The 119,071-nt window shown below is 46.5% G+C and overlaps 3 protein-coding genes across 6 annotated transcripts; 1 reads left to right on the top strand and 2 right to left on the bottom strand.

The window, feature by feature from the left end:
• Positions 1-27,661: 27,661 nt before the first annotated feature.
• Positions 27,662-30,187, bottom strand: RPL15 (ribosomal protein L15). 2 transcript variants are annotated; one of them, XM_070364290.1, is made up of 4 exons: positions 30,088-30,187; positions 29,494-29,676; positions 29,233-29,369; positions 27,662-28,016 (listed from the first exon to the last, which is right to left on the bottom strand). In XM_070364290.1, exons 2-4 carry the CDS (start codon positions 29,663-29,665, stop codon positions 27,711-27,713), a joined length of 615 nt encoding a protein of 204 aa, XP_070220391.1. In that variant the 5' UTR covers positions 29,666-29,676; positions 30,088-30,187; the 3' UTR covers positions 27,662-27,710. The 2 variants fall into 2 exon arrangements, with proteins under 2 accessions (XP_070220391.1, XP_070220392.1); XM_070364291.1 differs by lacking the exon at positions 30,088-30,187 and adding an exon at positions 29,972-29,994.
• A 67-nt stretch (positions 30,188-30,254) lies between these two features.
• NKIRAS1 (NFKB inhibitor interacting Ras like 1) lies at positions 30,255-49,475 on the top strand. 2 transcript variants are annotated; one of them, XM_070364289.1, is made up of 4 exons: positions 30,255-30,380; positions 38,465-38,575; positions 43,592-43,833; positions 48,972-49,475. In XM_070364289.1, exons 2-4 carry the CDS (start codon positions 38,482-38,484, stop codon positions 49,212-49,214), a joined length of 579 nt encoding a protein of 192 aa, XP_070220390.1. In that variant the 5' UTR covers positions 30,255-30,380; positions 38,465-38,481; the 3' UTR covers positions 49,215-49,475. The 2 variants fall into 2 exon arrangements, with proteins under 2 accessions (XP_070220390.1, XP_070220389.1); XM_070364288.1 differs by lacking the exon at positions 30,255-30,380 and adding an exon at positions 30,861-36,507.
• A 3,448-nt stretch (positions 49,476-52,923) lies between these two features.
• On the bottom strand, positions 52,924-116,023 carry LOC102278891 (ubiquitin-conjugating enzyme E2 E1). 2 transcript variants are annotated; one of them, XM_070364292.1, is made up of 6 exons: positions 115,874-116,023; positions 114,782-114,966; positions 111,167-111,217; positions 56,170-56,302; positions 54,639-54,786; positions 52,924-53,715 (listed from the first exon to the last, which is right to left on the bottom strand). In XM_070364292.1, the coding sequence occupies exons 2-6, from the start codon at positions 114,931-114,933 to the stop codon at positions 53,618-53,620; spliced, it is 582 nt and encodes a 193-aa protein (XP_070220393.1). In that variant the 5' UTR covers positions 114,934-114,966; positions 115,874-116,023; the 3' UTR covers positions 52,924-53,617. The 2 variants fall into 2 exon arrangements, with proteins under 2 accessions (XP_070220393.1, XP_070220394.1); XM_070364293.1 differs by lacking the exon at positions 111,167-111,217.
• Between the last annotated feature and the right edge of the window lie 3,048 nt (positions 116,024-119,071).

Below are 119,071 nucleotides of genomic sequence, written 5' to 3'. Positions count from 1 at the left end.
AGCTCCCGGTCTTGTTTTTGCTGATGGTATAGAGCTTCTCCATCTTTGGCTGCAAAGAATATAATCAGTCTGATTTCGGTGTTGACCATCTGGTGATGTCCATGTGTAGAGTCTTCTTTTATGTTGTTGGAAGAGGGTGTTTGCTATGACCAGTGCGTTCTCTTGGCAGAACTCTATTAGCTTTGCCCTGCTTCATTCCGTATTCCAAGGCCAAATTTGCCTGTTACTCCAGGTGTTTCTTGACTTCCTACTTTTGCATCCCAGTCCCCTATAATGAAAAGGACATCTTTTTTGGGTGTTAGTTCTAAAAGGTCTTGTAGGTCTTCGTACAATCATTCAACTTCAGCTTCTTCAGCATTACTGGTTGGGGCATAGGCTTGGATTCCCATAATATTGAATGGTTTGCCTTGGAAACAAACAGAGATCATTCTGTTGTTTTTGAGATTGCATCCAAGTACTGCATTTCGGACTCTTTTGTTGACCATGATGGCTACTCCATTTGTTCTAAGGGATTCCTGCCCACAGTAGTAGATATAATGGTCATCTGAGTTAAATTTACCCATTCCGGATTATTGTCACCCTGCTTATTTAACTTATATGCAGGGTACATCATGAGAAATGCTGGGCTGGAAGAAGCACAAGCTGGAATCAAGATTGCAGGGAGAAATATCAATAACCTCAGATATGCAGATGACACCACCCTTATGGCAGAAAGTAAAGAGGAACTAAAAAGCCTCTTGATGAAAGTGAAAGAGGAGAATGAAAAAGTTGGCCTAAAGCTCAACATTCAGAAAACAAAGATCATGGCATCTGGTCCCATCACTTCATGGGAAATAGATGGGGAAACAGTGGAAACAGTGTCAGACTTAATTTTTTTGGGCTCCAAAATCACTGCAAATGCTGATTGCAGCCATGAAATTAAAAGACGCTTACTGCTTAGAAGGAAAGTTATGACCAATCTAGATAGCATATTGAAAAGCAGAGACATTACTTTGCCAACAAAGGTCCATCTAGTCAAGGCTATGGTTTTTCCAGTGGTCATGTATGGATGTGAGAGTTCGACTGTGAAGAAAGCTGAGCGCCGAAGAATTGATGCTTTTGAACTGTGATGTTGGAGAAGACTCCTGAGAGTCCCTTGGACTGCAAGGAGATCCAATCAGTCCATCCTAAAGGAGATCAGTCCTGGGTGTTCATTGGAAGGACTGATGCTAAAGCTGAAACTCCAGTACTTTGGCCACCTCATGCGAAGAGTTGACTCATTGGAAAAGACCCTGATGCTGGGAGGGATTGGGGGCAGGAGGAGAAGGGGACGACAGAGGATGCGATGGCTGGATGGCATCACCGACTCGATGGACATGAGTTTGAGTGAACTCTGGGAGTTGGTGATGGACAGGGAAGCCTGGCATGCTGTGATTCATGGGGTCACAAAGAGTCAGACATGACTTAGCGACTGAACTGAAGGAGATACTGAGAGGTTGAAAGCTGGGGACTGAAGGATGGGGAGGATAGGGCAGGGTATTTCTGTTATTTATCATAAGCCAGGTAGGGCCATGTGATTTCTTAAAATAGGTGAATTCATTAGTTTGATGAAAATAAAAGTTGCTTTAAAAACAAGAACTTTCATTAGCGGATGTAAATTATTATACACTATTATAATATTTACATGTGTATTATATACATATACACCCACACAACTGAGTGGGTGGACAACAGGTCCCACTGAACAGCACAGGGAACTCTGTTCAGTATCTTATGATGGACCATCATGGAGAAGAATATGAAAAAGGATAACTATGTGTGTATGACTGAGTCACTTTACTGGACAGCAGTAATTAACACAGCACTGTGAATCAACTACACTTCAGTTAAAACAAACTGAGAAAAAAACTGTCCAATTCCCCTTAAACGCCACAATCTTCCAAAGTAATAGTTAAATAATACAGACATCTGAATTATTAGATGTTTGAGTTGCTTTCTCACTGTCTCCATTTATGGATAGGGTATCACTGGTGAAAATCAGTCTCTTTCTTCCAAATTGAAAGAATAAGGAAGCCTTGGCACTAACCTCCATTTCTGACACTCAATCCTAGGACAATTATCCTAAAAATAGAAAAATCTTTATGTGAAATGATGTATAGCACTGTTTATATATTACTGTATAATAATGCCAACAAAGGGCCATATAGTCAAAGCTATGGCTTTCCCAGTAGTCATGTATGGATGTGAGAGTTGGACCATAAAGAAGGCTGAGTACCAAAGAATTGATGCTTTTGAACTGCAATGTTGGAGGACTCTTGAGAGTCCCTTGGACTGCAAGGAGATCCAACCAGTCCATCCTAAAGGAAATCAGTCCTGAATATTCATTGGAAGGACTGATGCTGAAGCTGAAACTCCAATACTTTGGCTGCCTGATGTGAAGAGCCAACTCATTGGAAAAGACCCTGATGCTGGGAAAGATTGAAGGCAGGGGGAGAAGGGGACGACAGAGGATGAGGTGGTTGGATGGCATCCGGACTCAATGGACATGAGTCTGACTAAGCTCTGGGAGTTGGTGACGGACAGGGAAGCCTGGCGTGCTGCAGTCCATGGGGTCGCAAAGAGTCGGGCATGACTGAGCGACTGAATGACAACAATATATTACTGTAAATCTGGCAAATCTTTAACTGCCCAAACATAAGAAAATTTGAATTCTCCTCAGTCTTTAAAAAGAATGTTTATGAAGGTGAAGTAATAACATGAAAATATTGATAATTTACTGTTAAGTGACAAAATCAATGCGAAAATTGCATATGAATAGTATTACAACTATTTTTTTAAATATCTGTACATAAAAAGATTGGGATAATATATCAAAAGATTTACAATAGTCTTGTTTCAATGATATTATGGATAATTTTTTATTTTTACTTTGTATATTTTCAAAAATGTTTCAGAATTTTTACTACTACTATAACAAAAATATGAATTAAAAATACTTGAAAATATGAATTAAAATCAATTTTTATATCTTTAAAACTTTGGAGCTTACCATTTTGATTTTGCCAGTTAAAGTTTATTGAAGTACAGTTAATTTGCAATGTTGTGTTAGCTTCAGGTGTACGGCAAAGTGTTTCAGTTATACATATACACGTATCCACTCTTTTTAAGATTCTTTTCCATATAGGTCATTACAGAGTATTGAGTAGAGTTCACTGTGCTATAGAGTAAGTCATTTTTAGTTGTATGTTTTATTTATAGTACTAAAACCTATGGACTTTTTAAAAAGTCTTATTGGAGTATAGTTAATTCACAATGCTGTATGAGTTTCAGGTGTACAGAAAATGATTCATTATACATATACATATTTCCACTCTCTTTTTTAAAAAAGTTTTTCTCATATAGGCCATAACAGAGTAATGAGTAGAATTCCCTGTACTACACAGCAGATGCCTATTAGTTATCTATTTTATACATCAACATCAGTTCAGTTCAGTTCAGTCGCTCCGTCGTGTCCGACTCTTTGCGACCCCATGGACTGCAGCACGCCAGGCCTCCCTTGTCCATCACCAACTCCTGGAGTTTACTCAAACCCATGTCCATTGAGTAGGTGATGCCATCCAACCATCTCATCCTCAGTCATCCCCTTCTCCTCCTGCCTTCAGTCTTTCCCAGCATCAGGGTCTTTTCCAATGAGTCAGTTCTTCACATCAAGTGGCCAAAGTATTGGAGTTTCAGCTTCAGCATCAGTCCTTCCAATGAATATTCAGGACTGATTCTCTTTAGGATGGACTGGTTGGCTCTCCTTGCAGTCCAAGGGACTCTCAAGAGCCTTCACCAACACCATAGTTCAAAAGCATCAATTCTTCAATGCTCAGCTTTCTTTATAGTCTAACTCTCACACTCATACATGACTACTGGAAAAACCATAGCTTTCACTAGACAGACCTTGTTGGCAAAGTAACGTCTCTGGTTTTTAATATTCTGTCTAGGTTGGTCATAATTTTTCTTCCAAGGAGCAAGCGTCTTTTAATTTCATAGCTGCAGTCTCCATCTGCAGTGATTTTGGAGCCCCCAAAAATAAAGTCTGTCACTGCTTCCACTGTTTCCCCATCTATTTGCCATGAAATGATGGGACCAGAGGCCATGATCTTAGTTTTCTGAATGTTGAGCTTTAAGCCAATTTTTTCACTCTCCTCTTTCACTCTCATCAAGAGGCTCTTTAGTTCTTTGCTTTCTGCCATAAGGGTGATATCATCTGCATATCTGAGGTTATTGATATTTCTCCCAGCAATCTTGATTCCAGCCTGTGCTTCATCCAGTCCAGCATTTCTCATGATGTACTCTGCATATAAGTTAAATAAGCAGGGTGACCTTAGCAGCCTTGATGTATTCCTTTCCCGATTTGGAACCAGTCTGTTTTTCCATGTCCAGTTCTAACTGTTGCTTTTTGACCTGCATACAGATTTCTCAAGAGGCAGGTCAGGTGGTCTGGTATTCCCATCTCTTGAAGAATTTTCCACAGTTTCTTGTGATCCACACAGTCAAAGGCTTTGAAAGTGAAAGTGAAGTCACTCAGTCGTGTCGGATTTTGCGACCCCTTGGACGGTAACCTACCAGGCTCCGCAGTCCATGGGATTTTCCAGGCAAGAATACTGGAGTGGGCTGCCATTTTCTTCTCCAGGGGATCTTCCCAACCCAGGGATTGAACCCCGGTCTCCTGCATTGCAGACAGACGCTTTACCATCTGAGCCACTAGGGAAGCCCTCATCAAAGGCTTTGGTGTAGTCAATAAAGCAGATATTTTCCTGGAACTCTTTTGCTTTTTCTATGACCCAATGGATGTTGGCAATTTGATCTCTGGTTCCTCTGCCTTTTCTATAACCAGCTTGAACATCTGGAAGTTCACGATTCATGTACTGCTGAAGCCTGGCTTGGAGACTTTTGAGCATTACCCTGCTAGCGTGTGAGATGAGTGCAATTGTGCGGTAGTTTGAGCATTCTTTGGCATTGCCTTTCTTTGGGATAGGAATGAAAACTGACCTTTTCCAGTCCTGTAGGCACTGCTGAGTTTTTCAAGTTTGCTGGCATATTGAGTGCATCACTTTCACAGCATCATCTTTTAGGACTTGAAATACCTCAACTGGAATTCCATCGCCTCCACTAGCCCTGTTGGTAGCGATGCTTCCTAAGGCCCACTTGACTTCACATTCCAGGATGTCTGGCTCTGGGTGAGTGATCACGCCATCTACATGTAGCAGTGTGTGTATGTCCATCCCAGTCTCCCGAATCATCCTCCATCCTTGCCCCCTCTCCTTTGGGAACCATAAGTTTGTCCTCATGTCTGTGAGTCTGTCCCTGTTCTTTAAATAAGTTCATCCATATCATTTATTTGAGATTCCACATAGGAGTGACATTTTTCTCTGTGTGACTCACTTCACCCAGCACGATTCCATAGGATTTTTTAATGGCAGTCATTTCAAACCCATAGAGAGTTGATTCTCTGACAAGCTTATGAATACATTTTAGTCAGAATTATCTTGAAATGGATACATTTTCAGCAGGAAAGTATTAACTGGACAAATCCATTAGGTCAACTTGATTTGAGTAATTTATTGCTGAACTAATCAATAATTGACCAGTTTGGTGTATGGTGAAGTTGAACTATTTCAAATAGTTCCCATTTTCACTTTGTTTGCTGGAACTATTTTCATAAAAATCAAATTTCTCCCTGAAAATCTTAAAAGAGTTGATTCATTGATTATTTTTTTTCCCAGAGTTTCAACTATTAAGATTTCTGTCAATGACTTATTTTGTCCGTCTGCCTTATCAAGTTTTGCAGATTTTCCCTTTGCCAAGATTTAATTCTGTTATTTTTGAGTCAACAATAAATCTTACCATGTTTAGTTTTAGCCATTGTCAGTTTTATTTTAAAGTCATTATGAATTTTTTTTTGTAGCCTACTGGTTATCTATTTTTTAAAACTCTAGGGAATTCCCTGGCAGTCCAGTGGTTAGGACTCCTAGCTTCCACTGCAGGAGACAAGGGTTTGATCCCTGGCCAGGAAACTAAGATCCCATATGCCATGGAGCATGGCCAAAATGTTAAAAATAAAAATTAAAAAAATACCTCGCCTTCCACTCTCTCTGACTTCCTGTTTCCCTGGCTTCCTTTCCTCATCACCAACCTCCCAAGCTCATTCCCAGCTCAGGGCATTTGCATCTGCTGTTCTTTCTGCCTGGAATACTTTTCCCTCAGATCATCATAAGCTGACTCCTGTCCTCCACATGGCATCTCAACGTCCTCTCCTTCTGGAGAAAGGCCTGATTTCTATTTAATTCCACCCTTGCTGCACCGTTCTTGTCCCTGCCTGAAACTGTTTCTCTTATTTACCTGTGTATTATCTCCACTACTAAATACAGAATACATGGGAGCAGGGACATTTCATTCTTCTGACACATGTGTATTCCTCAATACATCTTTTTTTTTTTTTAAACTTTACATAATTGTATTAGTTTTGCCAAATATCAAAATGAATCCACCACAGGTATACATGTGTTCCCCATCCTGAACCCTCCTCCTCCTCCCTCCCCATACCATCCCTCTGGGTCGTCCCAGTGCACTAGCCCCAAGCATCCAGTATCGTGCATCGAACCTGGACTGGCATCTCATTTCATACATGATATTTTACATGTTTCAATGCCATTCTCCCAAATCTTCCCACCCTTTCCCTCTCCCACAGAGTCCATAAGACTGTTCTATACATCAGTGTCTCTTTTGCTGTCTCGTACACAGGGTTATTGTTATTAATAAATGCTTGTGGAATAGACAAATGATGTATAGAAAGACCAGCAACGGAACAAGGAACAAATGTCATGGAAGAGTCAGAAATGCCATCACTAAAGAGGTGTCTTGTGATTGAAGGATGAGGAGAAATTCAGGTGGTGGGGGCAGGCAGTTCAGAAGGGGAGCTAGTGCATGAACAGAGATGAGAGAAAGGAACACGAGGTCTGGGAAGGTGAGGTCTGTGCAGATGTGTCTAAATGAGAAAGAAGGGAGAGCTTTACTGAGCACTGAGACAGCAATATGGTTGAAGCTTAAATGGTTTCATTACTGCCTGACAGTCACGGCAGCAAGCAGAACAACACACCCAAAGGCATGCTCAACTGTGCCATAATTCCCCGGAAACTCGGAGCATCTTACAGCTCACGAGAGCAGGGATTAAGCTTGCAGTGGCATTCAAGTTGCACATCAGCTGACCTTAAACCTAAGAGGTTAGTCTGGGTTATGCAAGTGGGCCAGTGTAATCACCAGAGTTCTTTAAATGAGGAATTACGGGTCAGGCTGAGAAAGACCTGGCTGGCCGTTGCTGGCTTTGAAGATGGAAGCGAACCACCAATGAGGAATGGGGGCAATCTCTGGAAGCTGGAAACGACAAAAAAATTCTTCCCCTAGATGCTCTGGAAAGAAACACAGCCTTGCCAATACCTGGATTTTCACCTCTCAAGACCCTCTTTGGACTTCTGACCTCTGAAACTGGAAGATCATAAATTTGTGTTGTGTTACGACACTGCATTGTGGTTCCTCGTTACAGAAGCAGCAGAAAACAAATACAGACACCAAACACAGACGCTTCATCACTGCAGCCAGATGAGGAAGGGAGAAGCAATGCTCACGGCTCATTTGAGCCCACATTCTGGGGGATGGAAAGTCTTCAGTAGCAGCAGAGAAGCAGAATCCCACTACTAGAATGCTGACTTTACCCCATTCACCTGTGCTTGCATAAGCTGCAAGAACAACCTACAGGGCCTGGGAATCTCAGATCACCTTGCAAGGGTCAAGAGAAAAAGTGAACCAGTGAGCCCGGATGGGGTCCTTGGGGGCAGTCAGCACCGTGTAACCTTACAGTTTCCCCAGGATTTAGAAATCACTTATTACATGCATCCCTTAAGCAATCTTTTATCAATTTTTATCTATCAAATCTATCAACATTAGATAATAAGTCTTCTGATAGTCTGAGTTTGTTTTGTTTTGTTTTTAAAATAAGAGAACAAGAGTGGATGCTTTCATTGAAAGAAGAGGAATACAATCTCTGAGGACTGTTTTATTCTCTCAGGAAGATGGGAAAACTGGGACTGATCACCATTTTGCACTAATTCTTGCAGAGTTGGTCCTTGTAGATCCACCGGATCCCTCTCTTTTGCTTTGTAAATTGAGCCGAAATTGTTCCTGCGACCGGAGAGTGCTGGCTGCCTGCCCAGAAGGGTTGCCTCTGCAGGCTCTGTATAACGAGGCAACCCACACGGCTGACCTCAGCATAAATAAAAGTTCAAGCTGGGACCTAAATTGTTAGCACATTTGCAGTATGAAAGCCAAATAGCCAGAGGAACTGCAGCAAGATGACATCATTCGAACAACTCAAATAATCCTTCAGTCATTCAGAGAACCAGTATCACAGGTGTCGTTCCGCGCTTGTGAATGACAGCACGGGCCACAGCTGCCCAAGGGGCAGGCTTCCTTCTCACTGAAGACCCAGGACAAAATGTTAAGGATGCAGTCATGCTTGCTGTTTGCTTTTGGTCTGTTGGAATGGCTTGTCTGGAGGTGAGGAAAGGTACAAAGATGTTTCATTTCTCTTCGTGAAAAAAGGTTTCTGCAGGTGAATGTGGCAGGAAGAAAGCCCAGATGATACGCTGCTCGCTGCACGACAGGCCTAATCGAGAGACAAATTATCGGGGCAGGGAAGAGCGACTTACATACGTCTTTATTTTTGATTGTTTATTTGACTGTGCCGTCTTAGTTGTGGCACTCGGAATCTTTGATCGTCATTGCAACATTCAGGGTCTTTGGTTGCAGCATGCGAACTGTTAGTTACAGCATGTGGGGTCTAGTTCCCTGACCGGGGATTGAACCCTGGCCCCTGCATCGGGAGCTTGGAGCCTTAGCCACTGGACCACCAGGGAGGTGGCCCAGGAATAGTGACTTTATCCGGAAGCCAGCTGACAGAGAAGATGGTACTCTCATGCCCCCAAAGACCCATCCTTCCTGAGTTAGAATTCAGGGTCCTTCTATACCAAAAGGGAAGGGAGTCAAGTCAAACACTTCCTGGTTTCATCAGCCTCTACAGGAAACGTGGTAAATTTTTCTGCCCTGCAGTCATTCACAGACGCGCCCTGTTAGGATGTTTCATGCTCATGACCGGGAGGCAGGATTCCCAGAGACGGGCCTCTGTGTATAATTTAAGTTTATAGGCACAACCCTTTTGTAGCAAAAGCAATGGAAAGGCTAAAGTAAAAGAAATGGATCCAATATGGAGTCAGATTTGTTCTTCCTTATTGCACACAAGTACAAACCCTCCACATTTCTTCTGGGCTAATAGAAAGTTCTGGTCATTACTTTGCCTTATCTTGAGCTAACTTTAGAAACCTCTGTTAACCTCCATCCATTCAACTACTGATGTCACTGAAAAAAAAAAAAAAAACAACAAGGAAACCTTTCTTAAGCATGTTAATAAATATTATATAAATAGGTAAATTTTGAAGTATTCTTAACGGAAAACAAGAGTATATTGTGGTGTGAAACTGAAAATATTCTATTTTAGAATGTCTAGTATTTGTGATTATATTCATTACTGTGGCATTCTACTAGATTTTCCTTCTTCAAATTAATGACCTGTCCTAGAAGAAGAGGTGAAAAAACAGGAGAAAACATCTTAAATTAGATGTTAGAATTTGAACAGCATGTTTGTATATCTTTATGTCCATTTTTTAAAAATCCATAAGCATACACATTTTAAACAATTTGCTACCTTGCAAAAACATTTATTCATGTTCTTCGCTACACAATACAGCAACTACTCTAAAAGCTTATGGCTACATTTCCCTGGAACCTAACAAAAAAACAAAAGATCAGAAGAAAAGAACATCACTGGAGAAGACTGATGGCACACTTTCAGTGGAAGGCAGTGTTTCTCAACACTTTTTTTCATTGTCATTCACCTACAGGGAAAAAACTAAATATCATTTAAATTGTCTGTGATGGAAACAATGAAATACCAAGGAATAAGATTTTGTCACTTGGGCTTGAGTTTCAGAGGGCCACAAACCATTGTAATATTTGTATCTTTTTTGCCCCTCAAAACTAATTTTCATCCCCTTGGAGGCACTATTTCCTTCCCCGCTTGGGAATGTGTGGAGTAATCAAAGCAAGACAACATTCTTGCTCTGCCTACCCACCCACTTCAAAAAAGGCAGGGGGAAGGATGAAGGAAGGGATTTGAATGTAGGCCCTTCTCCCCCAACCCCATCTATTCTGTGTATAAGCTAATGTGTGTGTTGAGCTGGGTTTTCCAGGAGTGATACTATTGACATTTGGGGCTGGATAATTCTTGGGTGGGGGTGGGGGGGTGTGGAGAGCTGTCCTGTGCATTATAGGGTGTTTAGCAGCATCCCAGGCTTCTACCCTCTAGAGATGCCAGTAGCAAACTCCCAACTCCCAAGTGTGACAAAAATACCTCTGGTGGCTCAGATGGTAAAGAATCTGCCTGCAATGCAGGAGACCGGGGTTCGATCCCTGCGTTGGGAAGATCCCCTGAAGAAGGGAAAGGCTACCCACTCCAGTATTCTGGCCTAGAGAATTCCATGGACTGTATAGTCCATGGGATTGCAAAGAATTGGACACAACAGAGCAAATTTCACTCAATCATGCATCCAAAATATCTCTCAGTTCAGTTCAGTCGCTCAGTCGTGTCCGACTCTTTGCGACCCAGCACGCCAGGCCTCCCTGTCCATCACCAACTCCCGGAGTTCACTCAGACTCACATCCATCGAGTCAGTGATGCCATCCAGCCATCTCATCCTCTGTCGTCCCCTTCTCCTCCTGCCCCCAGTACCTCCCAGCATCAGAGTCTTTTCCAATGAGTCAACTCTTCACATGAGGTGGCCAAAGTACTGGAGTTTCAGCTTTAGCATCATTCCTTCCAAAGAAATCCCAGGGCTGATCTCCTTCAGAATGGACTGGTTGGATCTCCTTGCAGTCCAAGGGACTCTCAAGAGTCTTCTCCAACACCACAGTTCAAAAGCATCAATTGTTCGGCGCTAAGCCTTCTTCACAGTCCAACTCTCACATCCATACTAGCTGTTGCCAAATGTCCCCTGGCAGGGGGGTAGGGGGCAAAATGACCCCCATTGAGAAACACTGGCCTAGAGTGACTCACAAAGCGGCCACAGTGGGGAGAAGCGGAGCTATGGGGTCTGGAGCAGGAGAGAGACCCCGGGACATATGCAGACGGCAGGACCGCTCTGCGGAGTGCCTACCGCCGCTGGAACCAGGGGCCGCGACTTGGTGGCTTACCAAAAGGCACACTTGCTGTCTTATAGTTCTGTAGGTCAGAAGTCTAGCACGGCTTTCCCCAAATTTAAAATCAAGGCATCAATGGGGCTACGGGCCTTTCCAGGGCCTTGAGGGGGGAACCTGTTTTCTGGCCTCCCCCAGCTTCCAGAGGCTGCCCCAGGGCCTTAGCTCATGCTCTGTCCATCTTCAGAACCAACGATGTCCGGTCAAGTCCGTCTCATCTGCCATCTCTCTGCCTCTCAGGCTCGTTGCCCTCCCTCTCATATTAAACAGACTCTTGTGACCACACCGGGCCCACCTGGGTCATCACCCCGTCGCCAGGTCAGCCGATCAGCAAACTTATTCCACCTGCACCCTTAATCCCCCTTTGCTTTGTGACTTAACGTACGCACGGGCTTCAGGTATTAGAAGGAGAAACCTCTGTTACTGTTGTTTGCTTATGTATTGGGGGCTTTGCTGGGTCTCGGTTGCTGCGTGCAGGCTTTCTCTAGTTGTGGCAAGTGGGGGCCTCTCTCTAGTTGGGGTGCATGAAGTTCTCACTGTGGTGGTTTCTCTCGTTGCAGAGCACAGGCTCGGTCATTGGGGTGCACAGGCTTAGTTGCTCCTAGGTCTGTGGGGACCTTCCTGGAGCAGGAATTGAACCCATGTCCCCCACATTGGCAGCAAGATTCTCATCTACTGTACTACCAGGGATGTCCAGGATGGGATATCGCTGGGAGAGGGCATGAGCCCGCCCACCACAAGTAAGTCTGCAACGTCCCCATGAACAGTGACCTTCCTGACGCCCAGCCCAGAAATGCACACTGTTTTGAAGGAAAGAGAGTAAAACACACACTGATTCCTGCTCTTCATGGTAAGAGACTCTCTGTCCCTTTCTTTATAAAACAACAAAAGTCATTTTTCATCAGGTGATAATATATGGGCATCGTGGGGACTGTTTCACTAGGGTGTACACTTGAATTGGGAAGTCTCAGGTTAAGGCAAAGACCACCAGACAGAGGGGTGGATAAAGAAGATGTGTTACGTATGTACAACGGAATACTACTCAGCCATAACAAAGAACAAAATAACGCCATTTTCAGCAATATGGATGGACCTAGAGATGATCATAATTGAAGTAAGTCAGACAGAGAAAGACAGGTATCATATGATATCGCTTATATGTGAAGTCAAAAAAAAAGGATACCAAAAAACTTATTTACAAAATAGAGTCACAGATGTAGAAAACAAATCTGTGGTTACCAAAGAGGAAGGGGAGGGAGGGATAAACTAGGAGGTCGGGATTAACATGTATACACTGGTGTGTGTATGTATTATAGTATATAACATATATACACTGTCTATAAAATAGGTAATCAACAAGGACCTCTACGCACTACTCTGTAATGACCTCTATGGGGCAAGAATCTAAAAAAAAACCAGTGGATATATGTATATGCATATATGTATATGCATAACTGAATCACTTTGCTGTGCACCCAAAACTACACAACATAGTAAGTCAACTACAGTCCATTTAAAAGAAAAAGGACGGAGGCCTCCAGGCGTCGTTTAGTGTGTAGTATGGAAATGGCTGGGATTTCACTGTGTAATTTCTTTAGTTGTTGAATACCCCTTAATTAAGCCCAATTTAATAAGCATTCTCACGATAGCTGTTATTGGAAGGCTGCCTCCCGTGACCAACTCAAAACACCCCTCAAGGCTGTGCCAGGTCTGTGATGACTTCTGACACTTCTATTTAGCTGTGGGGTTCGGGGGTCCATAAACCCCTCACATTGCAAAGAGAATCGAGGGCTTTAAGCCGTTCTGACTTCTAAGCACCTGCCATCAGTTGGCTATGGGGTGATATAACGCACAGAGGTCCTTCCCTATCTCTCCCCTCAAAATTAGCCTCTCCACTTACAAGAACCACAGAATCCAGCGGCAGGCCCCACCGGCCAATAATAAACAACACTGTGGTTAGTCGCTCAGTCGTGTCCGACTCTGTGACCCCCCTGGACTGGAGCCCACCAGGCTCCTCTGTCCATGGATTCTCCAGGCAAGAATACTGGAGTGGGTTGTCACACCCTCCTCCAGGGGATCTTCCTGACCCAGGGATCGAACCCGGGTCTCCTGCATTGCCGGAGGATTCTTTATCAGCTGAGCTACCAGGAAGGCTCTCTATTTACATATGTATACTTTTTCATATTCTTTTTTATTATGGTTTATTACAAGATATTGAATATAGTTCCCTGTGCTGTACAATAGGGTTTTGTTTTTTATTTGCTCTGTGTATAGTAGTTTGCATGTGCTAATCCCAAGTTCCTAGTTTAACCCTCTACATCCTCTCCCCATCGGTAACCATACATTTATTTTCTATGCCTGTGAGTCTGTTTCTGTTTTGTAGAGAAGACCACTTGTATCGTATTTTAGATCCCACATATGAGAGATTTCTGTGGTATTTGTCCCAAGTGTTTCTGAACTCACTGGTTGGCTGAGGGCAAGAAGATGAATCTGAGTCTGGTGACCCTCTGTCGCTTCCTGAAGCCCACCCTTCTTTCCGTTCCCCGAGTCCCTCTCCTTGCTTCTCCTTGGCCATCCCTCTCTTTTCTTTTTTTAACTCTTTGAAAGACACTATATTTAAAAAAAGGCAAGCCACAGACCAGGAGAAAATATTTATAATACGTATTATCTAGGGAAGGACTTGTATCGAGGATATACAAAGAGCTCTTCCAACTCAACAATAAAAAGACAAACAACTCCATAAAAAATAGGCAAAAGATTTGAGCATTCAAAGACACGTGAATGCCAAATGGACTCATTAATGTATGCTCAGTAGCATTAAGGAAACACGGATGGAAACAGGATGTTCTCCTGGTGCTGGGGGTGAGTCACAGCATCCTTGGGATCTGTTGGAGAAAGTCAGATATCGAAACACGTTTGGGGCTCCGTTAGGAAGGAAGAGACGGGGAATGGGTGAGACCTGGCAGTGTCCCCGTGCTTGCCAAGTTCACAGTCTAGTTGGGGGTAAAGTCTACAGTCTTACTTCATAATCAATCACCACCTCCACAAACATGACACCCAGCTTCCTCATAAAGAAGGAGACAAAAACTGTGCTATCTTTTTTCTGAACAACTCTGACTTTTTAGAATGAAATTTTCTGTATTATAAGTAGTTATGTGGATTGCCTACTGTGTTTCAAGTTCTAGGTGTAGGTCCATTTGGCTTGTGCTGTGCTCAGTGGTGTCCGACTCTTTGTCACCCCGGGAACTATAGACCGCCAGGCTGCCCTGTCTATGGAGTTTTCCAGGCAAGAATACTGGAGTGGGTTGTGATTTCTTCCTCCAGGGGATCTTCCTGACCCAGGGACGGAACCTGCAGCTCCTGAACCGGCAGGCAGATTCTTTACCTGAGACACCTGGGAGGCCCGTGGGTCCATGCCTCCGTGTGTTGACTGCAGTACCACATGCGTAAACTCCGCAGCACCACGTGCGTAAACTCCGCAGCAGCACGTGCGTAAACTCCGCAGCCCCTCTCCTGTAACACTCACTGAGCTTCGCAGTGGACAAAACAGACAGGACGCCAGGCTGCACCAGGCCTAGAGCCTCTGGGGGTGGAGGGTGGCCAGATAGACAATAAATAAGCAAAACAAAGAGAATGTCAGGTGTGCATGCCGAGGGGGAGAAAGAGAGGGGAAGAGAGGGAAGGCCAAGGTGCAGGGTGAGGGGGTTTTATATGAAGCGTCCAGGAGGGCCTCGCTGAGAAGGTGATGTTTAAGCAAAGACCTGAAGGTGAGGGAGGGAGTCATGTCTGCATTTGCAGGAGGGGTTTTCCGGGTGAAGAGAAGACTGCACGACCATTGCAAAGACCCGAAGCTGGAGTGTGTGTCATCGATTTGAGGAACAGCAAGGAGCCCAGGTGGAACAGTGGTAAAGAATTTCCGCCTGCCAATGCAGGAGACACAAGAGACACGGGTTCAATCCCTGGGCTGGGATGATCCCCTGAAGAAGGAAATGGCAACCCACTCCAGTATTCTTGTCTGGGAACTTCCATGGACAGAGGAGCCTGGTGGGCTACCATCCATGGGGTCACAAGAGCTGGACACGACTTAGTGACTAAACACACACACACACACACACACACACACACACACACGAGAGGAGGCCAGGCTCAGAGGCAGGAGCAAGGGAGAATGCAGTGAGAAATTAGGTCAGGGAGATAACTGTGCCCCGGGTCACTCTCCAAGCAGCTCTCAAAGACAGTTGTCCCTCCATCTCAGGGGTTTTCTTTTCATTAAAAAAACTTTTCTGGCCACACCACAAGGCATGCAGTCCCCATGGAACCCCACGGATCCCAGCAGGATCCAGCCCTTGCCCCCCGCAGTGGAAGCACAGAGTCTCAACCACCAGACCTCCAGGGACGTCCCATCTCAAGGACACTTTGAAAATTGGTGGGAGTGTTTTATCAAAAACATTTTGTCACCATGATGACAAAGACGCTCCTGGTATTTTATGCGGAGGGGCCAGGGAAGACAGAAGCCCTGCCAATATGTGGGACAGTCCCACTCCTTGGGGAACTGTTTTGTGTTTAACAACTTTCAAATATCTTGCTACATTTTTAAAGGGGAAAGACAAATCAATTTTGTTGTATTTTAAACGTTTTTATTGGAGTGCAGTTGATTTACAATGTTGTGTTAATTTCATGTGTACAGCAAAGTGATTCAGTTATGCACACACATATGCCCTGGTTTCTAGATTTTCTTCCCACATAGGTCACTGTGGAGTATTGAGTAGACCTCCCGGTGCCGTACAGTAGGTCCGTATTGGTTATCTATTGTGTATGTAGCGATGTGTGTATGTCAATCCCAGTCTCCCAGTTTATCCCGCCCCCCTTTCTCCCCGGTCACCATTATATTGTTTCTACATCTGTGACTCTATTTCTGTTTTGTAGATAAGTTGAAAAATCTGTCTTATTATATGAGCCTGGGACTTAACTTCATTTCACGTATAAACACAAACTGCTTTTTGCACAGTTTGAATGTATACTGTGATTTCTAGGAGTGTGACTTCCTTGTGAAGCCAGTGAAGCTCCCTGTGGGTTTTGTTTGGAACTTCACTGAGAGGTTTTTTTAATGAATTAATTTATTTGTTTGTGGCTGTGCTGGGTCTTCATTTTGAGCGAGTGGGCTCTTCGTTGCTGCGTGCGGACTTTCTCTGGTTGCAGGGAGCGGGGTCTGCTCTCCGGTGGGTGAGTGGGGGCGGCTCTCTGGTTGCGGTGCAGGGGGTCTCACTGCGGGGGCTTCTCTCGTTGTGGGGCACGAGCTCTAGAGTGCAGGCTCAGTACTTGTGGTGCTTGAGCTTAGTTGCTCCTAGCAATGTGGGATTTTCCTGGACCAGGGATCAAACCCACGTCCTTTGCATTGGCAGGTGGATTCCTAACCACTGGGCCACCAGGGAAGTCCTTACGAAGAATTTTGAAACCATTCAAAAATCAGAGCACCAGAGGCAACACTTTTCTATGGTATCTAAGCAGCTTAAGATACCTGTATCGGCTTATAGTCACAGGAATTCTGTACAAAGGAATGCATACCTTCTTAGTGTTTCATAGTACATTCCGATCGAGCTGTATGCAGAAATCTATATTTTGCAATACATATTGTTTTATTATACTTTTATTTTTACTCATATTACAGCTTGGGCACTACATTGATTTTTCTGAAATTATATTTGTAGATTAGTTGTCATACATAAATTTCATGATAGTCAAGAGGGCACTATAAATTCCTATTATAAAAGAGGGCGTTGAGTCCTTTGGACACAAAAATAGGGTTGAAAACTGCTAGTGTAGGAGTCCTGTAGTCCTTTTGTCCTTTAAAAATTTTTCTTATATTTTCCTCTGAGAATTAAACTTACTGGTGAGTTTCAAGCCCAAGAGTGCCGTAGTCTGTGAGTTTCAGCAAGGCCACTCTTGCTGCTTCTGTGGAGAGCAGATCTGGGGGACGCCCAGCGCATAGAGTCGCACACGACTGAAGCGACGCAGCAGCAGCAGCAGCAGCAGCAGCTAGTGTGGACGGACTGTCGGCCTCCTGCTCCCGTCATGCCTGGGCCTGGGGCTCTCCACCTTTCCCCTGTCGCCCAGCAAGCGTGTCAGAGCGCCGCTCAGCCTCTCTGCCCCTCAGCTGCCCCTTCCAGAAGCAGCTCTGTGTGCTTCCCACTTTCTCAGCTCCCTCGGTCGTCCTGGGTCCGGGCTCTGTGATTCTCCACTGCTTCTGAGCTCATATATATGTGTCTGTGTGTAGCATATATATGCACATATATTTACTTTGTCTATGTGCTTATATTTATTTTACGTACTTGTGTGTGTGTGTGTGTGTGTGTGCGCGCATAAATATATCCTGGAGAAGGAAGTGACAACCCACTCCAGTATTCTTGCCTAGAGTTCCAGGGACAGAGGAGCCTGGTGGGTTACAGTCCATGGTGTCACAGAGTCAGACACGACTTAGTTACTGAACATGGATATATATATAGAGAGAATATTATATACATGTAAAATGTACTCTACTTCTCTTAATTGTCCTCAGAGAGAGAGCTTGTCCAGATTACCTATTCCACCAATTACTGACTGTCATCATGACAGGTGGCAATTTTATAATTATTTTTTAATTTACAAAAAAGAAACTAGAAGAAAAGAAACCAAAATAACATGGTTCTCTCTGAAGAATGGCATTCACAAAATTTTTAATTTTCTATACTTTGCATATTTTCTATAATTAAGAAAAACATTTGCTTGTTTCAGCATTATATTTAAGAAGTTTGAGAGTCCCACACATTGTAAGCATATTTAAAAATAGAAATAATTTTATAGATCATCTAGAACATGGTTTTTGAAGTTAATTTACATTTTAAATATTCCCTTAAATATTCATGTGAAAAATTTAAAGCAACTGAACTATTCCTTAGAATATTCTCCACACTTGATTGGCCAGTAAGTCAAACATATGTTTACCACTTACTCAAAATTAAAAGTGATTTACGGTAAGCTTGTTAAGAATGCTTTCATTCATTTTGAGATATGTGAGAGCTTCGTGAACATCCTTGGCTTAGAAATTACAATATTTAGTTGACTAGAAACTTACTGTATAGATAAATAACAAGGTCCTCCTGGATAGCACAGAGAAGTATATATTCCATATCCTATAATAAACCATAATGGAAAATGACACAAAAAAGAATACATATACATGCATAACTAAATCACTTTGCTGTACACCAGAAACTAACACATTATAAATCAACTGCACTCCATTAAAAAAAAATAAAAATTCATCGTATGTAGGAGAGACTGCTGCTGCTGCTGCTGCTAAGTTGCTTCAGTCGTGTCCCACTCTGTGCGACCCCATAGACGGCAGCCCACCAGGCTCCCCCATTCCTGGGATTCTCAAGGCAAAAACACTGGAGTGGGTTGCCATTGCCTTCTCCAATTCATGAAAGTGAAAAGTGAAAGTGAAGTCGCTCAGTCGTGTCCGACCCTCAGCAACCCCATGGACTGCAGCCTTCCAGGCTCCTCAGTCCATGAGATTTTCCAGTCAAGAGTACTGGAATGGGGTGCCATTGCCTTCTCTGTAGGAGAGACTACATGTACCTACATAATTTTACTCCCCCACTGGAGGCAGGAATGTAAACATATTTGTGGAAACACCACATTCAAATATTTACCTAAAACTGGTTACTTTTACAAACAGCTTCAAAACACCCAAAGCTAGTTAATTCATGCAGGACTGTTTGCTGATTTTATTATACTTGAAATGTTGGCCAAAGAACTTGTTGATCATGACAATGCTTTCTTTAAGAACAAAAACAAAAGCAGCTACCGAGGGGGCAATGGAATCCCTGTGTTGCTGGGGGTGGAATTGTGGGTGCTGCGCCAGAGGCGCCTGGATCTCGCTGATGCCCGCCCCCCAGCTTCTGGGCACCTGTGACCCTCAGCGAAGCTGCCTTAGACTTACAGGGGCTGCTTGGCCTCCTGGGTCTCCTTGCCCGGGGTAACCCCAGCCCGTGACCAGCTAGTGCAGGGAAAAGTGTGAAAGCCCAGTTTCCCTGCCATGTGTCAGGATGCACTCCGAGGCATCACTCCCTCTCCAGTGCTCCCATGGAATCGGGCAGAACCCCCGCTGTGAGACTGAGACCCCTGGGACTTGGCTTCTCTCTCTCTGTCCACTTCCCGGACAGTACACACATCTGTGATAAACCACACATGGGGGCTCCCAAGCTGGAATCCGCTTCTGTCTCCAAGTTCAGCTTCTTTAGGGAAAAATGTTAGGATAAAAATTTCTTCTGATTGTACTGAGGACACAACAGGATTTATTTTTATATCCAAGTCGATTACGACATACGCTAGAGTTAGAGACATTTTACATATCTAGAAACAATGCTAGGTCCCTGAGGAATTATTAAGGATTAGAGGGTTACTGAGAATTAACAACATTTGGATAAGAGCATTTTATATCAGTGATCCATAAATTGACAATCCAGGTCTTTGGTCTGCAGAAAAAGGGCTCTTGGGACCCACTGTTGGGGGCTTCCCTCGTAGCTCAGTCAGTAAAGAATCTGCCTGCAATTCAGGAGACAAACTGCAGGAGACCTGCAGAAAAAGGGCTCTTCCTGGTCCACTTGGAAGACTCAGTATTTGACAAAGTGGTAACCTGGGGAAAACCATAGTCAAGGGAAAGGGAATCGGCTCTTAAGAGAAGTTTCACACAGGTCGTCATGACATAATAGACCCCTTTGTTCGCCTACAGAAATGCTTCTCTCTACCAAGTCTCACTAGACACCCAGACTCTTGGAGTATTCCTTCTCCCCAGGTGGCACTGAGAAATGCTGACTGACCCTGGGTGGACTTTTACCTACTTGACAAATGACAGGGTTTATACTGAAAGACGCGAAGCCACTTCCCCAGGATGATTTGTCCAGGAAATGGGAGTGCAGGGGGTGAACTCAAGCGGTCTGACTCTGGCGTCCTTGTCTTTAATTAACCGCTGCCCCCAAAACTCACAGCGTCATCTCATGTTTATCGTGAGCAGTGCACGCACAGGCGGAGCAAAGAAGCTTGCCGAAGGCATCAGTGATGTAGTTGCTCAGTCGTGTCCGACTCTTTGCGACCCCATGGACTGTAGCCCGCCAGACTCCTCTGTCCATTGGATTCTCCAGGCCAGAATACTGGAGTGGGTTGCCATTTCCCTCTCCAGGGAATCTTCCCGACCCAGGGATCAAACCCGAGTCTCCTGCATTGCAGGCAGATTCTTTACCGACTGAGCTACCAGGGAAACCCTCAAGAGTGGGTCCCAAAAAGTATTCTTTGTCTTGTAAAACTAGTTGGGTGTATGCCTTTCCTTCCTCTAATTAATTAAACCCTCATAATTAAACCCTCTTGGAGAAGGAAATGGCAACCCACTCCAGTATTCTTGCCTGGAGAATCTTGTGGATTGAGCAGCCTAGTGGGCTACAGTCCATGGGGTCTCAAGAGTCGGACATGACTTAGTGACTAAACCAAACCAATTAAACCCTCTAGATTCAATAAAAGTTTTCTTTAAATAATTTCTCCTGGTCCCATCTACACTACAGAGTATTATCAGGGTGGGTGGGGGCGTGTCAAGGAGGTGGCCATGGTGACCACTAAAAGCCCTCAAAAGTCAAAGGAATCTCGGCTAGTCCAGCCTCCCGATCCTACTTAAAATCTGTTACAAGTCTGCCAGACCTCGAGATGAGAGTTTTATTTTATTAAAAAAGGCAGCGGCTTTCCTAACACCTCATGATATTCATGAAGACCAAAGGCACCATTTTGAAACAATGAGAATGCTGTTACTCAAAGCATTTCCAGAACTTCAGACGTATTTTACAAATCACAGAAAAATAATCAGTGAGGGACTTCCCTGGTGGGCCAGTGGTTAAGGCTCTGTGATTCCAATGCAGGGGGCGCTGGTTCCATCCCTGGTCAGGGAACTAAATCCCACATGCTGCATGGTGGGGCAAAAAAATGAAAGAAAAAAACCACCAAAAACACCCAAATAGAAAAAAAAAAAAAATCAATGATATTGTTGCGTAACTAAACATATCAATTTCTACTGTTCCATTAGGAAAGCGTAAAGCTTTTCTGTTGGCAGCTAACAGCTTTTATGGTGGTTTCTAGCTTTGGGTTTGGCCCTTCCTAGTCTTGCCCTAGGCTTTTTTGTTGATCTGACTCTGGAGGCCTCCAGTTCTCCACTGATGGACTGTTTTTAAAAAAAAGAGAGAGAAGAAAAGAAAAGAATGGAGCATAGAGGGGCAAAATCTGTGAGCAGTCACTGTACCAACGTATCTCATACAAAAACGAAATAAGAATGAACAAATCAGAGAACTGCTAAACTGGGAGGAAGGCAGAGAATTTACACATTTTTCGTTCTGGCCACACTGTTGCACTAGACGTGTTGACAGCAATGGATTCTAACAGGTCCTCCCCACAGACTCTACCTACCTAGAAGCCAATGGGCTGCAGATAATCAGTTCAATTTTCCTTTCTGATAAGTGACATTTCCTCACTCAGCTAATAATCAACCTCTGGAACCTAAATAGTATGTTTGTTGTCTCTGCAGAAAGAAGTTTAGTGATTAGATAATTATATTACCCATCAATTACTGTTTCTAAACCAACTAGGACTGCCAAATAATGAAGCTCTCTGTAAATGACAATGAGAATTGCAAGTGCCTGAGTTCAGATGTTCCTAGCATACCAATTATATTAAATGATTAATCAATTTCTGTGGGCGGAGGCAGGGAATTACCCTTTCCGAGGGTTTGAGAGTGAGCTGTGAGCTGCGTGTTTTAGCTGCTTCATTAAATCTGAGTGCTTTGACGATGTGTTTTAAAGGTACAGGCTAACTGTGCCACCTCTGCAGCAGATTTTGTTTTTTAGGAAACTTGATCAGTGTTTCCTAGCAGGCTCTAAGTTTATTTTTCCTATATGGAAATGGTTGAAAACTACATATATACTGATTATTTTCACTGCAGCATGAATAGCAACAGCTAAAAATCTACGAACAGGCTAAACATCCAACCCACATTCCCAAGGCTGAACTGGAGGAGGATGGTGGAGAAAGGATTCCTGGGTAAAAACCCCCAAGGCTGAACTGGAGGAGGGTGGTGGAGAAAGGATTCCTGGGTAAAAACCACCACTGTGGGTGAGTCTCTGTCGGGTGGTCAAGACGTAGCTAGTGGCATACAGATGTCACATGTCACCTCACTGCTGGTATGTCAGGCTGTGTGATGCTTCCAGGACAAATCCAAATAATGCAAATTTTTCTCCAAATGATGGATATTTATAAAAGCTCAACTGTTCACAAATATTCGGTTCTCTCTCTTACCTGGTGAAATCACTTCCCTACATCGAACTCAGGTAGAGCCGTGGAACTTGCTTCAGACGACTCCCTGAGAACAAGCTCTGAAGGCTCGGGTATGCTGTACCACGCTCCCTTTGCCCTTCGCCATGGAAGGCTGGTGATGTGCTACAGTGGCCATTCCAATAGCCTGGTTTCTGAGATGAAGACCATGACCAGCCCTCCATGAGCATGTAGTTTGTTCAAGAAAGAAACCTTTTTAATTTTAAGCCACTGAGATGTAGAGGTTGTTACTGTAGCCTAATCTAGTCTACCTGACTGATGCAATATACCTAACTAATTTCCCTTAGGGATTTCAGAATTTGGAGATGGAATGAGAGCTTAGAATTGAAAGGATAAAACAAACAGTTGAACTTTTGAGAACTTATTCTACATAAGTGAAGTAAAATGAAGGGAAAGTAGCTCAGTCGTGTCCAACTCTTTGAGACACCATGGATTATACAGTGCATGGAACTCTCCAGGCCAGAATACTGGAGTGGGTCACCTTTCCCTTCTCTAGGGGATCTTCCCAACCCAGGGATCGAACCCAGGTCTCCCGCATTGCAGGCAGATTCTTTACCAGCTAAGCCACCAGGAATACTGGACTGGGTAACCTAACTCCTCTCCAGCGCACCTTGCTAACCCAGGAATTAAACCTGGATCTCCTGCATCACAGGCGGATTCTTTACCAACTGAGCTCTCAAGGAAGCTCATTATGTAAAGTCACCCTCAAGAAACTTAAGAGCAGAGAAATGATGCAACGTAGCAACAGTAAGGTAGCAGCCACCCTACAATTCATTTAATATAGCATGGTACTTAAAGGTTATGGATTTTAATAGAAAAATGGCCAAAGGATTACAACAGGTCACCATAAGACAAAGTAAGACAAACATAAAAAGCAGGCTCGACTTCCTTAATTCGTCAGCGTCAAAAGAGGCTATGCTATCATAAGAAAGAGTGCAATTAACAGTAGCTTAACGCAACAAAGCTTTCTGGTTCATGCGGACTGATGGGGTTGAGCAGCTTTTTCTACCACTTTCTAGCTACGAGATCAGAATCACTGGCCTTCATTGACTCACCAGCTCTTGATTGCCTTGGAAGGAGATGTGTCATTTGTTTTCACATATTGGCAAGAATGTCACTAAGACCCCTACCTAAAGTAGGGCCACTGGGTGAAACATAGGTCAGGTGTATACCCAGGAAAAAGCTATGGCGTGTGGCTTTGCTTCTGCCACACTCAGAAGAGTAAAAATAAAAGCAGATGACAATTCTATCAGACTGGACAAGATGTCTCTGTCAGTACATCCTTTTTTTTTTTTTTTTGCTTGCTTGCTATTTATGATAAAGTTTTTTTTAACAGTTTTAAGTTCACAGTTAAATTTCTCATAAACCCTCTGCCCTTACATGCATATAGCCTCCCCCATCATCAGTATCCTCTTCCAGCACGGCACATTTGTTACAGCTGATGAACCAGCATTGCAATATTATCACTAAATACCATAGTTCACAGTAGGGTTCGCTCTTGGAGCTGTACATTCTGGGGGCTTAGACAAACGTATAGTGATATTACAGAGCATCATACAGCGTGGCTTCCGGCCGTAAAATATCCTCGGTACTCTGCCTATTCCTTCCTTCCTCCCTCTGACCATTGGCAACTGCAGATACGCAGATGACACCACCCTTATGACATAAAGCAAAAAACCAAAGAGCCTCTTGATGAAAGTGAAAGAGGAGAGTGAAAAAGTTGGCTTAAAGCTCAACGTTCAGAAAACTAAGATCATGGCATCCGGTCCCATCACTTCATGGGAAATAGATGGGGGAACAATGGAAACAGTGACAGACTTTATTTTGGGGGGGCTCCAAAATCACTGCAGATGGTGACTGCAGCCATGAAATTAAAAGATGCTTACTCCTTGGAAGAAAAGCCAAGACCAACCTAGACAGCATATTAAAAAGCACAAACATTACTTTGCCAACAAAGGTTCGTCTAGTCAAAGCTATGGTTTTTCCAGTGGTCACGTATGGATGTGAGAGTTGGACTGTGAAGAAAGCTGAGTGCCAAAGAATTGATGCTTTGGAACTGTGGTGTTGGAGAGGACTCTTCTTCAAGAGTCCCTGGGACTGCAAAGAAATCAAACTAATCAATTAGTTCTGAATATTCATTGGAAGGAAATATTCAGGAACTATTTCAGGACATGAACTGAGTGACTGAACTGATCCTGTTTACTGTCTCTGTAATTTTGCCTTTTCCAGAATGTCATATAGATGGAATCATACAGTAATATACATACTGTACATTAACTCTGCCATTGTGCTTCTAGGAATTAATCCTACAGATAAACGAAGATATACGCAAAAAACTTTGTAAAAGAGACTGGAAAAAAAAGATATTCAGGGGCCACATTATGACAAAATACTGTGCACTCATAAAAAGAACAAGGAAGCCCTTGATGAACTGGTGTAGAATAAGCTCAGATATGTTGTTGTTCAGTCACTCGGTCATGTCCAACTCTTTAGGACCCCATGGACTGTAGCACGCCAAGCTTCCCTATCCTTCACCATCTACCAGAGCTTGCTCAGACTCATGTCCATTGAGTGATACCTTCAGAGATATAGAACTACATGAAAAAAAAATCAACATGTGTAACATCCTACCATTTGGGTAAAAAAGGAAAAATACATATATATTGTATTTATGTATCTCCTGATGGGAAAAACATACTGATCACACTACCTCCAGAATGGGAACTGGAGAGGCAGAGAGACTTCTACTGTAGTCCTTAATTTTATTTTGAATTTTTAGCCATGTCAGTGTATTACATAACCAAACTTTAAATGTTTAAGAAGCTAGTAATTCAGACTGCCACCGGGCGACCTTGAGCGATTGCTTCATGTCTGCTTCCTTAATGACAAGTCTTCATCTTCTGGGGTTGTAAAAATCCAACTGCCCTACTGCTGAAGAAAATCCTAATAATCAGTTGGGGTGTATCTGAACCAACACAACTTATGGGCTTATCAGGGAAAGCTTCTGAGGTGACATGTATTACCTGCTGAGTGTTCCTGTATACAGGCATTAGAAAGGGCCTGAAGTGCCTGAGAAACTGCCAGGAGAGTGGGATGAGCTATTACAGAATGAGGTCAGCTGTGAGACTACAGAGTGGGGCAAGGAAGACCGTGGAAGCTATTCACACTGTGATCTGAATATAGGGAACCCCGACCTTTGACCTCCCCTCCCCAAGTGGCAACCCGAATAGTTGGGAAAAAAACTTTCAAACAAGTTTTTCTAATTCATGCAAGGACCAAAGAGACGTGAGAAAAACTAAATACTATACATTTCCCCTGAAACCGTTGACTGTTTCTGCCATCATTTTGAAGTCTTCTTGCAGGCTGGTTTGCGTTAAAGCCTACTAGTATTAAATGACAAAAGATAACAGAAGGTCCATTTGTTTTGGTTTAATAGACATTTATTCTGTTATTATGTAGTTGAACAACCTCTACACACAAAATAGTATGGTTTAAGATTTTTTTGAGTTGGAAGGAATTCGGGTCTTAAAAGGTTTTGCAAGCCTGTTTTCTGGAAATCACTTAAGCGGGCCTTTTTAAAGACCCTTGAAGAAAAAAAATTGGTTCAAGAAAGCCAGCGATTAAGTTTCAAAATCAAACTATTTATGCAGATAGCAAGCCAAGAATTGGGGTAATTCCTCTTCTGTATTCCCTACACTCACATCCACCCTGGGAAACAGAAGCCTGGTCTATGGGAAGACATGACGGAACCAGCAGAATGAGGCAGTAAGGGCAACCACAGCTGGCGGCCCAGCAAGTCTGGACTGTGAGGCTGGTTTGCGAGGGGATGGGAACTGTAGACAACATGAAGTTGGAGGCCAACTGAACTTGCACTGGCACCAACGATGAGTTTTCTCAATAGCCTTTTAAGAATGGAGTGACTTGACCCTAGAGAACAGATTACACTTAGCAATGATACTTTTTAAATATAACCACCCTGATTTCCCCCAACCCCTAATGTGGCTTAGAGAGTTCATGATGGTCACAACTACTACTACAGAGAAAACACTGGACTTTTGGATCCAAGTTTTTCCTATCGTCCTACACTTGAAAGGGGTCTGATGAACACCAAGCTCCCAATCCTATCACTACCTTACAAACCTTAGGGCTAATTAACTCCCCCCTCACTTATCTAATGTTCTATTTCCATCAGTTTTAATCAACACCAGTGTAAATACGACCATTTGCACGGTTCAGTATTCTACAGATCCCAAAACCTGAACCAGGAGCTTTATATGAACTTCAGTGGTACCATGGAGGCCAAGGCCATTTAATTTAGGTAAACCAGGATTGATTCGTCAGAACCCTCTTGCAACAGGTCTATTCAATTCTCTTAAAAATGGTGGCATTACTTTACTTTTTGCCTTTCAGAAGCAGCAGTTACACAAATGTAATATTAGATTAAGCCTAAATGTGGGCCCTACTCACAAATATCATTATTTTTCTGCATATGATCATGAGAAAGGATCAGGACACCCTTCACATTTCCAATGAAAATCCAACTGAAAATGTTGTCCCTGCCAAACTCCGTAAAACTGCAGAGCGTTGCATCACCCCAATAAGCTGCAGGTCTCACCACATGCATCAACAAACCTACAGGGTTAAGCTTCTGCACTCCTCTTTTACAGAATTTTACACCTATTGTACCAAACAGCACTTTAAACACAGACACATCAACTCCCTAATAAAGCAAACACAAAGGCATTTCCCTTATTAAAAACAAGATACACCATCACTTCATATACACTTATATGTGTAAGTAACTTCAATAAGTCTTCAAACATTATTGCACTTTAACTTTCATAATTTGACAATGCATTCAATGAAGCAATCTGCAGACAACTAGTTTTAACAGACAAATTAAAAACACTTTTAAGCAGACAAGAACGTCCTAAATTGTTTATTAGGTAAGAACTTTACAAACATTACGTATATTAGCGGTAGCGGTGGAGCTGGAGAGTATTGCGCCTTCTCCACGCTGCACGGCGAGAGCCACCAATAGTGTGGTGGAACTTGTGGCCCTTGCCCAGGCCGCGGCTCTTTCTGCCTGCAGACGTCAGCCCCCGCATCTCCCTGTGCTTATGCACTGGTTTGGTGATCCATTGGGTGTCAGGGTTTCTTCTGATAGCTTTATGGAATGGATCAATGAGGATAACCTCAAAGAATTTGTACGTAGAATCTTCACCAACCCAGTAGGAATTCAGGACCCTCAGGGCCCCACAGTGGCGGCCAGCACGCTCCTAGGACAGGAAACAAAGGCCCAAGGTCAGCCTTCCACACATCCCAGGAACAAATCAGTCAGCAAATTCACTAGACAAGTGACGAAGGCTTCTGACTTAAACTACTCAAATACTCAGCATCTCCCCATAGGCTGGGACCCCAAGTAGAAGGAAGACTTACTAGAAAATAACACAACATGCTTATTTGAAACCTTTCTTATTACCTTCTTGCCAATTAAGGTGTGAAATATTAATATCTAGCTAACCAAACTTAGTATTCTGGAACCCTGCACTTTTCTAGTACAAGAAGGGTTAACAAACTTAAGAGAATTCTGAAGGCTACAAAGGTCTCTTGCATGGTCTTCTATGCCTTTTTTAAACAAAATACTTTTAGCTTATGGCGGGCAACAGGCCCATGTTGGCCAACCTCTTCAACAGAGCATAGCTTAATTTACTAGCCAAGAAAGACAATTCATAACCAGTAACACCTGGGGAGAGTTCCTCTTTAAGATGTTTAATTGCCCTTTAAAAGTTTAGGCTCCACAGGTTCACATTAATTTATATGACCTATGAGAGATTCCCAAATGAAAACTAAATTCTGGTTGCAACTCAACTAGATTGCATGTTTGTGCTTAGTCCTTGTCTTTGCAACTTTTTTGTGGCCCCATGAACTGCAGCCCACCAGGTTCCTCTGTCCATGGGATTTTTCACCCAAGAATACTGGAGAGGATTGCCATTTCATCCTCCAGGGGATCTTCCCCACCCAAGGATCAAACCTGTATCTCCTGCACTGCAGGCAGATTTGTTTACCACTTAAGCTGGGAGGAGGGTCGGGGGAGATGGGCGAGAAACCCTTTTCTGTATCATGTCAGAACCTAATTCCACCTATTCATTTATGTGTTAGAAAATGGGAATTCTATCATTACAAACCAAACTGGATGACACCTAACACAGTGTTATGTATTTCTCTTCCCCTTACAAAAAGCTTTATCTCCCCACGTGTCCAATTTGAATGTTGATGGAGAGTTGTCTTTAAAAAAATACTGCATCTATAAAGATCTTGCACTTTTTTCCCTAAGTAGGTGTTGGAGAAGATTTACTGAGGTTATCAAGAATAAAACTCACCAAGCCACATTCCAAACACAACAGGGCTCACCTAGGTACAAATGAACCACCGAACAGCGGCCCACATCCTTCTCCATCACCTCCAGGAGGTGACCAGCACTCAGTCTCTTACCTCCGCAACCGACTGCAGGCTTCGAGCAAACTTGAGCTGGTTGACACCATGGTGGACAGGCTTGCCGTAGGTGGCACCCTTAGGAACTGGGCGTTTGCGGCCCCCGCGGCGCACACGGATCCGGTATATGACATAGCCTATGTGAGTGGAGGGCACGGAGGCCGTGAGGGTGGCGGCCGCGGGGCGGGTTTCCCACGCCGCCCGCTCAGGCGCGTCCCCGGCCGCCGGACGGTCAGCGCCCCCCGCCCCGGGGCCCCTCACCTTGTTTGGCCTTGTAGCCCAGCCTGCGCGCCTTGTCGGGCCGGGTGGGGCGCGGGGCGCGGTGCAGCGCCGAGAGCTGGCGGTACTGCCAGCAGCGCACCCGCAGCAGGAAGCGCATCACGTCCGACTGCTTCTTCCTCCACAGCTCCTGGATGTACTTGTAGGCGCCCATGTCGGCTCACCCTGGGGACACGCGGGTGTCAGCACGCGCGGTGCGGGCAGCCGCCCGCCTCAGCGCCCGCCGACACAAGGCAGGCGCGGTGACGGCGCGGCGCGGGTCAAGACGCCTGCTCCTCCCGGCCCGCCGGCCTCGCCTTCGGACGCCCGAGGCCTGGCTTCCCGGACCTCAGCCCCCGCGCGTCCCTCTCCTCCGCGCCCCGGGCCCAGCTCGGGTCCGCGCCGCCATCACTGCATCCCCCCCAGCCCGCTCCGGGGGGCCGCCTTTCCGCGCCCGCGCTGCCCCGCGTCGCAATCGAACCCGCGCCGCGCAGGGGGCAGGAGAAACTCCCAGGACGCAGGGCCCCCAAGCCTGGATGGCCGACGTGAAGGGAGATCGGCGGCGGATGAAGCGGCGAATATCCTGACGCTGCCTACCTGATGGCTGCCGCCTGACGGAAAGGACTGAACCTTTCTCCCACAATCCCTTTGGCGCTCCGCCTCCCCTCCCCCCCCCACGACAGCGAGCCTCCTTCCGTTGGAAAGCGGCTGTGGCGCAGGGCCTCACGGGATATGTAGTTCCGGCAGCGAGCCCGGGTGGGCGGAGTTCGGCCAGGATTGGGCGCGACCTGCCTCAGGGTCCCGCCCCCTGCTGCTCGGGACGCGCGCCTCAGAGCCGGCGGCGACGGTCCGCGGCGAGGTTCGGGCAGCCGAGCATCTGCGGCTGAGAGGCAGGTTGGGGGCGGGGCTCCCGGGGCCGCGGCGCTCTCGGGCGGGTTTGTTGGGGGCTGCGGGCGCCCCCTCTCCCTGGACGGACGCGCGCACAGGCCGGGGGTCCTGCCGGGTGGGCCGCTGGAGGCGCGGGGGCTTCGCGGCGGCGGCTTCGCCCCTCCCGGAGCAGTTGGGGTCGCAGACCCAGCTCTCAGGGGGTTTCCTCCAGATGGGGTTGCGGGGGCGCGGGGCGCGGACGGGGCTCGCCCGGGTGGCGCTTTTCCTGCGTGCAGGTTTGGCCCTGGGTTTGCTCCGTCAGAACCACGGGTTTGGTTGTTTTTTTTTTTTAACCTATTTATATGCCACAATCTGGTCGGCAGGTGCGAGCGTTTTCGGGGGTGGGGGGAAGCCGAGAAAATGCAGACATTTTGTGTTGCGTTCTTCATTGACAGTTTATATACTGGCTTTTTTTTTTTTTTTTGCACCTCCAGAATATTTTCATTTTAGAGAAATGAAGTGGTTAAACTCTTTTACACATTCTAAGTTGAAATGGGGCGAAGGTGTAGGAGACTCCTTTGTCGTCTAAATTAACGGGTTTGGTTGGTCTCCAGCCCCGTTCCCGATCTTGCTTGTTTTCTTGCCTAGTTGCAGTGGTACCCTTGTAAAAGTCCTGACAGGGGCTTTGATTTATGAAGTGCCTCGTGTGCGCCCAGCTGCTGGGAAGGTGGCTGGGGTCGTGGCAAAGACTCTAGCTTCTTGGAATAGGGCAATCAACATACATATATTGTATTCTGTGGTAAGTGCTAAGGACAGATGTTGACGGGAGCGAAGCGGTAGGGAGTATTGGGATGGGGGTAGAAATTTCGGCCGGAATCTTCAGGGTGACATTTGAGGAAAGACTTGAGCCCCGGGCCCTATCTCGGTCAGAGGGAACAGTGCCAAAGCTGGCGAGTGCCTGCGTTAATAGAACAGCTGTGTGGCTGGAATCGAGCCACAGAGGAAACTAGCAAGCGACATCAAAGAGGTGGAGCTCCTTATGAGGACTGTGGGTTTGCAGACTTTCTGAGATTGGAAACCGCTGGAAGCGTTTGAGCAGAAGGGTGACTTCATGTGACCTACATTTTAAAAAGGATCGTTTGGGGGGATTCTCTGGCTCTGCAGTGCTTTCAATGCTATGGCCCGGGTTCAGTCCCTGACTGGGGGGAATTATTAGAAGATCCCACAAGCAAGCGCAGCCAAAAAAAAGATCATTTGAGGCTAAAAGGAAGAAGGGAAAAAGTGGCCAGTTAGGAAGTTGTATTCATTTTTCTATTGTTGCTGAAACAAATTACAGCAGCTTCACAGACTTAAAACGGTACCCATTTGTTGTCTTAACAGGTCTGTAGGTCAGAAATCTCACTAGGCTAAAATCGGGTTGTCTCTTGGGCTGTGTTTTCTCTTAGAGGCTCTAGGGGAGAATCCATTTCCTTTCTTTTCCAGCTTCTAAAGGCCACCTGCATTCCTTGGCTCCTCACTTCTTCATTGGCAAAACCAGCATTGTAGCATCTTCAAATCTCTGTCTCTCTCTTTCTGACCCTCTTGTCCCTCCTTGTAAAGACACTTGTGATGACGTTGGGTCCACTCAGATAATCCGGGGTGAACTCCCCCTCTCAGGTTCTTAATGTAGTCACAGCCTCAGAAGTCTTGTAACCTAGAAGTCCAGGTAAAGAACACTCACGGACTTGGGGAATATGACACGGGCATCTTTGAGAGACCACGTGAGGGAAGATGGTGCCTTCAGCTACTTCATTAGTGATGGAGGCTCTAACTGGTCCAGCCATGGATGTGTTCCAAAGGTTTACTGATCAGATGTGGGGTATGAGAAACATTAGTCAAGAACTATGGCAACCCACTCCAGTACTCTCGCCTGGAGAATCCCATGGATGGAGGAGCTTGGTGGGTTACAGTCCACAGGTGACAAAGAGTCGGACACGACTGAGCGACTTCACTTTCACTATTGATTGCAAAGTTGGAATCATCATTTGGAAAGAGGATTCTGGCAATGTGATTAATCACCGCTAATTTCTTAATTAGGTTTTGCAGTTTTGTTTCTTAATTTGCAGTGTCTCGTAGTAATTTTGCAAGATTTGGATTGGTATTTTCAATTGATTTTGAAATTTCTGAGGGCAGTGATCATTTCTGGTTTTGCACTCTGCTTTATCCCTAATGCTTGTCATTATGGTGTTAAGTGTTAGTGGCTCAGTCGTGTCCAACTCTTTGCAATCCCATGGACTGTAGCCCGCCAGGTTCCTCTGTCCATGGAATTTTCCAGACGAGAATACTGGAGTGGGTTGCCATTCCCTTCTCCAAAGGATCTTCCCAATCCAGGAATTATGGTAATCCCTCAGTAAATATTTACTGAATGAGTAGAAGAATGGTAAGCTGGAATGTGCTTATTGTATTTAGTATGTGTAATGTTGTTTGCAAAACTCTTAAATATATATTTATGTAAGTAAAATTATTCATATATGGGTAAGTGGAAGTACTACACACAATCCATTATGTTTACATAAACCAATGCGCAGGAGTAGAAATTTTCCTCCTGCTATGCTTACATGATAAGATCCCTAACATCTCTTTATGAAGTCAGCAGTGTTGCAGTGTTAATATTTTTCTGGTTACATAAAAAAGTTGTATTTTACTTTAAAACTGGAATGATTTCCTTAGAACAGCGGTACTGACAATTTGGGGTTGTCAGCTGTCTCCGATGGCTCTTCAAAGAGAATACTGACAGGGCTCAGTGTTTTCAATAGGATGGATTAGATCACATTTTTATTCTCTAGCCATGTTATTGAAGCCTGGAAGGCAAACCAATATGTATTTAAGACTATCGGACTTTGTCTGTTAAGCACATTTTCTTAGTCATTTATTAATCCATCAGAGTATTAGGGGTGCATAGATCCCAGATTGAATTTTATTGTCCAGCAGTTTCTTAGGGTAGGGACCGTACAAGCATCCTTAGCTACCGCTTTTGGTGTTAACCTTGTGTTAACATGGTTTCTGGGTAAGTAGTTTCCGCGCTCGTAGCTTCAGTGTTAGAAGGAGCCTTGGAGGTCAGCTGTCTACTCTGGAGCCTTTCAGACTTTTCAAAACCGGGTTTTAGTAAGCGGCTGGGCCACCCTGTCTCTTCCTGTGACTCCCGGCCCATTTAGGTCGTTGAAGATGACCTCCTTTTATATTTGGAAGGAAATGGTGCATATTTATTATGTTTGGGAATTATGAAATATTATAATGCTTAGAGAACTAAGCTTTTAGTAATTTTTGTTTGTAAATATGAGTATATATAAATAAGTGTGAGAACAGGTTCCTTGTATGTCATGAGAGTCCCTGCCATCATCATGCATAGAAAATGGGGTGTTTTTGTGTGTATTTAATGTTATTCATTCAGAATCTTACCTTAGATGTTAATTTTTTTGAAGGATTCATACTTTTAAGAAATGAATTTTATAGAGGCGTGGTTGACGTACAATATTATATGAGTTTCAGGTGTACAACAGTGATTTGCAGTTTTAAATTATATTCCATTTATAATTATTAGAAAATATTGGCTATATTTCCTATGCTGTACAATGTAGCCTTATAACTTATTTATTTTACACACAATAGTTTGTACCTCAGAATTCATGTTTTTTTATTTGATGATAAAGCAGGTCACTGATCTTCAGGTTTATGTAGTATTATTGTTTTCCACGTGAAGATAGCTAAGAACCTGGACTGTTTCAGGTATGTTTTAAGTAATCACACTCTCATCTTTGTTTTCTTTTTGGTGTAAGATATTTACCATGGTCTGTTCTGTTCTCTTTCTTTCCTTCTCTCCTTCCTAAAAAACCTTAAAATCCTTATCTAGTGTCTGAATTACCTCTTTTTCAGTTCCTTTTGCTGTTTGCCCTTGATGAAGTTTCCTCTGAGGTATTGAAATAACTCCTGCAATTTCTTATACACAAATACAAAATAATGCATATTTTTAACATACTTTATCTGCCAGTCACAAGTGATTAAAGTACAATTGTAGTATACCACTTTTAAAGCAGATAATTAAGACTACTTCCAAAAAGTCTCAGGAATATTTGATTTCTGGATTTCTCAGGAGTCTGTCGATTTCAGCATTTTCTCAGTTTTCTACAGTCCCTAGCACTCATACCCACCTCCCTTTCACAGAGTCTGTTGCTGTTAATCACTGGGCTTTTTTTTCTTCTAAAACAGCGGCTTCCCTCAACTGCAGTATGTACCTGCCCTTTTACAGCATTTGAATTGTGTGAAGGTTGGTATAGTCTGTGGCAATGGGGGACTTTTTGATTGGACAGTAGGGGAGAGGTGAGGACTGGTATTTACACATTCTGTGGGACTGTTTTGGAGGAAGGCAAGTAACAATAGAAAATAGAAAAATCAGAATGTAGATTCCACCGGCAAACTTTTCTGACAACAGAAATAGTTTGTGCTGCCATCAATTTCTTGTTCTCTTCTCTCATAGGTGGCAACTTTCTTTAAATTTTAACTATTAATATTATTTTTTTAAATAATTCTCACTTGGCATGCAAATCCCATTTTAAAAAAATTTATTTGGCTGCACCAGCTCTTAGCTGCAGTATGTGGGATCTTTCGTTGTGGCATGCAGGTTCTAATTCCCTGACCAGGGATCGAACCCGGGGCTCCTGCATTGGGAGCACAGAGTCTTAGCCACTAGACCACCAGGGAAGTCCCAAATTTTAACTAATACTAAAAACCTTTTGAAAGAAAGATTCAGTAGTATAACTTACAGAAGACCACAATATGGAAAGAGGATAGAATCCTATGATAAAGGAAATGACATTAATCACAAATTCAGAAGTATCTGTAGAAAACTTTTAATATAGGCCATGGTCGCTGACATAGGTGTTACCATACCATAGATGATTAGTGTTACACCAAACCCTGCCCTTATAAAGACAGACTGAGAATTTTTCTGTTGCAAGTACTCTGAAACTGAAAAGAAAGTCCCCTAAGAGAAGTGGTTCTCCTGGAAGTAGGTGATAAATATTCTTGGGAAGATTTCTCAGAAAGATTGAGAGCATGCCACCTAAGAAATAATGGTTATATCACGTAAGTGATGATTATTTATCTACTGGTAAAATGTAGCATACCGCTCTGGAAATGAGTACTGTGTTATTACTGTACTATAATAATATTAGCTTTAAAATGTTCCATGTGGTTAGTGTTGTGGCTGATTTGGGTTATACATAGTTGTAGACTTTGACAATCTATGACAAAGGAAAGAATATATACAATGGAGGGAAAAAAAGTCTCTTCAGTAAGTGGTGCTGGGAAAACTGGACAGTTGCATATAATAGAGTGAAATTAAAACATTCCCTAACACAATATACAAAAATAAACTCTAAACAGATTAAAGATGCAAGATTGAAAACTATAAAACTCTTATAAAACATAGAACACACATAGGCAGAACACTGACATAAATGTTAGCAATGTTTGTTTGAATCTGTTTCCTAAGGCAAAGGAAACAAACAAATGGAATCTGTTTAAACCTGAAAGATTCTGCTTAGCAAACAAAACCATTGACAAGATGAAAACAACGTACTGAATGGGAGAAAATATTTGCAAATAATATGACTGATAAGGGTTAATATCCAAAATATAACAATTCATTATCAAAATACCCACACAATCCAATTTAAAAATGAGTGATGGATCTGAATAGACAGTTTTTCAAAGAAGACATACAGGTGGCCATCAGGCACATGAAAAGATGCTCAGTGTCATTCATCATCAGAGAAATGCAAATCAGAACCCCAGTGGGAGATCACCTCTCATCTGTCAGAATGGCTGTCATCGGGAGGTCTCCAAATAGCACGTGTTGGTGAGGAACTGGAGAAAAGAGGACCCTCCTACACTGCTGACGGGAGTGTAAATTGAGGCAGCCACTGTGGAGAACGACATGGCGGCGTCTCAGAGAACTAAAACAGAACTAGCATATGAGCCAGCATTGCCGCTCCTGGGTTCCCATCCTGAGAAAACAAAACCACGCGTTTGAAAAGACACACACCACAGTGTCCACTGCAGCATTATTTACAACAGCCGAAACACAGAAGCAACCCAAGTGTTCATCCACAGGTGAGTGGATAAAGTCGACACAGTACACACACACAATGGAGTGTTACTCAGCCAGAAGAAAAGAATGGCGTTTTGTCATTTACCGCAACGTGGGTGGACCTGGAGGGTATAAGAGACAAGGACAAATACTGTATGTTACCACTTAGAGGCGATATTAAAAAAAACAGACTAGTGAGTATAACAGGAATGAACTCAGATCCAGACAACAAGCTAGTGGTTGCCATAGGGAGAAGGAGGAGGGGCAACGCAGGAGGAGGGGGTTAAGAGGAACAACTGTTACACAACTTACGTAAGTATAATCTAAAAGGGTATACTGTACAGTACAGGGAATGTAGCCAGTCGTTCATAATAACTTGATGGAGTATAATCCATAAAAACTTCGAGTCACTCTGCACACTTGACACTGCTGTTGGAAACCCGTTCCGCACCTTGTGCGTGCTCGGTTGTGTCTGACTCTGCAGCCCTGTGGACTGTAGCCTGCCAGGCTCTTTGCGTGGAATTTCCCAGGCAAGAATACCACAGAGGGATCTTCCGGACTCAGGGGTTGAACCCTCACCTCTTGTGTTTCCTACATTGTCAGGTGGATTCTTTACCACGAGTGCCACTTGGGAAGGCCCAAGGAAATCGGCTATACCTCAGTTTAAAAAAATTAGACTTTGAGAAAGTAGAGAAGGCTGATGGAAAGTTCGTTTTCGCTTAGTGTTTTAGATCTTGGTTAAAAACAAGTGGTGTGCGACATGCACATACAGAGTGATGTCCACGGGTCTCCCTTATCAGATGCTTATTTGAACACGTTTGTTGTTTACTGCCTTGGAGTTGTGGCACCCTTTTTAAGTCAGAGTTGCCGCATGCTCCACACTTCTGATTTTGTTGTTATTTAGTCGCTCAGTCATGTCCAACTCTTGTGACCCCATGGGCTCTATCCCTCTAGTTTTCTCTGTCCATGGGATTCCCAGGCAGGGATACCGGGGTAGGTTGCATTTCCTGCTCCAGGGGATCTTCCCAACCCAGGGATGGAACCCACATCTCCTGCGGTGGCAGGTGGGTTCTTTACCACGGAGCCCCCGGGAAGCCCCTCCACACTTCTAGGTAAGGGAACTGGAGGACATGATGATTAAGGTTTGTGTTGGAAGGTGACAGAAGGCAATGTGGAATCTGAATTCTCTTGGCTGTTTTGTTGTAGTTAATGAGTCTTTTTTCCGTTTCTGCCTTGCCTTCTGGAAGATAAAAAAAAACCTTGAGGAAAATTCAATAAAATGTTTGTTACCTGATCTCTCTCTTCCTTGGATATGTGAGGAAGCAAAGAGGAATGAGTTTTCCTTTTCTTTCGGTTTAAAGTGCCTGAGCAATTTTTCTAGCATGAAGAACCATGACTCAGAATTGTGACTAAGACAGCCCCAAATCCAGTGTCTTACTCTCCTGAGAAAAGACTAACGTTGGCATTGATGGTGTTAATGCTTCTTATAAAAAATGACGTCCATTCTCTATCCAAATTTTTAATGATGTCCATTCTCTATCCAAATTGTTATCTTCATGGCTCCTTAAAGTTTTACTTAAATGCTTGTTTCTCCAGGTAGACATTGATGAGCAGGCAGTCTTTCAAGGATTGGATTTATCTAGGATTCTGTTTGGATTGCTGTAGACTTAATTAATATTAAAATAGTCTTTAAGATGTCTCTCTTCTTTTTGAAAACAAGCGTGTTTATATGTGTATTCTTGCATTTCTCTAGGTTACCTCTGCAGGGATATATACTGAACCATAGCACTGATTGCTCTAAGGGAGCATGTGGGAACCAGGGAATGGGGTTTGGAGGAATAAACTTTATTCTGTATTTCTTTTTTATACTTGAAATACCCAGTATCCCCCTGTGTACATATTACTGATTACATTTAAACATAGAAAAAGGAAAGGATTTTTTTTTTTTTTTCTTTTAAAGATCTTCTCTTCTCTTCACAGCGATCTCTGAAGAGAAGATGGGGAAAGGCTGCAAGGTGGTGGTCTGTGGCTTGCTATCTGTGGGGAAGACAGCGATTTTGGAGCAGCTCCTTTATGGGAATCATACTATTGGTAAGATTTTTTTTCTCTAGTTTCTCTGTAGGCTCTGGGAACTGGCTGGTGTCTTTGGTTGGCTGTGCTGACCTAGAGATGGGTGAGGTGTCGTCTAAAGGGACCAGGAAGGTTGTAGAAGTTGACAGAGACTGAAGGGGGATGTAGGGGCAAGGAGAAAATGTTTTTATATTGTCGACATTCAAGAGTGCTCGCACTTACTCTGTTAAAACAGGAGTTATAACAGGCAAGACAATGTTGTCTGTGGTTTCCAGTAGAGTATTTACATCATGAATAGCAGTCTTGGAGTCACAGACTCACTGACTTCAGGATACACTGATCCCTCATTCTCATTTCATACATGACTTTCCAATACCGCTGAATGGGTTTTAAGAATGAAGAGACAGCTGTTTGCTGCAATATGACCTACTTTTGTGAATTGGATTATCTCATTCATCTATCCATTCATTGAGTTAAAAATTGTTCTGTATTTCCTCTGTGATCCAGGCTATGATGAGGCCTCTCTGGCTTTAAGGAGGTCACAGACACAGCTGAAGGAAATGAGGCTTCTCTTAGGTAGAATCATGGATCTTTGAAGTGTTTGTCAGTGGCAAGAACCCTGGAGCACTTTTCTATCTTATTTTTATTGACCATTTTGATGCGGTCTGATTCTCTTCTGCCTTCTTCCCAAAATAATATTTAACAACTCTGGTTAACTCCACATTCGGTTTTTATCATGATGTGCCTGTGTCAGAAATTCTGAAAACCTTTTGATTTCCCCAAAACCATTACTCCTGTCATAAATGCTGCATTAACGGTTCTGCATTTTTTACCCTCAGATTCTAATTTGTACAAAAAACAAATTATGCCCAAGGGGGAAAAAAGAATCCCTTTATCCTGTCAAAACCCCCACAGCTTTTGTTTATGTAGGCTGTGTCTTACGACATTTCTATTACATTAGAAATTAAAACTGAGGAAAATTTTAAATGTACTACTTAGAGTAAGAACAATAAATTTATTACATGCTAAGGGAACACATTTTTATGAAAAATAATTATATTTTCAAAAGCAATTTAGTGAGATGATTGTGGATTTACATTTCTGAAAATCGAATGTCCAGCTTAGTAGGAAGCGGCTGGATTTTCGTAACCGATTGTGTCTGCATTCAGCCTGCTGTTGTGTGCTGTTTTAGTTGAGATACATGAATAACATCTGGCCTCACACAAGTATGTGGTTGAAAAAGATAGGAGTATCTTAATAGCTTTGCAGATAGTTCAGGATTTGCTTTGGTATTTCACTAAAACTCGGTCATTGATGGTTATGCAGTGTGAACCCCAAAACCACATCAGTGAGCTTGTATTACATTAAAATCACATTGATCTGTCTTGCACATCAAATGGGTTTTTTACCCAAGCATAGTTTTTTATCATGAATGGGTCATTTGGAAAATACTGGTTAACCTAGATAAGCAGATCTTCCGAATAACATTTGTTAATGTCATCACCAATGTCATTGCCATTGGGAGGCTATCAAGTTTATGCCAATGGATAGAATTCTCCTTTTTGCTTGAAAGCTCACAAATCTTATCATTAACCACATATATTGTCAGTTATTTTCCTTGAAACGATAGATTCCATTTATTCATCTTTGAGAAAATGTCTGTCAGATACCCAAAAACCCATGGTTTTTGTGTGTCATTTAAAAACAAAAAAGCCTGGTTCAGCTTGCAACTCGGACACAAGAACTTTTCCTCCAGTCACCATTATTCATTAAGTGAAATACTTAATGCAGTCTTCCCATTAATCACATAGAATATTGAAAAGATAAAGAAACATACTCAAAGATTGGGATTTAATAAATTTGGTAATTTTTCCTGCTTTCTCAAGGACATTCTTAAATGAAATTGATTTTTTCTTTTTAGAGTGCAATAGGAGGTGGTGAGGAATTCAGCCACTAACACAGTTGGTACCCCTGCCTGAATTTGTACTAAGCCAACACTGGTTTTACCCACCGTTACTTTTGCATCACCAGCAAATGTCAACATAGTGCAAAAGGTGAATGCCTTAGTGTTGTTACGAAAGAAGTTTTGCCCATGTTGTTGTGTTTGGTTGCTCACTCGTGTCTGACCCTTGGCCCGTGTGGGTTCCCTGGAAGGAGGCCTCGGGGGATCTCTGGCAGACCACACTTTGAGCTGCTGGCACCTGTGGGTGTTCTCAGCTGAGCAGCGTCATGCACTGTCTTCTTTCTTCTTTTTCTGTTTATGGAGGCTAACATTTGCCCTGTTTATCATTTCTTTAGTTTGTTTACATCTTTCCCTAACTCTTATGCATGTCCTGATGTTTCTGTTTCCTTTGAGGTCTGCTGTGTCAGATAACCCCCCACCACACACGCACACACACACGCACGCTCTTTGGTGAGACCTTCTGGGACCTGGCATCCTCTGGGCCTGTTGCACAGCTCTCACCGCAGGACTTCCCCTGGCTTCTTTCTTCTCTCTGGGTTTCAGTTCCCCTTTCTAGACCTGTTGTCATCTTTTGTTTACTCCCTTCTTCTGCTGGAGCACATCTTCCAGTCCTTTCTTTGGGTGAAGAATGTTTCATGATGAAATGGGGCCCTGGGCGATGACAGCCTCAGATGGCCCTCTGTGCCTGGGCACAGTTGCGACCCTGGGGCTTCCGAGTAAAGCTGTTTACTATTGTCCCTGTGACTCTCTATGCTGGAGACGAGGCTTCGATCCCTGGGTTGGGACGATCCCCTGGAGAAGGAAATGGCAGCCCACTCCAGTACTCTGGCCTGGAGGATCCCATGGACAGAGGAGCCTGGCGGGCTACAGTCCGCCAGGGGGGTCGCAGAGTCGCACACAACCGAGCGCATACACGCTGAGGTGGTTTTCCGAATCTAACGTCTTCCTGTGATCACATGCTGTCTTGTAAATGCTTTGGCCACACCGCATGGCGTGTGGGGTCTTAGTTCCTGACCAGGGATGGAACCCTCGCGCCCTGCGTTGCACGCGCCGAGTCTTAGGCCACGGGGCCTCCATGGAGGTCCCAGAGCTCTCGTTTTGGATGCTGGATCTTCTGGCCTCACCCCCTGGTGTTAGTTTCTCCTCTCCTGTTTTCTGTCTCGGTGTTTGGTTGTACTTTATGGGGATTTCCCTCATCTTTACGTTTTGGCCCTTATATTCAGTTTTTACTTCTTCGTATCCTGTTCTTATTTCATGAATGCACCATCTTATCTCTCTAAGTGTGGTATTTGGTAGTTTTTGGTTTGTTTTCTTCTCTTTGCACAGTCTCTTTCTTTCCAGGCGCTCTTTCCTGCTTTTTGGTCTCTTTCTCAGGAGTCTGGTAACCCTTGGTTGTCTGCTTAGTAATTAACAATGGCGAACTGAAAAGCTAATTTAAAGCTCTGAGCACGTGGGTAGGATTCGTGACTTTGCTTCATTATAAGGTGACCTGGGTGGGGCATTTGTTATTAATAGTTAACCCTAGAGGTTAGCATAGTTAGGGTTTTTAACTTTTTCGGTGGTCAGATTCCCCAGATCCCTCTGCCTAGAGGGTGCAGAGCTGGCCCCACAGTGTGGGAGCAGGCCACTGGAGTTTACCCTCCAGTTTCAGAGGGGACAGATATGAAAAGATGGACGGGTGAAATGGTCTTACATGTGCAAGACACAGGAAGCACAGGATGGAGAATAGAGGATAATCCAAAGAAAACCTACAGAGCTGACATTTCAGCAGAGTCTGGAGAGGATGAGGGGTTGACCAGGTGTTTCTTGAGCTGTTGGCAGTGGTTCAGGAGAAGGGCGCAAGCCAGGGGAGTGGGAGCAGGCGGTGGATTGAGCAGAGCTCGTAGCAGCTGAGGGGCTGATTTGGGACCGTATTCACCCATACGTCCATCCATGTTCACCAGGCTTCCCTGGTGGCTCAGTCGGTAGAGTCTGCCTGCAATGCGGGTGACCTGGGTTTGATCCCTGGGTTGGGAAGATCCACTGGAGAAGGAAATGGCAACCCACTCCAGTATTCTTGCCTGGAAGATCCCATGGACAGAGGAGCCTGGTGGGCTACAGTCCACGGGGTCACAGAGAGTCGGACACGACTGAGCGACTAACTTTCACTTTCACCCATACTTGCTTCATTCAGAGAGAACACTCAGGACTGAGCAGATGGATGGCGATCACGGGACAAAGCGGGGAGGAGCGACAGGTGTGGGCGGGAGGGTAACAAGTCTTGTCGGTGCGAAGGACATGCAAGACGTCAGACAAAAGTGCACAGTAGGTACCTGGGAATTAAGGCCTGGTGCTTAGACCCAGACTGGACATGTGCATTTTTGAGTCCTTTAAACAGACCCTGGAAATGGTGGACATTGTCCAGAGAAAAATCAAGATTACCCAAGTCCTGTCCTTGACTCTGATGAAGAAGAAAACAGGGCCACTTAGTTGTTGAAACTACTTTAAAAATCAGACTTTAATTACCATTTTAGACATTAAGTTCTCTGACTCTTGTAAGTTACTTTTTAAAAATAATAGTAAATCTCATTGCCAAATTTTTATCTGTTATTCCTATATGGAGATATATATTTTATAGATATATATATCTTTTTATCTTTTATTCCTAAATATTCCTATATGGAAGAAAGAATCTTAACTACTTTTCAATTTAAATAAGTAAGTGGAAATAGGATTCTTGGGTATAGTAAATAAGGAACCTAGAAAGCCAACTTGTACACGATGACAAAATACTCAAAAATTGGTGGAGTTGTCCAAAAACGAATAGCTTTTTCAAAAAATGGAGATAAAGTTGACAATAACATTATTCATTTCAGATGAATGACGTAATGCCTTGATACTGGTATATACAAAAGTAGTTTCTGGGGACTTGCTGGTGGTCCGGTGGTTGCGGCTCCGCCTTCTGGTGCAGGGGCTGCGAGTTCAGTCCCTGGCCGGGGAGCTGAGATCTTGCACGCCAGGCAGCCAAACAGCAGAGGCAGCGTGGTAACAGGTGCAGTAAAGGCTTAAAAGAGAATGACTGGCCTCTCGCCCAGGACTGGGGGACTGCGAGACGCTGGAGGACGTGTACATGGCGTCAGTGGAGACGGACCGAGGCGTCAAGGAGCAGCTGCACCTTTACGACACCCGAGGCCTGCAGGAAGGCGTGGAGCTGCCCAAGCACTACTTCTCATTTGCCGACGGCTTTGTTCTTGTGTACAGCGTGAACAACCTGGAATCCTTTCAAAGAGTGGAGCTTCTGAAGAAAGAAATTGATAAGTTCAAAGATAAAAAAGAGGTAAGTGGGTTGTTAAAAAAAAAAAAGCCAACTGTGAATTCTGTTTAAATTGTAGCATGGAATTCCGGGCAATTAAAATGTTTTAAAAGCATTCAGTTGTATTCATAATATCTGTAGTCGTCATGACTTTTTTTTCCTAGCCCAGGAAATACAGGACTGACTGGGTTCAACCAGGACCAGAGCTTGACTCTCTGCCTTTGCTTGTTTACATGTAAAGTTGAACTTTAATGACTCCATATCTCACATACATAGTTCATTTCATATCATTTGGGACCACTGTTTCCTAGGACTTTTTATTTTTTTATTGTCTTCTTGGATAAATAGGATTGTCTTCAGCCTTAAAAAGAAAAAAAAAAGGAAAGAAATGGAAAAAAATGAATAATTACTGGGTTCTATTGATGTACCACTTGAAAATAAGATTCTTACTACAGACTGTGAAGCCCTTGATGATCTGGCCCGTGTCTGTTCCTCTGTCCTGGTACCCCAGGGCCGCTCCAGGGGTCTGCTTTCTGCACACTTTGTCAGCAGGATGGTTCTGTTCCCTTGGCAGTCCTCCTCAGCCACTGGCTCCCCGCCTGGAGCTCTCTTGTTGCAGGCTTTTCTCCAGGTCAAGACCACCTTCTCAGTGCCTAGGGAACCGTGTCATGAACCTGTTAACATCACCGGATGGTCTTAACCTAATTCTCATATATTTTTTCATGTCAAACTTTTAATTTTGAGATGATTGTAGATTCACATGCAATTTTAAGAAACAGCAGAGATCCCTCACCAGTTTCCCCCAATGCTGGTAACACCCTCCAAAACTATTGTAGTCCCTGCTGGCTCAGTGGTCAAGAATCTGCCTGAAATGGCAGGAGACACAGGTTTGATCCCCGAGTCGGGAAGATCCCCTGAAGAAGGAAATGGTAACCCACTCCAGTATTCTCGTCTGGATAATTCCATGGACATCCTGGTGGGCTGCAAATAACGGGGTCACAGGGAGTCAGATACGACTTAGGGACTAAACGACAGCAGCAGCATTGTAGATAACACAGCTGAGACACTGACGCTGATACAGCTGGGGGGCTTCCCAGCACTGCAGGGGGTCCCTCAGGAGAAGGAAACAGCAGCCCACTCCAGTGTTCTTGCCTAGAGAATCCCAGGGACAGAGGAGCCTGGTCGGCTGCCATCTGTGGGGTCACACAGAGTTGGACACGACTGACGCAACTTACCATGCATGCATGCATTGGAGAAGGGATGGCACCCCACTCCAGTACCCTTGCCTGTAAAGTCCCATGGTCAGAGGAGCCAGGTGGGCTGCAGTCCATGGGGTCACTGAGGGTTGGACACGACTGAGTGACTTCACTTTCACATTTCACTTTCATGCATTGGCGTCGGAAATGGCAACCCACTCATGTTCTTGCCTGGAGAATCCCAGGGATGGAGGAGCCTGGTGGGCTGCCATCTATGGGGTCGCACAGTCGAAGATGGCTGAAGTGACCTAACAGCAGCAGCAGCTGGACCTCTTATGTCCACACGCATTCCCCACCCAGCCCTCCCTCCTTAGTCACTGACTCACCTGTGCTCCATTTCAGTAACCTTGTCATTTCAAGAACGCTGACATAGGTGGAGCTGTAGTTTGTAACAAACTGCTGTAGGGCAGGACCTTATTTCTCCGATCTGTGCATGAAGGCTGACCCCTTCTATCTGCTGACCCCGCCCCCCACCCCGCTCCTTCCCCAGTCGTCTCCCCTCGACAGCCGCAGGTCTGTTGTTCGAGAGTCTGCTTCTGTGTCAGGTCATGTGTCATATTTTAGATTTCACATGTAAATGATTTCCTGTGGTATTTGTCTTCTTCAGACTTCAGTTATGACAATCTCTAGGGCTATCCATGTTGCTGCAGATGGCATTATTTTGCCCTTTTTATTCATTCATTCCTGCCCGTGCTGGGTCTTGCTGCCGCACGGGCTTGCTGTAGTTGCAGCGAGCCGGGCCGTTCTGTAGTTGGGGCGCGCGGCCCTCTCCCTGCGCTTCTCCTCCTGCGGAGCCGGCTCTGGCGGCGCGGGCTCCGTGGTTGGGGCGCGCGGGGCATAGCTGCTCTGTGGCGGGTGGAACGCGTGTCTCCCGCGCTGGCAGGCGGACTGTACCGCCGAGCCGCCAGGGAAACCCATCTACAGACTTTTAGTGACAGCCTTTCTGCCCTGGCCGAGGTGGTAGCTCCGTGTAGGCGAGTTTGGACCGCAGACGTTTCCCGGGCTGTGGGCCGGCACTGTTCTGGTGAGGGGCCGGGGACACGGGAGACATGAAACAGTCTGCTCCCACAGAGCTGCTGGCGGGAGGCGGGAGGCCACGCGGGAAGGCCTCCCTCCTGCGGAGACTGCTCGCCGAGACCCGGGACGTGAGGGGCGCCTGGCCGGCCTCCGGAGGGGCTGCTTCGAGGGGCGGGGATTGGGGGGGGTGCCGGCTGAGGCCCCCCCGGGGGGGAGGTGCCTGTCACGCTGGGGGCGGGCGGGCGGGAGGGGAGGGTGGCGGCAAGGGGAGGGTGGCGGCAAAGAGAGGGCAGGGTGTAGCCTGGGTTAGATGACTTATTTTCATGTTTTTAAGAAAATGAATGTTTGCACATGGTTCATAAATAAAAAGGACTCCAGTGAACTCTGGTTCCCACCCATCCTCAGCCATCCATTTCTGGTACCCAAGTGTGTTTTTTAAATATTTTCCCACCTTCCTAGTCGAGGGGCACCCTTGCAGGGTTTCTTCATATAAATACAAGCAAATGTACATATTTTTTCCTTATTCTTCTGTTATACCTGAGGTGGCTTATCGTTCTACACCTTGTATTTTTCACGTAATACATCTTGGAGTCCTTTCCCTAGGAGTACTCAGGATTCTTTTTTTTTTTTTAAGTTTGCCTCGTATTCATTGTATGACTATAGGTGTATCATATGTAATTAGCCTCCGGTTGATGGGACATGGGTTATCTCGGGTCATGTGCTATTATGAACCATGCTACAGTGAATACTGTTAGACTTTTATTGTTTTGTACATACATTTTAGCCGATAGTTGAAGATCCACCAGCACAAGTTAGGATCTCGAGTCGAGGGTAAAGACGGTGCGGAGCTGCCCTCTGTAGGAATACAGTGAGAGCGCCTGTTCTGCAGCCTTGACAACCCTGGGCTTAAATGTCTGGATTTCGTGACTCTTCTAGGTGAAGGGTGTTTTCGTAGCTTCGTTTTTGCTTCATGTGAAGGAAGCTGAACCTCCTTTTGACTTAGTTTTAAACTGATTGCTCTATGCTGACTCTGACCGTGGGGGACAAGGTGCAAAGCCGTGTTTTAGTGCAATGGCTCGCTCTCAAGCACACTGACCTTTAGTGGTTAGCACTGAGAAGACCGCGGCTGAGGAGTCTGCACAGGAAGTGGCCTCTGAAGCAGGAGGAAGACAGGGATGAGGGCAAAGAGACCGGAAGGCAAGTGAAGTCGGCGCTTTAAAAAGGAGGGAGTGACCAGGCTCTGTCAGATGCTGAAGGCAGATCAACAAAGCCGAGAAGTAGTGTTTAAACGCGGAGCACTTCAAAAGTCTGCTGGACTGGCTGAGGGGGCTGAACACAGCAAACATAGCTCTTCAAGAGCCTGGAGTCAGAGGGTAAATGTTCTGTCCCATAGAGGGGACAGGGCTTCCCAGGGGCACAGTGGTCAAGAACCCGCCTGCCAGTGCAGGAGACACAGGAGACCCGGGTTCGATCCCTGGGTGGGGAAGATGTCCTGGCGAAGGACATGACAGCCCACTCCAGTATTCTTGCCTGGAGAACACCATGGACAGAGGAGCCTGGCAGGCTGCAGTCCGCAGGGGCGCACAGTCAGGACTGAAACGACTTGGCACCCAGCACAAAGCGGGACGGGAGCTGGAGAAGGATGTTGAGAAGGTTTGTTTCTCAGATGAGACAGTTGTTTGTGTGCAGGATGGCTCAGTGGAGAGGTGCAGGAGCGAGGGAATGGTTGGTGGAGCGATACCCGATCCTAGAGGGTGGACGTGGGCTTAGAGGATGCGGAGGGCGGTTAGGTGCGGTGGTGGAAGTACACAGAAGTTCCCTTCCCGTTGCTTCTGTCTTCTTGCTGCAAGCATGCCGGCGGGTCATCCACGGGCTGAACGCATCCCGACGGGCGGCGCGTGGGGTGACCAGGGGCCGCTCGGCGATAAGCGGCGGGGACGGATCGGGGAAGGACGCGGGCGGGGAGGGCGCGGAGCCGAGGGGACCGCCTCCCCCGCCGCTGGCACCACAGGGCAGGGCCTGTCCCATTGGCCGCAGGGCAGGCCTCTGTGCAGACGCCGGCCGCGGGGACGTCTGCGGGCAAAGCGCGCTGCCTCTGCTGTCCTGTCGGGAAGAGCAGACGACAAGGATAGGCGCAGGTGAAGCTGGGGGGCGGGGAGCGCGCCGGGAGGGCGGCTCCTGCTGAGAGGCAGGCGTTACAGACCAGCCAGGAAGACCGGGCTCCGGGCGCTGCTCCGTCCCGGCTGGACGGCCTCTGACGGTGGGACGGGCCGGGCCGCCCAGGGCTCCGAGCTGTGCCCCCGCCGCCTCCCCACCTCCGGCTTGAGTCAGCTTGGCAGGCGCCTCAATACCCGGATGCCATTTCCTCCCCCGGGCTTTGGCTGCCCTGTGACTGCTGCCTGCGTCGCCCAGCGTAGCGAGTGTTCGCTGTGAGAGAAGGCTCGCTCGCCCTGCCTTTAACGCACAATGTTCCCGTTGGGGCACGCGCTCAGCAGGGATTTCAGTGCCTGCCTCAGGCACTTTGCTGTGATTTGGATGAACGTGAGTAGAGAGTCAGCTCCCCCGAGTGCAGACCTCCCCTGGTCGGGGCGCCCTGTTGTGTTTTCAAGGACATCTCGCAGATTTCCCAGACAGCAGGTAAGAGCTGAACTGAGACACAGGCACGCTTGTCAGACCGTTATCTGTACCCCAGGCATTGATTTCCCGTCTCCCTTCCATTCACACCCCAGGCATTTCACAGGTTACAGCATTCCTTTTTTTTAACAAAATGCACAGAGGCGGCAGTGAGGTGCTGCCCCGCCTTCTTACCACGCAGGTCACGTACAGTCTTCCTTCTCCGTTTGGTCTAGGAGCTCCTAAGTGTGACCTCTCCCTCCGTCCCTCCTCCAGGTGGCGATCGTTGTTCTAGGGAACAAGATCGACCTTTCGGAACAGAGACAGGTGGACGCCGAGGTGGCACAGCAGTGGGCCAGGAGCGAGAAGGTGCGCCTGTGGGAGGTGACGGTCACTGACCGCAAGACCCTCATCGAGCCCTTCACCCTGCTGGCCAGCAAGCTCTCGCAGCCCCAGAGCAAATCCAGCTTCCCTCTGCCCGGCAGGAAGAACAAAGGGAACTCGAGCTCGGAGAACTAGGACTCGAAGCGCGCCAGCGTCCTTCAGTCGGGACTGCCTTTAGGTACCCGTGAACGTGTTCAAGCCAGGCCGTTTGTCTGCCTTGGTCCTTAGGAAGCCTCTGATGCGCTTTCAGTTATCATCAAGTTACTTGGGCTAAGTTGTATTGCCTGATTTGAAATCATGTATTTGCACCCTCATTGTTTGAAACTTGTCCCTGAATCGAGCACCTGTGCCATTTACATCACGTTGTACTTGAATAAAGCTTGGCTGTACGCAGAGGACCCGAGTAGCTCTGCTCACCTTTAACTTTTCTCAGAAGCGGTCATCCTGGGTCACTTTATGCAGACTTCTAATCGTCTCATGTCTAGGGTTCTAAAATGACACCTCACATGTGTCCAGATTGGATCACAAACAGTAAACAATTGGAGTACTGAGTTAAGCTAAACTTCATCTGGTGGAGATCTTGCTGAACAGAATAAAATGCATGATTTAACTTTGTTGAAATTTAGCATGAATTGAGTAGGTGGTGTAAATACGTTCAAATTGCTTCTTCCTTCTTTAGGAAGCTGCTAAACACTAGTAAAGCTTCCGCCGTGAACAAGTCAGTTACCATATAACTACTTGAAAAGTAAGCAGCAAGCCACTCAAGTCGTTTCAACCATCAAAGCAGTTAAGTATTGGTTTTAAATGTGAGGTACGTGGTCCAACAACAAACTAATGATTTAAAAGGTCCAGTAAACAGCAGTTACCTGGGGTACTTTTAAGATGGTGAAGCTCAGTGAATTTAAACTCAATTGGCTGTTAAGTGACTGGAAGGCAAGAACTACAGCATGTAAGATACAAAACTTATGTGATGGCAGCTCTGGCCGATTTATAATTACAATTTCTCATTACTTATTTTTGGTTAAACAACTATCACTCAGATGGTTAAATCATTCCCTGCCTTCTCTTATAGTTACTGAGTGTTGAACCTCTATTTTTTTTTCTTCCTCCCAAACACAGATAAGTACTTTTACAATTATTTAAAGCTCAGATGGTAAAGAATCCGCCTGTAATGTGGCAGACCTGGGTTCAACCCCTGGATTGGGAAGATCCCCTGGAGACTGGAAAGGCTACTCACTGCAGTATTATTCTTGCCTGGAGAATCCCATGGACAGAGCTGCCTGGTGGGGTACAGCCCATGGGTCACAGAGAATCAAACTGAGCGACTAAGCACAGCACACAGCATTTACAAGGAATATATGGGGGTGGGGGGCTTCCCTGGTGGTCCAGTGGTTAGGATTCCACGCTCCCCCATGCAGGGGGCACAGGTTCAAGTTCGGGAACTAAGATCCCTCATGCCACAGTGTGGCAGAGAAACCCACAAAAAACCATCCTGCAGTCTGCTCCTCTGCTGAACTCAGCTTGGCTCTGTTAGTGTGCAGCATGACTATGTTCTTTTTAAACATGTAGTGAATGGATATGAACCTCCACTCTGGACCCTACAGCTCCTCCCACTGTGGCTGTAGTTACTTCTCCACGAGAGCCACTTCTCATGTGGAGATACGAGGTTGGTGCAAATGTGATTCGGACTTGTCACCCCAACAAAACAATGAGCTCTTTGAAGGCAGTGACTATCTTAAAATCATTATATATATATATATATACACCTTTATATTCTCCCTAATCTAAAGAGGGGAGGGGACGTCCCAGGTGGCCCAGTGGCTGAGACTCTGCTCCCAATACAGCAGGGATCCGGGTTCGATCCCTGGTCAGGGAGCTAGCTCCCACATGGAACAACTACAGACCCAGAGCAAACAAATAAATATCAAAAAGGGAGATGCTGTCAGTAAGGGGACAAACTGACACGGTGCCTTGAGAAGGACAGATCACCTCAGGGTATTCCTGCCAAAGGTGCACAACCTGAATCATGTCACAAGGCAGCGTGAGAGACTCACATCAAGAGAACAGCTGCAAACACAGATCTAGGCGCTTCAGGAATGGCGCTGTCGGCAAAGACCACACACAGAGAAAAGGAGATATCGATGGTTATCACACCAAGTGAAGTGACTCAGAGACAATCTAGTGTCACTAACATGAGGAATCTGAACATGACACAAACGAACGTACAGAACAGGAACAGACTCGCAGACTTAGAAAACAAACTACGGTCACCAAAGGGGAAAGGCGGGGAGGGACAGATTAAGTTTAGGGTGAACAGACACTCCTGCATGTAAAACAGGGAACCGACAAGGACCTACTCTCTAGCACAGGGATTGTATTCAACACCTTGTATTAGGTCAGTGCCGATGTCACTGTGGTTTTGGACCGTGAATTTTAAATCATTATAACTAGGCTCAAACACATCTTCATCAATCAAAATAGGAGCCAGTACAATCAACACATTTTTGCCAACAAAAAATAACTTTGTTTATTCCCCAGAGCATAAAAATCTGGGCTTCGGGATTCCGTGAACTCTTGGAAAGCATTTTCTGCCTCCTGCTGATTGTGAAAGAGATTTCCCTGCAAGAAGTTGTCGCGATGCTTGAAGTGATAGTCGGTTGGCGAGAGTTCAGGTGAATGTGGTGGATGAGGCAAGAATGTGGACCACTCTGTGCTACGCGCGGCGAGTGTTGGATGGAGAGAATCGGGCCCTCTCTGAGGACCAGTGCCGGCTGCAGGCATTGCCGTTTTTGGTGCATCTCACCGATTTGCTGAGCGTACTTCGCAGATGGAATGGTTTCACCAGGATTCAGAAAGCTGTAGTGGGTCAGGCCGGCAGTAGACCACCAAACAGTGACAAGGACCTTCTTTTGGTGCAAGTTTGGCTTTGGAAGTGCTTTGTAGCTTCTCAGTCCAACCACTGAGCTGGTCATCGCCAGTTGTGTAAAATCCACTTTTTGTTGCACGTCACTGTTGCACTGGATTGAGAAATTGAGTTTTTGTTTGCAGTCAGCTCATAAGGCACCCACTTACAGAGCCTTTTCACCTTTCCAGTTTGTTTCAAGTGCCAAATCACCATAGAAAGGTTCACTTTGAGTTCTTTGGAAATTTCTTGTGTAGCTGTAAGAGCATCAGCCTCGAAGATCTTCCCAGCTGGCTGTGGTCAGCCTCCGCTGGCCGCCCACTGTGCTCCTCGTCTTCAAGGCCCTCGTGTCCTTTGCAGGACTTCTTGATCCACCCCTGCGCTGTGTTAGCAGCTCCTGGGCCAAGTGTGTCACTGATGTTTCGAGTTGTCTCTCCTGCTCACAACTCATTTTGAGATCGAGTAAGAAAATTGATTTTATTTTTTGTCTAACATCATTTTGTTAGCAAGTAATAAGTCATTCACACACACAAAAAAAAGTAAATTGAGACATGCACATTAAAATGATGTATCACATAACCACATTTAAGAATGTGTTCCAACATCAAATGGCAAAGCGCAACACTGAAAAACCACAGTTACTTTTGCACCAACCTAATTCTACCACTGCATCTACAAACTGGAAAATGCTTTTAAAAAGATGTAGCAGAACTCTTATCTTTGGAAGAAAATGACTTAGATTATCTAACCTTTTCTAAGGCACCTCAGTAGTTATCCTGCAAGGCTGTTGGATAAATTAAGAGTAACATACCTAGCCCAGTTGGTGCTGGGTAAATGAAACCAACGTGTTCAGTCTGCATTACCTCTAGATTGTTTTAATAGTAAAAGATCTAGCAAGAAGAAAAACTACCAAAAAGGCAGAAGTAATGAATGCAGCAGTGCTGGTGGTTGTTGTAATATTGTTTATTAGCACAGTAACAAATGCAGACTTGAGTAGTCCACAACATAGAGCCAATCCACTGAGCAACCTACTCCACGCCTGACAGTTAACAGCTTAAGGTATTTTACTACAGGTTTTCAAAAGTCCTGATTCAAACCTCTCTCTCTTCACAATAAAGTAGATTGGCATATAAAATAAAATACATAACTACTCATTTTCTGTATTGGTATCCTATAGCCACGTGTCCATTTTATATATGAGATGACAGTCTCTAAAAGCCGTTAAATATCAATGTTCCCTTTCAAGGAGGGAAAACAAATTCCAATTTTTCAAAACAAAAAAGTGTGTAGTCTTGGAAGGACTTTACATAAATGGCCATGTGTAACCTGTACGAAATTAAGCTGTTTTAAATTTACAGTCTACAAGCAACTGAACCCAAATGTCTATTCTTCTCTGTACTGCATTTCAGCTAATATTGCAGAACTACTGACAGTTTTTAAAAGTTGCTATTACCAATTCTGTCTACTGTAGCAAGATACCTTAAGTTACAACAAAATCTTAGGAAATAAGACTGAATAATATCTGTTATAGAAATACCCTACTCTTTACCAATTCCCACCCTCCCCCACCCCTTCAAAACCATAAGCAGCTCTCTCTGTGACAGACAAGTAATGTGAAGACCTGTGAAAACCCAGTTTATGTAGCGTATCTCTTGGTCCACTGTCTGGCCATTCTGTCGTGCTCTGCTCTGTTGGTCATATACTGAGTGGCAATACTTCCCACCAAGGGGTCGGCTGGAAGAGAAGAATGCACATTACTTTGAGGGAAGGAAAAGGACATTTCAATCTTAGCCAGGAGGTCAGTGCCAGCCTGGGAGAATGTGGACAGGTGGCTGTCATCCAACCCCTCCTCCATTCTGGATGCCTTTCCTTCCAGACTTTCCTCTCCCCCCACCACAGGGTTTGCTCCTCCGTGTCAGGGTCCAGGAGGCTCATGGCCCTGACTACCGTCAACACCCAGCTCCGTTCACAGGACCACCTGCTCAACGGCACCACGGTCTTGACACTGAACACGGTGAGGCCCTCGAGGCTATTGCAACATCAAACTATTGACCTCTCCACTGTTTACCCAGAAAGGGCCAAAGCTGCCAGGTCGAAACCTGTACTTTCAGTTAAGCAGTGCTTCTCTGAAACCTAAACAGAATCTTTAGTAATTAAATTTGTATTTGGCTTATCTAGAAAAAAATTTAGTTAGAGGAAATGAAGGTTCAGAAAGCACCACAGTCTGGTCATCACTAAGTATACAGCAGGGAACCACTGTCCAGTTAGGGGCAGCTGTGGGGTGGACCTGCAGGCAGAGGGCAGGTCAGACGCAAAAACACTCACAAGCGTGTCGTTTTAGAACTTCGTGGGAAATATGCAAAAGCAGAATAGAAATAAATAAAGGAGGGAATGACTAAAAATGTAAAAATCTAAGGCAATCTGATGTGAAGCCTGCAGATTAAAACACCTTGTTCCTAGAGCACATCAGCTGGGGAAGCGGCTGCGTTTTTCAACAACTGTTGACTAGATATTTCTTTGAAAAACAATTAAGTTTTTCTCCTTTGAAAGCTTGTACAAAAATAAAATCTGAACTTTAGAAAATCTTAGTTTAATGGAAAAAACCACTATTTCCCAGGTGAGGAGGAATAAAACAAGGTAAACGGCCATAAGCTTACCAGGATTACAGTCTGTGAGAAGTGAGCAGATAGAAAGGAGGACTTTAGAAATGGTTAGTGCTGGGCTCCAATTATCTTTCAAAATGTCCAAGCAAATAACTCCTTGACTGTTAATATTACAGTGATAGATTCTTGTCCGAAATGTAACCTAAAAAATAAGGTAGTGTTAAACGAAATTTAAACAGCACAATGAAACTTTTTACTAAAAAACCTTTTCAATGAAATGGCTCTAATTAAAACTTTTAAAGAAAGACATTGGTTTAAAAAAAAAAGTGAATAAAGTAACAATTTAACTTAAAAAGGCCTGTGTTAAGAGACGATTTAATAAAATTGAGATTAGAAAGTATTCACAGATACAATCTCATTTAAGAAGTAATCACCAACAAAAAGCAAGGTAACTTCAATTTTTCCTTTTTTTCCTCTTAAACTGAACTATAGTTGATCTACAAATTTTGTGTTAATCTCCGCTTTTCAGCACAGTGACTCAATTATACATACATACACACAGACACATAAAAACAGTCTTTTTTTTAAAAAATATTCTTTTCTATTATGGTTTACCCCTGGAGACTGGATATAGTTCCCTGTATGTTTCTTGAATTCATCTTCAGCAGTTTTAATGTACATATTTTCCTAACGTTTTAGAGTTTGAATAGCTAGTCGTTTGCTGACCTCTTGTGTTAGCTGGTAGAACTACATGGCCTCAAAGCAGACTTCAGCACCTTTATTCAAACACCGTAGTGGGAACATGAAGACAAACAGCTTAGCAAACACTGATCACACACCCAAAAGGCTGAAAAATGGATCAGCGGATGCGGTTTGTTTCTGCTCATTTCTGACCTTTACATCAGATCCTGCAGCTGTCTTGCAGGCCTACATCACAGAATTCACTTTAACAGTTTCCGGGGGTGGAGCCAGAAACGGGTAAGGACCACAGCAGCAGGCAAAGCAACATCAGCCACACGAGGGTTGTTTTGTCTGCTCTCTTAGTTCTCACTTGTGAAATACACTGGCTCTGCTTCGGACTCTGAAGAGGCCCTGAGCCTCCCAGGGGACAGTGACTGGCAGCCCCCACCCTGGAGGAGAGCCCGCGCCGGGGTCTGAAGGGCCCGAGGGAGTCCGAGGCTTGGTCGGTAGGAGCGTCTCCAGCTGCCTTGCTCTAAATATGGAGCACTTCAGGGATCTGCATGTCATCCGCGCCCTGGGGCCACGCTAACAGTCCCTGTACTCGTCCGTGTGTGGAGACCGTGACACTGTTTTTACTGGTTAGAAACTTTTCCTGATGAGTGGGAAATAGGAGATTACTTATGGGGAGATGTGCAGGATTTTAAGCCCCATGGAAACACACTTACTTAGAAATGGTCTTTGCCAGAAGAGGCAGTCAACCCAAAGATGTGTTTTATGTATGTTCAAATGTACTTAAGAGATTTGTCAGGATCTGCTTTTTATGGTTAAAACCCCCATTTTAAAAGCCGGATTCATCTTTCATAGGAATATCTGAACTTCAGCGTCAGTCGGGGGAGCCCCTTACCTTTGGAGGCTTGAAGGGGTACTCCGGTGTGAAGGTGATATCGAGGAAGAACACGCCGCCCTCGTACACGGAGCCCGGGGGCCCAAGGATGGTGGACCTCCACTCGTAGATGTTGTCGCCTTTGGGGCCAGCGCTGCGGACAACACACGGCGGTGAGAGGGCGCCGGCAGCCCGGCTCCGGCGGCGCAGCCCGTGAGGGCCCGTCGCTGCGCCCGCTCCGGTAACGTGGGCGCTCCCGGCCTCCCCGCTAAGGTGGGCGCTCCGCAGAGCACAGGCCCCCGGCCTCCAGACCCGCGGGTGCGGGCCTCCAACACGTCTCCGTCCAGGAACACGGGGAGGGGCGCCGAAGCCTCCACACCGGCCCGGCTGGGAAGGAGCCAGAAACCCTCTCCTCCGTGCACCGCAGGAAACGCAAACCACACTTACGAGAAACACCTCTCAGCACACAGAGCTCTTCAGAGCCGCGTCACCTCTGGTGAAAGCGTCATTTCTGACCCTCTGAAGGGGGCTCTTCCCCCTTTCTCCATAATCTTAAACAGAAAGGAGTCCCACAGGTCGCAGTTCTCTGAACAGCGTCAACCATGCATGGGCGGCGGGGGACACGACGACCCGACAAGCATGCCGCAGCCGGGCAGCCGGGCGTGGGGGCGCACGGGCAGGCGGGTCCCGGGACGGCAGAGGCGGGTCGGCCCGGCGCGGCGCGTTCTTCCCAGAAGCCCCCACGGACCCGCGGGGTCGCCCCACAGGACAGTGACCCGTGTTTCAGAAGGACAGGCGCCTGGAGGCACCCACACCCCCGGGAAACGCGAAGACTGGACGGGCTGGTCCCGTCTCTCCTCCTCTTCCCCGCAGAAGGCGCGTGACAGCAACGAGTTCCGCATACAGGGCACCGCTGCCCTCACACAGGCCGCGGAGCCCACACCCGACGGGACCCTGAGAGCCGCGCTCTCCGTGGGTGACGCCATCTGAGGAGGGTTCTGCATGTCGCAGCCGGACAGGAGTGTGCGCGTTAGTGGGAAAGAGAACCACGTCTGTCTGCAGCCCCACGGGCTGTCAGACGCCACCACCATTCCCGATCACTGTTCTGCTGCTCAGTGCCCAGTACAGAGAAAGCAGGCGAAATGCGATCCAGACGGCTGTTACCAATCACAGTTGGATTGAGGAGTTCCCTGGCGGTCTAGTGTTTAGGATTTGGTGCTTTTACTGCCACGGCCTGGGTTCCATTCCTGGTTGGAAAACTGAGATCCCAAAAAAGTAGATTTGCACATACCCCAGAGTTCTATAGACCCCTGCTACTCAAAACGTGGTCCCTGAACAAAAGCAACATCAGCATCCCCCAAGTGTCTGTTAGAAAAGCAGACTCTGAGGCCCCAGACCTACGGCAACAGAATCTGCATCTTAACACAGTCCCCGAACGATGCCTGAGCACATCAGAGTCTGAGAAGGCAGCCTTGGAGAACACAAATGGCAACAAACATCAGCTCCACTTTCCCATCTTCTAACAGACTCAAATGACCTGCTGTGTTCTCTAGGTCTCTCCTTCTCCATCTGTACTTCTTTGCAGTAAAAAAACAAGTATCAACCCTGGTGATGCTTAGCTCTGTTCAGTCTGTAAGATCAATAACCAAACACAGAACTGAGAAGTGCTTACAGGAAGAGATCTGCCATCAAATCTATGTTCCCTACAAACATATGACTCAAAGTCCATTCTTAATTTACTCTCCTTATGCTAAGAAATTCAAGATGAATATGAGAGAATAGCAGGAATCTTTTCTTAGTTGACCAGAGGGACTCCTCATCCCCCACAATCACTCCCAATAGACATCGCTCCAGAGAATGAAAGCAACCTTCTTGGTGACAGCTACTGAACACATCCAGAGGAATTTTATAAAAACAGACCCCAAAACCATGCTGTTCTGGCGCCCCTTCAGAAAACAGTAACCGTCTAGACACAGGGCACCCGGCCGATCTCCTCACGGGCTCACACGGCGGGGCTGCCTGGGGTGCCCTTCAGCACCGTCCCTCGGGAAGAACTTTCAGACCAAGGACCCACCTAAAGGACTGCCCAGGAAAGCTGGGGTCCATGCAGGAGCTCACATCTGTGTACCCAGGCAGTCACTCTGGAACGGTAAGTCCAAGCAGGGGACACACTGTCCTGCACAGGAAGGGGAACTCACTCAGACAAACTCAAGTGGAAACCACCACGGTCCACGCCCACCAAGGGAGGGGCCTTCCCACAAAGCCCAAGGCTGGCTGCACCCACACTGAGGACAGCGACCCCCCGTCTCCCGCAGGAGAGCAGCCAGCCTGTCAAAGGCACTCGTGACACACTCTCCACGGAGCACGGGCTCATCTGGGCCTGCAGAGCTGGAGAGCTCATTTTTGAAACATGTTTCCAATCAGAAAAGCCTTGTCTGTGGATTAAACTGCTACAAGCTACGTGGGTGCACAACCTCTCTCACATCAGACTAAGTCTCTACAGAGTAATTTCCTACATACAGTACAGGTTTGTAGGCCTGATAGCAATTAACACCGAATTAGCTGGTCAAAATATATACCACTGTTCAGGATTATATGACAGTGTTTCCAAGTTAGGTGAAATAACAAAACCCCACAAAAGCTCAATCTTGCCCAACTGGCCATCAGCTGTAGTTTTATCTTACATGCTACTGCTTTAGGAAAAAGCAACATCCAGTCCTTCCGGAAATTCACATTCCAATATTGAAAAAACGTAGACACCGAATAAGGACACAACTTTTTAAAGAAAACTATTTTAAGACAATTTGAAAGAGACTCCAGCAGGGACACTGAAAGAACTGCAGGCCTCAGAAATCAAGGCCCTCAGAGGTCCCTTCCTCTCAATGAGGGGCAGCTGAGTTTTTAGAGCTTTTGGTTAACTGAGCCCAGAATCGGGCTTTAACCTCTGAACTACCGGGTAAAGAGTGAGGGCAGGCAGCGAGCATGTGAAATGACGAATTAGCCCCAAATGAAGGGCCTAAAAAAAATCAGATTGCGGAGGACAGGGGGGACAACACATTGGAAGGATCACGGAGAATTAGACAATCAGCACGCCCAGACTCTCAGAGGCCGTGTTCCTATACAGTGTCAAACAGGTAGCTATTCAGGATTAAGGTGGACCAGACAATAGCTCTTTTCTGCAGGAACCAGACAAGCCTGACTTAGAACAATTCTAATTTATTTTTCCCAGAGAAATTGAGAGAAATGGTCTGAGCAGGTCAGGCTCTCAGGCCGTTACCCCTCTATTTCCACTGAAGCAGCCAGAGCCAGGGTATCAGCCTTGGAGCCCTGAGTTTTCAGGTGCGGTGTTCACATCAGCATCTATAAAACTGCTATTCGAGTGAGGACTCCTGACCCCTGAACAACACGAGTTTCAACTGCGGGGGTCCACTTATGCACAGATTTTTTTCAATAGATACATTGGGAAATTTTGGGAGGATCTCTAACAATCTGAAAAAACTCACAGCCTAATTGCAGAGCCTAGAAATATCAAAAAAATTAAGAAACAGGTATGTCATGAAGGCATAAAACAAATGTAGGTACACATACAACGGGCTTCCCGGGTGGCGCTAGTGGTGAGAGCCCGCGCCACCACCAACGCTGGAAGACGTAAGGGACGTGGGTGCAATCCCTGGGTCAGGAAGATCCCCTGGAGGAGGAAACGGCAACCCACTCTGGTGTTCTTGCCTGGAGAATCCCGTGGACAGAGGGGCCTGGCGGGCTACAGTCCAGAGGGTCGCGAAGAGTCGGACTCGACTGAGCCACCTGTATGTATGTATGTATGTATGTATGTATGACTGAGCATACATACAACATACAAAATATATGTTAATCGATGGTTGTTATTGGTAAGGCTTCCGGTCAACAGTAGGCTGTTAGAAGTTTTGGAAGGAGTCCAAAGTTGTACTTGGGACCCCCAATCCCCGCACTGTTCAGGGACTACTGTAAGTAGAAACCAGCGATTAGTCGGGCTCTCCCTGGGGCAGCGGAGCACAGCCCGCTTGTCCACAGAGACGATAGCCGCCCTGCAGGTCAGTGAGAGGCAGCCAGTGGAGACAGAGCCTCCTGTTTAGACTTCGGTGGGTGGAGGTAAGGCACACCTGTTAATACGTGCACCCTCCAGACATTCAGTGCTAACCCTCAACAGCAACAGGGCCACAAGGAGAAGCTACTTACTTACAGGACACCAACATCTTCAAAAAGGAACTTCCCGGGCTCTACTCGGTTCCAAGACAAGACTCTAGAACATACCTCTGGCTCCAGAGCCCTCACTGAGGTTTCCCCCCACTCACACTGGCCGTCTGTGCCGCCTCCACACTGCGGGCGGGCGAGCAGGGAGCCGTGGGCAGGGGCGCGAGGCCCAGCCTTGCCTTCCCGAGTCAGAGAAGACCTGCCTCAACTGTCTCGCAGCAGCGGACTTTCTGGGTCACTTATTATGTGGTGTGAATTCTACAATTATTTTAATTGCATTGTTTAATAAAGCTTTTACTTAATAATTAAAAATTTTCACTGCCCTTGAAAGTACTCCAGTTTGGCTCATTTGTGGCTAATCCACACAGAGGGGATCTGAGACCGCATGCCCGCACCAGGCTGGGGCTGGCCGGCCAGGCTACTGATTCCTCTCCTCCCGCACCCCTCCTGGGCTCTGAGCAAACGCCCCATGCAGCTGCTGCACGTCCTCGGTCCAGCCCCTACCGCTTTCCTCAGCACAGACCCAGGGGGATTTGGAGGACAAACGCGCCTTGAGCTCGAGCTGGCTCTGACACCATCAGGGAAGAAAGCAGACGAGCAGTATCCCGAGTCCCTGCGGCAGCCCACAGGTCAGAGCTACCCACAGCCCTGAACCACCGTCTGCCTCTTCCCCTCTGCAGCTCTCGCATCTGCACCGTGGAGCTTTCCCGACAGGATGATCTGAGGACAGTCAGTGCAGAAGCAGAGAGAATAGTACAGCTGCTGCCTTAAGTCTGACACTGAAGGAATCTGCAAATACGTAAAACAGTGACCCTCATCTGGGTTTTTGGATTTGGAAAATCAGACTTGCACGTTAACATGTCCTGGGTTATTTCTAAATGAGCTTTTTTTTTTTTTAATGTTTCAGCTCTAATCTTGAATGCAATAAAAATCCGTAATTATTAACCACATGAACAAAAGCTCTTGCTTATAATAATTTTTAAAGGTATAACGGGGTCCTGAAACTTCTTTAAAAACTTGAGAACTGCTGGGGAAATTATTTTAAAATCATATTAACACAACTGGCTAACCATTAAAACAAGTGTTTGATCTTTAATTTCATCAGGTATTTAAAACAAACAAAACCTTAGAAGTTTGAACAGGAACTGGAAGAAAATATGCGTGAGGGTTTTCTACCTGAGGGTGGGGACATGTCATGCCAAGCCCTGCACAGAGGCCGCCAGCACCTCCGGGCAGCCCTCAAACCTCGTCTGGGTCAGCTCCCAGCACTGGGTGGTGCCTGAGAGAGGTTCCTCGTGACTGTCTCAGGCAGGAGGTGCGGCAGACGCTCCCTGCAGCGAGCTCACCGCACAATCCACAGACCCCCAACACTCCTCCCCCAGGCGTCTGGTTCCCACCCCTCTGGAAGTGGACCGGGGGCAGCCTGCGGGACTCCCCAAGCTAGGGCCTTTTTAGAGGAGAGGGTCCTGCCTTCCCCCACTGCCACCTGACTGCGGCAGAGACCCTACGGCAGGTGTGGGGGGACCCTGTGCAGAGACCGCATGGCAGGTGCGGGGGGACCCTGGGCAGAGACTGCACAGCAGGTGCGGGGGGACCCTGGGCAGAGACCACACAGCAGGCGCAGGACGGGGTAGGGGGAACCCTGTGTAGAGACCGTATGGCTGGCGTGGGGTGGGGGGGACCCTGTATAGAGACCGCACGGCAGGTGTGGGGTGGGGAGACCCTGTGCAGAGACCGCACAGCAGGTGCAGGGGGACCCTGGGCAGAGACCACACAGCAGGCACGGTGGGGGGGACCCTGTGCAGAGACCGTATGGCTGGCGCGCGGTGGTGGTGGGGGAACCCTGTGTAGAGACCGCATGGCTGGTGCGGGGGGCCTGGGCAGCCCCGGCATCCCGCTTGGCCCTTGGTCCCTGACGGGTGGTGACAGGGAGCCTCAGACTCCAGCCCCAGACACACTGCGTGGTGAAGGTGGTTTTGCACCCTTTAGGATGTTCCTGTCAGTCAGGGATAAACTGCAGAAACACCCTCCAACAGCCGCCTCACCACCAGCTGACGGCTGGATGGGTCGTGTCCCCGGCGCGTCCCGAGACTCTCGCCTGGTGGGCTCTGGCCAGGAGGCATCCTTCGTGGACAGCCCTTCCTTCCCAGACTGACTCCCGCCTCTCCCTCCGTTCCTAACACTACAGAAACGGCTTGCGTTCCAATTCTCAAGGGCCTCCTTCTCGGGGAACCAAAGCTGAGACACCAACGAAGTTACACAGGGAAAGACAACAGATGTGATGACGGCAAAACTGAAGACCCTTCAGAGAAAGAAGTCATGAACAGTTTATCAAGGGTGGGTGCAGAGACCTCCGGTACAAGACAGGGTTAGTACCTCGACTTCAGAAAAACGTTCAAAGTACACAGGCACTAAAAGAAACCCGTGAGGCCAATAAGCAGATTTCCAATCTTATTCAGACTCAAGGAAATGCAAATTCAACACGAGGCACATCTCAGCCTGTAAGGACTGGCAAAGATTCAAATGACTGACTGGCTCCGTGTTAACTGCAGGAGGAACAGGCGCTCTCCTCCACTGCTGTGGACAGCGAGTTGGTAGTCTGTGATCAGATGCAACTTATTCAAATATAAATCCAGGATACCCTTTGACACAGAAATTCTGCTTCTCAGAAATTAACCTAAGGGAATGAATGGACATGTGCGCATGGCTATAGTATTAGGATATTTATAAGGACCTTATGTATCATAGAAAAATATTTGTAATGAACTAAATTACCACTAGGAGAGAGGTTAGAGAGACCACGGTACAACCGTATAAAGGCAGACTCCACAGCTCTTAAACGAGATGAAGCACGCATCCTGCTTAAGACGAAAGACACCCACAGCGTAGTGTTAACTGAAAAAGCAGGTGTGTAATGGTATGTAAAGCAATCTCATTTTTGTAAGACGTACCATACAAACAAACTGTAACAGTGGTTATACCTGAAGAATGAGGCAGGGGATTTACCTTCTCCTTCAAACAGATCTAAATTACTGGGATTTAAAAAACAATCATGTTTAACTTTCACAATAACGTGTGTTTCCATTTTAGAAAGAGTAGACAACACGGAATCGAACCCACCGCTAAGAGAGAAAAGTATCAGAGAAGGTGAGTCATGTGGAGGTCCTGGGTAAACAGGATTTCTGAGCAGAAAACCAGCGTTTTAAGGGTTTCAGGGGTGGGGGTACTCAACCCGGGCTACGGAAGCCCAGTTTTCATAGACTGTGGTTTAGAACAGAGTCACCAAGGGGAGGAGAGGAGATTTTGACAAGTTCATTCCTGTGCCAAAACCTAAATACGTTTTCCTTGGGGACCTCCTGACTCGCTGCATCTTTGGGTGACGACGTGAAACGGTCTTTCACAGGAAGTGACTGTGGCCGCTGCCACCTCTGGCCCTGTGACGAGGCCTCCTGACTCTCAACACGGAGCCTGGGGAAGCCTGGGACTCTCCCCCCTCAGCCTGGGGCTCCTTCCCGCTCCCTTCCCCACCCTGCCCCACACGTGGAGTGGAGAGAAGGCTCAGTGCCATGCCAACCCAGGAGGCTCCAAGAGCAGGAAGCGAATCCTTTTCAAATCAAGGCAGGGGACCTGACAGGCCACTCAGCAGACACGTGAAAAACGTCAACCGCCAGCTGAGACGACCTGCTCACATCACCGAACACCCATCTACTCAATTCAGCTGAAGAGTCAAAACGTGGAAGACTTGAAGCGGGTGAATTTAATTTTATGTAATGTTATGCCTCAATAAATTAGATAAAAATTTCTCCAAGTACAATAAGCAAAATAAAGTTTGAATTCAATTCTCCAGGATTTATTAGGTATCAGTTTGTTCTGACCTAACATATGCACATTTAAAATATCGTTCTAAGAACCAACCGACAATACCCAACATTTGCAGAGCAGCGTATCATTTCATAAACTTTGAATTCTCTGATCTTCACCCAAATCTTTTGGATCAGGAAAAGTCACATTATCCCCATTTTAAAGATGGGGAAACAGATTCCAGAGGTGAAGTAATGTGCCTGAATGACGAAGTCCTAAAGGGGAAAGTTCCGGCTCTGGAAAAGGCAGCTAGGCTTTCCTGCTAACACGTTTCCTGCTGTGTGTTTTCTTTCCGCTATAATCACGGAGCTTCTGATAAAACTGCCTCCGGACTCACACCACTTTCATCTAATCACACCAGCCTGCCTCTGCTACCTGCTGCTGCTAAGTTGCTTCAGTCGTGTCCGACTCTGGGTGACCCCATAGATGGCAGCCCACCAGGCTCCCCCATCCCTGGGATTCTCCAGGCAAGAACACTGGAGTGGGTTGCCATTTCCTTCTCCAGTGCATGAGAGAGAAGAGTGAAAGTGAAGCCGCTCAGTCGCGTCTGACTCTTGGCGACCCCATGGACTGCAGCCTTCCAGGCTCCTCCATCCATGGGATTTTCCAGGCAAGAGTGCTGGACTGGGGTGCCATTGCCTTCTTCTGCTACCTAATTATCTCATTTCTCTTCCACGTTGGGATGGACGCTGGAACTAAACAGGAACAAGAAAATCTTGTCATCTGCTAAGAAGTGTTATTAAAATTTCTTAAAAAACGGATCCACTTTATTTGCAGAAATTAATTAACTGAAAATACATACACCCTACACAGTACATACTTAGTGAGGACGACAGGGGGTTTTTATAACAATGTGACAACTCCAAAAATGGTAAGAATCCTCAGTTTAATGAAAACCGAAGATGGTTTTGAGAAACGAGCATCAGTTCAACCGACTTAACAGTCTAAATGTTATGTTTCTCAACTGCAAAGAGAAAAAAAGGAACACAATTCTTCAGGTGGAAATAGAAAAAAAAAACCCAAAACTAAAAAGCAGGTGTGTTAGCACACGACACCTATTTTTGCAGCTGAGAAGTGAGTTGGGTCCCAGGAGCTCAGATCCACTCCGGCTTCCGGCGGCTGGGGGGCTGGCAAGCGCTGAACCGACCTGCGATGAAACGCGGGGCAGCCCCGCCTGGGGTGCCCTGCACAGCGCTCTGTGAAGCCGGGCATCTGAGGCCTTTTCTTCCCTCCCTCTCCATCGCCACTCAGAGCCACCAGGAAATCACAGGTCAGGAGGTGAACGGAGCTATTTACTGCGCTGGGGAATCTCCGGCTTCCTTCTCAGTCCCAGCTGGTGAGGGGTGAACAGGGGAAGGCCGCTGATGTCTGCCAAGGGCTGAGAGACTGAACAGACAGGGCTGGGGGAGCCCCCGGCTCCTTTCTCACTGCCAAACCTCATCGCCAGATCCGTCCTGCTACCTACACACGCCCTCCTGGCTGAGCAGAGGCAAGCTTCCTCGGGCTCAGGCGCTGCAGCAGCTGCTGAGGTGGCCCAGGTGTGGCGTCCACACGTGACGCTTCACAGCTGCCCGAGACACACGCGGCCAGTGCTGCGGCAGTGACAGATACCCAGGGCTCTGCCCCGGGGCCACTGGCCAGCCACCATTCTGGCTCCCAAATCACCACAAGCAGCGCACACACATGTACCTCAGGCTAACATCAGTCGCCTCCGAAAAGGACTCTAATCGTTCAACACTGAAGCGCATTCTCCCCGAAAAGAAAAGGGTCCTAACAGAAATGTCGGCTGGTGACTTCCAACTGTACATGGGATAAACTTTCAGAGAACTAACTACTGAAGGACATGCCTATTCAGGATTAAGTTTTAGAGAAAAGATCAAAAGGCAAGAGAAGTTCTGATGACGAGCAAAGGAGACACCTGTGGCAAGCCCAAGGCTCAGAGCAGGATGCAGCTGAGAGCCCAGTATGCAGCTGGAAAGGAAGGCTAAAGAAGAGACAGACGCAAAAAATGAAGGACACATTTTCAATTTCTCACTTTTAAGGAAAAAGAGAAAACCCAAACCTAACGTGAATCCTGGACCAGAGGAGGGAAACAACCGTCTTGGAGCACGTGCGTGAGATGGCAGTGTGAACACGTGCGCCAGAGGCTCCTCCTCCTCCAGGCGCCACCTGCACAAGAGCAAGGGGATGCTCCGAAACGGCCGAACCTACAAAGATGGGACACAGGACAAGAGACGACACCAAGGGGGAGCCGGCAGGCGAGCAGACAGTGGTCAAGGACGTGCCGTCCAGGACTGATCCCTACACGGCCATCACAAGAGGGTTCACACCACGCCCAGCGACCCCAGAGAGGCGGGCGGTCAGACCACGTCCACTCCTTGAAGACCCGGAGCCTACGCCTGGGGCAGTGCCAGGCCAGGCCGAAGGGCTGGCTCAGAGTGCGCCCAAGGGACCCGCGTCCCAGGGCTGTCTGTGAGGCTGCTGCTGAGCCGGGCAGTGCCGTCCCCGCCCGGACAGTCACCCCACAGGGTCAGGCCATGTGTGCCCAGCGCATGAGACCGAGGCTCAGCCAACCCGGGGGGGCAGGAGCCCAGCTCTCCCCCTGCCTCTGAGTCAGAAGAGAACTGGGCCTGGACCGCGGCCTCCAGAGCCCAGCAGCCCCCTCACCGCAGGACAAGCGCGTGCTCTTCCAGGCTGCTGACGCTGTGGTCACTGTCACACTGGACAGAAAGCCCACTGGCTGGGGGTTCGCATTCTGAAGAGGTTAAAACTGAGGGTGCTCTGAAGCAGGGGCCTAGCCTAGCCGAGGGCGTCTGCACACCCTGGGCGCCCCTGAGTCCCCAGCCCTCCTCCCTGGCACCAGAGGAGCACTGATGGCCCAGGAAGACCCTGATCACTGATCCCAGGGCTTGCCTGAGGAACTGTGACCGAGGGGCAGGCTCCTCCAACACTGCCAACAAAAAGCAAGACAGACGGGAAGGGGGAGAACCAGAGAACACAGAGATCACAAAAAAGCCCAGAGTAAACTCACCATCAACATCCAGAGACACAGAAGATGCTGCACCCAGCAAAGAACACTGCTCAGATGAAGCCGCTGGGAGAAGACGCGGGGGCGCATATGGGTGAAGGTGGTCAGGGAGCACAGACCTCAACAATAAGCGAGCCACGGGGCATCACGGGCAGCAGGGCAACCACAGCCACCACCTCCGCACACCTGAGAGCCGCTGGGAGAGCAGCCTCCGAAGGTTCTCACCCCTCCCTCTGTGCGGCGGCGGATGCTACCTGAACCTAGTGTAGTGACCATTACGCAGTGGACACATCTACCTGTCTAAGCTGGAGACCCGGGTTCCATCCCTGCTGGGGAAGATCCTCTGGAGAAGGAAATGGCAACCAGCTCTAGTCTTCTTTGCCCGGAGAATCCCCATGGACAGAGGAGCCTGCTGGGCTACCGTCCACGGGGTCGCAAAGAGACTCGATTTACCAACTAAACAGCAACCTAAAAACAGGGAGGTAAACAGCAAAACAACTAACTCAAAGAAGTGTGGGTAGCTGCCTCTGGGGGCGTCCCAGCAGTGAGGAGCGTGCCTGCTGAGGCAGGAGAGCCGGGTCTGACCCCTGGTGGGCGAAACCCTGGAGGAGGCACGGCAACCGCCCCAGTGTTCTCGCCTGTGAATCCTGCGGACAGAGGAGCCCCGAGGGCTGCAGTCCACAGGCTCACCCAGAGACAGACACGACTGAGCACATAGGCAGCTGCCTCTGGAGAGCAAAACGTGGGAAAGGTACTGGAAACAGTCGTTCCTTTGAAACAAACCTTAAAGAAATACTAGATCCTTTAAATTATGCTGGTGTATAGTTTTAATAAAAACAAAAACCAAGAAAAGATGGAAAGGGAAACAAAGTTAACATTTTAAAACCATGTGACACAAACCCGTTTTTACCAATTCAAGTTCCTCCAAGTACAAGACGGTATGTATTAGCTATTTTTCCAAGGGATCATCCACTTAGCTCCCAGAAAATTAGCATAAGATACTGGCCCAAGAGTATGCATTATAGTTTAATGCACACTGTACCACTGCAGTACAGCATAAACTGGCTACGAAACAGAGAACTGGAACAGACGTGGAGCAGAAGCTCGTCCCAGAGTGAAATGGGAAGGCTTGTGGTGACACGCCATCTAAGTCGTGCTTGGAGGGCCAACAGGCTTTTTCTGGGGGAAGGGGCAACTGAACACAGGTACGACGTGTGTGTGACGGGCATCTCCTGCAGGCATATAGTTGAAAATGGAACTGGAGAAACAAGGAGAACAGATCCCAGAGAACCTTAAATGCCTGGCGAGCTGTTTAGATTTTAATGGCTTTGTACTGCCTACGGGAGTACAGTGAAGACACTGTCACAGTTTTAAGAAGTGGAAAACCCCAAACAGGGAAAACGTCAGCCCATTCAGAAGCTGGAAGCTACACTTTCAACGTTCAATGACCAGAGCAGAGAGCCTAATCAAGAGACGATGGAAACCGAACAACCTGGGTTAGAGCAGGCACAGGGAGAACAGAACAGTCCCTGGGAAAATCACAGCTACTTCACGGCGGCGACCCCGAAGGGTTATCAGTAAAGCAGAGAGCCTCGGATACATCAACACACACACACAAACCCCAGCGTGCCCAGCACAAATCCCAGGAGCCTGCCCCAGCACATGCAGACACATCATTATTTTATCTGTGAAAAAACGAAATGCTGAGTTTATGTGTATAATCCAGCATGCTTCAGACAGTAACATTTCAGAAAACTATATACCCTGAATTTAGCTCAGAAAATGTCATTAGGTTTATGCTTGATTTGTTTGCTATTTATGCAATAGTTATAAACATGTTATTGTCTATTTCAAGAAGTTAAAAGTATCAGGTTTTGATTCATGTTGACATTTGACAAAACAGCAAGATTCTGTAAAGCAACTATCCTTCAATAAAAAATAAATTAATTTTAAAACACATCAGGTTTAACATTTTTTAAAAACACTTATTTAAATGGGTTTATGCCTTACCGCAGGTAAAGCAATACTGGAAGGAAACACTTTTGAGCAAAATGGATCCTTTTAGTCAGTTTATCTGGCAGCATGGTTTGGCTGGACTGGGCCTTGATGAAGAACCAAGACAGCAGGTGTAAGAGACCCGCAGACAGGCACAGTCCACACCACGTACGCACAAGGCACAATGAACTGCAGCAGCAACCAGGACGCTCTGCCCGTGCAGCGACCCACACGCGGCTGAGAAAGCAGAAGCAGCCAGAGCCGTCGGCAGGCTCAGCCAGAGGCAGGCGCAGTGGTGGCCCTGGAGCGCCAAGAAGCCCACAGAGACCCGATCGGGGATGGCTGCTGGGGCAGAGGGTGCGCCCGAGCCTGAGCCCCCAGAGCCACCCTCCTCTTCAGGGGATGGGCACATGGCCGAGCAGAGCTCGCTCAGAGGCCTCGGTCTGGGAGGACGGCTGACTTCTCAGGGAGGAAGGAGAGCTTCAGCGGCAGCAGGGGCTGCTCAGCACGGGGCAGGGGAGCCTGACAAGATAAACCCCTGTGTGCTCACATATCAGCCACTTAGAAACTACTTATTTAGACAGGAGTATTTGTTCAAAATTCTTACAAGATTCACAGAAGTGTCAAAGTGGGTGCCTGCTCCCATGACAGTGCCAGCCAAGAGAAGGGCCGACAACAAGTGATTAAAACACAAGGCCGGGCCTCCCCTGGGGCCCAGGGCCAAGGACCCCACGCTTCCACTGCAGGGGGCACAGGCTCCAGCCTCGGTCCTGGTCGGGGAATGAAGATCCCACATACCGCGAGGCACAGCCAGAGGAAAAAATCCCGTTCAAACTTCCCGAGAAAGAAAAACAACTCTTTGGACAAAGGCTGAAATAGTCCCCCACGAGCTACAGTGCAGCGTTCTCCTGTCCTCAGTGCCGACTTCTAATTCTGCCCTCCCCACACTCACCCTCCTGCCTGAGATGCAACCCCGCCTCGCCCTCAGTGTTCCCCGGTAAACCCTCTTAACGGTGAACAACGAGCTGCCAGTCTCAAAACTAAAGGGCGCTTCTCACTGTCTTCCTCTTGCCCATCACAACGTGACTTATCTGTTCTCCTCTGACCTCTGAACTCCCTGCCGCTCTTTCCAAAGCCCCGTCCCTGCTAATCTGTGGGGGCCCCGGGGCCCAGCCAGCAGGAGCTCCCCGGGCCAACGGTCTAATAAAGCAGCAGTGCGCATCTATGAGGTGCAGACCGGTTCTAGCGGGCGTCAACGGAAGCAGAGAGGAGAAGGCAGCTCAGAATCTGGCCCAAATTCAGTAAGGAGTCCCAGGCTGCTGTCCTACAAGAGCAAGTCAGTGGGCCTCGGTAACGTACGGGGAACACCTACTGCAAGCAACGGTGTTCCAACTGTACCCCAAGGGGAGAGAAGGCTTCACTGTTGTAAATGATTTACTTCCCTGAAATCTGTCTCAAGAAAGGGTTGCGCTGCTTTCAAAAGCTTTGCAAATACCCTTCACAGTATGATACAACCAAACACACAAGGGATCTAAAGCCAGAGCCCCGTGCCAATCCCAGTCGGCCCTCATCTGGAGGGTGTGGCTGAGACACAGCCCTGAACTGAGCCTTGAGAAGAAAAGGAAAACTACATCAAGGGGCTCTGGGCCTTTAACCACTACTGAACCCACACAAGTATTTTAAAAGCAATAAAGTGATCAAATTTCCACAGAAATAGTGGCTGCTCACTTGCTTACTTGAGTATCAGTTAACGGCTGCCATAAAAATCTAAAGCTACATTTTGGCTTTCCAATAATCAAGTTAATCTTTTCACTTTAAAGGTCAAAATTACAGTAAAATCCCACATAATTCATGAAGGCATTATATTGAAATCAAATAAATAAAAGCTACCTTCAGTTCAGTCGCTCAGTTGTGTCCGACTCTTTGCGACCCCATGAATCGCAGCACGCCAGGCCTCCCTGTCCATCACCAACTCCCAGAATTTACTCAAACTCAAGTCCATCGAATCGGTGATGCCATCCAGCCATCTCATCCTCTGTCGTCCCCTTTTCCTCCTGCCCCCAATCCCTCCCAGCATCAGAGTCTTTTCCAATGAGACAACTCTTCGCATGAGGTGGCCAAAGTATTGGAGTTTCAGCTTTAGCATCAATCCTTCCAATGAACACCCAGGACTAATCTCCTTTAGGATGGACTGGTTGGATCTCCTTGCAGTCCAAGGGACTCTCAAGAGTCTTCTCCAACACCACAGTTCAAAAGCATCAATGCTTCAGCGCTCAGTTTTCTTCACAGTTCAACTCTCACAAGCATACATGACCACTGCAAAAACCACAGCCTTGACTATCTCACATCAATTATTAAGATATGCACTAATTCAATAAAATTTAAAAAAAAAGACAAACTAGTAAGAACATAGAACTGATTGCTATAGAGAGGGCTACATATCACACCCTTTAACTACCCAAACACAGGAAAGGAGATGTTTTAGAGATCAACCTTTTTAAGCCCAAAGACTGCTTTAAGCATGTTTGATTTTTACCACCACATAATGATGCTGTGACAGTGCTGCATTCAATATGCCAGCAAATTTGGAAAACTCAACAGTGCCAAAGAAAAGAAAGAAAAGCAATGCCAAAGAACGTCCAAACTACTGTGCAACTGCACTAATCTCACACACTAGTAAAGCAATGCTCAAATTTTTCTAAGACCGGCTTTTAACAGTATGTGAACCGTGAACTTCCAGATGTCAAGCTAGATTTAGAAAAGGCAGAGGAACCAGAGATCAAATTGCCAGCATCTACTGGATTATCGAAAAAGCAAGAGAGCTCCAGAAAAAATCTACTTCTGCGTCTTTATTGACTATGCCAAAGCCTCTGACTGTGGATCACAACAAACTGTGGAAAATTCTTCAAGACATGGGAATACCAGACCACCTTACCTGCCTCCTGAGGAATCTGTATGCAGGTCAAGAATCAACAGTTAGAACTGGACATGGAACAACAGACTGGTTCCAAATTGGGAAAGGAGTATGTCAAGGCTGTATATTGTCACCCTGCTTATTTAACTTATATGCAGAGTATACCATGAGAAACGCTGGGCTGAATGAAGTACAAAGTAGAATCAAGATTTCTGGAAGAAATATCAATAACCTCAGATACACAGATGATACCACCCTTATGGCAGAAAGTGAAGAACTAAAGAGTCTGTTCATGAAAGTTAAAGAGGTGAGTGAAAAAGTTGGCTTGAAACTCAACATTCAGGAAACGAAGACCACGGCATCTGGTCCCATCACTTCATGGGAAATAGATGGGGAAACAGTGGAAACAGTGAGAGACTTTATTTTCTTGGGCTCCAAAATCACTGCAGATGGTGACTGCAGCCATGAAATTAAAAGACGCTTACTCCTTGGAAGAAAAGCCATGACCAACCTAGATAGCATATTAAAAAGCAGAGACATTACTTTGTCCACAAAGGCCCATCTAGTCAAAGCTATGGTTTTTCCAGTAGTCATGTGTGGATGTGAGAGTTGGACCATAAAGAAAGCTGAGCGCTGAAGAATTGATGCTTTTGAACTGTGGTGTTGGAGAAGACTCTTGAGAGTCCCTTGGAATGCAAGGAGATCCAACCAGTCCTTCCTAAAGAAAATCAGTCATGAATATTCACTGGAAGGACTGATGCTGAAGCTGAAACTCCAATACTTTGGCCACCTCATGCGAGGAACTGACTCACTGGAAAAGACCCTGATGCTGGGAAAGATTGAAGGCAGGAGGAGAGGGGGACGACAAAGGATGAGATGGTGAGATGGCATCACCGACTCAATGCACATGGGTTTGAGTGAACTCTGGGAGTTGGTGATGGACAGGGAAGCCTGGCGTGCTGCAGTCTATGGGGTCACAAAGAGTCGGACACGACTGAGCAACTAAACGGAACTGAATGAATGCTCCAATCATGCACTAGCTACATACCCCCAATAACTGCTCTGTGAATCTGTAAGTTGAAAAAGAGTATTCCTTATTTTAATTTCAAGCTATTATCTCACAAAATAATTAAAGTAGTAAAAATTACACTCAAAAACTCTAACCTGTTCAGGGAACACTGCTTTCATAAATGTGAAGCATTTATTAAGCATATAACTCTCCCATAAAATACCATCAAGAGGTTGGTCAAATGAATAATTAACCCATATATTCATTAAAAGCAGATACTTAAAAGATGTACTTCTCAGTTAATTCTCATTTAACCTTGGGACTTAATTCAGTCTTCCACAAAAGCAGTACCACAAGTCTACGTATTTAATAGGATTCACAGCTTTTGAAAAAACCACCAGAACTGGCTTCAGCCCACACACAGCACACACACAAATCACAGTTCCTTTGCTGCTACCACTGCTGTTTAGTCGCTTAAATTGTGTCCAGGTCTTTGCGACCCCACGGACTATAGCCCACCATGGGATTCTCCAGGCAAGAATACTGGAGTGGGCTGCCATTTCCTTCTCCAGGGCGTCTTCTGGACCTAGGGATCAAACCCACGTCTCCGCTTCCGCTTTATACTATGGGTAAGAACTGAATAGTTTTAACACAGCCTCCAAGTCCTAAAATACTTACCATTTGGACCTTTTCTTTAAGTTTTGCCATCACTGCTCTGAGGCTTTCAGAAAAAAGGCAGATCCTTTCCACTCCACATACTGAGACAACAGGGGAGGGAGACGCGGAGAAAAGAAGAATATTTCTTTTAAACAGCCACCACAAGTAATTCTGCTGCAGACCTTGTACTGTTCAGAAGGCTGATCTGGACTATTCCTCCACAGGTGCTCAGGGGAAGGGGAGCACGCCACGTGCAGGCTCCTAGGCTCAGAGCCGCGCAGGATGGCAGAACTGAGCGCGGAGGCTGCCACCTGCTGCACACAGTATGGCCGCGCTCTGCCGACCCGGGCCCTCCCCCAAGGGTCCTGCCGTGCACCCTGCCTGGTGTCGGAGCCTGAGGCAAGGCGCAGTCCACGACCCGGAACACTTTACTTTCATGTGATAACCTTATTTCATTTCACCTTAAGGTCTGCGCTTTTGAATATATGCTGGAAAGGTGCTTCCTGGCCTGGGGGTTACACGCTCTTCTCTGGCTCTCCAGCTTACCTCCCACCGCAGGCCTTTAATCCATCCAGATCTCCTCACACATGGTGCTGAGTAGGAGCCCACTTTTACTTGCCTCCACAGGGTGAGTTAGTCTCCCCCACATCATCTATTAAACCAATCCACTGTTTCTCCCACTGTTTTCCTGTGTCGCTGTAACATATATTAAAATGCTATACACACACAGCTGTATCTTTTACTTATTTATTGATTTTTTGGCTGTACCGTGTGGCATGCAGGATCTTAAGTTTCTGACCAGGGATCAAACCTGTGCTCCCTGCATTGAAGCGCAGAGTCTTAACTACTGGACCACCGGGGAGTTCCTACACGTCTCTATCTCTAAGCACCCTAAATCCACTTCATTTCCTTACCTTACCACAAGGCCAGGGCAATAAAACAGTTTAATATTGGGGCATGCCTTCACCTCTGCCAAAACAACAGATCCTGCCCTCCACCCAACGTCTTTTTTTTCTAAGACTGACCTAGCTGCCTGGATATATTCCCCATGTATAAGTTTAGAGTAAGTTTACAGGGTTGCCTCACAAACAAAAAAACACAATTAGAATTCAGATTGAGACAGACTTAAACTTATAATGGGGAAGAATAGATATAAGAGATATACTGTATTATAAAGTTAATAGTGGTCAGAGAGAAGACATTTGTAAAGTCTAGAACAAAGGTCTAATATCTAAGATATCAAATAGCACTTCAGTAGAAAAGTGGACAAATGCTGATCAGCACAGGACACACAGGAATCTGACGAAGATGTGCTGAGAGGCCAACAAGTGGCCTAACCTGAGAAACACACGCCAAACTGCAGACACCACCTTCTGCTTGCAGACTGGCAAAATCCACGGGAATACGTGGATGTGAAGACCCCCACGCCCTGAGCCAGGGGGCGTGGAGATGGTACAGCCGTTCTGCAGTACTCCTGGCACAACTGAAATTTAAGCGACCCCCATGACCCCCACAATCTTGCTCAACTCTTACACAGGGCCATCCGCATGCGGACACACTCACTGGAACACTGGCGGGGCTCGGCCAGTGGCGATGGAGCCGCAGGGAGGCTGGGCCTGTGCAGAGGGGCATGCCCTACGGTGGAGCGCCGCGCAGCAGACCAAATCAAGGACTAGAGCTGAAAACACTGTGCTTAGGAAAGACGGAGGGATGGGCGTCTACGCAAGCAAAACAAATAATCAAACTGAGTGACAGAGCACGCACTGATGACGCAGTGAGACACACCAGGACAGGCGCTCTGGGAGCCAACAGGAGGGGAATGGGGCTAAAACAAGCGAGACGGGAAGAGGGGAAAGGAACCTGGTTTACACAAACTCTTGACTTGGGGGGCGGCTGTTGGGAGTGGAGGGAACGCTCACACACACCACACTAGCTACTGGAGCAAGGAACCCGGAGAGCCCACCCCAAGTGCAGCACACGTGCACACACTACAGCTCGAGCGGTGTTCTCACATACTCCAGGTTTACATCTAAAGGATCTTTGATAAAGGAGCCTAAGCATAAGAAACCATGAAGGGTAAAAATACCAAAAAGCCATCTTGCACTGGTACTGGAACAACCAGCACACAGGATTAAGACGGCAGTCCCTGCTAACCTGGGTAAATACACGACACCAGCGCAGAGAGAAAGGAGCGTGGGGGCAGCCGGGGAAGTATGTTTGACACGTGCTGCTTTTAAGTTCCGATGTTTGGTTGGAAGCACTAACTCCAGAGGGCAGTCCAGGATGGCCAGACATGGATTCTGAGAATCATCTGGATGGACCGCTGTTCTAACTGCCAGAGTTATGAGAGATGACCACAGCATAGAAGATATACGGGGAGCTAAGGATACGGATGCTCTGGGGGGCATGGAAAAGTGCGAGAAGCGGCAGGGAGTAAATAACTACAGCTCTCATTTACTCAATAAAAACTAAGTCCATGTGCCACTATATTCTACTTTAACAGCAGAAGGCACCAAAAGATTGAAGGAGTTTCTGCAATCAAAGAACTGAGAAGACCTGCAGTGTCATGACATGAATGGTGCTCCACAGAGGTGTGCAATCAGTTCCCTAACATTCCTTCAGTCAGAGCGAGCACTGTGAACCGCTCAGTGTCAGTCAGTAAACGTCTAACACCCACTGTGTGACAGACAGGCCTTCCTGGCGGCTCAGTGGTGAAGAACGCGCCTGCAATGCAAGAGACCCAGGTTCCATCCCTGGTCGGGAAGATCCCCAGAGGAGCAGGGCATGGCAACCCACTCCAGGATTCTTGCCTGGAGAATCCCATGGACAGAGGAGCCTGCTGGGCTACAGTCCATGGGGTCACAAGAGTCACACACGACTGAAGGGACTTAGCACGTGCACACGTGCTAGACAGCACCTTAGGGATTACAGCTGACAAGACTGGCCTCACAACTCCACAGACTAAGTCAAGGTGTCACGAAAAGCCCTCTGGTCCCTCTCCCCACCCGCAACAAAACCTGCCCTGGGGTGACAGAAAGAAAGTCAATCTTAGAAATCTGAAGAAAGTTGTCCTCAAATTATGCTTCTGCCAGAAAAAAAGCTTTATACCACACTTTATATTTTAATAAAACATTTTATAATATAGATATTCATATACAGTATATATACTATGGTATACCAGAGCAATAAGTATTATACTTATATATTTATATGACTGGATATATACTATATTGTAATAATGCACGCTACACTTTATGGTTGTCTCACTGTAACCACAGGATCAGAAGGGTTGCTCAGTAAAGCAAGCCCCTGGTCTCCTCAGAGGTCCAACTACCAAGAATGGAAAAAGAAAGCTTTGAGCACCTACCCCAGAAGCGTAAGCTGTAGGCAGGCGTCTGTCCCGTTCAGCCCTCTGCGATAAGGGATCTTCCCTCCCTCAAAAAGTATAAATCTTACACATGACTTTAAGAACCAAAATTTTGAAAATCTAAAATATATACAATGGAATATACTATCCAGCCATCAAAACGAATGACACCATTTGCAGCAACAGAGATGGACCTACGGTCATCATACTGAGTGAAGCCAGTCAGACAAAGAGGCAGATGTATTTTATGACATCCCTTATACACAGAATCTAAAGAGACATGAAACAAATGAACTTATTTACAAAACAGAAACAGATCGACAGACTTAGAGAAACTGACGGTCGCCGGATCAGGGGAGCACGGGAGAAGGGACGCTGGGGAGTCTGGGAAGGACACGCACACACTGCTGTATCCACAGTGGGCCGCCAGCAAGGACCTGCTCCACAGCACACGGGGCTCTGCCCACTGTTACGTGGCAGCCTGGACGGGAGGGGGGTTTGGGAGACAATGGATACACGCGTATGAATAGCTGAGTCCCTTCACTGTTCACCTGAAACCATCCTAACACTGTTAACCGGCTATACTCCAACATAAAATGAAAAGTTCAAAAAACAAGTAAAAATATACTTACAATTTTTTCAACTTCATGTCATAAAAACTGCTATTCACCCCAAACCAGAAAAAAACCCCAATGAGCCATGAAAGGTGACCACAAAAGGAAATCCAGAATGAGCTCCCCAAAGGAGCACGAATCCATCTTCTTAGCTGATCCTAGAAACAGAGCCTATTACATCTGAGATTTACCACCTGTTACAACCAAACTGCAAGTCACACCATCCTTACTTTTATCTAGTTACATGTTCCCCGGTAAACTAACTTTCTGGTCCAGGGTAACAATCCAGAGTAATCACAACATGAAGTCTTCTTTTTTGCCCCCGACAGCAGCTCTCCCTCAAAATGCCCTCAGCCCACTCCTACCAGAACCCCAAACCACCACCCACAAACACACTGCCACAAAACAAGCACATCTGGCACGGTGGTATAAAACTCTTGGCTCCATGCGGTTCTTTCACTCACCAGCCCATAGGATTTCAAATTTGAGTCAGAAGAGTATGCGCAACACTGTGTTCAAAGCAGAAGTCGTGTGGCTTCTGGGCTACTGGCGACCACAGCAGGAGCTCCAGAACCCCAAGCTGACGGCCCTGGCTCAGAAGAGGCAAGTTTTAGAAATGAAAGAAGTGTGAGAGTTGAGTATCTGACATTCACATCTTCTATCGGATTCAGAACACTTCATCTGCAAATCCAACAGAAATCCGTGGAAAACAGAACTGTAATCTCCAACACTGTAGCCATTTACAATGTCTTATTATAATCAACACACATTTCCTGATGTGATCTGACCTACAGTCATATTAGACCTAGTATACTCTCAAAGCACACTTAATCTTAAGTCAGTAAAAGGAGGAGTAAAAAAGAAACCAACAGTCCAAAATAACTAAAAATTCTCTAAGTGCAACGTGCAGTTGATCTGGCCAGAACCAGTACTAGTCTCCAAATGTCAAGATAAATTTTAAATAAAATCTTTTATTCATTTATAGCAGACAAAATGTGAAACACAAGCCACTTAAGATGAACTTAATTCCCATCCCTCCATCATTGCAACAAGAATCCAGTAACTTTGTATCTTTTCAAAACGGTTCACCTACATTTCTGAAAGTATTACTATAATAAATGTATAAAAACTGGAACAACATAAAAAGTACTGCTTTCTAATGACTTTTATTCATGAAAAAAATATCCCGGCCTTTTTATGTCACTTCAGCTTCTGGTCAACATGGATGAGACAGGGACAAAATGTTCCCAAACACTGTGAACAACAGAGAAAAAATACATGAACAAGGAGTTTTAAACACTGGCCATCAGGCAGCTCAGGGCAGTATTTCCAGAGAAAGAAACACACACACACATACACACACTCAGTGTTCCCTATGGTGCAGACCCTGAATGAACGAATGCACGCGCGCGCGCACGCGCGCACACACACACACACACACAGACTCAGTGTTCCCTATGGTGCAGACCCTGAATGAATGAATGCACGCACGCACGCACGCACACGCACACACACACACTCAGTGTTCCCTATGGTGCAGACCCAGAACGAACGAATGCACGCATACACACACACACACACACACACACACACACACACACACACACACACACACGTTCCCTATGGTGCAGAGACAGAACTCAGGTAGCCAGGGCACACGAGTGCTGGAAGGCAGAGAGCTGCCCGGGGAGAGAACCTGGAGGTCTGGCACACGCACCAGAGGCGCCACCTTACAACACCAGGGAGAGCGCACACACAGGGAACGAGGGTACAGCCCCAGGGCTCCCTCAAGGCTAAGAGGAGTCTGTGTTTCCACTTGTCAGAGAAGAAAAATCTCCTAATCCCCAGGGCACTCAGAATGGTACTGCCTCTGCAGAGGCGACAGAAAGTTAAACCTTCAGCTGTTCTTATCACTTTAAAGTAAAGTAAAGTGAAGTCTGAAGAATGTGGTCCACTGGAGAAGGGAATGGCAAACCACTTCAGTATTCTTGCCTTGAGAACCCCATGAACAGTATGAAAAGGCAAAATGATAGGATACTGAAAGAGGAACTCCCCGGGTCAGTAGGTGCCCAAATTGCTACTGGAGATCAGTGGAGAAATAACTCCAGAAAGAAAGAAGGGATGGAGCCAAAGCAAAAACAATACCCAGCTGTGGATGTGACTGGTGACAGAAGCAAGGTCCGATGCTGTAAAGAGCAATATTGCATAGGAACCTGGAATGTCAGGTCCATGAATCAAGGCAGATTGGAAGTGGTCAAACAAGAGATGGTAGGAGTGAACATCGACATTCTAGGAATCAGCGAACTAAAATGGACTGGAATGGGTGAATTTAACTCAGATGACCATTATATCTACTACTGTGGGCAGGAATCCCTCAGAAGAAATGGAGTAGCCATCACGGTCAACAAGAGAGTCCGAAATGCAGTACCTGGATGCAATCTCAAAAATGACAGAATGATCTCTGTTCGTTTCCAAGGCAAACCATTCAATATCACAGTAATCCAAGTCTATGCCCCAACCAGTAATGCTGAAGAAGCTGAAGTTGAACGGTTCTATGAAGACCTACAAGACCTTTTAGAACTAACACCCAAAAAAGATGTCCTTTTCATTATAGGGGACTGGAATGCAAAAGTAGCAAGTCAAGAAACACCTGGAGTAACAGGCAAATTTGGCCTTGGAATACAGAATGAAGCAGGGCAAAGACTAATAGAGTTTTGTCAAGAAAATGCACAGGTCATAGCAAACACCCTCTTCCAACAACACAAGAGAAGACTCTACACATGGACATCACCAGATGGTCAACACTGAAATCAGATTGATTATATTCTTTGCAGCCAAAGATAGAGAAGCTCTATACAGTCAACAAAAACAAGACCAGGAACTGACTGTGGCTCAGACCATGAACTCCTTATTGCCAAATTCAGACTGAAATTGAAGTAGGGAAAACCACTAAAGCATTCAGGTATGACCTAAATCAAATCCCTTATGATTACACAGTGGAAGTGAGAAATAGATTTCAGGGACTAGATCTGATAGATAGAGTGCCTGACGAACTATGGACTGAGGTTCATGACACTGTACAGGAGATAGGGATCAAGACCATCCCCATGGAAAAGAAATGTGAAAAAGCAAAATGGCTGTCTGGGGAGGCCTTACAAATAGCTGTGAAAAGAAGAGAAGCGAAAAGCAAAGGAGAAAAGGAAAGATATGAGCATCTGAATGCAGAGTTCCAAAGAATAACAAGAAGAGATAAGAAAGCCTTCCTCAGCAATCAATGCAAAGAAACAGAGGAAAACAACAGAATGGGAAAGACTAGAGATCTCTTCAAGAAAATTAGAGATACCAAGGGAATATTTCATGCAAAGATGGGCTCGATAACGGACAAAAATGGTATGGACCTAACAGAAGCAGAAGATATTAAGAAGAGGTGGCAAGAATACACAGAAGAACTGTACAAAAAAGATCTTCACGACCCAGATAATCATGATGGTGTGATCATTCACCTAGAGCCAGACATCCTGGAATGTGAAGTCAAGTGGGCCTTAGAAAGCATCACTACGAACAAAGCTAGTAGAGGTGATGGAATTCCAGTTGAGCTATTTCAAATACTGAAAGATGATGCTATGAAAGTGCTGCACTCAATATGCCAGCAAATTTGGAAAACTCAGCAGTGGCCACAGGACTGGAAAAGGTCAGTTTTCATTCCAATCCCAAAGAAAGGCAATGCCAAAGAATGCTCAAACTACTGCACAATTGCACTCACCTCACACACTAGCAAAGTAATGCTCAAAATTCTCCAAGCCAGGCTTCAGCAATACGTGAACCGTGAACTTCCAGATGTTCAAGCTGGTTTTAGAAAAGGCAGAGGAACCAGAGACCAAACTGCCAAGATCCGCTGGATCATAGAAAAAGCAAGAGCGTTTCAGAAAAACATCTATTTCTGCTTCATTGACTATGCCAAAGCCCTTGACTGTGTGGATCACAATAAACTGTGGAAAATTCTGAAAGAGATGGGAATACCAGACCACCTGACCTGCTTCGTGAGAAATGTGTATGCAGGTCAGGAAGCAACAGTTAGAACTGGACATGGAACAACAGACTGGTTCCAAATAGGAAAAGGAGTACATCAAGGCTGTATATTGTCACCCTGCTTATTTAACTTATATGCAAAGTACATCATGAGAAACGCTGGGCTGGAAGAAGCACAAGCTGGAATCAAGATTGACGGGAGAAATATCAATAACCTCAGATATGCAGATGACACCACCCTTATGGCAGAAAGTGAAGAGGAACTCAAAAGCCTCTTGATGAAAGTGAAAGTGGAGAGTGAAAAAGTTGGCTTAAAGCTCAACATTCAGAAAACGAAGATCATGGCATCTGGTCCCATCACTTCATGGGAAATAGAAGAGTAAACAGTGGAAACAGTGTCAGACTTTATTTTTCTGGGCTCCAAAATCACTGCAGATGGTGACTGCACCCATGAAATTAAAAGACACTTACTCCTTGGCAGGAAAGTTATGACCAACCTAGACAGCATATTGAAAAGCAGAGACATTGCTTTGCCAACAAAGGTCCATCTAGTCAAGGCTATGGTTTTTCCTGTGGTCATGTATGGATGTGAGAGTTGGACTGTGAAGAAGGCTGAGCGCCGAAGAATTGATGCTTTTGAACTGTGGTGTTGGAGAAGACTCTTGAGAGTCCCTTGGACCGCAAGGAGATCCAACCAGTCCATTCTGAAGGAGATCAGCCCTGGAATTTCTTTGGAAGGAATGATGCTAAAGCTGAAACTCCAGTACTTTGGCCACCTGATGTGAAGAGTTGACTCATTGGAAAAGACTCTGATGCTGGGAGGGATTGGGGGCAGGAGGACAAGGGGACGACAGAGGATGAGATGGCTGGATGGCATCACTGACTTGATGGACGTTGAGTGTGAGTGAACTCCGGGAGCTGGTGATGGACAGGGAGGCCTGGCGCGCTGCGATTCATGGGGTCACAAAGAGTCGGATATGACTGAGCGACTGAACTGAACTGAACTGAACTGAAAGTGAAGTCGCTCAGTCGTCTCTGACTCTTTGCGATCCCATGGACTGTAGCCTATCAGGTTCCTCCGTCCATGGGATTTTCCAGGCAAGAGTGCTGGAGTGGACTGCCATTTCCTTCTCCAGGGGATCTTCTCAACCCAGGAATTGAACCTGGGTCTCCCGCATTGCAGGCAGATGCTTTACTGTCTGAGCCACCAGGGAAGCCCTGTCACTTTAAACAAAGTTTGAAAGGATCAGTTTATTTCCAAGTAACTTAATTGTACCTCAACATAAAGCTCAAAATATATTTAAGGGCTTTCTGAGTGTCCCAGTGGTTAAGGATCCGCGTGCCAAGGCAGGGGACGTAGATTCAATCCCTGGTCCAGAAGATTCCACATGCCATGGGGAACTGAGGCTGTGAGCCACAGCTGCTGAGCCCACATGCTCAAGCCCATGCACTGCAACAGGAGAAGCCCCCGCAATGAGAAACCGGAGCATGACTAGAGGAAGTCCACGCACAGCAACGAAGACTTGAGACAGCCAAAAATAAATACTTAAGAAAGAAAAACCAGACTGTGCTTAATAGTACAAAAATATCCAGCACCCAAAACGGTAAATTCACAATGTCTGGCATTCAACAGAAAACTACCAGATACAGAAAAGTCTGAAAATGCAAGGAGAGAAACCAATCACCAGAAACAAACCCAGCAACGACACAGACAGCAAAGCTGAGAGACAGTGCGCTGTCGCAGCCATCCTCCAAGCTCGGGGTGACTGCGCTCAGCACCGAGCGTGTGCTGGGGAGGCACGGGGCTGGCTCACGAGGCCACTGGCGGACTGCTCACCGGAGACAAAGCCAGACGGAAGCAGAGGAGCCACAGTGTAATACGTGAAGAGAAAACTGTCCCAGAGTTCCATACCCAGCAAAAATGTTTCAAGAACAAAGGCAAAACAAAGATTTTTCAGATATACAAAAGCTGAAAGAATCCCTCACCAGCAAATCTGATTGTAAGAGATGTTAAAAGGCAATCTCTCAGCTGGAAGGAAATGATGATAGGTGTGTGCCTGGAATCATAAAAAGGAGTAAACACCACCAGAAACAGTAATATATTTGGAAAACATAAATTTTTAATTTCTTAAATCTCTTAAAAGGGTAATTATTTAAAGTGGAAATAGTAACGAAGTATTATGGGGTTTATAACCTGCAGAAATAAAATTTATGATAACACTAGCATATCAGTAGAAGGAATAAACACTGAAGGACTCTGTACCATAAAGGGCATAATTTCACTTGAAGGCAGACTGAAGTACGCTAAAGACGTGGCTCATAAACTCTAAGTGAAAGTGAAGTCGCTCAGTCCTGTCCGACTCTCTGCGACCCTGCGGACCGCAGCCCACCAGGCTCCTCCATCAATGGGATTTTCCAGGCAAGAGTACTAGAGTGGGTTGCCATTTTCTTCTCCAAGGGATCTTCCCCACCCAGGAAACTCAAGTCTGCTGAATTGTGGGCAGACTCTTTACCATCTGAGCCACAAGGGAATCCTATAAACTCTAAAACAACCACTAAAAAAACAGAGTTACAGCCAGTAACCCAACAAAGCATATGTTATCACTGAAAGATTAACTGAACCTAAAAGATGGCATAAAAAAGGAAACAGGCAATAAAGAACACATGGGATAAAATGAAAACAAATACTAAGACAATAGATTTTAAACCCAATCACATCAACAATAACACTAAATGTAAATGGGCTAAACATTCCAATTTAAATACAAAGATTGTCAGATTAGAAAAGAAATCCCAACTCCGTCCTGCTTAAAAGGAAGCCCTGAAAAGTGAGAGTCAGTCACTTAGTTGTGTCCAACTCCTGTGATCCAGGTACTGCAGCCCACCGGGCTCCTCTGTCCAGAGTAATACTGGAGTGGGCAGCCATTTCCTTTTCCGGGGGATCTTCCCAACCCAGGGACCAAACCCAGGTCTTCCGCACTGCAGGCGGACTCTCCTGACTGAGCCGCCAGGGGAGCCATAGGCTGCTTAAAAGAAAGCCTTATTGAATATTAAAAGTCATGCACCAGCTGTCACTTATATACTAGCAGTACGAAACACTTCACCCACAGAGACTTAAAAATATCAATGTGTAATATAAAGCAAAAGCAAAACCAATAAATGGGTAGGTGGAAAGGAAAGGAAATTTACAAGAGATGGACAAAGATTTGTAATTTTCAATTTTCCACATTATCAAGAGTCTGTCTTCTATTGAAACTACATACTATATACTATCAACATTTAATCCTCAAAAGTTCCTCAAAAAATAAATGCTATTTATTAAATAAACCATTCTCACTCAAATCAGATGTAGGCGACCCTATTAAAAAAAAAAACAAAAGCCAAAACCAAAACCAACCAACCAAATACTTTCCTAGTATTGGTAGTAAGTCTGGAACACACTTTGGCCTGGGTCTACACAGAGAGCACTTGGTTAGATTCCCAGTTTGTAAGTCCTGGCTCCCCAAACTTCCAGCTGTGTGCTCATGGGCAAGTTATCTAACTTTATGCTTCAACTTCTTCTTCTGTAAACTGGAGGAAAACCAGAATAGTATAGCTTTTAAAGAGAATGCTTTCATTAGTTATCTATTTAAGGTCTATTTATAGTACAGGGAACTCTACTCAAAACTCTATAATGACGTATCTGGGAAGAGTCTAGAAGAGTGGATATACGTATATGGAAAACTGATTCACTTTCTTGGACATCTGAAACACAACACTGTAAAATCAAGTACACTTTGATAGAAAAAATGTTTTTAATTAAAAAACAAACAAAAAAAAACAGTGGGGACTCCCCTGGTGCTCCAGTGGTTAAGGCTCTGCCTTGCAATGCAGGGGACACGGGTTCAGATTCCTGGCCAAGGAACAAAACTCCCACAAGCCATGGGGTAAGGAAGCCCAAGTCTGCCCACCCCAAAACCCCGTGCACTACCACCAGAGCTCCTATACCACACCAAAAGGTCCCGTGTGACACAGCCAAATAAAGAAATATCAAAGACAAAAGATCCCACGTGACAGAGGCAAATAAAGAAATAAATATTTTTTTTAAAAAGTGGAGATATGTGCATGATTAACTCACTTTGCTATACCTGAAATTAACACAACACTGTAAATCAACTATACTCCAATAAAATTTTTTTTTTAAATACTGCGTTTTTAGTATTAGAAGCTATTGCATGTTAAGGGCTCACTATGAATAGAGCACTGTTACAAGTGTTTTATGTACAATACATACTTAAATCCTAAAAACCTATGAGGTCATAAGCACTTTTATCTCCATTTGACAAATAAGGAAACTGAGGTGCAGAGATTTATGTTTCTCCCAAATTTACAGATCTACTAAGTGGGGAGCTACAACTTTAATTCGATCTAATTCAGAACCAATCATCTTAATCCATATGCTAAACAAATAACTGCTTTATAAACCTGTTTTCAGTTGCCAGTCTTTCACTCTAGACTATGAACTATTTAACGTAAGAGCTTTGCCTTTGTTCTGAGTGAACCGAGACTGGCACACAGAGAGCGTGAAGCCCGCCAGCAGCGGCACGCACGGTCCTGTCTGTCACTGACTTGGGGCGTGGGCAGCAGGCAGAAGCCTGGTGTTCGCTCCCAAACACACGGGTCCTCGGCGCTGCCACTGCAAGCAGGTCACACCACCTCCCCAGACCCAAATGTTCTCATCCATAAAGTGAGGAACTGGACTGAAAAAACTGAACTCTAAAATCTCCAAGAAAAACCTGTATCATGCTTTGGCAGAAAGAACCAGAGTTGCCTCTGACCAGGAAAATCGAAACAGCTTAGTTTTCCGCGTAAAATTTATAGCCCTTTTATTTCTCGTTTAAAATTCCTTGCTCCTCCAGACTAAGACCTTCCACGGGGCCTCGGCCTCGCCTGTGTCATTTACACATGTTACAGGGATGGTATCTGATGTTCAATGAGTGAATGCATTATCGGTGAAAATTTATGAGCAATAAGTGAAATGAAAAAATATTTTTATGGAGAACTCTAAATCAGCTGTTTCCAAAATTTTTTTGAATGGATGGCTACTTTTATTAGCTGAATGTTCACTTTAAATATATCTATTTATTTTAAGTTATAAAAACTGCTCTAAAAACTTGTTCACAAGACTTTAATAAAATGCTTCAGTTCTCGCTGTCTCAATATATTTCAACTATATCTAAGCAGCTTTTTTTCCAAAAGGCCTATGAACATAAAGCATAGTCTTATAACATCAGTAGTAAACTCTCAGAAACTTTTTCCTGAGATACATGTATCTTGTCTGTGCTACGACTAGACCACGAAAGCAGCGGCTGAAGTCATCAGACACAGCTCAGAACTCAGGGAGAACAGGTGCTGAACCCCTCTGCTCACCTTCTGCCGAATGCCTTTGAGTACAAAGCCACTACAAGCTGAAATAAACCGTTTACTTTGTGGGTTGTTTCGTTGATGATGCACAGAACCACACACTGAAATTTAACAGTCTCGATTCACCAGGGTTCAATTATTTATGAACTGATTAAAGCTACACAGTTACCCTGAGGTTTTCCTTCTAAAAGTTCAAAGAGTGAAGACAAAAACGTTTCCCAAACTGACCAACTATCTTTTTATTTTGTTCAGTAATGTATTATGCCATGAAAACAGAAATCAGAACTGAAGTATACTACAGGCAACACGCACACTATCTGCCTGCTGGCGAGTGGCCTGTGCACAGTCTTAACACAAGTGTCTGAACACTCCCCAGCGATGACAAGTCACTCGGGTGGGCTGTGGCTTCTGAATATTTTTTAAGATGTTAAATATAACTGAGACAGAAAACGGTTCGAGAACCAGGGCACTAAACACACTCCACTCGGGACTTCCCGGGTGGCCTGGAAGCTGAGGCTCTGCACGCCCAGCGCAGAGCACCCAAGTTCGACCCCTGCTCAGGGAACTAGGTCCTGCATGCCTCAATTAAGCCCCAGCAGAGCCAAATAGATAAATACTAAAACAAAACACACACTTAATGCTCAGTTGCTTTGAGCAAGTAATTAACTGAGCGTCTTCTAAATTTTAAGTATTATTGATTCAAACACTGATTCCTCATACTGATTTGTATGTATTCCAGGAAATACCACAAGTCCTAAAACAAAATTCAATATAAATTTACTTTAATTTTTAAAAGAAATTCCTCAACTTAAAAGAAGGGAAAGGGAACCACATAGCTCCTTTTTAAAGTTCCGAGATATGGCAAACGTCAATGGCTTTAGTAAACCCAAAGCCAACTAACGACATCTAACATAATTACCCTCCTAAAACTACGTTTCTGAAACACGTCCTCCTCATACACTACAACGTTAGAAAAGAAATAGGTTCCAGCCTTGATCTGTCTTTTCCACTTACCTATTAGGTAAAGACATACTGACTCAAAAGGGCTTCCCCGGTGACTCAGCGGTAAAGATTCCGCCTGCAATGCAGGAGATGCACCTAGACTCGGGTTCTATCCCCGGGCCCAGGAGATCCCCTGGAGGAGGGCATGGCACCCCATTCCAGTGTTCTGGCCTGGAGAATCCCATGGACAGAGGAGCCTGGAGGGCTCCAGAGAGGGTCCACAGAGTCGCACACACTTCAAGTGACTGAGGACACGCGTGCACGCACTCAAAACTGTGGGGCTCTGGGCACTGCGTGCAGTGAGCACCCAGGGCACATCCAGACTGAAGGACCATTCCCGAGGTGAATTCTCCATCATGAAAATAGTGTAGGTTAAAACATTCATAAAAGAAAAATGTAAGAAAAAACCATTATCCAGTTTCTCATCTCAAAGGGACCAGCAGACTAGGGGAAGGAGGTTAGCAGTGACTTCAAAGGGGCGGCTTGAGACGGGCCTGAGGTTCCCGAAGGGCTCCAAGAGACAGAGTGAAGCGACTTGATATGTTTTAGAAAAACCACCCGAAACGGTGACGAATGCCTGCCCTCCGCATAACTTGGTTGGGGTTATTATCTCCAGTTCACTGATGAGCAAGCTGTAAGGGCTTGAGTGGTCTGCCCCAGGTTAGAGCGCTAAGGGGCAGAGGTAAGATGTGAGTCACATTTTGTGAGACTAGAAAGCCAGCTCTCCTCAGAGCACAGACAACAGGTTGGCTTTGTAATAATGAGGCAGTGCGGCTCTTGTCCCAAGACATCGCCAAAAACCATCTGTACACAAGAGTTAAGCTGTTAGGTCGCCAACATCAAAAGTTGACAGCGTCTGATGTAGAACTTTCGGCATCTTAAGGCAGCCTCTTTCTTCACTCATGCCCTCAATTTCTTCCTATGGGCAGCAAAGTCTGCGGCCGCACGCAGAAGCTCACCCTCCCACCAGCCCCGCCGACACGGCCACTGCTCTGCAGCGCCCTTCTCTACGGCTGACACTTCGTACTCGAACCACTGCTTCAGGATGGCTGTCAGAGCAAGCGCTGCCTGAATCACTGTTAATCACCTAAAAATGGGGAAAACAAAGGTTCTCGAAAATAAGAAGTCAAATAAGTAATTTATGTATCGCATGTAAATTAATTAATGTAGTTGCTTCCAAAGGTATCTAGGAAACAAATTCTCCCACTGGGATAGTCTATTAAATTCTTACTTTTTAATATATGACAATCAAATGATTCATTTTCAAGGGAAACACACCCACGACTTTTTTTTAGCTTAGGAACAACAGCACAAAACTTCTCTTCAAGTAGTACAAAATAAAAAATAAACGTCTCCACTTTACACTAGGCAGTCCTGAGACGCAAACTGAGGGAAGAGAGAGGAAGGGAAAGACGGGCAGCGCTGCAGTTAGACCAACCACTCCCAGCCCAGGAGAAACGGCACTTCTCCCCGGCTGAGAACGCTCCAACAGGCTATTTGCATCCTCGGCACTCCCTGGACAGCCATCAGAAAACTGAAGTCTATTTTTAGATGTGCTCCTTTATCAGGAAGATCATTCACTTATTCCTTTCCCCACTTGGTAAACATCTGAGCACCGACCATTTTCCAGGCACTGTGTGGCTGTGTGGCTGGCACAGTCCCATCCTCAGAGGGCGCAAAGTGCCCAGGAACCTCAACGGCCAGTTATTAGGAACCAAATGGACAGGTTCCTTCCATTTTCTTAAATTAATCATCAACACTAGTGTTATTTGGACCAGTGACCAAATTAGCTGGTTGGTCCAGGAGTCAATCAAACAGCACTAACCCAGGCCCTCACCCAGAAGTTTTGGAACTGGCCAAAAAAAAAAAAACAAAAAACAGCAGCTTCTCCCTGAGTCCCTGTGGTGCTGTTGCTGCAGGCAGGGGGGCAGGCAGCAGCGACCTGCAGTGTGAGAAAGAGGAGGCCCGCGTGCAGAGAGCAGCGCAGATGAGACGGAGGGCAAGGACCCTGCCTCCGCTGTCACCCAGAACGTCTCAGGTCAGACTGGTAAAGTCACACACCTGCGTGTCCTTATAACAACCCCTTTTTATTTGAATGCATTAAAACTGAATTCTCGTTACCTGCAACATAGAGAGCCTTAGGCAGTAACAAAGCAGAATGGTGGAGAACACGGGTCCTGAGCTGGAGGGCCTGGCCTCCTCTTCAGCCCTCCACTCACTTGCCACCTGGAGCCTGTGCCTTCACCCTATCATCTGTAAAATGGGCCTGACAGCACCCCCAGTACAGCGCTTCACATTTCAGATGGTGTCTCTACATTTGAAGCAAAGCTTGCCCCACAGCAACCACCTCACAGGACTTCCTGCTTCTGCTGTTCCAGTGGCACAGCCCTATGGGGCAGCCAGTGCTCCAACCGGGGCCCGTGCCACACACCCCTGAAGCTCTCGTCGGGGGGTGGGGGGGGGTGGGCACACACCCCTGCAGCTGTCAGGGGGCGGGGGGCATCACACACCCCTGCAGCTCTCAGGGGCGGGGGGGGTAGGGGGGCGCACAAAGGCAGGGCCACATTCATGCAGGGGCAGGTTCCACGCCAGTGAATGGAGTGGAGCAGTGAGGGGTGATCCACAGCCCCAGGTAACACACAACCAGAACCCAAACTGCCCCACCCCAACGTTCAGTCACACGGCCCTTCCTTACGTTCTGTTCATTTTCTAAACCTAAAGATTTCAGCACGTTTTCAGATTCAACAGATGATTTCAGCTTGCCAAAAACAAATTATCCCTGACTGGTATAAACTTTACTTCATTATTTGTGATTTTGTTTTTGCATATATAATGGGAATTGGGCAATAAGACTACCGACATCTGTGAAACGTAAATCTATTTACAGTATCTAACAACTGGACGCTACACCCATCCGTGGTCCTGTCAAGGGGATATCAGACGACCTGACGCAAAGAGTTGAGAATAAAATTGAATACCATCCTGCAGGGCTCACTGAACTAGACTAAAGCATGGCCCAAGCACGGTCCAGAGATCAAGCATTTAAGAAATACACGGCACTAATAAACAAACAGCTAATACAACTCAGTATCAAAAAATGCTATTAAGAAATGAGCAAAGACCTGAGCAGAAATTTTTCAAAAGACATACAGATGGCCAACGGGAACATTAAAAGATGCTCAACATTACTAATCATCAGCGAAATGCAAATCAAACCCACAATGAAACAGTACCTCTCACCCATCAGAATGGCCACATTCTAAAAGTCTACAAGTAACAAGTGCTGGTGAGGGTGTGGAAGAAGGCGATGCTCACGCACAGTGGGTGGGTGTAAACTGGGGCAGCCACTGCAGAGAGCAGGGTGGAGAGTCCCTGAGAAACCAAGAACTACTACAAGACCCAACAACCCCACTCCCAGGCACAGACCCAGAGTTCAAAAAGATACATGCACCCCAGTGCTCCCTGCAGCATTATTCACAAGAGTCAAGATATGGAAGCAACCTCAGGGTCCATCAACAGAGGAATGGATAAAGATGTACAATACACAAGGGAATTATTACTGAGCTGTAAGAAAGAATGAAATTCTGCCATTTGCAACAACATGGATAGACCACAGGGCATTACGCTTAGTGAAACAAGTCGGACAGAAAAAGGCAAATATTCTACATTATCACTTTCATGTGAAATCTAAAAAAAAAGAATGCATGTAACAAAACAGACTCACGGGTACAGAGAACTAGTGAAGGGTTACCGGTTGGGAGGGGCATATGGGGGAAGTTAGGGGTGTGGGACTAAGATACAGATCCCCATGTATAAAAGAGATAAGCACCAAGGATATACTGGGCGGCACAGGAAACAAGCTATTACATGTAGTAACTTTCAATGCAATATAATTTATAAAAATATTGAACTACTATACCTGAAACATAGTATTGTGAATAACCACACTTCAATTAAAAAAAAAAAAAGGAATAAAGGGTCCCACCTTGTGTACTGTTGGTGGGAATGAAGACAGTTGTTGAGGATGGAACTTCCTCGAAAAACTAAAAATAGAACTATCCTATGATCTGGGAATTCCACTTCTGGGATTGTCTAAATGTACCCCAGGTCCACTGCAGCATTATTCACAACAGCCAGGATACAGAAACCACATAAGTGCCCCCTTGAGAGATGCACGAAGATGCGTCAGCGCACACAGAGGAATATTACTCTGCCATGAAAAGACTGCAGTCCTGTGAATGGACCTGAGCACACGATGCTGAGCCAAGTCAGAGAAAGACAGACAGCGCATGACCTCACTGACACGTGCAGTCGAACGCCCCAACACCAAGCTCACAGAACAGACTGGGTGAGGGCGTCATAAAGCACAAGTTCTCAGCAAGAATGCACAGGGGGGTCACAGACAGCATGGAGGCTGCAGTCACCACCGCTGCACACTGAAAGCTGCTAGGAGAGGACATCTCAGAAGTTCTCATCCCAAGGAGAATCACCAGGAACTACATATGCTAACACATTAACTGGACTTGCTGCGGTGATCATTTCAGAACACACACCAACGTCCAGTCACTGTGCTGTCTTCCTGAAGCTAATATGCTGCATGTCAATTACGCCCCAGAAAGAAATCAGGAGAGAGACTAAGAGCGGGGAGGGGAAGGAAAGCGCAGAAAACAAAGGGTTCTGAAGGGCCAGAAAACGAGTTTAACAATACACGATTTTTTCCAAAGGTATTTTCTTGGCAAAACTGTTTTCAAAATTACTCTACAGCTCAAGTGTGTCCAGAGTGATGGCAAAGTCCAGGGCGCCTCTGCCCGGAACCCAGCTCCGCGGTTTCTCCCGCACCCTTTTCTGCTTCTCTTTCAGATGGATCTTATTTATACAAAAGAGCACATGTGGGGATGTAAATGTAGTCTGTGGGGAGAACAAGCGAGGCCCCATTTCTAACCTCAAGAAACAAGTCAGCCCTCTTCAGACCCCTTCCCTTCGCAGGGCAGAGCCTTCCAGAGCCCCAGCCTCCCTCCACGGACGCCCCAGCCCGTGAACCCTAACCCCCCCATCCTCCCTGTTGGCCCCTAGCAGCGAGGCTGGGGCTGCCCCTCACGCCGCCGGCCGACCCCCTCCGCCCTGGCTCAGGCTGTGGGACTGCTGGGGCTCTTCTCTCCTTTCCACCCTCAGCTCTGAAGGCAGGCTCCCCACCCCCGAGGTGTGCTTGGTTAGAGGCACAACTGGGAATCACTGCCGTCACCGGACAGAAAGCTTAGATGGAAGGGAGGCATGATGAAGAGAAAACACTGAACATGGCTCTGTCCTATGAACTTTATATACGGTGTCCAGCTCACTACCTGCTTTATGACATTTTATGCTGAGAACATCCATCTCCATACAATCTAACTCATTGCTATATGTACAAAGACACAAATAAATGCTCAGTTTATAATTTTAGTCAAATAACTTTCAGGACTTCCTTGGTGGCACAGTGGTTAAGAATCTACCAGCCAAAGCAGAGGATACAGATGGGATCCCCCCGTGCCACAGGGCGACTGAGCCTGTGCCCCACACTGAGCCCGCGGGCCGCAGCTGCTGAAGTGCGCACCCCGAGAAGCCACTGCTCAGCAGTGAAGACGGGCCTCCACTCGGCCAACTCGAGAAAGCCCACACAGAAGCAACGAAGACGCCGCACAGCCAAGGAAATGTCGTTCTTAATTTTTTTTTTCACATTTTTTTTCCTGATGGTGCCTGCTACTCTTAACATTTTATTGCAAAAAGTAATTTACATCTACCTCTTTTAATATAATGCAGCAACTTCGATGCCTTCACCAGCAAATGCTTTGACCAGCACTGCTAAGTATCCAAGTCATGATCCCATTTTCCCATTTTGATCTGAATTTTCAATCACTGGATACACTGTGTGTTTTCTTAAAAACCAAACCTATATTTAAAATCTTAGGGATATATATTACATTTATGTGAAGTAGCAGAAATAGTCCTATTTCCATCCATGAAAGATTAAAATTGACTGTGGTTTCATCACTTCAACTTGACTATAATCTCTTCAGTGACTAAAGGAACATTTATACAATTACTGTATAAATATTATACAAATACTGTATAAATCAACCTTTTAGGCATCTCCTGGTGTTAGGCTCAAGAAATAAAAAGGCATGCGTGTGCAATTGCACCCTACTCTCAGCAACCTCACGGACTGTAGCCCTCCTCCAGGGGATCTTCCCAACTCGGGGATCAAACCCTTGTCTCTGTCACTGGCAGGTGGATTCTTTACCCCTGAGCCACCTGAGAAGCCCAAGAAATAAAGCAATCAGGTCTTAAAGAAAACATAAACGGCGGTAACTGAGTGTGATCCATGTTGTAAAGAGGAGAGTATACAGTGCCACAGGGCACGGATGAGAGCGCCGCACGGGATGACTCACCTCCGTCTGGGCTGTAAGGACAGTAGGGATGGAAACTGGAGAGGGAATGCACCAGGGAGTGAGATGAACATGGCTAAGTTACAGAGGGGAGCAACGAGCAGGAGCCAGGCCTCCTGGAGCCAGCCCGTGAGGGCCTTCTATATGGCTCAGTCAGTAAAGAATCTGCCTGCAAAGCAGGAGACCCAGGCTCCATCCCTGGGTTGGGAAGACCCCTTGGAGGAGGAAATGATAACCCACTCCAGTATTCCTGCCTGGAGACTCCCCATGGAAAGAGGAGCCTGGCAGACTGCAGCCCATAGGGTCAAGAGCGGGACACGACTTGGGACTAAACCACCGCCATGCACAACTACGGAGCCGGGCACTAGAGCCCACACTCAGAAACAAAGAGACGGCCCACACGACACAACAAAGAACCAGCGTGACCCCTCAGAGAGAATGGGGGGTACTTAATCTGAAGGGCAACTGGAGTCCTTCAGGTTTTTAAATCGGAATGCACTGGTGATTAAACCTATGCTGGAGAACACACAGAGGGGTAAATGGCCAGCCTGATGAAACACAGTCAGTGGCTAACTTGTGAATAACCCCGTCTTTTTAAACCTCCACAGTTTAGCTGAGTAAAAACTGAATGGGCAGTATCGTTAAGTGAGGTCTAACTCAGACGACGGTTAGGGAGGAGGCTCTAATGGGCCAGGGCCTAAACACCAGCTCCCCCAGTTAAGAGCCAAGTGATCTTGGGCTAGCTACCTGACCATTTTAAGTTTCTCTTTCCTCATCTTTAAAGTGGGAATAAAAATCATACTGATGTGTTAGCTGCTATCATCACTAAATTTTAAGCTATTTTCAAAATTCCCACAGCACAGAGTATGAGGCAGAAAGAAGCTGAATTAAGATACGATATGTATGTGAACTCTAAAGAGTTGTCCAGGGGACTTCTCCTGGTGGTCCAAGGGCTAAGACCCAGCACTCCCAATGCAGGCAGCCTGGGGTCCGATTCCTGAACAGGGCAGCTAGATCCCACGTGCCACAACTAAAACCAGGCACAGTCAAAAACATGAATATTAAAAAAAGGAAAAAAAAAAAGAGCTGTCCAGAGTATCACAAATCAGGCTTTCCCACTGTTCCTTCATTATTTTCCATAAAGTGAATGCCCAAAATATCGGACACGTTCATTCATTTTACAGTATAATTACTACAGTTCATTTAAAAGTCAAACGTAATTACTTGATGCGTTTTTGTATTGATTATTTTGTATTACTGGTGTAGCTTCCCTTCGAGCAAAATACCCATGTTTCATTTGCGCTGAAATTGTGCCCCCTTTTAAGAATTTTGGATGACATGCATAAATTTTAAGTGTGTAATTTTTTCTTTAACAGTAAATAAGAACAATTTCCTAGAAGCCCTTAACTTAGCTGTTATTAGGTCAGTCGAAAAAAATCATGAGGACCATTTCTTCAGTAAGAAAACCTACTCTTCTGTAAGAAATTGTGTTATTTCTTACCAATGCAATGCCAAACCTCCCGGAATCATTTATTAAGATAGGCTGGAATTACATTTCACAGGTCATATCTATAACATCAGAATTTCAGTAGCTAAAGCCTCAAACACACACCTGAGAATGATTTTAACTCTAATCAATTTATTAGCAATATTCCCTGGGTTTGGCCTACATGTCCTTTTTAGTCCAAGTATTTCCACTTTCATTAACTAAAGGTAGGGCAAACTATCACTCCACTAAAGAGTCTACCGAATCAAGGACACCCCACAGTCCCATCGCACAGACGCGAGGCCTCCGGCTGCGGAGATCGAGCCTGGAAGGGCCGCTAGGAGACCAGCAGGCTGCACCCAGCCCACCGGGGCCGCCGCACCACCTGCCGGCCCAGCTCTGTCCACGGCCCCTGCTCTGCTGGGGAGAGAGGCCGAGGTCCTGAGGCTTCCCCCCAGCAGCCCCGCACCACCTGCCCTTCCGCTGGAAGCTGGGCAAGCAGGAGAGACCCAACCAGGAAGCTGCTTCTGTCAGCTACGCAGACGGCACAGGGCAGTCACACTCTGGCCCACCCGGTATGTCAGACAGGCGAGCGGAGCGCCGTGACACGTCACCTCACGGGTTCGGACACAGACTCTGGGCGGCACATCTTTCACTTTTATAAAATTTCTAGATATAAGACATCTAGATACAGTAGGTATGACAGATCTATCCTATCCAGATGTAATAGAAAGCTACATAAAGAAATGTCAGTGAATCTGTTCATAAGGCAAAAAAACCCCCAAAAAACAACAGGGATATTTATATTTACAAAGAGTAACTCCATAAGCTCTCTTTTTATGAGCTGGAAATTCTGTAAGACTAGGCCAATCACGGTGGTACAGATCATTCCTCTGTTTAAAACTTTGCAATGGCCTTCTGAAATCAGTACAATCTGGTGGCTGCCCACCTCACCTCCTACTGCTCTAGACCCTCACGCATAATGTCTAGTCTTCTATTTGTTGTCTTTGGGCTTAAAAATGTCCTCTGGTGGCTGGCTCCTTGTCCTCACTCAGGGCCCTCTCTCCCAACTGGCATCAACCAATGCTCCCACTGGCCCTGTCACTCACTACGCCATTACTCTAATTTCTTAGTGCTGCTACCTGAAATTACTCTTTTGTACACTTGTCCTTCCAGTTTTATTGAAAAGTAATAGGCATACAGCACTGCATAAGTTTAAGGTGTACAGCATAATGTTTTGACGTATGAATACATCACGGAATGATGATCACAGTAAGTGAACATCCATCATCTCATACCGGACACAAAATTAAAGAAAGAGAAAACATTTTTTTTCTCGTGATAAGAACAATTTTATACGTTTTTAAAATTGTTCCTCCCTCCACATGCACGTAAGCTCCATGAGCGCTTTTCCACTGCTCTATCTCATGTACCTGGCACAACAGGAAATGCCCAGTAAATGTTAGACGAGCAACTGAGTGTGGTGAAGAGCAGCCTGACACAGCTGTGTTTTAAGTCAAAGGGCCGCCCGGCTAGTACGCCACGGCAGACGCGGAGCAGAGACTTGCAGAGCGCTCCACGGGCCCCAGGGCAACAGGCAGGCAGGGTGACCCGCACACCCCAGCTAGTCACTCATAACCGTGCCAGGCCTCAAGACACTTGCAAAACTAGTAGTAAGATTAAACTGGAACAAACAAAAATCTGTCATTATCACAGACAATTCTTCTGATGCAAATCACGTGTATTCAGGATGTCATATGTTTTAAAAAGTCATTCAAGGAACATTTACTAACATTTACTAACCTACTGGGCCTGGTGAGCATCTGTTGGGGAACGAACCACACTTTCAAACTTCCGGCCAACAGCAATTCACAGAGTCTAGAGACTCACAGTTACATCTCTTCCTCAACAAGCCCAGTGTCACAAAGCCTTTCTGGTTCAAGTGCACGTGCTCAGAACAAACAGAAAACCTCCCCCAACTGGCCAACTTTTTTGTTCTGAAGGGACGGGGGCGGGGGGGAGGGAGAGTGCACAGCAAGGAATAAGGAAGCCAGAAATGCCAGAGCAAAGCGACAAAGATTTCAGCCCAAAAAGAAGTGGCAGACTAAGCCTGCATCGTGTCATTAAGACTCAAGATCTGACTTAGCCTTTAAACAACAAGACGTCATGTCTTTTCCGGCACCTCCAGGTCAGACGACAGGTGTTACCATCGCACTGCATGGGCTGGTCCGACCGGAGGGGCTTACTACCAGGTTCTAAAGTTTAACCTTTGGAAAGCCACGGGGTTGGACTATAGCCTCTAACTGTAGAAAGGTTTCAAGAGAAGCCCTGGAAAAAGACACACACAGTGCCTGTCACCTGTGAATGAAACGTCATTCATCTCACAGTAAACGGGACACAGAAACTCAGAGAAGGGAACGTCCAATCCTCCAAGCTACAGAACTTCCATCGTAACAACTGACTGGGGCTCCAAGAGCCTAATGACTGTTTAGGGTTTCTTTCGTAACCATGGATTTTAACTTGCAGGCCCTGTAAGACAGGAGTTCCTCCCAGTATGTCTAAATGCAAACAGTTATAGTACACGGCAGTAAAAGAAATTCTTATATCTACACAGCATCCCGCAGCCATGGCCAGGAAGAGCAAAAAGCAATTTCAAATTTTGGTTCTAACAAGAACTGTGTCCTTAATGTACGGTTTATTTTAAGACTGGCCCAAATTATTTGCCAGTCTGCTGTTCACTTACTCAGTTGTATCTGACTCTACGACCCAATGAATGCTTCCCTGGTGGCTCAGATGGTAAAGCGTCTGCCTGCAGTGCGGGAGGCCTCGGTTCGATCCCTGGGTCAGGAAGATCCCCTGGAGAAGGAAATGGCAACCCACTCCAGTATTCTTACCTGGAGAATCCCCTGGATGGAGGAGTCTGGTGGGCTACAGCCCACAGGGTCGCCAAGAGTCGGACATGACTGAGCGATTTCACTTTCATTTTCTTTCACTACGACCCCATGGACTGTAGGCCAGGCTCTTCTGTCCCTGTGATTCTCCAGAGAAGAATACTGGAACGGGTTGTCATTTCCTTCTCTGGTTCGACCCAGGAATCGAACCGAGGCCTCCTGCCTTGCAGACAGACACTTTACCATCTAAGCCACCAGGGAAGCATGGAGTCGTAGAGTCAGATACAACTGAGTAACTGAACAGCAGACTGGAAAATAATTTGGGCCAGTCTTAAATGAGACGCCTCCATCTCCCCACGTGAGCCAGCAGCGGGACTCAAGTCGGAAGCCCCCCACCATGCAAGTGAAGGTAGTCTGTGTCATCAGTGTTACCTTACAAATTTATCAAAATTATTTGAATAAGAGAGATCATAAATAATTTCTCCTCCAAGTACTCATTTACTATAATGACCTCTGACTGTTTTAAAAAGTGAAAAATAGCAATCATAATCCAAAATTCCATTTTTGAACAAAGTGGAATAATGTCAATGAAATACAGTGTATTTTGGAGCTAAAAGCGTAGTGCTTTGACTGACAACTTTTGTGAGGTGAGTAACCAGACACCAACTAGATCCCTTAGGACAGCTGTGCAACCCCCCACCCCTGCTCCCACCCGGAATGGGAAGCTGGCATCTGCTTCTCTGCGTGACTGCTGCGTGAACACGTGGCTCTGATGGGAGGAGCCAGGGGAGACCAACCTATCGCCCACGCGCAGCAGTAACCCCAGGCGCCTTACTGTCCGGGCATACGGTGTGCAACTTACAAGTAGGTGTCTGGAGAATCAACCTCAGAAAAAGGGTCAGTTTCAATTATCAAGTTACACAGCCCCAAGAGTGCCTGGGATAATCTGAAACAAATTAATAAAATGGGGCTAGAAGATGATTGGAAAGGTGATGCTTGTAAGATCTTTAAGAGTTCCAGGTACATTCAATGTAAAACAACGTGACAGTCAACCTTAAAAGGCTGAAAAAAAATCAACTATGATGAATAACTTCCGGTGTGTTAAAAGTAAACACATAAACCCATTTATTCTAGGGCATTCACAAGTGTGAAAAGCACAAACCACTGCAAATCAAAGCAGGTAAAAAAGTTGAAGGATGCAAGCAGCAATTTACTGATTTTCCAATTTATCCACTGCCTAGTATTTTCAAACCAAGTCCAGCAGAAAGGATTTATCAAAATACAACATATGAACCTCTGCACTGTTTACATACGGCATCCACGCCACAGTTGTTAGCTGCAACGATCACAAAGGCCTTGAATCTAGAAAAGCAGGAACTTTTCTAGTGAAGGAAGGGAAAAGGAACCCCCCCCCAGTCCTTTTGAGAATTCATTGAAAATGACAGACCCCCTCCCAAGAGAAATAATATACACAATATTAAGAACAATTACACTAGTGTAACAATCTGGCAACACCGAATCACTTCCCTGGATAAACACAATGAAATCTGCTAGTTGGGAAAAGTAACACACATAAACACCTTTTCCTTCTCCACAGTCAGCCCCTCTACTGGCTCTGTCTCGTGGAGGTCACCGACAGCGAGAAGGTGTAAAACCCGACACACACCTGCCGGTCTCCGCGCCTCCCACCTCAGCAGCACTGCTTCAGAGCTGATGGCCACTCCACTCAAAACTCTTCCCACTCGCTGCTTCCTGACCCCCTGCTCTTCCTTTTCCTCCTTTCTCTCTGTGTCCTCCTCTGGCTTCTCTTTCAGCCTCCACCACCTCTGTCTAGAAGGCATCCCAGTCTTCAGCCTGACTCTCTTCTCGTGCCTTCCTCTCCAGATGAGCTGGAGGCCTCTGAGAACCTCTACAAGCTGGCTTCTCCCAAGTGCACACATCTCAACTCTCTGTGTCTCAAGTCCACGCTCCTCCTCAGGAAAAGGAAAGGAAGTCACTCAGTCGTGTCTGACTCTTTGTGACCCCTCTGTCCATGGGATTTTCCAGGCAGGGATACTGGAGTGGGTTGCCATTTCTTTCTCCAGGGAACCTTCCCGACCCAGGGATCGAATCCAGGTCTCCCGTGTTGCAGGCAGACACTTTACTGTCTGAGCCACCAGGGAAGGTGACTGATGCGCCGAACTACCAAAAAAACAGCTTAGGCCTGGCCCAGGAGAGCTCTGCACCCCCTGTGATTACAGTATTAATGAACAGTATGCTGCCCAGGTAACAAAACCCAGTGGTAACTTCAGTTCAGTTCAGTTCAGTTCAGTCGCTCAGTCGTGTCCGACTCTTTGCGACCCCATGAATCGCAGCACTCCAGGCCTCCCTGTCCATCACCAACTCCCAGAGTTCACTCAGACTCACATCCATCAAGTCAGTGATGCCATCCAGCCATCTCATCCTCTGTCGTCCCCTTCTCCCCTGTCCCCAATCCCTCCCAGCATCAGAGCCTTTTCCAGTGAGTCAACTCTTCGCATGAGGTGGCCAAAGTACTGGAGTTTCAGCTTTAGCATCATTCCTTCCAAAGAAATCCCAGGACTGATCTCCTTTAGAATGGACTGTTTGGATCTCCTTGCAGTCCAAGGGACTCTCAAGAGTCTTCTCCAACACCACAGCTCAAAAGCATCAATTCTCTGGCGCTCAGTTATGCAAAGTCAACAGGACCTTCCTGACGGAAACATCACCTTGGCCTCCTGCAAGTTTATCATAAGCTACGTAGTGTGGCACAGGGCTTCCCTGGTGGCTTAGTGGTAAAGAGTCCACCCAGAACGCAGGAGACGTGGGTTCGATTCCCTGTCAGGAAGATCCCCTGGAGAAGGAAATGGCAGCCCACTCCAGCATGCTTGTCTAGAGAATCCCATGGACAGAGGAGCCTGGCGGGCTACAGTCCACAGAGTCACAAGCAGTGGGACATGACTCCGTGATTAAACGACAACAAAGCGTGGCCAGGACTCTACAACAGCCCACCATCACTGGCACGCTCCAGCAAGGAGCCCTGCTGAGTGCCTCCGCCTCTGGAGGAGGAGGTTTCCCAGGGGTGAGGAGCACACTCTGACAGCAGGTACTGGGCCTGCTGTTTCACTCAGGGCACGACTGCATAGGAGAGGCGGAACAAGCACGGGCTCATTACGCAGCCCTACCTCACTCGCTGGTGGTGGGGAATCTGTCAGATGCCTCTAGCAGGTGCCAGCACCTCCACATACCCCACTCTGGAAAGGCTCTGGGCACAGGGAGCCGCTCAGGGAAGCCCAATTTACTCAGCACCCCTAAACCCATGCTCACTTCTTGGCAAACTAATCTTCTGAAGTCAAAACCCGTGAACACTGGTACTGGTATTTTCTGCATACATCTTCCCAAACTAGCTGTAGCACCGTCTTTCATACCACAAAGAGTTCCTCTGTGATGCCGGGAAGGTGAAAATTGCCGAGAGAGACTGGATGCCATCTTGGAAAGACAGCCAGCAATGGACAACTGTAAACTGCGATGGCCGTTTCTCCAGCTCTTTCCAGTAATTTCTGAAGAGGGTAATGAGGGCATCCCATTAAACTATCAGACTCAAATTGGGTTACTGTGTTTGTATTTTAATTTAACAAACATGTATTGTAGTTTATCTACTCTCTCTTGGACAATGTAGGGATGCAAAGACATAATCCCTGCTCTCAAGGAACTTCAAGTCTCCCAGGAAAGAACGAACGGAAGGACACGGGGGCGGGTGCTGCTTTTCCAGCAGCTGGAGTGGAGTGTTCCTCGAGGGCCACAGAGGCTTCAGTCCTCTAGACACGGTCACTCCACCATCAGGTTGGGGGCAGCAGCCTTCCAAAACACACGCTTTTCCACTCACCATCTCCCAGGTGGCGCTAGTGGCAAAGAATCCACCTGCCCATGCAGGAGACAGGAGACAGGGGTTTGACCCCTGGGCCCAGAAGAGCCCCTGGAGAGGGGCACGGCCACCCACCCCAGTGTCGCTGCCTGGAGAAGCCCGTGGACAGGAGGGCCTGGCGGGCTGCGGTCCACAGGGTTCAAAGAGTTGGGCGCGACCAGCGCTCACTTTCCCATTTCAGTTCTGACCCTATTGTCTTCCCTACAAACTGTGTTCAAAGAACCCTGCCGCTCCCTCTCCTGCCTTCTCACTCTCTTCCTCTGCGTCTACAGACTGCGCTTTGTACTTCACGACCACAGGAAAAACTTCCCTCCCTCCCCTGCAGCTCAGAGCTCCCCCTACTTGGCATCTGTGCTGGCCAGGGCCTCGCTGCTCCCCCATCCCTCAGAGTGCAAATCTCAACTCTCCTCCTCCCGGGGCGATCGGGTGGATTTCATTACCCACCTGCGCATCTACCGCAGTCGCCCACGGCCAGCCCCAGCCTCGGCACCCCGCCAGCCCACACACACAATGCACAGAAACCCACACACAGGCATCCCAACTCACTTCCAAATGGTTCTGCAAAATAAATATATGGAGATGTTGCTGCTGCTGGTAAGTCGCTTCAGTCGTGTCCGACTCTGTGTGACCCCATAGAGAGCAGCCCACCAGGCTCCCCTGTCCCTGGGATTCTCCAGGCAAGAACACTGGAGTGGGTTGCCATTTCCTTCTCCAATGCATGAAAGTGAAAAGTGAAAGTGAAGTTGCTCAGTCGTGTCTGACCCTCAGCGACCCCATGGACTGCAGCCCACCAGGCTCCTCCATCCATGGGATTTTCCAGGCAAGAGTACTGGAGTGGGGTGCCACTGCCTTCTCCGTATTTAGAGATGAGATGGAGGCAAAGCACAGGTACAGTTTTAACAGTTGATGTATGGGGGTGAAGGCTGGTGCTCCCTGTAATATTCTTTCAACTCTTCTGTAGTTTGAAAGTTTCCAGATTTAAAAAGTTGGGGGAAAAGAATATGTAGGATCAGAATAAAAACAAGAATCGTGGTTGCTGTCCTTTGGGCAGTTTGTAAGTCTAACTTGTCTAATCTCAATAGGTGAGATAGATTTGAGAGCTCGATGACTGATAATAATAAGCCTAAGCGTACCATCAACATGCAAGTCCTGACTGACGGCCTACCAAGGAGCAGCAGGGCGCTCAGCGCTGTGTGTACAGGGTCCACAAAGCATTCGCCCCGGGAGCGGGAGCCAGTCTCCCAGCCTCCCCAGCCTGTGCTCACAGCACCACCGTCTTCCCCAGACCCCTGAGCCCTCTCAAGCAGCCCACACCTCAATCAGTGGCCAAGGTCTCTGCCTCCAGTACTCTCCACCGCTCTCCCCTCTCCACTCTGAGGCCACCACCTGCCCCCATCCCAGGCCCACCTGCCCTCTCACCTGGACTCTGCGGCAGGAGTTCCATGCAGCCCTTGCTTCTCTGTCTGGATGCTCAGCTCTAACTGGATCACACTTCCGGTTTGAAGGGTTTCTGGAGACCCTCCAGCACCAGGAAGTCACACCCGAAGCCTGCCGGTGACCCCGAGGAGCACGTGTTTCATTGCTGCTTCTCCCACCCCTTCTCACTGCCTCGTTTGCTATTGTCTAGTTGTCAAGTTGTGTCCAACTCTTTGCAACGCTATGGACCGTAGCCCACCAGGCTCCTCTGTCCATGGGTGCTCCCAGGCAAGAATACTGGAGTGGGTTGCCATTTCCTCCTCCAGGGGATCATCCCCAACCAGGATGGAACCCACGGCTCCTGCTTGTCGGGAAGGTTCTTCTCCACTGAGCCACCCGGGAAGCCCCTGGCCACACACTGGCTCCCTGGCGCCCAGCAGTGCCCTGGCTGCTTTCCTGTGACCCCGTGGCCTGCACAGGCACCCCCTGTCCCGCAGCAGGCTCCCTCACTCTCTCCACTCACTTCTGCTCTCCTGCGCGGCCCCAGATACGAACCCTCATGCCAGGTAATATCGCACTCCTCTGAACCTTTAAAAAAACGTCACATGCACTTACTACTTTGCAAGTACTACTGACACTTCCGAGTACAACCCAAGATCTATATGTGCATTTCTTACCAAGATTCCGAAACAATGAAGTCCCTGAAGGCAACGACTTTTACACGTGACAGGCACTAAAGGTTTATGACAGGAACCTAACATTCCTTTACACAAATCCAAAAAACTGTAGTGTTGCCCCCTAAACCACAAGCAATTTTCCCTTCAGATGCCAACAACATTTTAACAGCAATATAGTCTTTTTCTTTTTCCCTCTTTTAGTGTGGTAAAATATATAATACAAAATTTGCCATTTTAAACCACTTGAAAGTGTAAAATTCAGTACCATTAATTACAATGACAACATTGTGCAACTATCACCACTATCTGTTGGCAAAATTTTCATCACCCCCAAACAGAAACTGCCCCTGTTAAGAAATAACTACCCATTCTCCCTTCCTCCTGCCCCTGGGAACCCTCCAATCTGCCTGTTCTAATCAGCTCACCATGTAAACGGAATCATGTAATAATGTCTGTCCTGCTGTCTAGCTTATTTTCCAGCTCATTCATGGTGTAGAGCGTGAATCAGAACTTCACTCCACGGGAATTCCTTGGCAGTCCAGTGGCTGACTCTCGCTTCCACTGCAGGGGGTGAGGGTTCAATCACCCCTCACCCCCCCGGGGGAACTAAGATCCCACGTGCTGTGTGTGCAGTGCAGCGGTGGGTGGGGACAGCTTTTCGGGGCTGAAAAATATTCCATTATACGGATAGGCCACATTTTGTGCATCCACTCATCTGCTGATGGACACCTGGTTATTTGCACTTTTTGACTACCGTGAGCAGCTATGAACACTGACTCAATGCAGAGTCCCTGCTTTCAATCCTTTTGGGACAACACTTAGGAGTAGAATTGCTGGGTCACACAGGAATTCTTTTCCGCTTTATGGGAAACAACAGCAGTATAGTTTTACAATTTACAAATGTGGTCCTTTTGGGAAGCACAACACCCACAAGAGTTCCTACTCATCTGGGAAACAATTCACTTTTAGACAGGTAACAGATAAATTAAAGATATATACAAGGAAGGCTATTTTTCAGCAGGTGAGACAGGGCTTTGTACAGGAAGACTTCTTTTGAACCTGTTTCTTAAACCCAAGCAAGCATACAAAACATGCTTGGATGAAATGATCAGCCTTTACTATTCAAAGAGGATCATCTCTTTTCAGTCCAAGGTTAGCAGCCTGGGATTTCTAAACTGACATCTCACTATTATTACCACTAATGCCAGGAGATTTTATAAAACCACAGAATACAAAATGTAAAGTCGCAGACACAATCAGTGCTGACCCAGAGCACCTCTCTAAGGGCAAGGTCAGAAGAGACCACCAGGAGTATCTTTCACTCTTTACTCCACAACTTCTGCATCTCAGCCTCTCAAAAACATACATTCTTATAATCATATAACAGCCTAAAATTGTACTTAAAATACCAGCAATGTTAGGAAAAATGATGAGCTGTTAAAGGCAGCTAAATGGGCAGCTCTAACAGTATCACCATCTAACACGTCAGGAAACTCTTACTCTCCTGTGAGCTTCACAACACTGCAAGGCAGGCTGGCCAGGTGCTCAGCCCTTTCAGTCAATGAGGAAAAGAAGGTTGAGAAAACTGCTTTACATTTTTTTTAATGCTCCTGACATTAGCCTTTGTATCATACTAAAAAAAGGGTAAGTGTAGCTGTAAAACTTTAAAACCACTGTATCTGGTTTCATTCTAGGTCTCCCCCCAAAATAAAAAGCACTGACTTAGTTGGGTTCATATATTTAGAAAACACAAAAATAATGCTCAAAATGTAATAAAGTCATCTCATATAAAAGGAAATTTTTATTATTCTCACCCATGCCTGAAATGTTTAATGACTTCTCTAAGACACTTTGTCCTAAATAGCACCCTGCCTCAAATCTTAATTTTTAGGTTTTGAGGCACTAAATGAGTATTTACTCAAAATTCTGATATATCTAATAAGAGAAATCTGAAGTTTAAAGGACTTGCGCAAAATGTGTCATTTATTATGTGCAGACATACAGGCTACAGACATTTATGGCTACAGGTTAGTTATATAGCTCTAACTAGTCAATTTAGCAAAGCTTGAGCCTCAGGCTGTAAATAACAGCTACAAAACTGACTCCAGGGGCCCAGAGTTCACCAGCTATCTAAAAGGCATAGTTTTACAATCCAATGCTTTAGGAAATCATTACAGTAGTTAAGACAGCACTCTTCTCCTAAACGAGAGAGCGCCAAAATGCAGGGGAAAAAGCCTAACCGAAAGCACAGTACATGAACTGGGAGACTAGTTATGATCATATTTATATGCACAAATGTAATAATTCAGAGATACCAAGGAATTTTATTTAACTGGCAATACACAGTAATTTTAAAAACACAGTTTAAAACACTTTTGAGGTCACTGAATGTATGAAAGAAGAGAATGAAAAAGCTGGCTTAAAACTCAACATTCAAAAAACTAAGACCATGGCATCCCATCCCATCCCTTCATGGCAAATAGATGGCGAAAAAGTGGCAACAGTGACATTTTATTTTCAGGGCTCCAAAATCACTGCAGACGGTTACTGAGGCCGTGAAATTAGAAAACGCTTGCTCCTTGGAAGAAAAACTGTAACACATCTAGACAGCATTTTAAAAAACAGACAGAGGTCCATCTAGTAAAAGCCATCTACAGTTCTCCCAGCAGTCATACACAGATGGGAGAGCTAAACCACAGAGAAGGCTGAGCACCAAAGAATTGATGCCTTCGAACTGTGGTGCAAGAGAAGACTCTTGAGAGTCCCTTGGACAGCAAGGAGATCAAACCAGTCAATCCTAAAGGAAACCAACCCTGAACATTCACTGGAAAGACTGATGCTGAAGTGCCAATACTTTGGCCACCAAATGTGAAAAGCCGACTCACTGGAAAAGACCCTGATGACTGGAAAGACTGAGGGCAGGAGGAGAAGGAGGTGACAGAGGATGAGATAGTTGGATGGCATCACTGATTCAATGAACATGAATTTGAACAAAATCAGGGAGACAGTGAAGGACAGAGAAGCTGGGGTGCTGCAGTCCATGGGGTCACACAGTAGCACACAACTGAACAACAACTGAATATATTCCTCATTTTGTTCTTCAAAATAACATCTACTCAATATGAAACGCTGAGAATTTAACTTGATGTGCTCAAACATAACTGTTAGAAACTGCATTTCACACAGGTTTGGAAGCTCAGTAAGTTCACATATATTTGTCAAGTGCTAAAAATACTCAACACATCCAGTGCACCTTCAGGAGAAGCAATTCTCCCATTGATCTGCAATAATCAATGGTTTACTGAGAGGTTACTATGTGCCAACTACTATACTTTAATAAAGTAATGTAGCTAAATTTAAAGCCACACACTCAATAGTGACTGAAGAAAGGCAGTTCTACAAAAGCTTAATATACATCAATTGAAAGCTAATTATTTAACTCACTCAAAATATAGTTTACAATTGTCAAAATTAAAAAATTTTAAGAACCAAGCTATCAAGTTTTCATGCTGAGTAACACTAAGAAAATTATAAAGAAATAAACATGCATACATTCAATGTATCATTTAATTCACACATTTTAATTGGAAGCTAGCTTCCCTGGTGGCTCAGAAGGTAAAGAATCTGCCTGCAATGTGGGAGACCTGGTTTGGATCCCTGGGTGGGGAAGATCCCCTGGAGAAGGGAAAGGTTACCCACTCCAGTATTCTTGCCTGGAGAATCTCATGGACAGAGGAGCCTGGTGAGCTACAGTCCATGGGATCACAAAGAGCTGAACACGAACTTCAAAAAGTAGCTTCAAATTACCCATTTCCATCTCAAATAACAATATACATTAAAATAGTAAATGATTCAATCCTATAAGGTACCAACACAAAACCTAAAACCAAACTCATTTATGTTAGCTGACTATTGGGGTACTGTATAACACTCTATCAGTAACACTAGTGAACCAACCAAAAGTAGAAATCACAGTTCACAGCACTTAAACAGCCCTACTGAAAAATGTCTTCAGAAAAATAAGGCAGTCTTTACTTTTGAAAGTCAACATAATACACATTTCCCTCCCAAAATAAAAATGTCTTGTGTTTTCTCTGAAACTGAAGAAAAATTTTTTCAAAATGTTTATGTTAAAGCTTGTGTCCCCAGCGTCCACAACCCAACAACCCATCCAGTTTTAGGTGATTGATGGTCAGAGGTTTCACCTTTAAGGGTCTTTAGGAGGGTTTTCCAAGGATAAGAAGTTCTACATGTTGAGCAACACAAATCTCTCACACGGGAGCTCAGCTAAAATGCTAGGAAACTAAAGTGTACTGACAACTGGTTTCTTAAAGAAAATGATTAATCCCATGAAAACCTTCAAACTGTTTACAATTTTAAACTGTAAATTTAAGAAAGAAGTTTATGCCTTGATAAACATTATTAGTTTTGAAACTATGCTTTAAAAGCTTGGTTTTAAAACCTAGATCAGCTAAAGCTGTCTGAATCCACAAGACATGCATGGAAGAGACGTGATATCAAATATGTGGGTGATAAGGACAGGCAGCAGACATACCTTGGGGAATGCCCATGGGTTCACTACAACCAACCAAGGGAGCCACAGGCCTCCAGCCGAAGTAAGCTGCCACCAAGATGAAAAAGGAAAATATCCCAGGCCTAAGCCTGGCCCATTTCTCAACTGTTCAGAAAGACAGTCTGAAAAGATTCTTGAAAGCCAAGAGAGAAATCCTCCAGAACGATTAACTGGCTACAAACTATAGTTTAAGGGCATTTCAAACTCAGAAAACAGGACAAGATTTTACCAAGCAACACCCCACACTTGACCGAACGTAAGAACATGTTACAAAAACGGCAGTGTTAAAGCTTTCCCCACTTAATCCATTAACCACAGCTTAGAAAGTTCAGTGTTCATAAGCAAAATATTCCCTTTCGTTTTTCAACCTGAATATTTCCACAGGCGCATTTTAAATTCTGTTTATCACCACTGTTACTCGCTAGTAACAACTTCTTCCTATGCTATGTAAGTTTAGTACACTTCTAAAACACCTCACCCTATTCCAATTATCAATCCTGAGAACTAAGATTTAGCTTAACTGTTACAGTTAATTTTCAGACTGTGGGAGTAAGAGAACGGAATAATTAACCTCTCTCAAACGGCGCTACTGTAGTACCTAAGTCCTTCAGCGGAGAAGGTGACAGCACCCCACTCCAGTACTCTTGCCTGGGAAACCCCATGGACGAGGAGCCGGGTGGGCTGCAGTCCATGGGGTCGTGAAGAGTCGGACACGACTGAGCGGCTTCACTCTCACTTTTCACTTTCATGCATTGGAGAAGGAAATGACAACCCACTCCAGTGTTCTGGCCTGGAGAATCCCAGGGACGGGGGAGCCTGGTGGGCTGCGGTCTATGGGGTCACACAGAGTCAGACACGACTGAAGCGACTTAGCAGCAGCAGCAGCAAGTCCTTCGTCACTTCACGTTGATTTAGTAAAATCATCCAGTCTTCCGCCTTGACCCAACAAAAGCCAAGTGGCCATTTTAAATAAAATCAAGTTATCACCAAATCCTTCAAAAGCGTGTATCAAGCTGTTTTGAAACTGAAACACGCATGATATACACACAGTTCGAGTAAAGCAATTTTGAGGAAAAACATCTCTACGGAAGAGTTAAAATCTATAAAATAAAGTAAAAACGTCTTTATCAAAGCCACAAACTACATCCTGAATCGGTCAGCCCAAAGTCCAACACAAAAATGCACACAACGTAACTTGTGAAGATGCAGTGTTACCGCTGCATTAACTTGAAGAACAAAGACGGCAGTTTTCTGAACTGAAATGTCCCTAAGCGTCTGGGTCCCACAGCACCCTCGGGAGCCCTGAGGGGGTGTCCCAGAAGCACGCGGACAGGCGTCCCCTCAGAGGGCCCGCCGCACGGCGGCCGCAGACTCGGCGGAGCCTCCGCCCAGGCCGGATTCCAGCGTGAGCTCGGGGTCAGCGCCCCACAATCACCGGCCAATGAACAAAAGCAAAACTTCGAAACAAGGAGAAGAGGAGACTTCTACAGTTCAGAAGGGGGACCAGGGGACAGGCGCTCACCTGCAGTTGGGCGGAGGGTCTAGAGTGATGTCCGCCAGCTCCTTCTGAATCCTGGATCGGGAGGCGAGGGGAGAGAAAGACAGCGCGTCAGGGTGGCCGCGCGCAGGGCTGACAACCCCCGCCCGGGTTCGAGGCCCGCCTCGCGCACCGCCCCTCGGCTCCGCTCGGCGCCGTCGCCGCCGCGACCCTTCCGGAGCGCCTCGCCGGCGGCCGGTTTCCCGACCCGCAGCGGACCGCGCGGAGCGCAGCCCGCCCGCCAGCCGCCCCGCGGCTCCCCCGCCCCGCACGGCGCCCCCCTCAGGCCGCCCGCGTCCCCAGGACGCAGCCAACATGGCCGCTCCCCGCGCGGCCCCGCGGGCGCTGACTGCCCTGCCGCCTGACCGTCGGGCGGAGGGGGCGGCGCAGGCCGCGCGGCGCCCCCGGGAGGGCCCCGCCCGCGGCGCACGAAGCCGCGACCCACGAAGCCGCGGCCCGGCCGGGGACCCCGGAGGCCCGCCCCCGCCCCCGCCCCCGCCCGGACACCCCGCCCGCGGCCCGCAAGGTGCACCGGCGGCCGGGCCCCTCTGGCCCGCACACCCCGGCGGCCCCCGCACTTCCCGGCAGCCCCGGCCCGCACCCCGCACGGGCTCTGAACCCGGGACCCCCCCCCACACACACACACACCCGCGAGCTCTCGTCCCCGCAGCGCCCCGCCACTGCACGGAGCCCATCCCCCGCCCCGGGCCGACGCCGCCCGGCCTTCACGCCGGCCCGGCCTTTGTCTTGGGCCTACCTAGGTGCCCAGAGCATCAGTTCAGACCAAAGTTTGCGGCCATGAAGCCTCCGCCACCTTCCAGACCCAGCCTGGTGTCTTTATCACCTTTCCTGACCCTATCGAATCAAGCCCTAAAGGGCTGTGCTACAATTTAAAAACCCCACATAGGCAGTACAGGAGTACAAAACATACACACAGTCTAAAAGCAATCAATCCCAATGGATGCTCTTCTCTTCCCAAAGGTTTTCTGAGGGTAGGATGACAGGACTAGCTAGCTCCGATTGCAAAAGGTTTTATGAAAGCAGTTTTTTTTCATTTATAAGTCAAGAGAAATTTACTTCGGATTGGGGTGGTGATTAGGGAAGTTCCTTAAACTTTCCAATTGGAGGACATTTCTTGTCGTCGTGAAAGGGCTTTGCTATCTCTGGTATCTACTTATCTGCGTCCTGCTCAATTCTTTTGTCAATTCTTTTGCGATCATCCTATCAGCTCTGGGGCCTTGGCATCCCCGGTGTCTGACTCATTATTGTATGTCAGGCAGTTTGGATCGTGGGCTTCCCGATTCTTTACCTGCATCTACCAGAATGGCTGTGTATGTTAAGGCCTATGTACAGGGGCAAAATCACCTCCCTCTAAGCACAACTGGCATAAATCCTCCTTGTCAATCCAATCTCTCTGATAAAACATTCACTGAAAAGGGAGCTGTTTCTTTAACACCTAAAAAAGATAATACCAGACAGCTTTATCGACTTCACTTCTACAGCAAACATTCACACTACTTCCAGAATACTGGGAAAAGATTTGTAAGAGTAATCCACACATGTTCCACAGAGTATTTCTTATCCAGTCCACCTGCAGTGGGGGCTTTCCCTTCAGCTGTGGACTAAAAACCAACAAGTGGTTTCCTTCTAATGGGCAGTTAAGTAACCTCCTGTCGGCCAACTCAGGCTTGTCTTTCTTCCCATCTCCTAGTATATGTGCCCGCCCCAATTCTATTCCCACCTTCCAGATCAATTTCCCCGAGCAGCATCTACAGGGTCCCAGCAACCTCCCTTTTCCCCTTGTTCTTTCATGGATACGAGGCCCCCTGTTTTTTCACCTTTACTATTAACCACAGCTCTGCTTTATGGTAACAGCCACTCCTTCAGCAAGATTCCCAGGGAGCTAAAGCTGATGTTAACCTGATAAAATTACTGTTGGAAGCTTCCCGCCTTTCATTTATTTTACACCTACCATCTCTTTCCCAGGCATTTCCAAATGAGTTTTTAACTTCCTTAGCATAAATAGACAAATTGTGTCTAATGAAGAAAAAAAAACCGTCTCTAATTTGCCTACATAAAGCAGACAATTTTATATTTGACACCTGTGCCTTTATCCCCAAATATATTCCTGTACACTAGGGTAATCCAGCAAAATATAAAAATGCTAGTGAACTAACACAAATATTCTGCCTTAGATCGGGCCAAAAGCTGCCCCCAGCTTGGATCAGAGAGCCCAGAGAAAGGGAGGGGGAATAAAGAGACGGCTCCATCCAAAGTGGGCAGGGGAGACGCCAGGCTCGGGGAGAACCAGCACAGGGCTGACCGCAGAGGGCCGCTCAGGACTCCTGGGAAGCTGAGATGCGATCAAACGACCTCTCTGAAATGAGAATCTTGCCAAGGCACCTTGCCACTTAACTCTACACGTCTACACTGTTTACAGCAGCCAGAGCCTTTTCTTCGTCTCCTGTGCTTTGGTCACCAAAGCATTTCATCAACTTTCCAAATTTCAAGTCAGGGAAAATGACAGGACAAACTTCCTAACTCAAAGTTCTGGCTCACTACTCAGTGGAGAAACCTAAAGCCTCCTTTTCTTTTTTTTAACGTTCTTTTAAGACAGACATCTTTATCTAAGCTACCATTTCGATTCCTTACTATCTTCCTGGTTTGCCACTTTAAAGTTTAATGACTGTACACCGGACAGCAGGATTTATGAAAAGGAAAGGGGGCTCCAAGGAATCTGCTGTAGACTAAGGCTTGTGAGGATCAGAGGATACTACTGAAGGATGATGGAGGTTAAAAGTAACTTCTATCAGAGACATAAGAGGGAGAGAAAAAAGAAAAAGAGCTACTGCGTGAATTCAACTTGTGTTGACAAAAGTGTTTTTGTTTTGTTTATAGCATAAAAGAAAATAGCATGAAAAAAAAAATTTGAGCGTCCCTGAAATTTAAGTGGAGGTTCTCAAAAAGAACAAAGAATCCCCAAAACAGCCTGGAATAACTAATTTACATCATTTATTGGTTTATTAATTTGCCTCAACTCTCTAAATCAGAAAAACCTCTTTAAATCCCATTTGAAAACATCCATTTCCATCTATTAAATTTTTTACTCTGCTAATGTGAGTTAGTTATTCCTTATGCAATTTGTGGAGAAAGCACTATTCAAAGAAAGATCCTATGTGCAACAGGTGAGAAGGAAGTAAGACGGTGATAGAAATCGCAGTGATAGAGCTGTCCGGGCAGGTATTAGTAATTAAGTGGGATGACAGTCTTGGGGAGGGTCACAGATTAGTGATTAACAGGACAAATAATTTGAAATCAGATTTGGAGGTCACTAGCAACACTCATGCGGATTCTTACAAACTGCAGCAAGATATGGGGAAGGCAAGCCACAACAGCTGCATGGAGACAATGATCAGAAGAAAAAACAGAAGCAGCAACAGAGAAATAATTCGGGCTTTCAAGGTCCTTTTTTCCCTTTTTATGAACACATAAGCCCTGAGGAGCGAGTAAGCTACCCTCACTGGAGGCGGACCCAATGCAGCCGGAGGCCGTGCGGGCAATAGGAAGCCTGCTTTGGGGGGCGGGGGTGGGGTTCGGTACCTCTTGGCGCTGGTGGAGAGTAGTTTGGAGTTTTTGCTCATGCTGACTTTGCTCTCCTTCTTCTTGGGGGTGTTTGCTTCTTTCTCAGTTTGCTGGTTGGAGGACGAAGACGAGGAGGAGCTGGTGCTGGCCCTCGAATCGTCATCCGACATAGCGAACCCCCCGCCCCACCCCGCAAACAGCCCCTGCAGGGGGAGGGAGACAAAATAGAAAGGCCGGTGTAGACACGGAACTCGGGCGCTGTCAGGAGGGCTCGGGCCCCGGCCGCCCCCCGCCCTCCACGCGCTTTCCCGAGTCTCCAGGCCCATCACGGCCTCCGCGAGTCGGACGCGGGCTGTTTGTCTGTATTCCCGGCCCCGAGTGGGGGCCGCGGCGGGGACCGGCCGGGAGCGCGGCGCGCCGCCCCTCCGCCGCCCCCGAGGCTCCCCTCCGGGCGGGGGCCGGGCCCGCCGGCCTCGAGCGGTGTGCAGCGGCCCCCGGGGGTCGCGGGGGCCGGGAGCGGAGTTCGGCGAGGTGGCGGGGCGGGGAGGCCGGGGAGGGGCGAGGGAGGAAGCCGAAAGGGGGGACGGGGGCGGGGGGCGGGGAGCGGGCGCCGGTGGGTGGGGGTGGCGGGCGGCGGGCGGGGGCGCCGAGGCCGGGCCCCCCACCCAGCCCCGGGCCGGCCCCCGGGGGCGCGGCCGGGCGGGGATCCCAGCACTCGCGCGGGCGCCGCCGGGGTAGGGGTGCGGGGCCTCCCCGGCGGAGGGGTAACAATGAGCGCGGCCGCCCCGGGGGGCTAGTAGCCACGCGGGCCCCCGCCCCGGGGGCACGGGGCGCCCCTCCCCTCCCCCTCCGCGGGCCTTGGCGGCCACGGGGGGCTCCCGGGGCCGCGCTGACAGTTCGAGCCCCGGCGGCCCCCACGACCCCCGCCGCGGGCGGCCCCCGCGCCCCACGCGGCCCGGGGTCCCCGCCCATCCCCCCGCGGGCGGGCCCGGCCCCCCGCCGCCCCCCAGTCCCGGCCCCGCGCCCAGCGGCCGCCCGGGCGGCGAGGGGCGGCCCCGAGGCCCGGCGGCGCAGCCGGGGGCCGGCGGGCGGCGGGGGGGATCCCCGTACCTCTCTTTGTGTCTGGCTGCTCCGTGCCGCCGCGGCGGCTGCTGCTGCGGCTGCGGCTGGGCCTGGCCACTCGTGTCTCTCTCTCGCCGGGAGAGAAGCGGAAGTGCAGCAGCAGCAACTATTAAACAGGCAATGGCTTCCCCCGCCACACACGCTCGCCCGCGCCCCGCCCCGCCCCGCGCAGGCCCCGCCCCGCGCAGGCCCCGCCCCCGCCCGCGCAGGCCCCGCCCCGCGCCCCTCCCCCACACCGCGCACCTCAGCACCTCGGGCGCCCGGCCGGGGGCCGAGGTCTCGCGTGGCCTGGGGACCCCGCCCCCGCCCGCGCTGGGAGGGGGTGGGGGTGCAGAGAACTGCCGGGAGTTGGGAGGTGACCTGAGGAAGTCCTCTCCCAAGAGGCTTTTGCCAAGGGGACTCGAGGGTGGCCGACTGGTTTAAAAAAAGTGATCCGGTAGCCAGGACTTTGGACGAGAGAATGCCCCCGGGAACTGCTCCTAAAAAGTGATCAGCCTAAGGGGAAATGAGGAGCCCCACGACAGGCTTTTTTGTGGGCTGACCTGGCTTCTCCCTCTGACGGTTTACCTGCTAGGAGCAGAGGTCGGTGCAGGCTCCCCTGTGAGAAACGGGACTTTTCTGCCCAGACACGTGCTATTTTACAATGTTAAATATTTCCAGTCATTTTTATAGACAGAGGTGGTGTTTTCTAAAAGTGATACAAAGGATTTCGTTACAGGTAAAACCAACCAACGTGCGACAGTCTCATGAATATGAGAAATCAATGGGAATAAACTCTGTACTACATTAGACTGGATTTAGAATTTTTGGTGTCAGAATTTAGATTAAAAGTTTGGGGGACCGCTGTACATTCTTCAGCTACAATACAAATGCCATTCAAATAATCATACTATTTTTATAAAAGTCGCTCTAATTCTGAATTGTTCATTTAGTATTCTTACCAAGATTAATTTTTTTTAACCATCAAATTACAGTTATGTTTCTCATTTATTCCTCATTTCAATTGAAGGAAATTGAAGAAATACGTATGAGGTTACACGTACTAGGTGTAGTACATTAAGCGACTGTCCAGACAGATTTCCATGGGCCACTCTAAATTATCTCATTCAAATTGCCATCCTTTTCCATGGCAACAGTGTGGCTTCAGTTACCACAGTACAACACAGTTTATAAAGCCCATGGCATATCCACTAACCAGGAAAACAAGCATGCTTACCACCCACCTAAACCCCTCCTAGCCCTCAACATGAAACTCCAACTTTACTAAGACTCATAAAGTAATTGTGAGGTACCAGGAAACATGTACCTACCAAGAATTGTCATGGTATCAAGGGGTCTAAAAGCTGAGAAAGAAAATATATATAGGGCATCATTTCAGCCTCCTATCTCCAGACAGAGCAATCCCTTAGTCACTCAGATGCTTAGAAATTTTGAAAAGATCCCACATGTCTGTCTGATTTCAGGAGTCCTGGTAGAGCATATAAGAATAACATTCTCTGTTGTATGTTATACGAAAACAATCCAAAAGAATCTGCTTAAAACCAGGCCATATACATGTACTTTGGATGTAAAAGATATAAATTTAAGGGAAAACAGTAAACAAACATGAACTCAGTAGGGATGAAAAAAATAATATGAAGACAGTTATTAAAATTGAGGCTTCCTCTTAACTAAAATGTGGGTTCCTGATTATTTAAAATACATGTTCACACTGTCAGTGTCATCGACTCGATGGACATGTGTTTGAGCAATTCCGAGAGTTTTGGTAATGGACGTGGAAGCCTGGCCTTCTGTAGTCCACGGGGTCGCAGTCAGACACGACTGAGCGGCTGAACTGAACTGTGTGAATACAACCAGTGAAGAATGCAGGAAAATAAAAGGTTTGATTTGCTCATATGACTAGGATGGTAGCTGAATTTTTTCTTTAATTTTGGTTTGCATAAATCGTGTGTTTGGAGACTAACTATAATAATATATTTTTTAAAAAACCGAACATGGTATTTTGTGTTTCGTTGATGCTTGAATTAGACTGGTCCCTGGGGAAATAAATCATGACATGGAAGGGCCCCTCCTCTGTAGGGGAGTGCCTTCCCAACCACCAGTCCGGAGGGACACTAGCTCGCATTTGTGTCCTAGTCTTTCTTATCTCTAACCCTGATTAGCGCTTTATGGTTCAGGAATGACCTGCCTGCCGAGGGGGGAATACAAACCTCAAAATGTTAAGAAAAGAATCTGCTGCTCTCGGAAGACTATTCTTTATGTCAGATTATTTTAAATCAACAGTTGTCTCTGTCATAAAAAAATAATAATAATTCATTTATAACCATCTAGCTCTTCTGCTTATTAGCTGCAAGGCCTAAGGAGCCAAATTGACCTCTCTAAGCCTCCCTTTCCTCATCTATGAAGGGCCATACCTGTGCCGTACTGACCGGTGAGTTGTAAGAAAGAACAAATATGTATCTATAATTAGATGGTTTGTTAACTGTTGCTTAAAGTAAAGTATTCATAATCCCACCCTGATCCTACTTCTCAGGAATTTTGTCAGGACACGGGGTCTTTATGACTCGGAATTGACGATAGTATAAGAGACCTCCTCAGGAGAAAGATAAGAGTGGGGGAGTCAGAGGATTTTATTTACCAAATGGGGCCTAAGATATAATATCTTTGAGTTCAAACTCCTCATGTTGCAGATGAAGAAATTCAGGCCAAGAAACCCAGTGTCTTATCCAAGGTCAAGCAGAAAGTCGGTGGCAGAATTACGGCTGTGGTCCATGGTGTCTGGAGATGATTTTGTTTCTTCTGGCAATGTTTGGTAGGGGGAAGAAGGGAGAGTCTCAATTATGTTAAAGAACAACATATTAAATATATTCAATATGTAAAGAACTTTGATAATATTTTAAAGAACATAAACAATCAGCATAGTTGGGAAAGTGGAAAAAAATGGAAGCAAGTGAAGGGAATCGCTGAATTTATAACATGTATTGTACTTGAACCAATTAATGATCACTATTGAAGTTCCCTGCTCCCCACTCTGAGAATAATCCTTATTATGTCTTTATTTCATATTGATTGGCATATTTTAAGTAGGTACTACATTGTCATGCTATATTATCCTGAAGAAACCAAAGGGTGTGCCAGGAAAATCTCCCTCCACCCCTCCCCCCAACTCTGAAAGTCAAGGGCAGG

This window comes from Bos mutus, chromosome 27 (genome assembly GCF_027580195.1).
Source record: "Bos mutus isolate GX-2022 chromosome 27, NWIPB_WYAK_1.1, whole genome shotgun sequence".
NCBI lineage: Eukaryota > Metazoa > Chordata > Mammalia > Artiodactyla > Bovidae > Bos > Bos mutus.
The sequence above is the reverse complement of the archived record's forward strand: the minus strand, read 5'-3'. Positions and strand labels throughout refer to the sequence as shown.

Excerpts from the sequence above, each read along its gene's own strand:
- RPL15 (XM_070364290.1), bottom strand. The coding sequence starts at position 29,665 with ATGGGCGCCTACAAGTACATCCAGGAGCTGTGGAGGAAGAAGCAGTCG. Across the intron at positions 29,370-29,493 it reads GGGCTACAAGGCCAAACAAG|GCTATGTCATATACCGGATC; the intron begins GTGAGGGGCCCC and ends CCACTCACATAG. Across the intron at positions 28,017-29,232 it reads GCCTGCAGTCGGTTGCGGAG|GAGCGTGCTGGCCGCCACTG; the intron begins GTAAGAGACTGA and ends TTCCTGTCCTAG.
- NKIRAS1 (XM_070364288.1), top strand. The coding sequence starts at position 36,369 with ATGAGCCAGCATTGCCGCTCCTGGGTTCCCATCCTGAGAAAACAAAAC. Across the intron at positions 36,508-38,464 it reads ACCCAAGTGTTCATCCACAG|CGATCTCTGAAGAGAAGATG; the intron begins GTGAGTGGATAA and ends TTCTCTTCACAG. Across the intron at positions 38,576-43,591 it reads TTATGGGAATCATACTATTG|GACTGGGGGACTGCGAGACG; the intron begins GTAAGATTTTTT and ends CCTCTCGCCCAG.
- LOC102278891 (XM_070364292.1), bottom strand. The coding sequence starts at position 114,933 with ATGTCGGATGACGATTCGAGGGCCAGCACCAGCTCCTCCTCGTCTTCG. Across the intron at positions 56,303-111,166 it reads GACCCTCCGCCCAACTGCAG|CGCTGGCCCCAAAGGCGACA; the intron begins GTGAGCGCCTGT and ends TGTTGTCCGCAG. Across the intron at positions 53,716-54,638 it reads TCTCACAGACTGTAATCCTG|CCGACCCCTTGGTGGGAAGT; the intron begins GTAAGCTTATGG and ends CTTCTCTTCCAG.